The sequence below is a fragment of the Schistocerca serialis genome, chromosome 10, assembly GCF_023864345.2.
Source record: "Schistocerca serialis cubense isolate TAMUIC-IGC-003099 chromosome 10, iqSchSeri2.2, whole genome shotgun sequence".
Classification (NCBI taxonomy): domain Eukaryota; kingdom Metazoa; phylum Arthropoda; class Insecta; order Orthoptera; family Acrididae; genus Schistocerca; species Schistocerca serialis.
The window spans coordinates 71,607,134-71,751,312 of NC_064647.1; the positions used below are offsets into that span (position 1 = coordinate 71,607,134).

Consider the following 144,179-nt stretch of genomic DNA (forward strand, 5'->3'; position numbering starts at 1 on the left):
TGCTGCATTTTTATATTTTCTCCTTTCATCATTTAAACTTAGTTATTCAGGGACTTCTACTCGGTCTCGCTTTTTTATCTATGTGATCGTGTGCTGCCTTTACTATTTCATCTCTGAAAGCTATGCATCCAACTTCAACCGTATTCCTTTCACCTGTTACAGTCCAGTGTTGCCCGATGTTCTCTCTGAAACTTTCCTTCAGCCACACTGTCTGGAAAACTACCAAAGAATTTTCGAACGCATGTGAAGCACTTTCACAGCAGTATTGTGAAAGGTGGCTACACTGAGTCACAGCGCCAGAGATTGCGCCAAAGAGTTTTATTCCGCCGCCTCCACTGGCGGTGCTAGTTGAGAAGTTGCCATGGTTAGTGGTTGTTGAGAGGATGTCAATAGCAGTACTAGTTGTGAGCATGTCGTGTGCAGTTGTTTTGATGGGCTAGACACCCGATGCTGTTCGATTGGGGATTTTGTAATAACCAGAGTATTTTTCGTCAATATATATGAGGTAATAAAAAAAATTTTGTATTTCAAATTTCCTAACTAACAATGTCTCTTGGTCACAGGTTCAGTCAACAAAGCATCTGGCTTGTGTTCATGTATTAGAGTGTAATTCTGGTTTCTATGTGCAATCATAGTATTTCTGGTTTTTTAATTACTTCATTGTGAATGGCGTTTAAAGCATCTTGTTGAAGTGAGGAAGAACCGTGCCAGATGTCTATGTTGAATCACACTTCCACACACAGAACAGTTACACTTGTGCTTTGTTGTTTCGGAGTTTTTTGTTTTGTAGCTTTTATAGTTGCTGGGGACTTAATTAATTAATTGTGTTAACGGAAATTTCCTTTCATTCTTTGTTGTTATTCTATGCAGTCAGATTGCGGAGTAATACTAGTCAGGGCCAACCGGTTACGAGACTGCATAGCCGGATAGACAGCTACTAAAACTAAAAATATTTGCATTTTATTTTTTTAAGCTCCCATGCACGTGGCGACCGCTGCTTCGGATCGTCCCGTGGAATTCTTTCGATAGTAAAAATAGCAGACAGTAGCATTGTTGTAGTAATTTGTAGTTTAGTAATTGTAGTCTATATTGCATGTGCAGATTTGGTAATTGAACATTTGTAGTTGTCTTGTCATTCTTCTGACGGTATTTTTGCAGAATTTAATTTTTGATGTCTTTTATACGGGTTTGACAATTTTGGGAATTGTTCGTTAGGCGTGTTTGTCGGGAAGCATTTCGTGTGAATGGTATTGTTGGTCATAAAGTGTCATATTGTGTGTAATTTTCGTATAGTGACGTGTTTTGTATGTTTTGTAAATGATTACGCGATCGATGAAAAAGACAAAAATGATGGATAGTCAGAATGACGAAATTGTTAACATGGCGAACTCGCCAACACAGGAGAACAGTATGATTAATAATGAAGTAGAAAATAATTTAATAAGCAGGGAAAATAGTCCAGAACCAGTCCAAAACTTTTCACAATCAAAAAATTTTCAGAATACGAGATTAACGACAGAATATTCTGGAATAGTATTGAACACAGATAGCTTTACAGCTTTGACGGAAGAAGTTGGTTTTGCGGGAAATGGTAGGAGCGAAAAGAATTTCGAACCAGTTAATATGGAGCAGTTGATGAGTGCAGTATTAAATTTGGGATCTGAATTAAAAACAGATATGGGAACATTGGCAACACGGTTAAAAACAGAGATGGAAACAATGGAAACACGGTTAGACTCACAAATAGGAACAATTAAAACAGAGATGGAAACAATGGAAACACGGTTAGACTCACGAATAGGGACATGTTTCAAAAATATGAAAAATGAATTAAAGAAAGAAATTAGAGAAGAAGTACAACTGATTTTGAATTCTCACAATAATAGATTAATTGCAGTAGAGATTAGACAAAAGGAACAGGATAGAGAACAGGAAGAAAGAGATCGCGTGATAGTACAAAAATTTTCAGAGATAAATTTACAATGTCACACGATAAGGAAGAAATATTTGAGAGAATCGAGGAATCCGTACCAAATGACAGAATAAATAACCTAACACAACAAAATGAACAGTTAACTACTAAATGTGTCAATACTGAAACCCGAGTCGCGACACTTACGGAAGACGTAAATAAACAGAAAGAAAAAATAGGCGACTTATCGGAAAGAGTTGAGGAGATTTCAGATAAACTGACAAGTCTTAGTTTAAATTGGGACAGAGATTCAGATGATACAGCTCCATTGCCATTTGCAGAAACTGAAGAGTACCAGAACATAAATAAACATGTTGGAAATCAGGGAAAATTTAATGAACGCGTTAAAAGGGAATTTGAGGCGTTACGAAAGCAAGTCAAACAAATTGAAAGCGAAATCGTAGGAAAAGACGGTAGAAGAAATTTGGAATCACCGATAGCGGCGGGTTTTGAAGATAATAATTTATCTCATTTACGAGATGCAACAAGAGAGCGCCAGGCGCGCGAACTTGACAATAATCGACATTCGGACTGGGACAGACACGGTAGGTCTTTGTCGCCACGAGGCGAAAACTTTGACTATAAACACTTTTTAACTGTTTGGAAATTTAAGATCTTTTGCAATTCTAAGAATGACGTGCATCCATGTTCATGGTCAGATCAATTTATGTATGCACTTCCTTCAAATTGGCCACTAAGTCACAAACTGGAATTTATGTGCGGCTATTTAGGTCCTCAGGGGATTCGCTACACTAAGTGAATATGTGCCGTAGCGTGCACAGGGCCCCAAGTTGTAGTGGTGCTATTTCCCTTTTAGTTTTCTGCACCGCTGCCTACTCTTTTACTATGCTTTGTATCTATCAAAACAACTCTTCAACTATCAATCTATCTAGAGAGTCGGTAAAGAATAACCGGATATGACTATTTTACCCAAAAGTGATTTCGGAAATTACCGTTTGGACTTACTGTATCTTCAGCAGCATTCATTCGTAATTTAAACGAAACTTTACCTGTTTATCTTCGTGACAGTATTACTTCATATGTTGACGATATTCTTATTGCTAAACGTTTTGGAGTGAGCATAACAAAATTTTGGATTCATTACTACGTATTTTTGCAATAGTTGACATTACAGTGAACTTGGAAAAATCTGAATTTGGTCGTTCTCAGGTGAAATTTCTTGGTCGTATTATTTCTACAGAAGGTATTCTTCCTGATCCAGAGAAACTAGATGCTATTCGTAATTATGCTGTTCCTACTACAAAACGTGATGTTCGTAGTTTCCTTGGTGTCTGTAATTTTCTTAGACGCTTTGTCAGATTGGACGATTTGGCCACACCTCGTTTATGTGAACTATCTGGAAAGAATTCTAATTGGTGTTGGGATGAGGAAGCTCAATCAGAATTTGAACAACTTCGTGATGCTTTAGTTGCTGCTCCACTTCTTTCACATCCGGATTTATCTAAAGATTTTTGTTTGGCGACGGACTCATCATACAAAGGCCGGGTGCACACTTATTTCAAGAGACAGAAGAAAACGGCGTTGTAGTATGGAAAACTATTGCATTTGGAAGTCGTGTTCTCTCTAAATCAGAAAAGAATTATTCGATTACGGAACTTGAGGCTTTGGCTGTTGTATGGGCTTTCACAAAATTTCGCATATTTTTGTATGGGAGACATACTAAGGTTTACACCGATCATCGAGCTCTGGAATTTCTTATGTCAACAAAATTAACACATGGAAGATTGTCACGATGGGCGCTGTATCTACAGGAATTTGACTTTAGTATTGTTTACATACAGGGTTCTTCAATTATTATTGCTGATGCTTTATCACGTGCACCTATGGGTTTGAAACAAAGTGCTGCGGCGGACTGCAAAGAAAACAATTATTGTTTGATGTATATTCAAGGTGTTGCGTTTGAAAATTTTATTTCGTCTTCGCTCCAGGACATCGCTAAGGAGCAAAACAAGGATCCCATCTGGAAGGACATTAAGGAGAAGTGGAGGAGAAAGGAAAGCGTAGCGATTAGACAGTATTATTTAGTTCGCGATGATATTCTTTTTAAACGAAAATCCGTCGACAACTGTGTTTGGTTAGTTTGTATTCCTGATGAGTGGGTTAATAAATTGATTTGGTATACACATTTCAGTTATGCACACTTTGGGCCCATAAAATGCTTTCATAAATTACGAGAAAATTGCTACTTCAGTGATATGGAAAAACGTATTCGATCTGTTCTTGCCAAATGCAAATTATGTCAAAAGGCTAAGCCGCCAACTATTTCTCACAGAGAACCGTTGTTTCCTATCATTCCTGCGAAATTAAAGGAGATGGCTGCAGTCGATTTGTTCGGTCCAGTGGTTCGTTCTACCAATGGTTTTGCGTACATTTTGGTAGCAGTGGAATTGACATCAAAATATGTGTGTTTTACACCTTTACGCAAAGCAACAGATCGTTCAGTATCTAACGCTTTCATCAAACATTTTCTTAAAGAAGTGGGTCATGTTGATAAGGTTATATCAGATAATGGATCACAGTTTCGCTCTAAAATTTGGCTTCGTACTCTACGGCGTCGTAAGATTAAACCAATTTTCATTTCACGTTTTCACGCTCAATCTAACGCTTCAGAGAGATGGATGAAGGAAATCAATAAATTGTGTCGACTTTATTGTCATCATAATCACACAACATGGGATCAGTATCTTCATATTTTTCAAAACATTCTGAATGAACTCCCTAATGATTCAACTTCTTTACCGCCTATATTGATATTAAAAAATAAAGCACCGACAAATCACATTTCTGAAATAGTTCCTTTTCCACCTACACGGAAACTGCGGCATTCTGAAGTTGTGAACCTGGCTCTGCAAAATATTGCATCTGCGGCTGCTAGAAGAGAGAAATCAGCTAAACGACCTGGTCGTTTAAAAAACATTGTCAGTTAGTCAAAAGGTGTTAATTAAGTCTCATAGTTTGTCTCACAAAGGAAATGGCTTGTGTCGCAAATTTTTTCTGCTTTATAACGGTCCATATAGAGTTCGCAAAATTATTCATGATAACACTGTCGAAGTAGAAACTCTTAAATCTCGACGCTCTAAGGGAATACATCATATATCGAACGTTAAATTTTTTGTGGAATGACATACTTTTGAGAAACTAACAGTCAAACGTAAACACGCGGAGAATGCAAGGATACCGCGCCGTGTTCTGGCGGCGGCACATGCTCAAAGCAACAGTCAAGTCTGCGCGGCCCCCAAGGCAGTCGTTGACCGCAAACAATTACTTCCTACGTCACGCGTACCTACAGCTGATCGAGCGCTCAGTGCGAATGCACTGACAGCCGTAAACAAATACGCAGTCTAATTTCTCTGATTAAATTCAGTATAAAGCTATAGTGACTTGATAAATTATGTTATTAACGTTCAGTATTTTTCAGGATACAGTTGTATAAAATATTTAAGAACTTCAGGTAAATTCTGTGTGAGTCCAACATTAAGAGGACTTGCTAATGAGAAAATTTCAGGAAGAATGTAATTTCGAAGAAGAAAGTAATAAACTAAAAAGGTAACTATTAATTGAGTTTATTTTTCAGGAAACATACTTCCACTTGGGTATGTACTTTATACGTAATTTGCTGCTCACGATCACGTGATTTATACTTTGTGCTAAATTTTATGTTCTATGAATTTACTTGTGAAGTGACGTGCTTGCGTACATTTACTGATTTTGACAATGATTGATTAATGAACAGGGTTGTTACTTATGTATATTATGCATCGCTTGGCTGCACTGCTTTTTCACTGATGTCACATATTTTTTTATTATGTTGCCTGCTGTGCTTATTTATTTAAATTATAACTGTCACATATGAACATTTATTTGCTTATGCTGATATGATGCTAATGACCTGTTTATTATGTAAGATATATATTTGCTATTTTGCGTATGAATTGCATATTTACACATTTCTGTTTTGTTGTCAGAACTACTCTTTAATTTGGTATATAGAAATGCTGGTATATGGTGTACGAACATGGAGTTTAGGTCACACTATGGTATTAATTATAGATTGTTCGCTTGGCAGAGCCTCGTTATAGGGATTGTGCTACATCCACTTGTTAACATTCTGTTCTCTACTGGTATATTTACTCGCTATTGCATGTTTTGCTTACGCTCAGTGCCTTATATTTTAAGATAAGAAAATGAACTGCTATAATTCTACGAACGACGTTGGTACAAGAAACTTCATTGAAGTCAAATGAGCTGGAGGTTTTACAGATGCTGTATAAATTTATGCTAATAGGAAGGAAGCTAACGACATGACATACCAACACTAGGTTTAGACCATTGACAGTTATTACACTGCATTCTTCGTGAGCAATTGAAATAGCAAGTGACACTTGACACAAGAAATACTCCACATGTTTGCTTCTGTTTTTCCATGATTCTTAAAGTGGTGTACACACTGTGAATTATTACAATCATTCACACTCCGTACTCGTACTTACTTACTGAGAGTTATTCAAACTAAAGGCTGTTAGAGGTCATGTATGCATTTCTTTTATTTAATGATGGATAAGGTAACCAAAATGTATTTTATAGTTCATAATGAGTAGAAGATTTGGGTCAGATGGATTACATGGAGGTTGTGTGTGGACATTGTGTCTTCGGATTATATGGGATGATGAATTGGAAGTTTGCACTAGGTTGTCATCTGTACTTGTTTGAGGAGATTGACTAGAGGAAAGAGTTGTTATGGAAGTGAAATGATATTGGTGATAAGGTTTATATGTATTGATGTATTGAAGGAGTATTATTGAGGTATTGAGATTATGTGATGCTGATGATTATTGGAGTTTTGGTGGATAAGAGGTAAAGTAACGAGGAGCATATTTTTTTGTTGGTTTATATGGAACAAGGAGGTTGAAGATGGCAGACTAGAACACTCAAGTAGAAGGAAGATTGTCTACCACACTGGCAGTTGTTCAGCAACTGTACATTTTGATTTGACTTGGCAAACATTGGTCTTGACATGATGACTATGACGTTGACTAACTATTGTTGACTGTTATACACTGTGCCACTACTACTTGATACACATGTTGAACATCAAATTTTGACAGAATTGCATTTACACAGTTAACACTATTCAATTACACAGTAGTACTTAATGAGGATGAAAGATGAGTGAGTGTGTTTTGTGTGTTTTCCTTTCCTAATCCCAAATAATTGGTACCGACCTATCTCCTAAATATTATTTTACTTGTTTGTTGCGGCTTGCACTGACACCCATAAATATTATAGGTTTACTGATATTTGTGTATTTGTAATATTTAATATGACAATTATGTGATACCATTTGTGTGTTTATTATAATTTGTATGTTTAGTGTAAGAGAATTGATAATAATTTTCTAAAAGCAATTGTGTGTGCGTTCAAACTGTTGTTCATGCTTACACTTATTAACATTGGTGGGGTCACTTGGAAATGTTTAACTACTGCTGATTAACTGTCTAATTAGTGATATTGAATATTATGGACTGTTACCTGCACTTGTTCAACATTATGGGTGCCACTTGGAAATGTTTAATTTCTGCCAATAAACTCTGATGAACTGTCTGATTAGTGATAGTGAATATTATGGACTATTACTTGCACCTGTTCAACATTGCTGGGTGCTACTGATGGAACTGGTTCTACTGATGATGTCACTTGTTGGTGTCTGCACTTGTTCAACATTGCTGGGTGCCACTGATGGAACTGCTTCTACTGAAAAGATGTCACTTGTTGGTGTCTGCACCTGCTCAGCATTGCTGGGTGCCACTGTTGGAACTGCTTCTACTGAAATGATGTCAGTTGTTGGTGTCTGCACCTGCTCAACATTGCTGGGTGCCACTGAAGGAACTGCTTCTAATGAAATGATGTCACTTCTTGGTGTCTGCACCTGTTCAACATTGCTGAGTGCCACTGTTGGAGCTGTTTAATTACTGCTGATGAAATGTAATGAGGCTGCTATTTGCACCTGTTGACCATTGCTGGGTGCTACTGTTGGAAGTGTCAACTACTCTGAGGAGTGCTACTTGTTTATTGAACTATTAAAAAGATTTTATGTGAATAATTGTATAAACTGATTTGTTGTGTATTTACTGTTTATGAAATGTTATGAGACTCTTACCTACACCTATTCGTCATTGCTGGTGCCACTGATTGAATGATACTTGTGTAAACTATTATTTAAAGTCACATGTTTGAAAGAATTTGTATTCCTTACTGTATTTTAAATATTAGGTTATTGAAGGGTCAGTGCAAAGCCAAAATTTATTTAGTTGTGTGATATTTACTTATTCATATTATCTTTTATTTTTGTCTGTATTTTTTTTTACGAATTTGGTGGTATTTTCACCACCAATGCTGGCAAAAATACCATCAAATTCTAGCCCGTGGAGGAGGGGCATATAAAAGGTGGCTACACTGAGTCACAGCGCCAGAGATCGCGCCAAAGAGTTTTATTCCGCCGCTTCCACTGGTAGTGCTAGTTGAGAAGTTGCCGTGGTTAGTGGTTGTTGAGAGGATGTCAATAGCAGTACTAGTTGTGACCATGTCGTGTGCAGTTGTTCTGATGGGCTAGACACCCGATGCTGTTCGATTGGGGATTTTGTAATAACCAGAGTGTATTTCTCGTCAATATATATGAGGTAATAAAAAAATTTAGTATTTCAAATTTCCTAACTAACAATGTCTCTTGGTCACAGGTTCAGTCAACAAAGCATCTGGCTTGTGTTCATGTATTAGAGTGTAATTCTGGTTTCTATGTGCAATCATAGTATTTCTGGTGTTTTAATTACTTCATTGTGAATGGCGTTTAAAGCATCTTGTCGAAGTGAGGAAGAACCGTGCTAGATGTCTACATTGAATCACACTTCCACACACAGAACAGTTACACTTGTTCTTTGTTGTTTCGGAGTTTTTTGTTTCGTAGCTTTTATAGTTGCTGGGGACTTAATTAATTAATTGTGTTAACGGAAATTTCCTTTCATTCTTTGTTGTTATTCTATGCAGTCAGATTGCGGAGTAATACTAGTCAGGGCCAACCGGTTACGAGACTGCGTAGCCGGACAGACAGCTACTAAAATTAAAATTATTTGCATTATATTTAATTAAGCCCCCATGCAATTGCGTTCCAATAGTGTAGGAACACGCTATTAAGCACATGGTAATTATGTTTTGGCTCAGCAATAAATATATGCATTTGCCACAACAAAGCATTTCTGGGTTATCATCTGAGGCTGATTTCAATTGTTTTGATGGTGGCCAATGGAGGCTAATTGAATTTAATGGCCGGCCAGAGTGGCCGAGCGGTTCCAGGCGCTTCAGTCTGGAACCGCGTGACCGCTACGGTCGCAGGTTCGAATCCTGCCTCGGGCATGGATGTGGGTGATGTCCTTAGGTTAGTTAGGTTTAAGTAGTTCTACGTTCTAGGGGACTGATGACCCCAGAAGTTAAGTCCCAGAGTGCTGAGAGCCATTTGAACCTCTTTTTTCTTTTCTTTTTTTTAATTTAATGATGCAAAATATTTTCTGAGATCGTATAAAAGAAATTTGTACAATTCAAAAAATTAACTCTTTCATACCCAGCAGCGAGGAACCTGTCCATAGCTAGCAAGGTGCGTGTTTTGTGAGCCAGTCTTTGGTGAGTCTTAGTAGCACAGAGAACCACCGTTCCCCTTTCTGGAGACCCGAAACAACAGCCACACTGCAATACTCACGTCTGGTGGTCACCATTCTTCACTCAGTCTCTTTCCTAGTGTATTCAACTACAAGAGTCCAACAACTGCTCCAGCCACTCGTCAAACACACACTCTATTTGTTCATCCAAGCCATGAGGTCATTGCACATATCTTACCAGATGGATCCCCACAGATTACCTGCGCCCAATAAATGTTCCAGGTCTTTGTAAATGTCGCCCAATATGTTCACATAATCCCTCTGATTACACAATAGGTAGAAATTCTCCACAAAGCTTATGTCCTTATGGACTGCCTTCCACACCTGTTCGTTTTTAGGGTTGAGCCTGTACAGGTCACCACCAGCCTCTAGCAGCTCCAGACCTGGGACACTGCCCACATCCTGGCGCTGAAACATGCTGTGCCTACTGTCATCGAGGCAGGCGTTCGTCAGCAAGACGCATGTGACTCTGCCCTTCACCAGTGACTTGTTAATTTCTCTGAAGGAAGTGCAGTACTTGCTGAGACTGAAGTCAGGCCTGGGAGACAGGGTCAGCCACATGCGGCTGGGGATGGTCTTCCTCCCAGAGGATTTGTGTTTGACCTGGACGAGCAGGGCGTGCGACTCAGAATGTTCCTCGCGTCGCCACACCAGCACCACATCGTCGAACCTGCCTGCATCGCGATTGTTGGGAGACAACTGGAAGAGAAGCCCACGCCTCAGGCAGCGGAGGAGGACCAGGGCCAGCACACGCTTCTCGTACAATGCTCCAAATTCTGCAGTGAGTGCTCCCTTCTTGTACTCCATAGCAGCAGACCTACAACAAGCAGGATGATGATGATGATGATGATGATGATGATGATGACAGTGGTGGTGGTGATGTTGGTTTTAGGGTACTCAAGTGCGAGGGTAGCAGCACCGTTTCTGAATATGAATATACTTATTTAGTACGAAAGTAAGTCAAAAAGTATCTACACAACACCTTTCTAATACATTAGAACACCATTATAAAATCTACAATGGCACAATTTCGCAACATAGACACCCTACCCTGCCTGCCAACATCTTCTGTCTATCGCTGCATCAGTTTTCCAGTACCTTTAGAAACAAGTTTCTCAGTCGAGCAGCATGGGATGTACTCGTCACTCTCTTCCAAAATCTCTTTCTTCACTGGAGGAGAACTGACAGCCTTTTAAATTAGAGGTGCTGTCTAGGCTCCAACAGGGTGGGCAGCTCCGTCAAAAATTTAAAATTAATGCCAATAGTTTGGTGTGGGGTTCCTTACAATCTTGCAAGACGAAGACGTATTATTTTGAATGGACTGCTTGTGCTAAACACATTCACTTTTCAAACTTCTCTCTCCATCAGGACAAACTCCGAGTGGTTCCCAGACAAACGAATCGCACATGAATTAGCATAACCAGAAGCTTTAAAGGACTTTCATATGAGTTAGTATCCAGCGAAAGTCGATTTCTTCCGTTCCTCATTTCATCCCAAAATTGGCCCTATAAGGCATCAAACATTGTTCCCCTGATATCACTGCTGTGGAAGGACGTACTTGCCCCTTATAATCGGAAAGAACAGTGGAAAAATGTCAATTTCAAAACTGAAATACACTCCTGGAAATTGAAATAAGAACACCGTGAATTCATTGTCCCAGGAAGGGGAAACTTTATTGACACATTCCTGGGGTCAGATACATCACATGATCACACTGACAGAACCACAGGCACATAGACACTGGCAACAGAGCATGCACAATGTCGGCACTAGTACAGTGTATATCCACCTTTTGCAGCAATGCAGGCTGCTATTCTCCCATGGAGACGATCGTAGAGATGCTGGATGTAGTCCTGTGGAACGGCTTGCCATGCCATTTCCACCTGGCGCCTCAGTTGGACCAGCGTTCGTGCTGGACGTGCAGACCGCGTGAGACGATGCTTCATCCAGTCCCAAACATGCTCAACGGGGGACAGATCCGGAGATCTTGCTGGCCAGGGTAGTTGACTTACACCTTCTAGAGCACGTTGGGTGGCACGGGATACATGCGGACGTGCATTGTCCTGTTGGAAGAGCAAGTTCCCTTGCCGATCTAGGAATGGTAGAACGATGGGTTCGATGACGGTTTGGATGTACCGTGCACTATTCAGTGTCCCCTCGACGATCACCAGTGGTGTATGGCCAGTGTAGGAGATCGCTCCCCACACCATGATGCCGGGTGTTGGCCCTGTGTGCCTCGGTCGTATGCAGTCCTGATTTTGGAGCTCACCTGCACGGCGCCAAACACGCATACGACCATCATTGGCACCAAGGCAGAAGCGACTCTCATCGCTGAAGACGACACGTCTCCATTCGTCCCTCCATTCACGCCTGTCGCGACACCACTAGAGGCGGGCTGCACGATGTTGGGGCGTGAGCGGAAGACGGCCTAACGGTGTGTGGGACCGTAGCCCAGCTTCATGGAGACGGTTGCGAATGGTCCTCGCCGACACCCCAGGAGCAACAGTGTCCCTAATTTGCTGGGAAGTGGCGGTGCGGTCCCCTACGGCACTGCATAGGATCCTACGGTCTTGGCGTGCATCCGTGCGTCGCTGCGGTCCGGTCCCAGGTCGACGGGCACTTGCACCTTCCGCCGACCACTGGCGACAACATCGATGTACTGTGGAGACCTCACGCCCCACGTGTTGAGCAATTTGGCGGTACGTCCACCCGGCCTCCCGCATGCCCACTATACGCCCTCGCTCAAAGTCCGTCAACTGCACATACGGTTCACGTCCACGCTGTCGCGGCATGCTACCAGTGTTAAAGACTGCGATGGAGCTCCGTATGCCACGGCAAACTGGCTGACACTGACGGCGGCGGTGCACAAATGCTGCGCAGCTAGCGCCATTCGACGGCCAACACCGCGGTTCCTGGTGTGTCCGCTGTGCCGTGCGTGTGATCATTGATTGTACAGCCCTCTCGCAGTGTCCGGAGCAAGTATGGTGGGTCTGACACACCGGTGTCAATGTGTTCTTTTTTCCATTTCCAGGAGTGTATATCAGAAGACGGATTCGAACCTTTATATTATAACACAATGCTCAACGATTTGACACCATTAAGTAATGAAAGTGACGTCTTAAAACAACTAAGTCAACAAGGTATTATAAGAAGCTTGATGAGAACATCGAAGTAAAACAATCGATTCAGTGGTTTTATAGAAAACATTCGACTTACTCGTATTTGGTTGCAGTTTGATGTATCGATTGAATCCTTCATTCATCCTTTTGAGTGAAACCAGTCTACGGAGACAACTGAAAGGAAATAATTGATTTAGCTAACTGTTGTTTTATGGCCATTCATTTCTTTTGAGAGAAACCAGAAACTGAATGAAAACAGGGGGTACATTCTGTTGTAGCTATACATATTGACTAAGTTATTCGTTCTTTCTTTTCAAGTGAAACTATTCTGTAGTCTTTCTGTTGGCCACCCATTAGATTAACTGTTGTTTACCTGTTCATTCTTTTGAGAGCAGTCAGTCTGTGGTACTTTTATTTGTTGAACCAAAGAACTGGTATACATCGGGCATATCTGTGGTACGAAAACATCTCGGGGGGAGGGTCGGGGGGGGGGGGATGAGTGCGGGGGGGGGGGGGTACACCAAAGTTAAAATACGATATTGCAGTGCCTGTGGCGTTCAAAAGTACGATGCATAGTTCCTTCAGACTTGCATGCATGATCGGAGGAACAGGTGCTGTAGCGACTACAGCCGTTATGAAAACCATCAGCTGTATATGGGAATGATGACAATGAAAATTTATGCCAGACCAGGACTCGAGCCCGAATTTCTCGTTTTATGTGTGTGGTCGCCTTAACTGCTTTAACTATCTGTGTACGACTCATGGTCAGAACCAAACTTCCATATGTTGTCGTTTCTGTCGCAACATATATTCATACACACATTATGTAACTCCCATACAGGGGAGGACATTTTAATTGAAAGTTGCTGCCTGGTATCGGTAGATAAACACACTATTGCGGTGTCTGTGTTGTCAAGAATGGCACATTGCTCCTTTGGATATGCATGCATATTCAAGAAGCGATGGTAGAGAAGAGGAATACAAAGGAATGACGAAGAACGGCAAGATCAAGGCATTTAGCGACAGAGATGTGACGTGTGGCGAGAGCTGTAGAACCCCGCCGCAAGAAGAAGAAGAAGAAATATTATGAGTGATGGATGAAAACTAGCCAAAAACGATAGAAAGAATTTCAAAAATTCAAATCAAAGAGTAGTTGTTCATATATTCCAAGGGCAAATTTACAATGGAGAACCGCTTATCAAACTTTGACGTCAACCGAATATTGATATGTAACGGCAGAAGCACAAAAAAATAGCTTTTAAGTAAATGAACAAGTGAAACAGTTTAGAACTGTAGCTTTTTTACATCTCTTTGAAATGAGATACATTACTTGTGCCTTAAAATTGTCATAATAATGTAGTAACGAGTACCTGGTGCCCTCGTCGCTATCCTGCCAGTACTCATGCCACTTCGCTGCTTGCCCACAGCCACTGGAGCCTGCTGGAGACCCCACCTGATCCTCTGGCAGGGGTGTGGTGCACCCATCTGCAACGCCAGTGGCACGACAGCGGCTGCTGCTGCTGTAGCTGCCATTTCCTCTCTTCTCGCGGAGGTACCTCAAAACTCCTACTGTTCTGAAGTTGTGAGGGTCAATGAAAATGGGCACCTGAAAAATAACATCTGTCTTTAGAATATAATCGCAACAAAGTGATAATGTAGTAAGGGCAGTAACTGTTTTGTGCTGTCTGCAGTACTAGGCACCTATGCCTGGGGGCAAGGGGGATCGTGACCAACCCCTAATTCTCGGGGAAAGGAGATGTATTATAGTGTAGTCAGCTGTTTTTCTTTCGAGGAAACGATTTACATGTCGGTATTACGGGGGTTTTTAACATAGTCGGAACTGGAACTTTTTTACGGCTATTTACAAGTTACCGTTCACCTTCCAAAATGCGCGTTAAGACAAAAAAAAAGTACCACATAGGAACTATCCGAATGGGATGGAAATGGGTAGTTGTGATGTGTACATACATCCAAACAAGTAATTGCAATTTCAGGAAAATTGGGTGATATATTCAAGAGAAAGATCTTCACAAATTGGGCAAGTCAGTAAATCGTTGGTCCACCTCTGACCCTTATGCAAGCAGCTGCTCGTCGTGGCTTTGGTTGACAGAGTTGTTATATGCCCTCCTGACGGGTACTGTCCCAAGTTCAGTCCAACTGGCGCTTTAGAGACTCAAAATCCCGAGTTGGTTCCTTCCAGTAACGCTAATGTTCTCAATTGGAGAGAGATGTGGCGACCTTGTTGGCCATGATAGGGGTTGAAAGGCACGAAGACAGGCAGCATAAAAACTCTCTGTGTGTGGTTAGTCATTATCTTGCTGAAATGTAAGCCCAGGATGGCTTGCTATGGAGGACAACAAACCTGGCCAAAGAACATCGTCGACATATCGACATACCGCTGTGCTTTAAAGGCAGCTCAGTTGACAACCAAAAAGGTCCCGCTATGAAATGAAATGGCATCCCAGATCATCACTCCCGGTTATTGGGTGACAGTCAGGTTGGTATCTCACCACTGTCTGGGGCGTTCAAATGGTTCAAATGGCTCTAAGCACTATGGGATTTAACATCTGAGGTCATCAGCCGAACTACTTAAACCTAAGTAACCTAAGGACATCACACACATCCATGCCCGAGGCAGGATTCGAACTTGCGACCATAGCGGCCACGCGGTTCCAGACTGAAGCGCCTAGAACCGCACGGCCACACCGGCCTGCTGTAGAGAGGTCAATGGTAGTTGGTGCAAGAGACGCCGTGAGCTTAGTCCCCTTTTTGTGAGCGTATTAATGATCTCTGTGGGTATTGAAGCATCTGTTGCACGTACGATGGATGAGAATGGTGAACACAGGGCTATTAGTACCTCTTGCCGATTGCTTGGTCGACACATTCTGTCACCTTTCTAGGTCGACCACTTTCTTCCTGGCATTATATTCGACCATAGTTCACTCATTCCTGCAAACGTCGTCGAATAGTGACATCAGGCCCATTCAAATGTCGAGCAAATTACCTATTACTCCAATTGGCTTCTTTGAACTCAACTACACAGGAGACATCTGTGTGTATTCCTCATGTATCTGTCTGTGGGGCATAATCACTGTGGATATGAATACACGGAACGAAATTTGGAAAAACTTTATGCCCTGGTATCGACACGACTGTTATTTACTATCCTTGCCAGCTGTGAGGTGAAACTGCTCTACAACATCACACATCCATCCATCGGCCGCCAAAGTTTATAAATTTGATTTTCTGTCGATACCTTCATGATTTACAATTTGCGACCAACTTGCATAACTCTGTATCGTTTTCTTTTTCTTAAGAGTGGATTAAAAGTACTCCGTATCACCTGGTTATCCCCCCCTCCCCTCCCCCTACAAAGTAACGTATGGACACACTTCGGTACTATAACCCAAAAAAAAGTAATAAGTTTGCATAATCTATATACTGACTGGTTATAGTTAAGCTTACCCTATTTAACACGTTATAGGACAGAAACTAATTACCGTACAAGTACCAAACTTGGTAGCATTAATCTCCGGAGAATTAAGTTCACAATTTCCATGCATCACAGCGCCACCGTCCAGTTCCAGCTGTGGCCACCAGGTGTCATGAGCAGTCATTGTGGTTCACAGTCTCACACACATGACCAGCCGCAGTGCACTTGACATGTCAACATGGCCTTGGACAAAAGGAGCAGGGCATTATTGGTGAAGCTCTATTATCAAAACAACAGCAATGCTGCAGCTGCGCTTCGGGAATATTGCTGGCTGAAAGAATTACTGAAGGGTGTTCTTCATCCACGTGCTGTGTGGAGCATTATGAAGAAGTTTGAATCAACTGGAGAACCGGGCGTCGCTGTGGGAAGAGGCCAACGACCGCTTGCACCACAGGTTGTTGATGAAACCGCTGTTGCTATGGCAGACAAGGTGGCTCAAAATTCCCGATCGGCAGGCAGTACACGTGCTGTGCCACGACAGTTGAACATCCCATGGTCCACTGTACGGAAGGCGCTTCGAATCATTCTCAAATGGTGTCCATACAAGATCCATATCGTACAGCAGGCCGCACGACAGCGTGCCGATGTCACTCTCCACTTTCGCGTAAGGATTGAAGTTGACAAGGGCTCGCCCTGAACCATCTTATGGACAGACGAAGCTAATTTTTCTCTGACGGATGAGGCGAACACACAGAATTGCCAAGGGTGGGAATCTTCACCACAATTCATTGTGCAGGAAGTTCCTCAGTATGGTGAACGTGTCAGCATATGGTGTGGCTTCACAGCTACGTTCATCATTGGCCCATTCTTTTTTGAAGAGATTGGCGCTATAGGATGAAAAACGTGCTGTGTGAGTGGCCAGCGTTACTGCAATATGCTTCTCCCGCTCTGCATTAGAGAGACGCCTTGAACTCAACCAGTTTTCATGCAGCATGTGACTCCACCGCACATCGCTCGTGAAGTTCGCCTGCTTTTCCAAATCACAGTTGGAAACGATCCAATTATCAGCCCGTCGTTTCCAAAAGCTTGATCGGTACCATCACTTGATCTCACTCTCTGTGACTTCTGGTTGTGGGGCTTATCAGTAGGACAGGGTTTACCAGGGGAACATTCACACATGTGCTGGTCTGAAGTGCAGCATATCAAGAGAGGTAGCCACCATACCCACGGACATGCTTCGTTCTGCTGTGCAAAATGCAATCCTGCGCTTTCAGACTCTTCTGGACACTGATCGGCGCCATATTGAACAGCTTTTGTTGCAGTCATGATACTGGTATGTAATGGCATGATGAGCCGTAGCAGCGTATTAAAAGTGTTTCAATTGAATTGATCCTGCATTATTCCTCTTCCTTAACATTAATGCTACCAAGTTTGGTGCTTGTAGGGCAATTAGTTTCCATGTTATAACGTGTCAAATAGGGAAAGTTCAATTGTAACTACCCGGTATATAAAAAAAAGAGTGTTCGTTTGATTATTTGTTTGTAATTCACAAAAAACTACAGTTTTATTCCGACCTTCGTGATATTTTTCGCACTTTATCTTCAAGACAAGAGGAAGATAATTTTCAACATAAGATTTCTGACTTTAAATATATACATATGTAATCTATAAAGAGGAAATGTGGTTTCCACAAATCTCTTAAAGTTCTTGGCCGATTTACTTCAATTCCGTAACGCTACTCTAGCGGACATGTTATGGTTCGTTTAATTGTGTACGTTTCCTCACAGAAGATGTTCAAACAGTCCATCGTCAAATTCAGCGCATGATGCTGCTCTTGTAGACAGGTGTTGCGTCGCCGATCGGAGCTCAGTTTCGCATTCCTTTAGCTAGGCAGAAGCATGTAAAATACGAGCTAGAAGTTCCTCTCTTCTGTCCACTCTGCGCTTGTAAACGTCGCTCTTCAGCCACTCCCACAAACAGTAATCCAATGGGGTAAGATCGGGTGACCTCGGTGGCCAAGCAATGACTCCACGGTGACAGATCCAACGACCAGGATACGTTGTGTTGAGATACTGTGTCACTGGCCGTACGGAATGTTTAGGAGCTCCGTCATGCTGAAAGCATACATGGGCTCGTGTTGCCAAAGGAATATCTTCCACGTATTCAGATAACACATTTTGAAGAAGCTCAAGATACCGTGTCCCAGTAAGACAGTTATCTAAAACAACTGGACCCATCAGTTGGTCATCAATAATACGGCATCACACGTTGACTGAGAAACGTCGTTGAAATTTCGTTTCCACAGTAGCGTGCAAATTTTAATTTGCCCATACATGATAGTTGCGCGTGTTGCTGATTCCGTTGCGGGTAAATACTGGCGCATCAGTGAACTGAATACGTGGAATTAATCGATCGTTGGCAATGATCCATTAACAGAATTCTTGCCGGGCGGCAGCATCATCTTCATGCAGATGTTGTACACTCTGCCGATGAAAGGGATACAGACTGTGCTCGTGTACTGTGCGTATCACTCGTGTCTGTGGAATACCAAGCTGGGCAGCAATTCTTCTAGAGCTAGTAGTAGGGTTGCGTTCCACTAATGAAGAATGTTCTCAGCTACATTAAGAGTTTGTTGTACGGGACGTTCAGAGACAACATTTACGCTGGGAAGCGTACCACGCTCACGCAATCCGTGAAACACCCAGCTAAACCCCCTGCTACCTGGCTCTCTGCGATTCGGAAATCGTTGTTGGTATTCTCACACAGCACCTCTTTAGTTCCCATTGGACAAACCATAGACAAACACCATGTCAGCATACTCTGCATGTGTGAAGATCCGTGGCATTTTCACCACACAAAACTGTATTCGTTGTTCACGTAACAACACTGTAGTTCCTTGCACTACGACAAGCACTGTCGGATTGAGACTTGAGGTAAACAACTGCACCATGAAGTCGTACTGACATAGTAAGGACGCCGCTAACGTTTAGCTTTCCTAGTAGTTTTCATTGGTTTACTCGGAAACGATTACGAAAAGGGCATATGTTTATTAGGAGTTTTTTGTTCAGAATCATCACTTGTACACCCCTCAAAGCATGTACCTTTTCTCCTGACTCACTCTGCATATACACACATCAAAAAAAGTTTTGCATCGCCTCAGTTCCGAGAGTTCCGGAACCTGTGAAGGAAATTGGAATAGTGATCCATATAAACATCATTTCTGCCCTTTTTATTGTTCGTGAAAACCACAAATTGAATGTTGTACCAACATACAGCGAGACCATCAGAGGTGATGGTCCAGATTGCTGTACACACCGGTACCTGTAATACCCAACAGCACGCCCTCTTGCATTGGTGCACGCCTGTATTCGTTGTGGCTTACTATCCACAAGTTCATCAAAGCACTTTTGGTCCAGATTGTCCCACTCCTCAACGGCGATTCGGCGTAGATCCCTCAGAGTGGTTGGTGGGTCACGTCATCCATAAATCAGCCCTTTTCAATCTTTCCCACGCATGTTCGATAGGGTTCATGTCTGGGGAACATGCCGGCCACTTTACTCGAACAATGTCGTTATCCTGAAGGAAGTTATTCAAAAGATATGCATGATGGGGGCGTGAATTGTTGCTCTTGAAGACGAATGCCTCACCAATATGCTGCCGATATGGTTGCACTATCGGTCGGAGGATGGCATTCACGTATTGTACAGCCGTTACGGCACCTTCCATGACCACCAGCGGCGTTCGTCGGCCGTACATAATGACACCCCAGAAAATCAGGAAACCTCCACCTCGCTGGACAGTGTGTTTAAGGCGTTCAGCCTGACCAGATTCCCTCCAAACACATCTCTGACGATTGTCTGGTTAAAGGCATATGCGACAGTCATCAGTGAAGAGAACGTGATGCCACTCCTGAGTGGTCCATTCGGCATGTTGTTGGGCCCATCTGTACCGCACTGCATGGTGTCGTGGTTGCAAAGATGGACCTCGCCATGGATGTCGGGAGTGCAGTTGCGCATCATGCAGCCTATTGCACAAAGTTTGAGTTGTAACACGAGTCACGTGGGTGTGCGAATAGCATTATTCAACTTGGTAGCATTGCTGTCAGGGTTCCTCCGAGCTATAATCCGTAGATCCACTGCAGTAGTAACCCCTGGGCGGCATGAGCGAGGCATGTCACCGACAGTTCCTGTCTCTCTGTACCTCCTCCATGTCTGAACAACATCGCTATGGTTCATCTGAGATGCCTCGACGCTTCCCTTGTTGAGAGCCCTTCCTGGTCTAAAGTAACAATACGGACGCGATCGAACTTCGGTATTGACCATATACGCATGGTTGAACTACAGACAACATGAGCCGTGTACCTGCTTCCTGGTGGAATGACTGGAACTGATCGGCTGTCAGACCCCCTCCATCTAATAGGCGCTGCTCATGCAAGGTTGTTTACATCCCTGGGCAGGTTTAGTAACATCTCTGAATAGCCAACAGGACTGTGTTGTGATACAATATCCATAGTCAACGTCTATCTTCAAGAGAACGGGGGTGACGCATAACTTTTTTTGATCTGCCAATTTACTTCAAATTTCTACATGCAGGTGAGATACATAATCTGATGATCACTCAACATGGCACAAGGCCAATCACTTTGTGTGGTAGTGATAACCGCACACGTATGAAGCCATCTCAAAGGACATTCTGAGGATGATTCCACATCGAAAATGATCATACTCCTTCAGCACAGCACGACTGCAATATTCGCTCCTGCCAAGTTGTTCGAGGTGCCTGCAGGCAGACAACCCCTCGACACACCTTCTGTTTCACGTGCCTGCCTATAGGCGCCTAGGAATACTTGACAGGTTGAAACTTCCTGGCAGATTAAAACTGTGTGCCGGACCGAGACTCTGACTCGGGGCTTTGCCTTTAGCGGGCAAGTGCTCTACCATCTGAGCTACCCAAGCACGACTCACACCCCGTCCTCACAGCTTTACTTCTGCCAGTACCTCGTCTCCTACCTTCCTGCGAGTTCGAATCTCAGTCTGGCACACAGTTTTATTCTTCCAGGAAGTTTCATATCAGCGCACAGTCCGCTGCAAAGTGAAAATCTCATTCTGGATACTTGTTTCAGTACAGTTTCACGTTTAAGGTAGGTGGATGTCACGAATGATTTTCCTGAACCGAAGAGTCTTAGAGGAACCCTTTGCCACTTTGTTCACATGTGTGTCAGTATTGCACCCCCTCATCACCAAGCTACAGGAGGATGCGAAACAGGAGGTTTAAAAATCATAAGCACCTTCTGCTGCTTCGAGTCACGTTCAGATTTCATCGAATGGTACTGAGGGGTCCCTAGTGGTACCAACCTCTACACGAGAGTAAAATTGCCGATCGCGCTGTATGTCGAATGAATGCAATCACGTTCATTAGAGGTGCCACCCCCAGTGTCCTCAGGGAAGACTTGAAACGTCGAAGGTTGTCAGTAGTGTCGAAGGCTGTGAAGAACTTCGTCCTGTTGCTCATCGCATTGTGAACTGTAGTTGTCCACAACGAAATGTGTGGATATCAACGCCCCAGGGAAAATGGTGGTTGCTTTTATGCAACCCCCCCCCCCCCCCCCCCCCTCCGTAGCCCTTCCGTGTGGATCCTGAGCGGCTGTGCGTGTGAAACGTTTTCCTCGGGCACCCGTAACCAAACCACGCGACTTCAACGCTGGCGTCGCGGTTCTGACCTCCACAGCAGAGGCGACAAGAGAAGGGGTGAAATGTGGGTAAGAGGGGTTACGACGACCTTCCCATCGTGTGACACGTCGACGGCGGCGTTGGGAAGAGTTGTAGGGAAATTTGGTGCCAATGTGACACCATTAACCCACCTTACACCTCACATGAAGTTCTGAGCTTTGGCCTTTTTTTCGCACGTGTCGACACGTTGCTGTTTGAAACGCCGCAAGGCAAAGGCTGACATCGCAGGGCGCCACGCTTTTGCACCGTTGCCACGGAATTTTGTTGGCACCTTTTAGCCAAATTTCAATCCCGCCTCCGTAGCGCAGCGGTAGTGTTACCGCCTACAGCGCAAGGGGGCCCGGGTTCGATTTCCAGCAAGGGGCTGGGTGTTTTATGTCCTTCACCATCATTTTCGTCGTCACTGACATGCAAGTCGCCGAAATGGTGTTAACTTCAAAGACTTGCAATACGGCGGCCGAACCCCGAAGGGGATATCCCGGCCAATAAATGCCATACGCTCATCTCATTTTCAACCCTTTGCATCGCGATTGGGAATAACTGCGGAATAAGGGGATTTCGAAAAAAATAATCCTATAATTCTGTTGCGCAGCGCGCAATATTAGCTAGAGACCTTACCACTTGTAAATAGTTAGGTCAATAAAAGCTAATTACAGTCCATTCGTCAGTATATTGTACACTATATTAGGCAACCTTCAATATCATCTTAAAACGGTCATTATTACTGTGCAATATGAAATATTGCGCAATATGATCGCCACTTGAGGTACGTTTCACATGTCGCGTAGATGAGCTAAAGAGAGATTCCATTGGCTAATTTTGTGATTGTCTTACAGTAATCGTATTAATTCAGTTGAGGACTTGGTGCGTCAAGATTGATTCTTAGATCCACAGTAAAGCAGTAGGTATTTCTAGGCAATCAGCGAGTACTCATGATCATATGTGCTTCTTCTTCAACACTCTGGAGTCATTCATTGTGAGCTAAGAAGGGTTTCACTTACTGGCTAAGATAGTACATTTTTTCAGTGGATGGCTTTAGTCGTGTCGAAGAAGTGACTTTTGTCGTATCGGGGTACGTGACTGAATGCGAGTTTGCACATTTCATCAGATGCTTACACATTTTTTTCGAATGCGCCCTCCTCAGCTGACATGGCCCTTCACTGCCCCAAAAATTTTGCCTACTATATTCATGACGAATATTCTTCAGTCCCAATTTTCACATGCATATGTTGACTATAAGTGATTTATAGATCCCCGTTTTTGTTTTTCTATATATACATTTGCTCTTTAGGATACCACACAGGGCATAAAATATTTCATGTACGTTTTCAATCCTGATTTTACGTTGTGGGCTTCATTTACGAATCCTCCATCCCACATATTATACTTCATTTATTTCCGCAACTGTTTCGGTTTGAACGTTTACAATTCTTATTATCTTTGGCAGTATAACTGAGCACAGAATAATTTGTTTTGTTGCTGATATTGTTGAAGGTAAAGCTAAGAAACTGAAATTTGGATCTTCGGTAACACTTGAACATTTTAAGTGTCAAATTCCTAAAAATAAATAAATAAATAAATAAATAAATACAAGGGGAAGTCAGAAAGTAAAGAGATTTTTGAGAAAAAGAAGTCGGCCGCTGTGGCCGAGTGGCTCTAGGCGCACGAAGTCCCGAACTGCGCGACTGCTACGGTCACAGGTTCGAATCCTGCCTTGAGCATGGATGTGTGTGATGTCCTTGGGTTAGTTAGGTTTAAGTAGTTCTCAAGTTCTAGGGGACTGATGACGTCAGACGTTAAGTCCCATAATGCTCAGAGCCATTTGAGAAAAAAAAAAATATTTATTCTGATGACAGAAAATTGAAACACACATTATTTTTCTACATAACCTGCCTCGACTTCAACACACTTTGTCCAACGTTTCGCAAGTTTTTTGACTCCGTCGGGAAAAAGCTTTCTGGTTGCGCCTGTAAACAATTTTGCACCGCATCAATGACTTCTACATCGGTTTGCGAATCTTCTTCCCCTGAGCGCTTCCTTCACTGGTCCAGACATGGAAACCGATTGGAGCCAGGCGTCGACTGCATGGCGGGTGTTCCAGCAATTCGAGTCCCAACTTCTTTACTGTTCCAGCCGTCCGTTTGGAAGAATGTGGCCGAGCGTTTTCTTGCTGCAGGGTAACAACTTTTCGCAGTTTTCCACGACTTTTGGATCTGATTGCAAGTATCAGTTTAGTTCGCAACACATCAAAGTAGCTCTCATTGTTCACAGTTTCGCGTCTTGGGGTGAACTGAACGGCTACAAGACCTTCCATGTCCCACAACATTCTTAGCATAATCTTTACCAGGTGATGGCTGACGTTTAAATTTCTTAACCTCTGGTGATGATGGGGGTTTCCAAACCATGCTCGCGCCCTTACTTCCCAGTTCGTTATGCGGCATCCACGTTTCGTCTACCGTAACGATTTGCTGTAAAAATCAATCTCCCTCGCGATGATAACGAGTCAAATTTTTACGAGAGATGGCCATCCTTCGCGTCTTACGCTACGCTGGAAGTTCGTCGGTACAAATCTTGCACATACTTTCCCAAAGTTTAGCCTGTCGTATAAGATGGAATGTGCTGTACCATGGCTGATATGTAAAGTACTGGCGATTCCGTCCACTGCGTGTTCCATCACCACTCCCTCAACGACTTCCAAATTGTCCACAGCTGTTGACGTCGATGACCTGCCCGATCTTTCCCCGCCATTCCTTGTTTCAAGCGCTCTGTTCATTCGTAGATCTTGCTACGCTATAAATAGCTGTCACCACACTACACTTGCATTCGACGAATAATTTTCACAAGTTTAACGTCTTCTGCAAACAAAGAGCGAAAGACTGCCCCTATATCCTCCTTGGTGCAGATTGACAATGGAGCTGCCATGTTCCACGGTCTGCTACAATACACAACCAGCGCGAGAATAAGACTGACATGTTGTGTAGAACTGATCCAGACGACATACTTCAGCCCCGGATACTAGCAGTGTTACCAAGCACTTCGGTGGCAAACTGCAAAAGTCCCTTTAGTTTTTGATTCCTCCTCGTTGTTGCCGAAAGAGTTACAGTGAAGCGCCAAAGAAATTGGTATAGTCATGCGTAATCAAATATGGAGATTTGTAAACAGGCAGCATATGGCGCTCGAGTGGGCAGTCCCTATATAAGACAACAAGCGTCTGGCGCAGTTGTTAGATCGGTTACTGCCGCTAAAATGGCAAGATATCAAGATTTAAGTGAGTTTGAACGTGGTGTTATAGTCAGCGCACGAGGGATGAGACACAGCATCTCCGAGGTGGCGATGAAGTGGGGATTTTCCCGTACGACCATTTCACGAATGGACCTTGAAATCAGGAATCCGGTAAAACACCAAATCTCCGACGTCGCTCGGTCGGAAAAAGATCCTGCAAGAACGGGACCAACGACGACAGAGGAGAATCGTTCAGTGTGACAGAAGTGCAGCCCTTCCGCAAACTGCTGCAGATTTCAATCCTGGGCCATCAACAAGTGTCAGTGTGCGAACCACTCAACGAAACATCATCGATATGGACTTTCGGAGCCGAAGGCCCACTCGTGTACTCTTGATGACTGCACGACACAAAGCTGTACGCCTTGCCTGGGCCCCTCGACACCAACATTGGACTGTTGATGACTGGAAACATGTTGCCTGGTCGGACAAGTCTCGTTTCAAATTGTATCAAGCGGATGGACGTGTACGGATATGGAGACAACCTCATGAATCCATGGACCCTGGATGTCAGCAGGAGACTGTACAAGCTGGTGGAGGCTCTGTATTGGTGTGAGGTGTGTGCAGTTGTATTGATATGGGACCTCTGATACGTCTAGATACACCTCTAACATATGACATGTACGTAAGCATCCTGTTTGATCACCAGCATCCACTCAAGTCCATTGTGCATTCCGACGGACTTGGGCAATTTCAGCTGGACAATGCGACACCCCACACCTCCAGAATTGCTACAGAATGGCTTTAGAAACACTCTTCTGAGTTTGAACACTTCCGCTGGCCACCAGACTGCCCAGACATGAACATTATTGACCATTTCTGGGGTGCCTTGCAACGTGTTGTTCAGAAGAAATCTCCACCCCTTGTACTCTTACGGCTTTACGAACAGCCCTGCAGGATTCATGGTGTCAATTCCCTCCAGGACTATTTCAGACATTAGTCAAGTCCATGGCACGTCGTGCTGTAGGACTTCTGTGCGCTCGCTGGGGCCGTACATGATATTACGCAGGTGCACCAGTTTCTTCAGCGTATTTTCGAAAGGAAATCTTATAGTTCTACTCAAACCAAATACTTAAATTTGCAATAGGCGTGAACCACTGAACAATCGAATTACAATATCATAGTGCAATAACGCAATCAGAACACCTCCAAATATTTTCAGTCAGAAAAATTTCACAGACCTTAATGTGACACCTCCTTCATAGATAAAGCATCAGTTGTTATAAAAAAGTCATCATACTTACCCATACGTGTCCTTGCTCCCAGGCCTTTTCGGCGATGAGATTGAGACACTGTCTTGGGATATCTTCATACATCAGGTTTACAGCAAACTGAAACGTGAGACTATGTCAGTAGGGATTCTATTTTTAATGATCTTACTTGTGGTAAAACAAAACAATAATCACTAAGAAGTTATTGAGTTTTTCGATATGGCTACATTTTGTGCCACAATGAAAATACTCTTTCGTCCCAACCTTGTCACAAAGCACTCTTGAACTATTAGTGTCGGCCGCGTCTGTACGATAAACATCGTAGAGTTCTGGATAGTACAGTGACCAGTGCGATATTTTACATTAACTACAGCAACGCAGATACATCGAAAATGATGCAACATATTCACATGTTAACCCTGTCAATGTGTGTGTACTGTTCCATAGCTCTGTATTTTAATCACTTCACTCAAATTCCACATTTGCACTTCGATAATGAATAAATGAAGCACCTACAGAAACACATCACCTTCTGTTTTGGGAAACATGAGTCTATAAGCAAGTGGTAACATACAATGTTTCGAACAAATGCTGGGCTTTTTGCCAAGTAATAACTCATTTATGACTCTTGTGAATCTGATGGATATAATAGTTATCCATTACACTGTAGTGTGTATTTTGTATTGAAACAGGGACCTACAAACGACGGAGAGGCTTCGTCTCGCCGTAGCTCTCAGTGGGTTACAACCCCACAACAGGCCACAGCAGTCCACATACCCCACCGCCGCCCCACACCGAACCCAGGATTATTGTGCGGTTCGACCCCCAGTGGATCCCTCATGGAAACGTCTCATACCAGATGAGTGTACCCCAGATATTTGCGTGGTAGAGTAATCATGGTGTACGCGTACGTGGAGACAGTGTTTGTGCAGCAATCACTGACGTAGTGTAACTGAGGCGGAGTAAGGGGAACCAGCCCGCATTCGCCGAGGCAGATGGAAAACTGCCAAAAAACCATGCACAGACTGGCCGGCACACCGGACCTCGACACTAATCCGCCGGTCGGATTTGTGCCAGGGACCGGCACGCCTTCCCGCTCGGGAAGCAGCGTGTTAGACTGTGTGGCTAGCCAGGCAGGCCAGCTACATGTGCTTCTGTAGTCTTTACGACCATTAAGAGAAATTTGTAGCACAACTTGACTAGAAGAAGGGATCGGTTGGTAGGGCATATTCTGAGGCATCAAGGGATCACCAATTTAGTACTGGAGGGCAGCGTGGATGGTAAATATCGTAGAGGGAGACCAAAAGATGAATACACTATACTGATTGAGAAGGATGTAGGTTGCAGTAGGTACTGGGAGATGAAGAACCTTGCACAGGATAGAGTAGCATGGAGAGGTGCATCAAACCAGTCTCTGCAGTGAAGACCACAAAAGCAACAACCTCCAAGCATTGACTGCACTTATAAACTGAGTTTGAAAGTTAAATGATCTTGATATGTCGCAGAACTGATTCGTCTTAGAATTTTAGAGGTACTTTTATTCGACTGCAGCCGTTCGTGACAGGGTAATTCTCTTGTTGTAAATAAAAGGCGGTAACGTGGAAAAGCGAAATACGTTTGTAGAAAATGAAAAACGTCACTAAATATTTTTTCTGATGAATGTACAATTTTCTCTCATCGAACGGCGACTATATTCCGAATATCCCTCGAATGTCACCAACAATACTGAAATGAAACTGCATACAAAAACCTAAAACTGCAAGGTCCATACTATATTTCACTAGTCAAGGTAAGAACTGAAGTAAATTGCCACATTATTATGTAAATTAAAAAGGGAGTTAGACTATGAGCTACACAGGAATGGCATATCGTATCTGATAGTTAATGACATGTACACATGTTGCCGTTCTTAGGAGTCGTCAGTCGCGTTTTCTGTGGCATTTCGCTAGTTATTTGCAAATTTCTTTTTTTCCAATGTGTAGCTGGAGTCAGCACAGACAAATGCTGCTCATCACTTTTGTAAGCGACGCCAAACGTCAACGGAAAGCGTAAGTTTATTTCCCATTACAAATAAAATTTTATGTGCCCAATCGGCAGAGCGGTGGCAAATTAGTCTAGTGCGATATTCCTTTTATCGATGTGTATTAACGGGGGCAGTAAAACACGAAGAATAGCCAGTACCCCAGCACCGCTATGGCCCACTGCGTTTGCTACTGCGTGCAGCAGCACTTCTTAGTCGCTGCTGTAGTACTGGTTAATCTTCGTGTTTAACTGTTGCTGTTACGAGAGTCACTCCAAAAGAAATGCACGCTATTTTCCTAAAAAATAAAGTTTTCATTCTGCATGTGTGAAAGTTTCACAGGGTGTAGATACATCATTCCCGCTTGTTTTCAAACTTAGTTCAACCTGCTCCCGTGAGTGGTGCCGTCACATCATGTCTTCAAGATGGCTGCAACACTTGACGTTCGTCAGAAGCAACGTGCTGTCACAGAATTCCTGTGCTGTCAAAACGAGACAGTGGGAAACATCCACAAGAGGTCGAGAAAGGTGTATGGAGATGATTCTGTCGATCGCAGTACAGTTAGTCGGTGGGCAAGCCGGTTACGTGATGAAAGCGGGCACGGCAATATTTAGGATTGTCCTCGCAGTGGCAGGCCTCGTACTGCACACACTCCAAACAATGTGCTGAAAGTTAACGAATTGGTGACTGCTGACAGACGCATCACAGTGAACGAATCGTCACGCTACATCGGAATAGGGGAAGGAAATGTTTGCAGAATACTGAAAGTGTTGGCGTTATAAAAGATTTGTGCCAGGTGGGTTCCCAGGATGTTGATAGTGGCTCACAAAGAAACAAGAAAAACGGCATGCAGCGAACTTTTAAAACAGTACGAGAATGGTGCAGATGAATTTCTTGGAAGAATTGTGACAGGTGATGAAACATGGGTCTATCATTTTTCACCAGAGACGAAGAGGCAATCAATGGAGTGGCAATTGAAAATTCGCCAAAAAAATTCAAAACTACACCTTCTGCTGGAAAAGTTACGGCTACGGTGTTTTTCGATTCTGAAGGACTCTTGCTTGTGGATATCGTGCCAAGTGGAACCACCATAAATTCTGATGCATATGTGACGACACTGAAGAAACGTCAAGCTCGACATCGGCAAAAGCATGATGTTCTGCTGTTGCACGACAATGCACGGCCACATGTCAGCTAAAAAACCATGGATCACAAAACTCGAATGGACAACACTGAAACACCCGCCTTACAGTCCTGACCTGGCTCCATGTGACTATCATCTCTTTAGGAAACTGAAAGACTCTCTTCGTGGAACAAGATTTGAAGATGATGACTCCCTTGTGCACACTGCCAAACAGTGGCTCCAACAGGTTGGTCCAGAATTTTACCGTGCGGGTATACAAACGCTGGTTCCAAGATGGCGTAAGGCCGTTCAGAGGGATGGAAATTATGTGGAGAAATGAAAATATTGTTCCTAAAAGATGTATCTACACACTGTAAAACTTTCAAACATGTAGAGTAATAGATGGATTATAAAAAAAATAGTGTGCATTTCTTTTGGAGTGACCATCGTAATATGCACGAATAAAGCACTAGACTACTCTAGGGCACCTAAAATTCCATTTTAAAATCATTCCGTTTGTAACAGGAAACAAACCTACCCCCCCCCCCCCCCCCCCGTCGACGCTGGCCATGGCGTGAGACACTTGATAAGCAGCATTTGTCTGGGCTCACTCCGGCTATACCTTGCAAAAGCTAAACTTCAAATACCTGTCGCAACAAGAGAGAAATAGCGCCTGATGAACCGTGGGAGACACATCCAATATGCGGGGTGAAAACGGTATAAACTGCCAAAAAATCATCGCAGTAGATCACAAGTAATTAATTTAAAAGTCTAGTAACATGATTGTCCCTTTCCTGCGGTTGTCCCAGGTCACTGTTTTTGGACATGTTGACATTGGACAGCGCACCCGGATTAAACGTGACTTGTGGAAATAATTACGCACAGAGGTCCGCCTGTTTAGCTGGGTGGTAACGTGCCTGCCTCCCATGCAGCGGGCCCGAGCTTGGTTGTAGATTTTTCTCCACTCGTGGACTGGGTGTTGTGTTGTCCTCACCATCGTTTCATCCTCATCACCGGCACACAAGTTGCCCAATGTGGCGTCGACTAAAATAAGACTTGCACTTTGCTGCTGAACTTCCCCGGTTGGGGCCTCCCGGCCAACAATGCCTTACGATCATTTCATTTTTTCTTTACGCACAACAGACTGGGAGAATTCATTAAACAGGATCAAACATTTACGAGATTGCCTGCTGCACCCCCTCCTCCAACACAGCCGCATCGGTTCGTGCAAAAGAACTTGCTCACCTTCTACCAGTAATTTATCGTAGATCACTTGAACCATGAAAGGTTCGTAACGACTGGAAAAAAACGCAGGTCATTCCCGTTTTTAAGAAAGGCCGTAAGACAGATCCACATGATTATAGACCTATATCGCTGACGTCAATCTGTTGTAGAATTAGGGAAGATGTTTTACGCTCAAGAATTATGATGTTTTGGCAAAATGAACATCCTCTCTATAAAAACGAAAATGGATTCCGCAAACAGAGACCCTGCGAAACTAAGCTCACTCTGTTCCTCCATTAGATACACAGCGCAGTGGACAACGGCGCTTAGGTTGAGGTCGTGTTCCTTGATTTCAGTAAGACATTTGACACCGTACCGCATTGCTGTTTAATGAAAAATATACGAGCTTACGGAGTATCGGAGCAGACCTGCGATTGGATTCAAGACTTTTTTGCAGATAGAACTTAACACGTCGCTCTTAACGGAACTAAATCTACAGATTTAAAGGTAATATCCGGAGTACCACAGGGAAGTGTGATAGGACCGTTGCTGTTTACAATATATATAAAGGATCTAGTAGAAAGCGTCGGCTGCTCTTTAAGGCTATTCGTAGATGATGCAGTTGTCTATACCAAAGTAGCAACGCCAGAAGTTAGTTAGAATTTGCAGAACGACCTGCAAAGAATTGATGAATGGCGCAGGCTGAACGTAAATAAATGTAACATATTCCGCATACATAGGAAAAGAAATCCACGATTGTACAGCTACATTATTGATGATGAACAGCGGGGGACAGCGTTTGCCGTAAAATATGTAGGAGTAACTCTCCAGAGCGACATTAAGTGGAACGACCAGATAAAACATATAGTGGGAAAAGCAGACACCACACTCAAATTCATAGGAAGAATCTTGAGGAAATGTAACTCATCCGCGAAAGAAGTGACTTATAAGGCGCTTTTTCGTCCGAGTCTTGAGTATCGTTCATCTGTCTGGGACCCCTATCATGGAGGACTGATAGATGAGATACAGAAGATCCAACGAAGAACGCCGCGTTTCGTCGCGGGATCGTTTAGCTGACGAGAGAGCGTTATGGAGATGCTAAGCAAGCTCCACTGGCAGACGTTACAAGAGAGGCGTTGTGCATCGCGGAGAGATTTACTATTGAAATTTCGGGACAGCACTTTGCAGGAGGAGTAGGACAACATATTACTTCCCCTTACATACATCTCGCATATTGACCACGAGGAGGTAGTTCGAGAAATTAGAGCCAATACAGAGGCTTACCGACAATCATTCTTCATTCCCCCGTACTATTAGCGAGTGGTCAGTGTTGGAGGGATCAGATAGTGGTACCGAAAGCACCCTCTGCCACACACCATTAAGTGGCTCGCGGAGTATGATGTAGGTGGAGATTTTCCGCTGCGCGTGTTGAAATCGCGAGCTTGAGTCGCAAACACGTAGGCAACGACGGCCTGCGTGGTTGAGTCACTGCAATGCTCCAATCCTGGGCAGTCGCCATGTTGCCTGTGTTGACGTTATTTCAGCTCTGTTAAGGGGGAAACCACATTAGTAGGTTCAAAATATACGATTTTTTTTAATTGCGTAAATCTTTAGGTTAACTATCCAAGAACACCTGTCAAAATTTCAAAGCGAAATTCGCACGCGTTTAGATTTTATGAGCATAGAACCGAGTGCACATCGGGTAACGAAATTCTTCCAATATATTAAGATTTAGCAAGGGATGAATTACTGGAGAGATGTTTAGGTGGCCACACACAAACTGCGAATGAAAGTTTTAATTCCACCTCCTAAACACTTGCACTCCGCACTGAAAAGTCGTTGAATTGGCATCGTATTTAGCAGCGGGCTTATTCAATGAAGGAAATTCATCCCTTCTGATGGTCATGAACGAGGCAGGAATTGTAGTAGGCACACGAAGCTTCAGTTATGCCGAACAAATGGATAACCAGCGCGTGAGCCGGCAGAATCTACGTATGGAATCGAAGGAAGGTCGGAAAGCTCGAAAGCACTGCTGCAACTGCAAAACGAAGCCTATGACGAAGAGAAAGGATTGGTATATGATGCTGGACTCGCAGATTAATCGATAAGCATTTTACCCTATTGTTAACTTCTTTGAATTTCTAGTTTCCGCGAATTTATTTTTCAAACGCGCTTATCTCGAAATGACTTTTTTCACATTTTTCTAGAAGTATAGAACGGATCATCATGAAAATAGATAGTATGATTCTTTGGAAAATTACGAATTATATGAACCAACTTCTGAGATGATATGATTTTAAGGGTATTTTTATTTATATAATTAGAAAAAATATAGTGAAAATCGAAGTAAATTCTTCCGACGCCTGCAAAATGTTTCATTTTCATTATTTTCACCTGTATTGAGGTTCATATTCTTAGAAAATAAGAAATCAATATAAACTCAAAACCTTTTTGATTTCAGATGAAAATCGGGATGACTATGCTGAACGCAGTTGAAGAACTATACTCACAGCCTTCAGCGGACATCACAACGTAGCTTTGTTATTTTTGGCTGAAATTATTGAAAAAATTCGCAAAAACTGTTCGAAATATGGATGAAATGATGTCAAAATTTGATTAAATTCTAATTAATTGTTACCACCCAAAAAAATCCCAAAAAATCAGTGTCAAACAGCCGTCTAATGTGGTTAGGGTGGAAGGGAGATTTACTGTCACTGAGCTATGCAACATTCATTTAATTTATGGCGAATTAAAAGGTGTTGCGAGGGCAGCTATACGTGATTGTCGAGAACGCTTCCCACGACGAAGAGTTCCCGAACGATCGATATTTATTGGTATTCACCAAAGGTTTATATCATCATGAATCTCTACTTTTAGTCGATTATTTTGATTGGTTCGTTGATTTGGGAGAGAGGAGTAAACGGTGCTATAGGATTAGGAAAGGATGGGGAAGGATATCGGCTGTGGCCTTTCAAGGAAACCATCCCGGCATTTGCCTGAAACAATTTAAATAAACCACTGAAACCCTAAATGAGGATAACCGGATGCGAGTCTGAACCGTCGTCCTCCAGAATGCGAGTCCAGTACGCTAACAACTGCGCCACTTCGCTCGGTTGATTATTTTGCAATTCACTCGTAACACAGTACACCTGTTATCAAACTGCCCGTTAGCTACTGTCTCTGGTTCTGCGGCCGATGTTTGTTTGATGATTTTTCTGACGTTTCGCCAGCTCAAATGGCTGGCATTGTCAGAGCTTCATCCTCCATTGCTGGTGGTGGACGGAAGCCAACAGACAGTTTGTCAACAAGAGGTCACGAAAACCTTATCAGTTTCGTGCAGTAGTTATCTTTACTTTTTCATATTTAAGTCTGTACGCGAAACCTATTGTCTGCTCTGATATGCTTTCGTTTTATTATCAAATAAATAATCACAGAATACAACTTACAGTACCTACTTAATTTGTATAGATTGAGAGATGCTGCTCTTTACTACCCCACGTAGAGGGCAGAGGCCCACAACGCGAAGAACGTACGTTGGAGGCTGAGGAACAAATTCTCGACTGCATCCACGAAGATCCTACTCAGGGTATTAGAAGCATCGCCCGCCAAGTGAGTGTATCGCACACTGTCGTTTGTCGCAGTTTGAAAGAGGAGCGTCTGTGGCCTTACCACATTTAACGCGTACAAACGTTGGAAGAGGAAGATTTCCCTCCGCAACGACAATTCGCAGTGTGGTTTTTGTTACAAAGCGCGCAGTATGAGTTTGTAAACAAAATACCCGTCACAGATGAATCGTGTTTCACACGCGACGGAATAACTAATTTCCTTAACATGCAGACATGGAGTGTACACAATCCACACCAAGTAGTAGCAACACTTTTCCGTAAATGTACGAGCGGATAAAGTCGATGCTTAGATTATTGCGCCTTATGTTTTACCTACACGATAGACTGGTAACCATTACCGAACCTTTCAAGAGGAAACATAGCTACCAACTTTATTAGAAAATATTCCGTTAACTGTACGTCAATGGCACGCGGGGTAGCCGCGCGGTCTCAGCCGCCTTGCACGGTTCGCCCGGCTCCCCCCGTCGGAGGTTCGAGTCCTCCCCCGGGCACAGGTATGTGTGTTGTAGAGTAAGTTAGTTTAATTAGTGTGTAAGCCTATGGACCGATGACCTCAGCAGTTTGGTCCTACAGAACCTTACCACAAATTTCCAAAAAATTTCCGTACGTTATAACATGTAGGTCCTCAACGATGGTGCTGCATCCCACATTGGTCACAGAGTACGAAGATTTTTCAATAGACGATTTCCAGGACGATGGATAGGACGTTTTCGTCCACATTGATAAACAGCACGCAGCCCTGATGTAAACCCACTGGATTTTTACTTTTGGGGCCATATGAAGGAACTTATTCGTGCTCAGAAGGTAAATAATGTGGATGAACTTACGCAGAGGACTTTTTCACGGCTGCCAGTACCATAAAGGCAAATGTGCATGTGTGTGAACGAGTGTGACGAAGTGGGTGCGCAGTAATGAAGCATTTGTCGAACCGAATGTTGGGGGTGGGGGGGGGGGGGGGCGGCGGGCGCTGATGACCTTGCAGTTTAACGCCCTCCGCTACAAATTATTATCATCCCGAATGGTGGGCATTTTAAACACTTATTTTAATATTTGTGTACAGGAGCAAAGTAATCTCGGTTTCATTATCATTGTGGCACTGTTGCAGCAAAGGAAAATAATCTGATTTTAATTTTCGTTATGGTATTGTTGTAAAAATCGGAAACAGTTCATTGTAATTAATGCATAACAAATTACGTGGTAAGTGGTTCATTTTGTACTGAAGGAGACACATTTTATTTTATGTTAGCTTCTCTTTACTACCACAACCTTCGTTATGGTAACGCTGTAAAAGAGCAAACGTCTGTTTTTACTAAATTCATTGTTTATGTAAAACGAATTACACGTTCTGGACAACCCTGTGACTGTTTACATTGCTTGTTTCCGTAGTACCTAGCCGCCGCGCCGTCTCGTACACATCCAATGTTTACATTTCTCTGGTTCGTCCGTTACCTTTCTCTGACCGCATCAGTTGAGAATGTAAAGAGAAATGCGCCTACCATCAAACCTATAAATATCTGTTTTTAGGAATACAAAAATAAAGGACGTGATTCAACGATATTTCATTAGACTTTTTTTTGTCAAGCACACCGAGATGTGCCGCCTGAATAATTTTAGTAGCTTATACTGTTTACACGTTGTACCGAGTTAACCAAAGTTGTCGCTGATAGGGCGACGTAATACCAGTATAATGATACACACTTTCCCTCCACTGTTACTAAGGTCGCAACTACGTATCTTTGTAGCATATTATGACGCATCTATTTTTAAAAAATATCCACGTGTCTTGAATTTCTGGTTAGTCTTGCCGAGTCTACGAGACACAGGCAGAGCTGCAGAGGGTCTATGTTCTGCTGATCATTTTCCTTTCGTTTCCCTGTCTACTATGAAGCCCACTTTTCGGGTTTGGAAAATTTTATTTTATTACTTAACTTCGAGTCCAGGCATATGCTCTTCCTAAAGCCACAGTCGTGAAGGTAGGCTAAGTGGAGGAAATCGTGTACACCATCTGTGTGTGAAGCCTGTTAAGTCTCTTGTGTGTGTTCTCGTACCTTAACTGTGTGCATATCGTATACTTGGAGGTGCAGTTCGGGGAGCAGCGCAGCATTTGCGCAAACGACCGTGACAGCTGACTAAAAGCCACGCGCAGGGTGGCCGCTGTACCTTGTCTCGACCGCTATCGCGACGCGCATTCGATTCAGGTCGGACTCACCTCCCTGTTTAGCAGACTAACGCGCTACATGTTACGCTATTTGAGGTGGTCACTGTTAAGAGCAGACTCATTACGTTAATTCTTGTCAGACCACGGTGCTTCATGCTTGTTTTTTCGTGATAACACTGCAAACGGGTGTGAAGCTGGCTTCTACGTACTTTCAAGTCAGGTTTAGTGTAACCTAACAAGGCCTTCGCCTACTGCTAAAGATAATGTCTGTTTTCGATGGGATGACTTTTTTCACATTGCGACAGTTCTTACTGCGGGATCGCACTTTGTAATAAACATCGTAGATATAAACTGCACTATTATTAAAATTACGTGCATGATTGCTAATTGTAAAGGTCTAGTAACATTCACACATACACGTGTTAAGAGAATATTAGCTATGTTTATTATGAGGAATAGTCAATGAAAACCGGACACCTGCCACCATGGGACATGGAATGGTTCCATTAAAAAGTAATCACCACATGCGTCAAGACATTTATCCCAATGGGAAACAAAACGATCAATTCCTGTTTCATAGAATGCGTTCGGCTACTGGCGTTTCCACAACCACACCCACTCTTACACTTCCAGAACCCTTACACAACTGAAACCGACGTACATGCTCGTCTTTCTTCAGGTCACCAATGTTGAGAAAATCGCATGGTGAAATATCCAGGCTGTGCAGAGGGATCCCAACCAAATCGCTGGAGCGTAGCCATCTTCTGATTGACAGCGTCGGGGGTAGGCATTACAGTGCAACGGGACGATTTTATGCAAGAGCATTCCAACAGCCGGACGTTGTGGCCCAGCGGTTCTAGGCGCTTCAGTCTGGAACCACACAGGTTCGAATCCTGCCTCGGGCATGGCTGTGTGTGATGTCCTTAGGCTACTTAGGTTTAAGTAGTTCTAAGTTCTAGGGGACTGATGACCTCAGATGTTAAGTCCCATAGTGCTCAGAGCCATTCGAACCATTTTGAGCATTCCAACAAGCCGAAGGCAAACAGCAATGACGATAGTGGAAAATTCCACATCTACCGCACCAAACAAATCCAAAGCTGTTTGCAGACGTGCCGCTAAGGTCATGATGACCTGCTTTTTCAACCTCAGGGCCCCTCTACGCATCAGGTTCCTCGCGTGTGGTATCACAATTGATCTCCAATGCTCTGAAGACACTTGCAGAGAACCAGTGCGCAATAAAGTCAAAACGTCCAGGAATGCTGTCAGAGGGATTCATCCTGTTGCACGATAGCGTCCATCCCCACACTGCCAATCGGACGAAGACTTCACTTCAATGATTTGATTAGGAAACACTCCAACATCCTCCATACAGCCTGGATTTTTCACTGTGCGATTTTCAAGTCTTTGGTGACTTGAAGAAAGACGTGTGGATGTCGGTTTCCGCTAGACGAGGAAGTACAAGAGCGGGAAATATTGTGAATCTGTCATTAACTGATCACATTCTATGAAACTGAAATTTATCATCTTGTCTCCCAGTGGGTTAATTGTCTTAATTCATGTAATGATTACTTTTGAATGGAACCATTGCACGGTCCCATTGTGGAGGGAGCCTGGTTTTCATTTAAGTGTCCCTCATAATTTCACTCCATTGTGGAGTGTGCACCTTTCTTGGCAAATGAAAACCGCGAGCCAGACCAGGCCTCAAACCTGCAAGCTTTGCCTTTTGCAGACAAATACTCTTATGTACTGAGCTACTGAGGCACGACTTCCAAACCACTCCCACAACTACACTTCGTCTCTACTACTTTCTCAGCTTCACAGAAGACATTCTGCACAACTTTTGGAACAAGTGCTCCTGGAAGAAACGAAGGCAGAACACACTTCGCTGCATAGTGAAAATTCACGTCGGAAACAATCTCCTCAGCTGGGGTGTTGTGTACATAGTTCCACGTAGTCAGCACATACACAACTTTCCCAATAGAGCGCGCCCCGCTAAGCACAACAGCGCAGGCGCAGCGCTCATCTGTCTCCGCACTACGAGATGGCGCTGTCTTAGAGACGGACCAAATTCTCCTTCTGCCAATCCACTTATTAATATGTAACGCAGCCAATGAGATTGCTGCTAACGTAGAACCTTTTCTCCTTGCGGATCACACTCGCGCAGTGATACCTGAATGCTCGAGGTATTATAATGAGTGTACAGACCTCCGATTAGTCAGTCTGCATTAGTCTGTAGTCAAGTTTCAGTCTGCGCCTAATAAGATTATCATATTACTGTACATAGCCATGAAGATAAATGTATAGACACTTTGCCAATTATCAGAGATATGTGAGAGTGAGATTAACGTACCAAGACCAAATGAACTTCAGATTGTCAATTGTAAACAGCATCCAGAATCAAGTTAAGTAATTTCTATGCTTTTTATTATTTTAATAAATATGTGTGAAAATTAATCGAGTTCTGTTTAAAGTTGGTCACCGTCAACCTGCTACTCTAAGCGTGCAAGTGGCATTTCTATCGTCTGACCTAACGGCAGAAAATAAACAGGCCGCAATAAGACTACGAGATATATTGCTGACACTCGCCTACTTCGTTAAAGCAACAAGTCAAATAATCTGATGGTGTGCGTACCGAATGTCTTACAGTACGCACACCACATGGGGTAAGCCATTTTTTGGCAATATACTTTCTTCCGAGAGTACTGATCCCTGGTATGCTTCCAAACTTGAGTGGAGTTTGGAAAGTAGGGGAGAGTACTGTCGGAAGTAAAGCTGCAAGGGTGGGGCACGAGTCATTCGTACCTGAGTCGGTAATAGCATTCGTCTGCAAAGGCCAAGATTCCAAATAAGGTTACCAGCCAGCAGTACTGGATTAGTTACATGTAATGCACGGTACATCTTAATTTACCTCTAATTCTTCTCGCACCATACAGATGTAGGTGTCATTCTGTACGCGACGTTTCACCTCCAGGATGTGCTGGTACAGGGCCCGGCATCCGCCCTGCTGGAACGCGGCCTGCAGCTGTACGGGGTCGTGCTGCCCCGCCTTCACGACTCCCAGGTGGCTGAATTCACTTCCCGCCATCAGCAGCACTTCCACAGCAGACCAGCATTTGCGCTCCCAAGCGTACCTCACCGGCGTCCACCCGAGCAGGCCGTCCTCTGCAGACAGTGTGCCCTCCCCCGCGCGTCTGCACAGTCGCTGCAGCAGATGGAGCGGCCCGCGGCCCACCGCCAGGTGCAGCGCGTTGCGCCCACACGCGTCTGTCTGCCTCCAGTCGGCACCCCCGGCCAGCAGTGCCCTCATCTCGCCCTCGTCGCCACCGGACAGGGCCTCCAGCACCGCCTCCAGCAGTGGCCGACCCCTCACTGCCCTGCGGTCGAAGGACTCTCGAAAGAAATCCAGTCTCCCGGTGAGGTAGGCCTTACGGTAAGCCACCGCACGGCTCCGATCTCCGTATCCGAGGAAGCACCACTTGGCGAGGAAGTGTTCGGCGAACGTCCTGTGCAGGAACTCTGGTTTCCTGTAGGAGAACTCGTACACGATTCCAGCTTTCACGAAGTCTCCCCTATCGGACGGTGACATTGCTGGTACGTCTGCGCTGTGCAACAGAACTGACGCCGCGAGGAGCATCAGCTGTTCTTCGTGCTTCTCCTGCGCCTTCTCGACCTCTCTCCTCTTCCCGGGAGCGGAAAAGTTGTCCCCCAATTTTTCCTCGTACAGCCTTCTGAATTTATTTCGGAAGAAAGCTTCGTACAGAGTCACAATGTCATACGTCTCATCAATTTCCTGCGACAGATTTACGAACATTTCAGCAAACAGAGGGATCCTCAGAAGATTCCTCAAGTTCTTGTTGAGACCACTGACGGCTGGGATGTTTCCATTCGAGGAATGGCTCGTGAAGAAATATTCTAGCTCCGATTCACTGAAAGGCTCCAGCGTGTGTGCCGACACTCCCATCTGAGCCTCTAAGAGCTTCACCGGTTCTGGCCTCGTCGTCACCAGGAGCTTTCCCTTGCGTGGAGACAGCAGAGGCAGCACCTCGAGACACTTGTAGACATAGTCGGGGCACACCTCGTCGAAGCCGTCCACGAGACAAACGACTTGCGTGGACTGCAGTAGGCAGTGTCTAAGCAGTGTGTACTCCAGTTCACCTAGAACGCCCTCGTTAAACACTGTCCACCTCAAGATGTCTTCTGCAGCACTCACACCATTCTTACTGTGATCTAAAACTGCGTAAAACTTAAATAGATTAACTCTCAATAGCCAGCAGGAAGGGACCTTCTCTTTTATTTTTTCCGCCACATGTGACAGCATCTTTGACTTGCCCACTCCGGGTTTCCCCTCCACAATTATTGTGTTGCTGCCAGTACCTTTGACGTGCTCTTTCTCTCGCTCTCGAATCTTAACCAGAGTGGAGAAAAACTCGCCCGTCAACACTCGCTGGTCCACGAGCTTCCTGGGCACGTAGTGCGCGGGCAGAGTTTCCAGCTCCCGGCCCATCCTCAGAGGCTGTGACAGCTGTGCTAGAGCCAGCAAGAGTGCCGGCTCGCCGTCCAGCAGTGACTGGAGGGCGTCGACGTCCACCACCAGGTCCTGCAGGCGGCATCCGTAGCAGTCCCCGTTTAACGTGACACTAATGTTCAGGAAGTCGTTCCAGCTGTCGCTGCTGATGTCAACTGTGCGGCAAGTGTCGCTGAAGCAGTGCCTGCCCCTCCACGACACAACGACGAGGCGGCGATGACTTCGGCGTTCATTTTGCATCTCGTTTGTAAGCTCATCCAGAATCGCAGAGCTATCTTCAGTCTCATCATCTACAATCACCTGAAGATAGTTGAAATAGATCAGTTAAACACAAATATATTCAAAAATCGTTTTTTTAAATACAGCTTGCATAATTATTTCAGAATTTTCGCATATTTAAATTTACACTACTTATTCACAACATAAAACAGCTTTAAATGCCTTGGTTCTCTTCAGAAGAATCAATTAACACATTTTTGTTCTATCTCTGTATGATTCAATTTTCACTTCGTAGTAATTAAACTTGATAAGATCTATTGGCACTAAGAACCACCATTACTCCCAGTGAACTAATACACTATGTGGTTAAAAGTATACGGACAACAACATAGGTTTTTCATGTTAGGTGCATTGGGCTGCCACCTGCTGCCAGGTACTCCATATCTGAGACCTCAGTAGGTATTAGACATCGTCAGAGAGCCGAATGGGGCGCTCTGCGGAACTCACGAACTTTGAACGTGGTCAGGTGATTTTCACTTGTGTCATACGTCTGTAAGCGAGATATCAACACTCCTTAACATCCCTAGGTGCACTGTCTGCGATGTCATACTGAAGTGGAGATGTTGTGTACATAGTTCCACATAGTCAGTGTGTACACAACTTTCCCACTAGAGCGCGCCCCGCTAAGCACAACAGCGCAGGCGCAGCGCTCGTCCGTCTCCGCATTATGAGATGGCGCTGCCATAGAGACAGACCAAATTCTGCTTCCACCAATCCGCGTATTAATATGTAACGCAGCCAATGAGATTGCTGCTAACGTAGAACCTTTTCTCCTCGCAGATCACACTCGCGCAGTGATACATGAATGCGCGAGGTATTATAAGGAGTGTACAGACCTCTGATTAGTCAGTCTGCATTTGTCTGCCCCAGTCTGTACCAGTCTGCATTAGTCTGTACCAGTCTATAGTCAAGTTTCAGTCTGCGCCTAATAAGATTACCATATTCCTGTACATAGCCATGAAGATAAATGTATAGACACTTTTGTCAAGTATCAGAGATATATGTGAGAATAAGATTAACATACCAGTACCAAAGGAACTTCAGATTGTCAATTGTAAATAGCATCCAGAACCAAGTAATTTTTATGCTTGTTATTATTTTAATAAATGTGTGTGAAAATTAATCAATTTCTGTTTAAAGTTGGTCACCGTCAATCTGCTACTCTAAGTGTGCAAGTGGCATTTCTATCGTCTGACCTAACGGCAGAAGATAAACACGCCACGATAAGACCACGAGACATACTGCTGACACTCGCCTACTTCGTTAGAGCGACAAGTCAAATAATCTGATGGTGTGTGTACTGAAGGCCTTACAGTACGCACACCACAGGAGACGTGAAGGGACACGTACAGCACAAACACGCATAGCCCACCTCGTCTGTTGACTGACAGAGGCTGCCAAGAATTCAAGGGGGTTGTAATGTGTAATAGGCAGATATCTATACAGACCATCACACAGGAGTTCCAAACTGCATCATGATCCACTGCAAATACTATGACAGTTAGGCGGGAGGTGAGAAAACTTGTATTTCATGGTCGAGCGGCTGCTCTTATACCACACATCACACCGGTAAATGCCAAACGACGCTTCGCTTGGTGTATGGAGCGTAAAACATTGGACTAATGAAAAGTGGAAAAACGTTGTGTGGAGAGACGAATCACGGTGCACAATGTGGCGATCCGATGGCAGGGTGTGGGTATGGCGAATGCCCGGTGAACGTCATCTGCCAGCGTGTGTAGTGCCAACAGTAAAATTCGGAGGCGGTGATGTTATGGTGTGGTCGTGTTTTCCATGGAGGGGGCTTGTACCCCTTGTTGTTTTGCATGGCACTATCACAGCACAGGCCTACATTGATGTTTTAAGCACCTTCTTGCTTCCCACTGTTGAAGAGCAATTCGGCGATGGCGATTGCATCTTTCAACACGATCGAGCACCTGTTTATAACGCACGGCCTGTGGCGGAGTGGTTACACGACAATAACATCCCTGTAATGGACTAGCCTGAACAGAGTCCTGACCTGAATACTATAGAACACCTTTGGGATGTTTCGGAACGGCGACTTCGTGTCAGGCCTCACTGATCGACATCAATACCTCTCTTCAGTGCAGTACTCCGTGAAGAATGGGCTGCCATTCCCCAAAAAACCTTCGAGCACCTGGTTGAACGTATGCCTACGAGAGTGGAAGCTGTCATCAAGGTTAAGCGTGGGCCAACACCAAACTGAATTCCAGCATTACCGATGGAGGCCGCCACGAACTTGTAAGTAATTTTTAGTCAGGTGTCCGGATACTTTTGATCACATAGTGTAGATTTTGTGGGGGACAAGAGCACTGAAATAGTCTGTGTTAGGCGAAACAGTTTATTGTGGAAATATTCCATTCAACACCTATTTTAGTAATACTGTACAGAGATTTTATATGTTTCTAACACTAGTGCTGTTATAACACTCCATAAAATAAGTATCTTGTAAAAGTGATTTAAATGTTCAAGGAAGTCATATTTTGTGACTCAATAAACGACACAAAAATATCTTACAATGTTTCAGTGCTAACTACAATGATCGCTTCACTGTATAGTATTTAATAATAGTAAACTAGAAAACAGCTCTGCTTAGTGGGCCATAGACAACAGTAATGGTAAAATAATTTCGGTAAATATGAAGCAGTTGGAGGTCAAAGGCATACTCGCCAGAATATGATCATTTTGAATCTATTACTCAGAAATAAAAAATGTATGCTAGGGGATAAGTTTTCACCTTCGTAGACTTTAAATAAGCTTATGACTCAGTGGACCGTAACAGCCGCTTCAAAAATCTAAAGAGTTAGGCCTAGACCTCAAAGTCAGTGCACTTATTAGACAAACACTAGATTGTGCAAAATCTAACGTAAGGTTCAGGGAAAATTTTCAGCATACACGCATGTGACAAGATGGTGGAGTGTCTCCATTAATTTCCGTCTGTCCCTCTCAAAACTTTTCGAAAACTTGAACAAATCAAAGGTTAAAATGGAACAAAGACTCAAGTTAAGAAGAGCCATTACCATGGAAGTCAGATTAGCTCTTGCATAATAACCTATTATTCTGATTTGGAACATTCCAACAGATCACAGCGAGTACATATTCTTAAAGAAACAAAAGAAAGGGAAAGAATCCGTACCTCGTCATAAAAGGAAACGTAAGTGTTTGGCATCCAAAAAAAAGAGAGAGCTTCCCTATTTTTTGGCGAAATCATTTAAGACACTAGCATATAAAATATTGTTTATGAAATTCAGTACCACAAAAACTTAAACAGCAAGATATTTACGATAAAAGATGCATCAGAAAATGGACAAAGCTAAGAGGCTGTAATATGATAATCAAATACTAGTGGTTTATGGAGCTGAAACGTTCATTTTAAACAGATGCACTGAATAAATCCAAAAATATCTGGGGAAGCTGTGGAGTTCTGCAAAACTCTCAACAAAGCTAAAACTGGAACAATGTAATTGATCACTGCAGTAAAAGAGGCCTGTAAGAAGAAGAGGTAACAAACACAACGGGAAAGAAAATTTTGTAGCAGAAAATTCATGGCCACGTAGTCAGGTAGTCGTTAGGTGTTTATTGCCTAATTTTCAGCTTTCCCGTGTTTATTTCCAGATGAGCTGGCCTTTGGAGACCTTCAGTAATTTAAGACTGTAGTAATTTTCATTAAGGAATTCAGTGCTACAGATGGAGAGTTTGCTTAAGGAGCTGTAATGTGACAACATTATGAGGACCGATGAATTACAGACTATACAAGATGGTCAGAAAGAATCTGAGAAACTTTTCAGGGTGTTGCATGGTAAGGTGTGCTGAAAAATTATTGTTAAGAAAAAAATTCGATACATTGCGACGTTTCAGAATTAATTAGCATTTAAGTTAGCAACCCGTTGCTTGTGCAAAGCCAAACGACCCGCCATAGACGGTGTTGCCAAATGTGTTCTTCGTTTCGTTTCCTAAAACCAAACAAGAGAGCGATACAAAATTTGGACATGACGATATTAAGGGCCGAACCAGAGCCAAATGCTGAGCTATCGCGTGCGCTATCACCAACAATATGAGAATAACTGACACTAAGCGTATCTGACGGGGTGCCTGAACTTCCGCTCAGCGTTCTGGTTGGCTAACTTCAATGCTAATTGACTCGGATACGACGCGACGTATCCAAGTTTTTTCTTGGCAGTTATTTCGGATCGCACCTACCCTGCAGAACCCTTACAAGCTTTACAGACTTTTCCTGACCGCCCTCCGTATGAGTCAAAACATTATGACCATTGCCCACAGCGAGACTGAACGCCGAATGATCACGCTGCAGTCATATGACAGGGTGAGCAAAGTATACTAGTGCAACAGAGACTAATGGGGAACTGTAATATCGACGATACAAACAGCAGTTGAGGTAATCCACCGATGTAAGCGACTCTGACAAATAGCATGTTACTATGGCCCAGCATCTGGGAACGCGTATCTCGGAAATAGCGAAACTTGGTAGGCTGTTCGTAACTACATCTATGGAAAATGGTTAAACCATTGTGGAACCACAAGCAGGCGCCAAGCTGACTGACCTCCACGCCTCGTCACAGAACGTAGAGGGCAAAGGCTTGACCACCCAGGACAGAAATGATGACAGAGTACAAGGCTGGTGCAGGCACAAGTGTTTCGAAGCTCACCATTCAGCCACGTTTTTGCACACGGAGCTTCGCAGCACAGGACCCCTATGTGTTATCTGCATCTACACTACTGGCAATTAAAATTGCTACACCAAGAAGAAATGCAGACGATAAACGGTTATTCATTGGACAAATACATTACGCTAGAGCTGGCATGTGACTACATTTTCACGCAATTTGGGTGCATAGGCCTTGAGAAATCAGCACCCAGAACAACTACCTCTGGCCGTAATAACGGCCTTGATACGCATAAGCATTGAGTCAAACAGAGCTTGGATGGCGTGTACAGGTACAGATGCCCATGCAGCGTCAACACGATACCACAGTTCATCGAGAGTAGTGACTGACTTATTGTGACGAGCCAGTTGCTCGCCCACCATTAACCAGACGTTTTCAACTGATGAGAGATGTGGAGAATGTGCTGGCCAGGGCAGCAGTCGAACATTTTCTGTATCCAGAAAGGTCCGTATAGGATCTGCAGCATGCAGTCGTGCGTTATCCTGCTGAAATGTGGGGTTTCGAAGGGATCGAATGAAGAGTAGAGCCACGGGTAGTAACACATCTTAAATGTAACGTCCAGTGTTCAAAGTGCCGTCAATACGAACAAGAGGTGACCGAGACGTGTAACCCATGGCACCCCATACCCTCACGCCGGGTGATACGCCAGTATGGCGATGACGAATACACGCTTCCAATGTGCGTTCACCGCGATGTCACCAAACACGGATGCGACCATCATGATGCTGTAAACAGAACCTGGATTCATCCGAAAAAATGGCGTTTTGCCATTCGTGCACCTAGGTTCGTCGTTCAGTACACTATCTCAGGCGCTCCTGTCTGTTATGCAGCGTCAAGGGTAACTGCAGCCTTGGTCTCCGACCTGATAGTCCATGAAGCTGCAAACGTCGTCAAACTGTTCGTGTAGATGGTTGTTGTCTTGACTCAGGGATCGAGACGTGGCTGCACGATCCGTTACAACCATGCGGATAAGATTCCTGTCACATCGACTGCTAGTGATAGGAGGTCGTTGGGATCCAGCACGGCGTTCCGTATTGCCCTCCTGAAACCACCGATTCCATATTCTGCTAACAGTCATTGGATCTCGACCAACGCGAGCAGCAATGTCGCGATACGATAAACCGCAATCGAGATCCGCTACAATCCGACCTTTATCAAAGTCGGAAACGTGACGGTACGCATTTCTCCTCCGTACACGAGGCATCACAACATCGTTTCACCAGGCAACGCCGGTCAACAGCTGTTTGTGTAAGAGAAATCGGTTGGAAACTTTCCTCATGTTAGCACGTTATAGGTGTCGCCACCGGCGCCAATCTTTTGTGAATGCTCTGAAAAGCTAATCATTTGCATATCACAGCATCTTTTTCCTGTCGGTTAAATTTCGCTTCTGTGGTGTAGCAATTTTAATGGCCAGTAGTGTATATCTACATGATACTCCACAATCCGCCATAATGCGTGGCAGAGGGTACCCCATACCACTACTAGTCACTTTCCTTCCTGCTTCACTCGCAAACAAAGGGAGGGAAAAACGACTGTATATGTTTCCGTATCAGCCCTAATTACTCGCATCTCATCTTCGTGGTTCTTACACGCAACGTGTGCTGGAGGTGGGAGAATCGTTCTCCAGTTAGCTTCAAATGCCGGTTCTCTGTTCTCAATAGTGTTCCTCATAAAGAATGTCCTTCCTTCCAGAGATTCCCATTGGAGTTCCCGAAGAACCTCCGTACATTTGCATGTTGTTCGAATCTATCAGTCACAAATCTAGCAACTTATCTCTGAAAATATCTGATGTCTTCCTTTAGTCCGACCTGGTACAGATGCCGAACGCTCGAGGTCATCATGATGATTCAACGACATCATCAGTTATGATTCAGTGGTCACAGGATCATTGAGACTTGACCGTGGATCAGTCGAAACGTATCTCCTGGTCAAATGAATCTCGTTCCTCACTACACACAATCGGTGGTCATGTCCAGAGTTGCCGTCATTCGAGCGAATGCCTGTGCGAAACATTCGCTGTGTCATGCTAGGACTCTGGTAGTGGCAGTATTGTGCTATGATGGAGGTTCCTCTGGACTTCCAGGGGACCTCTGGTGGTAATCCAAACCACTATGAGACCTGTGGACTAGTTACTATTGTGGACCACCTGGATTCCTTCGTGCTACATGTCCTCCCCGAGGGCTGTGTCATCTCCAGCAGAATATCAGTTCCTGTCACAAGGACAGAATTGTGCTGCAGTGGTATTAGGAGCGTGTTAGTTAACTCATGTAGATGTTTTGGCCACAAAATGCACCTGTTCTAAAGTAAATCGATGGGTCACATACGGGACGCTATAGGATGCCAATGTATATACATCAAAAAAGTTTTGCATCTCCTCGGTTCCGAGAGTTCCGGAACCTATATAGAAAATTGGAATAGAGATCAACATAAACATCATTGCCGCGCTTTTTATTGTTCATGAAAACCACACACTGAATGTTGTACCACGATACAGCGATACCTTCAGAGGTGGTGGTCCAGATTGCTGTACACACCGGTACCTCTAATACCCAATAGCACGCCCTCTTGCATTGATGCACGCCTGTATTCGTTGTGGCGTACTATCCACAAGTTCATCAAAGCACTTTTGGTCCAGATTGTCCCACTCCTCATCGGCGATTCGGTGTAGATCCCTCAGAGTGGTTGGTGGGTCACGTCATCCATAAACAGCCCTTTTCAATCTTTCCCAGGCATGTTCGATAGGGTTCATGTCTGGAGAACATGCTGGCCACTCTAGTTAAGCGATGTCGCTATCCGGAAGGAAGTCATTCACAAGATGTGCACGATGGGGGCGCGAATTGTTGCCCATGAAGACGAGTGCCTCGCCAATATGCTGCCGATATGGTTGCAATATCGGTCAGAGGATGTCATTCACGTATCGTACAGCCGATATGGCACCTTCCATGACCACCAGCGGCGTACGTCGGCACCACATAATGCGACCCCAAAACAGCAGGGAACGCCCACCTTGCTGCACTCGCTGGGCAGTGTGTCTAAGGCGTTCAGCCTGACCGGGTTGCCGCCAAACACGTCTCCAACGATTGTCTGGTTGAAGGCATATGCAACACTCATCAGTAAAGAGTACTTGATGCCAATACTGAGCGGTCCATTCGGCATGTTGTTGGGCCCATCTGTACTGCAAAGATGGACCACGCCATGGACATCGGGAGTGAAGTTGCGCATCATGCAGCGTATTGCGCACAGTTTAAGTCGTAACACGGCGTCCTGTTGCTGCACGACAAGCATTATTCAACATGATGGCGTTGATGTCAGGGTTCCTCCGAGCCATAAGCCGCAAGTAGCGGTCATCCACTGCAGTAGTAGCCCTTGGGCGGCTTGAACTACGCATGTAATCAACAGTTCCTGTCTCTCTGTATCTACTCCATGTCCGAGCAAAATCGCTTTGGTGCACTGCGAGATGCATGGACACTTCCCTTGTTGAGAGCCCTTCCTGGCACAAAGTAACAATACGGACGCGATCGAATCGCGGTAATGACAGTCTAGGCATGGTTGAACTACAGTCAACACGAGCCATGTACCTCCTTCCTGGTGGAATGGTTGGAACTGATCGGCTGTCGGACCCCCTCCATCTAATAGGTGCTGCTGATGCATGGTTGTTTACATCTTTGGGCCGGTTTAGTGATATCTCTGAACAGTCATAGGAACTGTGCCTGTGATACAATATCCATAGTCAACGTCTAACTTCTGGAGTTCTGGGAACTGGGGTGATGCAAAACGTTTTTTGGTATATAGAATGTGAGAGACACACATACACACTCATAAGTCATGCTCAGCCTACAGGCGTCACTGGATGCGGATATGGAGGGGCTTGTGGTCAAAGCAACTTATCTTGATGGATTTCTCCATTTACAGCCCGTATCTTTGCTAGGATGATCCCCTGTTACCAAGTCACGCGCTCGCAACACCACTAGGTGGCATACTATGTCATGTGGTCAGCACACCGCTCTCCTGGCTGTATGTCAGTTTCCAAGACTGAAGCCACTACTTTTCTATCAAGTAGCACCTCAGTTTGCCTTACCAGGGCTGAGTGCACCCCGTTTGCCAACAGTGCATGGCAAGCCGGATGGTCAGCCATCTAAGCTTCTTCCAAACTGTTGGATTGGATGCAGAGGACCTGCACCTTGGCTGGCCCATTCCCTGGATTTGGCGCCTGTAGACTTTATTCTGTGGGGAAAGCTGAAAGATGTAGTCTACAAGGACATAGCAACTACACCCGATGATATGCAATGATGTATTACTACAAGTCTGCTGAAATGCTAGCATGTGTGCAGACGTTTTTTCATACCAGACTGGAAGCAGTATTGCCACAGATATTGTCGTTTCGAACACAACCTTTGATGGTCAATTGTCTCAATACTGGTCATAATCCACATAACTAGTGTACACACTTGTGTCGTTTAGTGTGTGCTACCATAGGTATCGTACAACTGTTGGTATAGGGACTTCGCAAAATACGATATCTCATAAAAGATTCTCACTAAAATCCTGCAACAAACACCACTGACATTCTGATTTAGACTACTTTTAGTTTGTTAATGTCAATAGGCGCTGTTCCATTCAAAACGTATACGTTCGCACAAAAAATGTACTTTCTAAGTAACATTAAAACAGGTTTACTGGCTAACAATACAAGCCCCTGACTAGCAACACATTCTGTGAAAGCCACACATCAAAAGCACTTTCCAGTTCCGCAATATTTGTGGTGCAAAAAGGTACGGCCAAACTTTCAGGAAATATTCCACACACACAAAGGAAGAAAATATGTTATGTGGACATGTGTCCGGAAACGCTTACTTTCCATGTTAGAGCTCATTTTATTACTTTTCTTCAAATCACATTAATCATGGAATAGAAACACTCAGCAACAGAACGTACCAGAGTGATTTCAAACACTTTGTTACAGGAAATGTTCAAAATGTCCTCCGTTAACGAGGATACATGCATCCACCCTCCGTCGCATGGAATCCCTGATGCGCTGATGCAGTCCTGGAGAATGGCGTATTGTATCACAGCCGTCCACAATACGAGCACTAAGAGTCTCTACATTTGGTACCGGGGTTGCGTAGACAAGAGCTTTCAAATGCCCCCATAAATGAAAGTCACGAGGGTTGAGGTCAGGAGAGCGTGTAGGCCATGGAATTGGTACGCCTCTACCTATCCATCGGTCACCGAATCTGTTGTTGAGAAGCGTACAAACACTTCGACTGAAACATGCAGGAGTTCCATCGTGCATGAACCACATGTTGTGTCGTACTTGTAAAGGCACATGTTCTAGCAGCACAGGTAGAGTATCCCGTATGAAATCATGATAACGTGCTCCATTGAGCGTAGGTGGAAGAACATGGGGCCCAATCAAGACATCACCAACAATGCCTGCCCAAACGTTCACAGAAAATCTGTGTTGATGACGTGATTGCACATTTGAGTGCGGATTCTCGTCAGCCCACACATGTTGAGTGTGAAAATTTACAATTTGATCACGTTGGAATGAAGCCTCATCCGTAAATAGAACATTTGCACTGAAATGAGGAATGACACAATGTTGGATGAACCATTGACAGAAGTGTACCCGTGGAGGCCAATCAGATGCTGATAGTGCCTGCACACGCTGTACATGGTACGGAAACAACTGGTTCTCCCGTAGCACTCTCCATACAGTGACGTGGTCAACGTTACCTTGTACAGCAGCAACTTCTCTGACGCTGACATTAGGGTTATCGTCAACTGCACGAAGAATTGCCTCGTCCATTGCAGGTGTTCTCGTCGTTCTAGGTCTTCCCCAATCGCAAGTCATAGGCTGAAATGTTCCGTGCTCCCTAAGACGCCGATCAATTGCTTCGAACGTCTTCCTGTCGGGATACCTTCGTTCTGGAAATCCGTCTCGATACAAACGTACCGCGCCACGGCTATTGCCCCGTGCTAATCCATATATCAAATGGGCATCTGCCAACTCCGCATTTGTAAACATTGCACTGACTGCAAAACCACGTTCTTGATGCACACTAACCTGTTGATGCTACGTACTGATGTGCTTGATGCTAGTACTGTAGAGCAATGAGTCGCATGTCAACACAAGCACCGAAGTCAACATTACCTTCCTTCAATTGGGCCAACTGGCGGTGAATCGAGGAAGTACAGTACATACTGACGAAACTAAAATGAGCTCTAACATGGAAATTAAGCGGTTCCGGACACATGTCCATATAACATCTTTCCTTTATTTATGTGTGAGGACTGTTTCCTGAAAGTTTGGCCGTACCTTTTTGTAACACCCTGTATATGTATTTCATCTGATAAAGTATTCGTTGATTACCACCTCACACTATTTTCAATCTTTTTGATGATGACCAATAGTGGCTGACTGGTTAGCAAAATAAAATATTTTCTTTGACTGCCTCAAATCTCAAGTTAAAATAACAATTTCTTACTAGCTTCCATCACTCTGAAACTTACCAGCCATCGGCAGTACGGTCCCCAACAGCGGAGAATCCGGTGTCGCAGCACTCTGAATCGGTCCACAGCCACCATGATGTGCGTTTCATTAGCCAGTGCCTGGTGAATCTTCGTAGCAGAGAGAGCCGCCATTTGCCTTTCTGGAGGCCTCAACCACGCTGGGTTACACGACTCCACATAGCTCCGTACGTTTTCCACATTGCAGTACTCGAGTCTGGTGGTCACTGCTCTGCACTCGGTCAACTCCTTCCTGACGTATTCGTCCACGAGTGCCTGCCATGTGCTCCAAGCACTCGTCAAACACGCATTTTGGTTGTTCATCCAGTCCCTGATGCTCTTGCACAAGCTGTCACACAAGGTTTCACATAGGTCACCGGCGCCCAGCAATTCTTCCAGCTCCTTGCAAATGTCGCCTACAATGTTATTAGAACTGCTCTGCTGGCACAGCAGGTAAAAATTCTCCACAAAGCTGATGTCCTCATGGACTGCCTTCCAAACCTGTTCGTTGTTCGGTTTGAGCTTGTACAGGTGGCCACCAGCCTCTAGCAGCTCCAGACCTGGGAAGGTGCCCACATACTGGCGCTCAAGTATGTCGAGGCTACTGTCGCCCAGACAGGCGTTCGTCAACAGGGCGAATGTGGCTCTGTTCGTATCCAGTGTCTGGCTAATTTCTCTGTAGGAGGTGCAGTACATGCTGAGCCCGAAGTCGCATTTCGTGGCCTCTGACAGCCACGCGCCACTGTGTACGGTCATGGCCGTCGGGGAGGTCTTGTGCTTGAGCTGGACGAGCAGGGTGTTCACCTCATTTTGTCCCTCCGGTCGCCATACCAACACCACGTCATCGAACTTCCCAGCATCGCTATTGTTGGCAGACAACTGGAAGTGCAGCCCATACCGCAGGCAGCGGAGGAAGACCAGGGCCAGCATGCGCTCCTCGTACCGGTCCCCCTCTCCTGTAGAGTGTGATCCTTTATTGTATTCCAGAGCAGCAGACCTACAACAAGCAAGGTCATAACGATGATGATGATGATAGTGATTATGACGATGGTTTTCGTGTGCTCAAGGGCGAGGGTAAAACACCCTTGCTGTATATGAATGTATGTATATACGAGGGTAATCCCAAAAGTAAGGCTTCCTATTTTTTCATAAGTACACAGACCTGTTTATTTCTACAATGGTTTACGTCAGTTTACAGCTTGGACATTTAGCTATTTTTCGACCTAATCAGCATTTCTGTAGATGCATTTTTGTAGACACTGTAACTAACCTGTTTCTACGGGTTATTACATTATTATTGGGAATGTAAATACTTATTGCTTGTGAAGTTAACGTGAGAAGATTAGGGTCGCCACCGACTCTAACCATACAACTAATCGAAGGTTTGCTTGAGTCGGAAAATAAATTAATTTGATCACAGACCAAAAACTCACAAAAATGCATACGTTGTGATGTCGCTCATGGGGGATACGATGTAGTTAATAGTATTGCCTGTGCACTGTTCACGACAATCAAACATTTAAAATAAAATAGTACATGAATGAACACTGTGCAGAAGATCAGCTCGCAGCAACACACCTGAAAATAAGACTTAATCTAAAGCATTTGTTAAAAAATACAAGGGGAGACTAATCACTGGACCTGTGCGTAAGGAAACGCGTTGGATGTGCTAACGGGAAAGCTACGAGGTGAGTGGCTTACGTGCAAAAAAGTAATCTCGGAACACAAGAGAAAATTGTAGATAAAATCATTTATTCCAAAGATAAGGATGTGAGGCATGTACACAATTCCTGATAACATTAATTCCTAAAACATTAAAGAAAAGCGTCGATACGTTCACCGCTATAATCTACAACTACAATCAATGGTGTGAATCATTCATACAACTGCTGTTGCCTAATGACTGATCGCAATAACTCGTGAAACGGAACACGTTTCGCAGTACACCCGCGTGCCCACGTGGTTTGTGGAGACGCAATTTCTAGGTATCGTGGCCAAGTTGCAACAATATCACACCACATAACCATGAACAGTTAACGTTCTTTAAAACAAACATGAGACCGGACAGTTAGTGATGACGGTAGCCCAACAAAACTTTAATGTTGAACCACGTGGTCGGCTCCCCACGGACGAAAGATACATAAAGCAAGGAAAATTTACGATAAGGCAAAGCTTATAATGTTTAGAAAAATGAAAGCTTATACAGGCACAGCTGAAGGCAAACAGACATTCATACAGAAGCGAGTACTCACTTCTTCTCGACACCTTTGTGTGGCGCTCTTCCGGTGGATCCAAGTCTGCTATAGAAATTTACTAAAAGAAAAATCTGCCAAAGTTTTACATTCCTTGCTGCGACAAGGCAAAGCAATCTTTCAGAGTTGAAAAGTGAGACCAAAAGCTAACATCTCTCCTCTCTCCAAGTAACAACGCGCCACGCGGTCAGTCTAACTCACCCTCCTTCGACTGGAGCACAGCTGTGGACGCTTCCCGTACCGGCGGCAGACTGCCTCCCACTTCTTCTCCAGCCTCTGCCACGCTTCGCGTGGCCCGGAAAACCCAAAGATGCCACTTCTGCCACCAACCTAACGCATGTGGATTTCTCACAAGTAGCGAAAACCTCTTTGCCTACTTGACCACTACGAAAGTTGGCTATTCTGTACAACTGCTGCTGAATCTGTACGACTATCGCAGACTTTCTGCAGCAGACTACGGCACCGTCTAGCAACGTGACACACAACCACATTCATTCTGTAACACCACTATGATAATTATGAGAAAAGAGAAACAAGGAAAGAAAGAGAAATACCAGTGAAAATGGGCTACCGGACTAACGAAAGGTGGCTACAGGATCCTTTCAACACTGTAGCAGTTTTTGTTTGCCCATGTCATACCTGCTCGCCGCCGTGCTGTTCAGAAAGTTATGAACCTTTTCTTTCACCTCGTCGTCGGAGCTGAAGAGGAATGTTGAGCAAGGGCGTACACATTCTCCATGACAACACTCGCCCACACATCGCTCGCCAAACCGTTGCTCTCCTGCAACAGTTTCAGTGGAACATAATCACCCACCCTGTAGTCCTGACTTGGCGCCAGTGAATATCACCTGTTCCCTAGGTTAAATGAACATTTGGCCGGAAAGCGATTCAGCTCCGACGACGAGGTGAAAGAAGAGGTTCATAACTTTCTGAACAGCATGGCGGCGAGCTGGTATGACATGGGCATACAAAAACTGCCACAGCATCTACAAAAATTCATCGACAGAAATGGTGATTATGTCGAATAACTAAATGTTCAAGCTGTAAACTAATGTAAAACATTGTAGTAACAAACAGGTCTATGTACGTATAAAAAAATAGGAGACTTTACTTTTGGGATTACCCTCGTAGCACAAAGGAACATGAAACAGTATAGTTTCCAGATTTATCATAACAGTATAAAATTTACAAAGGTACCATTTTCCTAGATAGGAACCCTGCTTGTCAGTGCAATCGGTCGATCATTGCACAAGTTTTCCGATACCATTAGAAAATTAGAAACAAGTTTTTCATTTCAGCAGCAAATGATGTACGAACCACTCACTTGCCCCACCTCTCCCTTCACTGGAGGTAAATGGATGGCCTCTTAAATCACGGCTGCTATCTAGTCTGCAACCTAATGGCCAGCGCCATCAAAATCTAAAATTAAATATTCTGTTGTGTCATCTCCCTTACAGTCGTGCAAGACGGAGACTTAAATGGCTTGTTTGGCTGAATCACTTGATGGACAGCTGCGATGAGTTAAGGCAACATTCATCTCTCAGACTTCGATCTCTACCACATCAAACTCGCAGTAGGATCCATAGCAACGCGTGGCGCTTGAGTTGGCAAGACCGCAACAGTTTTAAAAGAATGGTTAACGGAATTTTGGCTGTTTCATATCAGTTCGATTCCACGAAAAGACAATTTTTACCGCACCTCACTTCATCCCAATCAGCACCAATAAGACATCAAACATTGTTTTCCTAATCCTGGACACACTCTAAGAACATCACTTATGATCACAAAGAACAATTGCAAAATGGCAGTCTCAAATTTGAAACTGAACAAAAAATGGCTTTGAATCCTCTTCTTAGAAGACAAGTTTCAACGCTTTGGGATTGTTAATTATTGAAAGTGATGTTTGAGGGCAACTGAGTCAAGAAGATACTATGAATAACTTCCGGAGCTGCGTCACAGTCGCGAATTAAAACAATGATCCAGGAAATGTAGAATAAATTTCTTTTTCATTTATTTTCGTCAATGATCACAAGACTTTTGCCCAGAAATGATCACTTTCATACCGTCAACAAAACATTGGAAATGAAGTACAACTAACAGATTACATCTTAAAACAATAAAATTTTCCATAATGAAAAATTATTACTTTCATACATGTGAAAACATGCGCTTAAAATATGACGAGACATACCTATTTTCTCACATATAGGCCGACTACTATAAAAAAGCCGTAAAATGTTCACAAAATCAGCTTAGCTTGTCACACATTTAAAATACGGTGTAAACCAAGCCACAGTTCCGGCGGAGTCATGCTACCAATAGCGCTGCTGTTCGTAACACACTGCAGTACAGAAGCACAACGTATGTTTGTCCCATAAGCTCGTTAGCTGTCGCTTCTGTAAGTCTACAAAGTCTATAAAATTGTACAGAATGCAATAAGTAAATAGTGCAACAGGTAAAGTCTACAGCAGACTTGCCAAGTGCGTAACTTATTAAAGTGATAAAATGTAATAATTAAAACATGAATAAAGGTAAATTTAAAATTGTTGAAAAGTAAATGGTTAATTAATAATATGCGATTCACAAACGATCTCATTGTCATTTTATAGACTTGTCTGGTGATTAGAAACTGTATACTGCCACCTCACCTCATTGGCCAAATGTTTACTATGGAGATTTCTTCCGCTACCAGTGTTTGAATTGGCTCTCTCTGAGCCAAGTGCCACAGCACGACACCGCCGTGCCAGCATTATCCACAGGGGTAAGTATACAATTGGTGAAACTAGCATCCTCTTACCTTGTAGGCAATGCCCTCGTGTTGGTGTATCAAGACTGCCTGGCAATGTCAATCAGCTGCTGTAGGTACAACAAACCTTTTGCAAATTCCATAAAGAATAAACAGAATACTCACCCTTCATGACCAGATGCCATTGCAGTTACTATGTCCTGTAGCGTAGGCATTCTGGAAAATAAAAAGAGGAATATGGAAACAGAAATGGCAAGCTGTATTAATTGCATCATGATTTTTTTCTTTTATTAAGAACTATAACCCCATAGCAATCATATTTTCTCACACTCTCTCCCAAGCATGCATGTGCACACACGCAATATACGAGGGTGAGTCAAAAGAAAACCTTAAATATTTTTTTAAATATTATTTATTGTGCAGAAGTGGTACAGAGCTGTATCACTTTTCAACACAATCTCCCCCACGCCCAATGCAAGTCCCCCAGCGCTTACAAAGTGCATAAACTCCTTTAGAAAAAAATTCTTTTGGTAGTCCCCGCAACCATTCATGCACCACGTGGCGTACATCTTCATCCGAACGGAACTTCTTTCCTCCCATTGCGTCTTTGAGTGGTCCAAACATATGGAAATCACTTGGGGCATGGTCTGGTGAGTATGGTGGATGAGAAAGACACTCAAAATGCAGGTCTGAAATTATTGCAACTGTTGTACGGGCAGTGTGGGGCCTTGCATTGTCATGTTGTAAAAGGACACCTGATGACAGCAATCCACGTCGCTTTGATCTAATTGCAGGCCGCAGATGATTTTTTAGGAGATCTTTGTATGATGCACTGATGACAGTGGTCCCTCTAGGCATGTAACGCTCAAAAATGACGCCTTTTTCGTCCCAAAAGAGAGTCAGCATAACCTTCCCTGCTGATGGTTCTGTTAGAAACTTCTTTGGTTTTGGTGATGAGGAATGGCGCCATTCCTTGCTCGCTCCCTTCGTTTCCGGTTGGTGTAAGTGAACCCAGGTTTCGTCCCCAGTAACGATTCTTGCAAGGAAGCCATCACCTTCTCGTTCAAGACGCCGAAAATGTTCTTCACAAGCATCAACACGTCGTTCTCTCATTTCTGGAGTCAGTTGCCGTGACATCCATCCTGCAGACACTTTGTGAAACTGGAGCACATCTTGCACAATCCTACTCCATTCGTAGACTTGCTGCTGTGACAAACCTGCATCATCGTACTGAACCTTCATTCGTCGATGAATTTCAATAGGTTTCACACCTTCACTACGCAAAAACCGAATAACAGAACGCTGTTCTTCCCTGGTGCAAGTCGCAAGCGGGGCGGCCATCTTTATACTGATACTGCGGCGGTAGGTGTGCATCTGCACTATGATGCCACCTACAGGCCATTCTGCACGCTGTTTGTAGCAAGTTTACCAACTTACAGGATAACGGTGCGAAATTTCGATTTGTTATTACAAATTTAAGGTTTTCATTTTACTCACCCTCGTATATATATTCTTTCTCATTTCGTATATTTTCAAACAGAAACTGTCTAAACAGCAATGTGCTGTTCTGGTTTCGTCCTCCCAGTCAGTTTTCAGAGGAAGTGGGAAAGTTCACTATGTAATCTGAATTTGCAAATAGCAAAAAACCAGGCTCAAGATTAGAGAGGAGGGAGGGGATATACATAGAGGAAGTGATGCACAGGGAGAGAGGAAGAGAAGATTAGAGAGAGAGAGGAGGGAGAAGGAGATGATCCACGTGAGGAGAACGAAGAGATGTACAGAGAGAAAATGGAGAAGGAGACTGGTACATACATCCAATTCCCATACATATTTAGCAATTGCAAAGCATTGGCAAGACCATTAAAACAACATGATAACAGTGCAAATGTCGACGGGGTGTGCTGTGCGCCTTGTTTGGAAAGAATATTGTTCCATTTACGCATGGAACTTCTTCTTGACAACAGTAACGCCCACTTTTCTCCATGTCCTCAACCATGCATTCAGCACTTCTTGTTTTTGCTTAGGTTTATTTTCCAGCAGTGTAAAACGTGCATTAACGGTAATGGAAAGGTTTATTGATGGAGACTTAACTGACACGTAGGGTCTACCACGTGTACGAATTCATTGAGTGCACTGAAAGAGCGACACAACGAACTGTGGTGAAATTTTCCCACAGCGACGGCACCCACAGCACAGTACCGTAGGGTCTGTCTGAGGGATATTGTATTACTCTGTTTCGCATTGTCCTGCTATGTGACGAGCCACAGGTCCCTTAATCCAAGATACTCAGAAAATATCCCCTCAGAAACTTCGAAATTTTTGCCGGAGGAGTCGTATTTACGCTAAACGACCCCAAAACTGGAACAACGTTGTGATTATTCTCTTTCACAAGAAACTGAACAAGTAACACACATGTCGACCTCATGTTCATAATGTACACGATATCCATTGAAATTATCACCAGTCACACAGAACAGAACAAATTAAAAAGCTGTTTTGAGAAGCTGATAAAACACAGAACGTCATTTGCACACCTAACATGGATACTCTGCAAATCACATTTAAGTGCCTGCCAGAGGATTCATCGAACCAACTTCACAATTCTCTATTATTCCAATCTCGTATTGCGCGCAAAGAATGAACACCTATATCTTTCCGTACGAGCTCTGATTTCCCTTATTTTATCGTGGTGATCGTTCCGCCCTATGTAGGTCGGTGTCAACAAAATATTTTCGCATTCGGAGGAGAAAGTTGGTGATTGGAATTTCGTGAGAAGATTCCGTCGCAACGAAAAATGCCTTTCTTTTAACGATTTCCAGCCCAAATCCCGTGTCATTCCGGTGACACTCTCTCCCATATTTCGATATAATACAAAACGTGCTGCCTTTCTTTGAACCTTTTCGATGTCAAACATAGGTATTTAGTTGAATTTACGGCTTTTAGATTAGACTGATTTATTGTGTAACCGAAGTTTAACGAGTTCCTTTTAGTACTCATGTGGATGACCTCACACTTTTCGTTATTTAGGGTCAACTGCCACTTTTCGACCATTCAGATATTCTTTTATAAATCGTATTGCAGTTTGTTTTGATCTTCTGATGATTTTATTAGTCATTAAACGACAGCGTCATCTACAAACAACCGAAGACGGCTGCTCAGATTGTCTCCCAAATCGTTTACATAGATAATGAACAGCAAAGGGCCTATAACACTACCTTGGGGAACACCTGAAATCACTTCTGTTTTATTCGATGACTTTCCGTCAATTACTACGAACTGTGACCTCTCTCACAGGAAATCGCAAATCCAGTCACGTAACTGAGACGATATTCCATAAGCACGCAATTTTACTACGAACCGCTTGTGTGGTACAGTGTCAAAAGCCCTCCGGAAATCCAGGAATACCGAATCTATCTGATATCCGTTGTCAATAATACTCAGCATTTCATGTGGATAAAGAGCTAGTTGTGTTTCACAGGAACGATGTTTTCTAAACCGATGTTGACTGTGTGTCAATAGACCGTTTCCTTCGAGGTAATTCATAATGTTCGAACACAATGGATGTTCTGAACTCCTGCTACATATCGACGTTAACGATATGGGCCTGTAATTTAGTGGATTACTCCTACTACCTTTCTTGAATATTGGTGTGACCTTTGCAACTCTCCAGTCTTTGGGTACGGATCTTTCGTCAAGCGAACGGTTGTTTATGATTGTTAAGTATGGAGCTAATGGATCAGCATACTCTGAAAGGAACCTAATTGGTATACAGTCTGGACTACAAAACGTGCTTTATTAAGTGATTTGAGTTGCTTCACAACTCCGAGGGTATTTTCTTCTACGTTACTCATGTTGGCAGCTGTTCTCGATTCGAATCCTTGAATATTTACTTCGTCTTCTTTTGTGAAGGCATTTCGGAAGGCTGTGTTTAGTAAATCTGCTTTGGCAGCACTGTCTTCGATAGTATCTCCATTGTTATCGCGCAGAGAAGGCATTGATTGTTTCTTCACATACGACCAGAATCTCTTTGGATTTTTTGCCAGTTTTCGAGACAAAGTTTCGCTGTGGAAACTGTTATAGGCGTCTCGCACTGAACTCCGCGCCAAGTTTCGAGCTTCTGTAAAGAATCGCCAATCTTGGGGATTTTGCGTCTGTTTAAATTTGGCATGTTTGTTTCGTTGTTTCTGTAACAGTGTTCTAACCCGTTTTGTGTACCAAGGAGGATCAGCTGCGTCGTTTGTTAGTTTATTTGGTATAAACTTCTCAATTGCTGCCGATACTATTTCTTTGAATTTAAGCCACATCTAGCCTACACTTATATCATTAATTTGGAATGAGTGGAGATTGTCTCTCAGGATGGCGTCAAGTGAATTTTTATACGCTTTTTTGAATAGGTATATTTTTCGCTTATTTTTCGAGGATTTGGGGATAACAGTGTTCAATCTCGCCACGACAACCCTGTGTTCACTAACCCCTATATCGGTTTTGATGCTGGTTATTAACTCAGGATTATTTGTTGCTAAGGGATCAAGTGTGTTTTCACAACCGTTTACTATTCGCGTGGGCTCATGAAGTAACTGCTCGAAATAATTTTCAGAGAATGCGCTTAACACAATTTCGGATGATATTTTGTGCGTACCTCCGGAATTAAACATGTATTTTCGCCAACATATCGAGGGTAAATTAAAGGCATCACCAACTATTATCGTATGAGTCAGGTACGTGTTTGAAATCAGACACAAATTTTCTTTGTACCTTTCAGCAACTGAATCATCTGAACTGGGAGATCGGTAAAAGGATTCAATTATTTTATTCCGGTTGCCAACAATGACCTCTGCCCATACTGACTCACAGGAGTATCTACTTCAATTTCGCGATAAGTTAAACTACTTCTAACAGCAACAAACACGCTATCGCCAACCATGTTTGGCTTATCTTTTCGGAACACCGTTAGGTTCTTCGAAAAAATTTCGGCTGACCTTATATCTGGCTTTAGCCAGCTTTCAGTGCCTATAACGATTTGAGCATCCATGCTTTCTATTAGCGCTTGGAGCTCTGGTACTTTCCCAACACAGCTACGACAATTTACAACTGTTATACCAATGGTTCCTGTATCTACGTTTTTCCTGTGTTCAGCCTGCGCCCTTTGTGACTGAAGCCCTTCTTGTGTTTTCCCGAGACCTTCTAACCTAGAAAACCGCCCAATCCACGCCACACAGCCCCTGCTACCCGTGTAGCCGCCTCCTGCGTGTAGTGGACACCTGACCTATTCAGCAGAACCCGAAACCCAACCACCCTTTGGCGCAAGTCGAGGAATCTGCAGCCTACACGGTCGCAGAACCGTCTGAGCCTCTGATTCAGACCCTCCACTCGGCTCTGTACCAGAGGTCCGCAATCGGTCCTGTCGACTATGCTGCAAATGGTCGGCTCTGCTTTCATCTTGCAAGCAAGACCGGCAGCCTTTACCACTTCTGTTAGCCGCTCGAAATCAGAGAGAATCTCTTAATCCAAAGCGACACACATCATTGGTACCGACGTGAGCGACCACCTGCAGTTGTCTGCACCCTGTGCTCTTCATGGCATCCGGGAGGACCCTTTGCACATCTGGAATAACTCCACCTGGTATGCACACGGAGTGCACATTGGTTTTCTTTCCCTCCTTGTCAGCCAAGTCCATAAGGGGCCCCATAACGCTTCTAACGTTGGAGCTCCCAACTACCAATAGTCCCACCCTCTGCGATTGCCCGGATCTTGCAGGCTAAGTGGTTTCCTCTGAAACAGGACAGGCAAAGGCATCCGGCTCAGCGACAGTGTCAGCCACAGACAGTAGGTGGAACCTGTTTGCCAGACAAACCGGAGAGGCCTTACGTGCGGCCGCCTGGGAAGTCTTTGGCCGCCTGCTTCGCCCTGGAGCGACCTCCCACTCGACCGCTGGTGAGGGGTCAGCCTCAGTGCGAGCAGTAACTGGGTTGGCCACCGGTGAGGGCCGATCGGAGGACTCTGACGCGCTGGACGTCCGTTGGATCCCCACGGCCGTTCCACAACAGTGGTGCCCATCCACTGCAGCCGAAGCTATCACAGCCTGAAGCTGAGAGCAAAGTGTCACCAACTAGGCTCGCATCCCCATACGACAATCGCAGTACCTGGCCATATCAAAGACCGTGGAAAACTAAACTATGCAGATAAACGGACTATCGACTCGAGCTACGGAAATCTACTGCAGACCCTGACGAAAACGCACGAACTGTGTCTAGTAAAGCGCAGATATTCAAGAACCTAACTACCGAAGCACTCAGGTGAAACTAAATAATTTCCCCCTGACAAGGAACTTGTAATATATCACAAAATCGATTTACTTTCTAACGCAAACGAAAACGCGAAAACTGTGGCTATTATATTTTAAATTGACACGCAGAAACTCAAGAAACTAAACTATTAAAGCACACAGATGATATAATAAAATTCGCTCCTGGTTAGGAACTCGTAAATGTCACAAAAGCGGTTTACTTAACTGTTGCTGCGTCTGTCGCGGTCGGCTACTACTGCCTGACTGTACATCATGAACGTAATTATTGAACAGAGCAATGAGTATGAAAGCCCTTCACTTAGTTCAACAAAATCTTTAATGACAACACTTGAGAGCACTGCGCCCGTGCAAGTATACTGACTAAATATTTAGGTTCATACGACGACTTCCATTATAATTGAACAGGGTAAGGAGGAAATCAAAACTGGAGACTGTGTCAAAAAAAACTGCATGTTCCCTAAACTGATCTTAGCGGCCCTAGAGGACGTAAGCAGATGTTTGAACTGTGAAAGCGGACACGTGATACCTGTTAATAGCACAGTTGAAGCACCCTCGGTTTGCTGATGAAGTATGAAAGTTATTAGGAACACTAGAAAGACGCTGTACGTTAAAAAGGAGGTTGTAGTTTTTGTGATACTTACGTCTTTGCCGCAAGGAGACTTGTAACTAAGCACATGAGTGAAGCAGATCTCTTTTTATTCAAAGTTTATGTTGGTGCTAGCTAGAGTCACAACTAAGGATTATGTCGGTTGTACCTGACGTCAGTCTTCTTTCTCGCCAATTCTCGTGTAAATTCCTTTTTTGGCGAACTTAATGCGAGGAGGCTGTTTTTCAGCACACTGTCGCTGTCTGTTTATGTATGCTGCGATCGCTAATATCCCCTTAATAAGCATAGGGCAGATTATACATGTTGTGACTTCTATACAAATAGGATCATTGGACGTAGCTGAAACTTAGTTGTTGTTGTGATCTTCAGTCCACAGACTGATTTGATGCAGCTCTCCATGCTACTGTATCCTGTGCAAGCTTCTTCATCTCCCAGTACCTACTGCAACCTACATCCTTCTGAATCTGCTTAGGGTATTCATCTCTTGGTCTCCCTCTACAATTTTTACCCTCCACGCTGCCCTCCAATACTAAATTGGTGATCCCTTTATGCCTCAAAACATGTCCTACCAACCGATCCCTTCTTCTAGTCCAGGTGTGCCACAAATTTCTCTAATCCCTAATTCTATTTAATACCTCCTCATTAGTTATGTGATCTACCCATCTAATCTTCAGCATTCTTCTGTAGCACCATTTCGAAAGCTTCTATTCTCTTCTTGTCCAAACTATTTATCGTCCACGTTTTACTTCCATACATGGCCACACTCCATACAAATACTTTCATAAACGACTTACTGGCACTTAAATCTATACTCGATGTTAACAAATTTCTCTTCTTCAGAAACGCTTTCCTTGCCATTGTGCTATTGCCAGTCTACATTTTATATCCTCTCTACTTCGACCATCATCGGTTATTTTGCTCCCCAAATAGCAAAACTCATTTACTAATCTTATACCCTCAGTAACACCCGATTTAATTCGACTACATCCCATCATCCTTGTTTTGTTGCTTTTGTTGATGTTCATCTTATATCCTCCTTTCAAGACACTGTCCATTCCGTTCAGCTGCTCTTCCAGGTCCTTTGCTGTCTCTGACAAAATTACAATGGCATGGATTTTAATTCCTACTCCGAATTTTTCTTTTGTTTCCTTTACTGCTTGCTCAATATACAGATTGATTAACATCGGGGAAACTTAGTACTTACCTATTTAATTACTATTCTGGCTCCAAATATGTAGACTTTTTCCATGCATGTTTCCATATTTTGACCATTTGGGGACAAATACCTGCATAATGTACATATAAAGCACTTTTCGCTTAACTGTGTGTGTAATACACATATTTTCAGTTCAGATGCATATTTTAATGGTTTTGTGCAGACACTTCAGTTTTTTAGTTTTTATGATCCTGATATATGCTTCAGGAATCGGGCTTGAAGAAGGGTAAGGAGGAGGGGGGAGGCTAATACAAATAGAAAGTTAAGATTATCACAAGAGGAAGAACCCTCTGCAGAACGAGTGTGATAAACAGCTCTATTTATCCACAACCACAACCAGCAAGCCTTTCATTTCATGACAGTGTAAATATAACCTTCTAAGTCAGGTACCATGGCTGACGTGACAGTGACACAGTCGCAGAGTTGTCTTGTGGAATTTGAACAAACCCTGCCAGAGTGGCTGTCAAGAAATTGGTTGCCTCTAGGTCACACCCACTCCCTGTCAGGAAATTGGACACCTCAAGATCACACCCACTCCCTGTCACGAATTTGGACACCTCAAGGTCACACCCACTCCCTGTCACGAAATTGGACATCTCAAGGCCACACACGCTCCCTGCAGTTTGCCAGGACTAAGAGCCGTGGTTCACGCACCCCATAGCTTAATTAAAGAAGTATGTGTAAAATTTACGAATATTTCAATTTTAATGGTTCTAAATCTCTCAAAATAAATCAGTCACTTTAAAATAATATTCTGTTTTATACAGAGATTTTTAAAGCCACTGCTCGTGTAGCTCCATAGGAAGAGAGTCTGCCTGAGTAGCCGGCCTGTGTGACCGAGCGGTTTTAGGCACTACAGTCTGGAACCACGCGACCGCTACGGTCGCAGGTTCGAATCCTGCCTCGGGCATGGATGTGTGTGATGTCCTTAGGTTAGTTAGGTTTAAGTAGTTCTAAGTTCTAGGGGACTGATGACCTCAGAAGTTAAGTCTGATAGTGCTCAGAGCCATTTGAACCATTTTCTGCCTGAGTTACTGTTACCCCATCAGCCTATCCTTACTAGATGGGGTACTTGATTGGGGGCGGCAATGTTTTATTCTTATAATTTTGGTGCCATTAAATCACTATGAAACAAAATGAATACTTGTATATTTAATTCTAAAGCAAATACTTCTTACATTGTAGGTTTACTCATCATATGACGCCGCACGTATCAGAGTCGAAAAGCAGCATTTGACTGCAAAAATGTGCAGCAGAATGTAATTAACATTTCGACAAACTACTCTAAATTGCCCTCTACAATGAGCCGCGTGTCTCCCATAGGCAGACTCAGTACCTGTTGCTGAGGAATTTCAGAGATTCTTCAGTCGTGGCCTAGGGAAATGGGATGGTTTCATAATCAGTAACCTGCATTACTATCTCTTTTGTTTCATAAATATGGTATTTTATGGTGAAAGCGTAAAACAGAACTTGATCTGAAACGGTCACAAATATTTTCGCACAAATTTGCGCCTATACCTTCTTGTGATATAGGTAGTCATTTCCTGTCTACATAAATATGTTGACTGATAACTGCAGGAACATCACAGGAAAAAATAGCAATGTTGCCAGTTATTAACCCCACAAAAAGGAGAAGTGAATTAATAAATTGGGAACAAAAATGACATTGCATATTTTAATGTATTTCAACTTGATATGAAGAGCTATAGACGAGAAATTTAACTGACAGGAAGAAGATGCTGTGATATGCAAATGATTAGCTTTTCAGAGCATTCACACAAGGTTGGCGCCGGTGGCGACACCCACAACGTTTCCAACCGATTTCTCATACACAAAGAGCAGTTGACCGGCGTTGCCTGGTGAAACGTTGTTGTGATGCCCCGTGTAACGAGGAGAAATTCGTACCGTCACGTTTCTGACTTTGATAAAGGTCGGATTGTAGCCTATCGCGATTGCGGTTTATCGTATCGCGACATTGCTGCTCGCGTTGGTCGAGATCCAATGACTTTTAGCAGAATATGGAATCGGTGGGTTCACGAGGGTAATACGGAACGCCGTGCTGGATCCCAACGGCCTCGTATCACTACCAGTCGAGATGACAGGCATCTTATCCGCATGGCTGTAACGGATCGTGCAGCCACGTCTCGATCTCTGAGTCAACAGATGGGGACGTTTGCAAGACAACAACCATCTGCACGAACATTTTGACGACGTTTGCAGAAGCATAGACTATCAGCTCGGAGACCATGGCTGCGGTTACCCTTCACGCTGCATCACAGACAGGAGCGCCTGCGATAGTGGACTCAACGACGAACCTGGGTGCACGAATGGCAACGCACATTGGAAACGTGTATTTGTCATCGCCATACTGGCATATCACCCGGCTTGGTGTTATGGGGTGCCATTGATTACACGTCTTGGTCACCTCTTGTTCGCATTGACGGCACTCTGAACAGTGGACGTTACATTTCAGCTGTGGTACGACCCGTGGCTCTGCCCTTCATTCGATCGCTGCGAAACCCTACACTTCAGCAGGATAATGCACGACTGCGTGTTACAGGTCCTGTACGGGCCTCTCTGGATACAGAATATGTTCTACTGCTGCCCTGGCCAGCACATTCTCCGGATCTCTCATCAATTGAAAACGTCTGGTCAATGGTGGCCGAGCAATTGGCTCGTCACAATAAGTCAGTCACTATTCTCGATGAACTGTGATATCGTGTTGACGCTGCATGGGCAGTTGTACCTGTACACGCCATCCAAGCTCTGTTTGGCTCAATGCCCATGCGTATCAAGCCCGTATTTCGACCAGAGAGGGTTGTTCTGGGTACTGATTTCTCAGGACCTATGCACCCAAACTGCGTTAAAATGTAGTCACATGTCAGTTCCAGTATAATATATTTCTCCAATGAATACCCGTTTATCGTCCGCATTTCTTCTTGATGTAGCAATTTTAATGGCCAGTAGTGTAGCTCCATTTAATTAATAACGGAAATCTTTAATCGTCCAAGTTTTCTTAGTGAAAATACACTGATGAGCCAAAACATTAAGACTACCTGCTTAATAGCTTGTTTTTTCGTCTTTGGAACGAAATACATCACTGATTCTGCATATCAGGGATCTGACAGTGTGTTGGTAAGTTTGTGGAGGAATGTGGCGATAGATGTCTACGAACAGGTCATGGAGAAATCAGCAATTGCGGAGCCCAGCCTCACGAACAAACATAAAATATTGTTAAATGAAACAAAAATTCTGTCCTATGCCTGAAATTCTCTTATTAAGGAGGCTGTTGAAATAAGAATGAGCCAAAATAACTTTAACCGCGATAGCGCATACCATCTGAGCTGTGCATGGAAACGAGCGCTTGATGCAGAGAAGCAGCAGAGGCGTTCCTTCCAAGATTTTCGTTCCAACGGAAGCTGTGGCCCCACCGGCGCACACAGTGACCCCGTCTGCGACAGCAGTACGTAATCGCCGACCAATCAGAAGCCGTCCACGGGCTATAAAGAAGCTACCACAGCAGCAGTGAAGACAGTCAGCTCCTGACGATGACGATGGAGGTAATCGTCGAAAGCTCGAGATTTTATCCAGAACTGACGCGGCAAGAATACCGAGAAAGTTCGGCAAGAATACCGACAATGTTTCATATACAATTCCTTCATGGCGCGTCGTTTTTTTTAATTTTTTTTTCTTACAGGGAGAGCTCCCCAGCCGTGCGATCGACTTTTTTAAACTATCTGGCCGAGCGGTTCTAGGCGCTTCAGTCTGGAACCGCGCGACCGTAGCCTGCCTCGGGCATGGATGTGTGTGATGTCCTTAGGTTAGTTAGGTTTAAGTGGTTCTAAGTTCTAGGGGACTGATGACCTCAGGTGTTAAGTACCATAGTGCTCAGAGCCATTTGAACCATTTTTTAAAACTATCTGGTGGGCCCTCCTTTGCGAGTAATAAACAAAAAAAAATGGGAATTTTGTGTCAGTCAACAGTGTTAAAAAAGGTGCATTAGAGAGTCTGGTTGCATGGTGGAGTGGCTAGGATAAGAACCTCCCATGCAGGAGGCTATGGGTAATCAGGGGCAGTAATCCTTTTTTTTCATTGTTAAATCTTTATCAAAATGACTTTGACCATTTTTATTCACTTAATTGATTTAAATGTAATTTTTTAAATTCCATTCGTTTGTCACACAATTTTAATCATAATATCTACTTCTTCATTTGCTCCCATTTTTCTTCTTTCCTCACTTGAAATCTTTGTTCATGTGTTTTTAATTAATTTTATGTAATAATTTTGATTTAATTTCTTTTGTTTTACAATCCTCTTTTTTTCGTCCACATTATTGCGTACATTATATCTATTTGTCATTTTGCACGACTTTCGTTTCACTTACTAATCCGTCTCTCATTTAAATTTTCAACTGCGTTATTTTTTCCATGGCGCATTAGGTATTCAGGAAATGTTTTAAATATTTCTATGACTATTATTGTGCAAAAAAAATCGCACATCTGGTAACAAAAATACATTTTTCAGACCATTGCACAACATAAATAGATCATGTCCCCTTTTGTTTTTTAACTGACAGATTGGAACTTTCAAGCAATTGAATATTATAAGAGATAAATATAATTAAATTCATATTCACTACAATTGCGATTGGAAAAAGAACGGTTTAAAGAAAAAATGAAACAAATGAAAAAGTTCATATGGTGACGAAAATCATATGACAAAAGAATAGAGATTACATTTAAACCATTTTATTGAATAAAAATAATGATCATAGTAATTTCGATAAAGATTTTAAAATAAAAAAGTTACTTCATATGAGGAGAATTGTGGAGACAACCTCTTGCATGCAAAGCTATTATCCTATCAAGTATACCACACAGCCATACTACAGAATGGGACTACTTTAATGCTATTGTGCATTACACAAAATTCCGAATTTCTTTTTTCGTCCAGCTGTGCACCACTGAAGACCTCTCCTTGTTAGGGTGTATGAGAATAAGAGAACTTAGCGTCTCCCAAAAATAGCTTTGTCTCGGTTACATGCTTGAAGTCAAATGTTTAACACATTAACTCATATATAAAGTAAACAGACAACTGAAGCTGTTTTAGACATGGGAGCTAGATCTTTTAAACACTCGCGGTTTTAGTGGTATCTATGCACATATTTCAACATACACAAGACCATCTTTGGATATAAATGAAGATTCTTAAGAAGGACACCCTATACATCAATAAGAGTATTACACAGGGTCTATCAAAGGGTTCGAGGCAAATAGTAAATCTGTCCGTGGTTATAGCAACCTTCCTTTTGAAGACGGTAATCAAATACCTTGGTCTCTTCATCGACCATAAGCTAACCTGAGAGGCGCACACAAAATATGTAGCTAAGAAACGCGATATGGTTGTCAATGCAATCAGAGCTATGGCAGGACTCGGTAGGACTTTAACGTCTGCACCAAATTTACAGCACTATGGTATGTCCATTCACTGATTGTAGAAGTTGTTATGGATCTGCACTTGGCACTCAGCTCAACACAATTAATAAATGCCAATAGAAAGTGCTGAAAGCTTGTTAGGGTGCAATACGCTTCACCTCTGCCGATGCTATCTTGGTCGAAGTGCATGAACCTCCAATCTATCTACGCTGGCCGTACATCTCCGCCACATTTCGCTTTAAAAGGAACCAATATGAATCTAATAACCTGAGACCGATCGCCACAAATCTAACCATGCAGTGCGCAACTGGATGTTTCTGGATCACTAGAGCTCTCCCCCCCCCCCCCCCCCCCTCCTTCCCCAGCAGCGCAAATGTATGTAGATAATTAGGATATTTCCGGAAATATCATTAGAGAACCTAGACTAAGTAGTTTTAGCATCCCATTTACGGCAAGAAAAAGAGGAATAAAAGTGAGATAGTGTTAATACTTTCATCCTTCTTTACCTCCTCTGCATTACTGCAGATGACGTGTCACTGAGCACATTTGTAGTGTGCATGCAGTACACGTGAGATGCCTAATTGTTTCCACTGCCCTATGTGGAATACGTAAGTTCCTGTACACTTCACTAACCCGCTGTCTTCATGATGATGATGTCCCCAGCGCAGAAAACAGCACTCAGGTCGTGGATTCTTTTTCTTGAGGCTGAAATTAACTTCGCAAGGAACTGCTACTACGAATAAACTATAACTCATTTGGGATGCCACTCGCGTTTTTATTGATGTAGACACGAGAAACTATTCTTGATCACAACGTATTGAACATATCTTTCCACAGTCATTATATCTGGCTAAAATAACATGAAATACATCCTGCCACAGACAACATGTCTGTCTACTGGAACCGTCAGAACTGGAGAATAAAATTACATGAATCAAATACTACTATTACAGACAACATGTCTGTACCTAGCGACGGTCGGAACTGTAGTAAATAAAATTGCATGAAACAATTTCTGCTATAACAGACAACATGCCAGTCTACTGGAACGGTCAGAACTGGAGAGCAGGACTGCCCGAGACACTTCGCGCGCCAAGCCAGCAAGGCGTGACCCGAACGCCACCGAAGTGCATCGGCAGTAATATCATCAGTCTTTTGTTTTAGTAATACTTTGATTTTAATAATTTTGAAATGACTGATTGATAGCTGGCTGTTGAGAGATGTTTATTTTAAAAAAATGAGGTAATTTGGATGGCAGGTTTAATTAATGATAGCAACTAAAGTTTAACGTTTTGGCGCCCTACCGTCGAACACAGCAGCCAATCACAGAGCAGCAGCATCATGCTGGCGGTCTTTCTCACGGGAATGGTACCGAATCTAACATCTGTCACCGCTACCTCATCCCACATTGCGTCATCTCTGTGCTTCTTGCATCTCCATTGCCCTGGGAATAGCTTCCTGGAGCCTAATATGATGGCTGAAAAAGCCAGATGTATTACACATTTCCAGTGAAACTGCCTAAAGTGAACATAATAACTGGCATTGCCTTTGAGAATGAGACTCACATTAACAATACAATTCTGGCGGTGTTCTTATCACAGTATCCGAAAGCCATATATATCTACACTGGCGCCACCACAACCAGTGATTCTGTCTGAAGCGCTACTGCGTACCATGTTTGCAAAAGTCTGGGCTATTCAAATTACCAACAGAGGCAGTATCGTGATTGCGGCACTTGTTGCGTTGCTAGAAGCACTTCGCTTCCGTTCGCGGCTGCCCACTTCTCTGAATTTCCTACTGCCGTGGAGGAACGTAATGCGTTAGGATAACACCATCCAGTCGTACACGAGAATCACCATAGTTTCACCATACTGGGGCTCTGACGCACTTTCGACTTTTGCGGCGACCCATAACGACGCCATTCGTTGGATTGGCGTTTCAGTTTTGGCTCGCACGATGTGGCCCATGTCTCATTCAGTGTTACGATAAAGCCTCTCCTTCGCGCTCATAGCGTTCCAAGTGCGTCTGAGCAGCGTCGTAACGCATCCATTCCTGTATTTCCGTCAGTTCATGCGGAACACATCAAGATGCAATTTTTCGCATGCCCAGGCGTTCCTTCAGGATGCGAAGCACAGTCGTATGCGCTAATCCGGTTTCGTGGGTGAGCTCACGAATCGTATGGTGTCGATCACTGTCCACTAACGCGGCAACAGCAGGCACTTCTTGTTCAGAGACGCTAGGTCGACCTGCCCGAGCACGTCTCCCACAGTCTGCCGACCTTCAAAAAAAAATGGCTCTGAGCACTATGGGACTCAACTGCTGAGGTCATTAGTCCCCTAGAACTTAGAACTAGTTAAACCTAACTAACCTAAGGACATCACACACATCTATGCCCGAGGCAGGATTCGAACCTGCGACCGTAGCGGTCTCGCGGTTCCAGACTGCAGCGCCAGAACCGCGCGGCCACTTCGGCCGGCTGCCGACCTTCGTTGAAGGCTTTTACCCAGCGTGCCACTGTTCAGTACGCAATGCCGATTCCCCGCACGCCTCTTGAAGACCTTGATGACACTGTCGCGCTGTACGAACTCTGGCACATTCAATCTTGATCCAACTCCTGTTTCGAGAACATGGTGACACCGTTACGCTAGACCGCTCGCTCACAAGTGACTGTGTTTCCCTCGATTGTGCGCACGCCGGTGACGTGGGACGGGCGAGTCCATTTGCTGGACGTAAGGTAGACATGTCAACAACGTGTGCTATCAGCGACAATACTAGAATCCACTGCATGGTGTCTCCACAGAAGTGTTGCCACCATTTAAGTTCCATCCCTCGTAAAAGGATAAACTACCCTTCCATGTTGCACAGTGGTGATAAAGGGTCAATATAAATCCAGTAAATCGCTTCACTGACAAAGAAGGAAAAGTAAAGGTTTCTTTATTTACGCTTTCTTTTCTTACTACTGTGACATACAACAGATTTTGGCCTGAAGCCCAGGCATGAATGTAAAATTGCAGAATCTGTTCTCACAATGTTATCATATGTTATTCGCAACACAGATTTAGTTGCACTGGTAAATGGAATAAGGGGCCAGTTAAGTAGAGTCGTACCCATCCAGTGAAGACCAGAACTATATTTTTACTAATACTTTTCTTTGTCTGACAGCTACTCACAGATACTGACACCTTTGTCACAGGACCTGCAGATTTTCAGATCAATTCTTAGTTTCTCGCAGTGCTTCAGGTAAAGCTTTCTACACAGCTTGCTTGCTATTAACAGTCACCTCAGGGACTGAAAGTGTATGTAGTAGAGGTAAGAGGTATAAATACGAGATGATACTGCCCTAAATTGATGTTTTACAGTAAAGTACGACCTATACAGGACGACTGAATGGAGAAGAAGAAATTTTAACTTGCAGTTGTAGATGGACTGATCTTCTGCTGATGATTTTTTGGATGACGGTTAGACAACAACACGAGGGATCACACAAGTACAGGGACTAAGGTAAATAATCTGCAAACCTGGACTGCATGTGCATGAGTAGTTAAACGCGGACGTGAGAAACTGAGCAAATGACAGATACGGGAACAACATGTGCAGTGGATGGACAGTGACTCAGTTGCTAGTATGCAGGGCAGTGACTAGCAGCCAAGTATTTGGAATAACTGAGCTCGAGAGCTGTAACTTGTGTAAAGTTACCCCATGACTGGTTTCATGTAAAAATAGTAGAGTCGGATCTGTCTCGTAACCTGTAAGTGTATTTACTACGCTAAGGATGTTACTGGTTTACTTCTGTGTGGATACCTGGTGCAGTAATATAACAAACTTGTCAGAATAAGGGAAGGGGAGGATGTGCCGATACTTTTTGCTAAGTTTATGGTCAATCCGGAAAAACAGAAACAAGAAGACAGAGAAATTAGAAAAAACAAAAGGGAAGGAGAATTAACCTGATTCTTCAACTGTATGAGACAGAAACATCAAAGCTGAACAATTATTAGAGCATCTTCCTTCTAGTCTAATAGTCGGTTTGGTTCAGTATTAAATACGGTGGAGGTACAAGTGACAACTCTGAATGCTTCTGTCGCCTAGCTTATAGCAAAAGAGTAACAGAACTGTGAAGAATTTCGCAAATTGCGAACTCTGTCCAAAGTGTTCGAGCAGGAACCAGCATTATTGAAAAATGAGAGTCACTATCTCCAGCATGGTTTAGCATCATTAAAAAAGAAGGTAGTCACAGACAGACGTTCAGATGAGGGATGTAGAAAGGCTGAGAGAGAGAATGACATGTAGGTCGATAGGTTAAACTGTTGTTGAATTAACAGATTCAAAGTGATTCAAATGGCTCTGAACACTATGGGACTTAACTTCTCAAGTCATCAGTCCCCTAGAACTTAGAACTACTTAAACCTAACTAACCTAAGGACATCACACACATCCATGCCCGAGGCAGGATTCGAACCTGCGACCGTAGCTGTCGCGCTGTTCCAGACTGTAGCGCCTAGAACCGCTCGGCCGAAGTAACAGAAATAGCAAAAAGGCAACAAAAGATATCAACTAGTTTTCACTATGCCCCACCGCAATATAAGGCACCAGACGGCAGTAGTGAATTTGTGGGCCTTGGAAAGAGTATACAAGGGAATACACAAGTAACAAACGGTTCAAATGGCTCTAAGCACTATGGGACTTAACATCTGAGGTAATCAGTCCCCTAGACTTAGAACTACTTAAACCTAACTAACCTAAGGACATCACACACGTCCATGCCAGACCGCTCGGCCACAACGGACGGCACAGAAGTAACATCTAGCAGTCTGGTGGTGGTGGTTAGTGTTTAACTTCCCGTCGACGAGGTCATTAGAGACGGAGCGCAAGCTCGGGTTAGGGAAGGATTGGGAAGGAAATCGGCCGTGCCCTTTCAAAGGAACCATCCCGGCATTTGCCTGAAACGATTTAGGGAAATCACGGAAAACCTAAATCAGGATGGCCGGAGACGGGATTGAACCGTCGTCCTTCCGAATGCGAGTCCAGTGTGCTCTAGCAGTCTCTTTAAGAGTACAGACCAGGGTGAGGTAAATCAAGGAGAATGTGGCAAATCGAAAGAAGTGTTAATGTTCGGTACGGGTAAAGGAATGTACAAAAATTTCCCACATTTAATCCATAGGGGGAAACACATTCAGTATTTCCAAGATGGTTAGAGAAATATACGTTTCGTAGCCATCCACATGCACTTTAGTGGAGTTTACTGAATTTAGAAGTTTGAATAATACAGTCTGTTTGAAATGGATTTCAAAGTAGAAATTTGCTCGCCAGGTATGTAGAAGAAACTGCAGTTACAGTTGTTGGGCCCATAGTTTAAACCGATTCTTGGGGAGGATACTGCAATGTTGTGGAGCAGTGTGCTGCCCAATCAAGAATTCGTGACAATGATGTACCTGAAGCACATTTAATGGAAGTATTAATTAACAGTTTACCTGACACATCTAGAGAGAAGCTTGTTGGGAGAACGTGGAAAAATAAACAAGCTTTATTAGAACTCTTGGATCAGCGAGATTTCCTAACATGTCCGACGAGAGTTGAGATAATCAGTGTTGATTGGACATTGGAGGAAGAAGATTATTTAGACCTCCTGAAAAAAGATGTCAAGCGAATAGTGTGCACTACAGAAAAACTGTACGCTATTCTTAAGCATTCATCTCTACATCTACATCTACATCTACATCTACATCTACATCTACATCTACATTTATACTCCGCAAGCCACCCAACGGTGTGTGGCGGAGGGCACTTTACGTGCCACGGTCATTACCTCCCCTTTTCTGTTCCAGTCGCGTATGGTTCGCGGGAAGAACGACTGTCTGAAAGCCTCTGTACGCACTCGAATCTCTCTAATTTTACATTCGTGATCTCCTCGGGAGGTATAAGTAGGGGGAAGCAATATATTCGATACCTCATCCAGAAACGCACCCTCCCGAAACCTGGCGAGCAAGCTACACCGCGATGCAGAGCGCTTGTCTTGCAGAGTCTGCCACTTGAAATTGCTAAACATCTCCGTAACGCTATCACGGTTACCAAATAACCCTGTGACGAAACGCGCCGCTCTTCTTTGGATCTTCTCTATCTCCTCCGTCAACCCGATCTGGTACGGATCCCACACTGATGAGCAATACTCAAGTATAGGTCGAACGAGTGTTCTGTAAGCCATCTCCTTTGTTGATGGACTACATTTTCTAAGGACTCTCCCAATGAATCTCAACCTGGTACCCGCCTTACCAACAATTAATTTTATATGATCATTCCACTTCAAATCGTTCCGCACGCATACTCCCAGATATTTTACAGAAGTAACTGCTACCAGTGTTTGTTCCGCTATCATATAATCATACAATAAAGGATCCTTCTTTCTATGTATTCACAATACATTACATTTGTCTATGTTAAGGGTCAGTTGCCACTCCCTACACCAAGTGCCTATCCGCTGCAGATCTTCCTGCATTTCGCTACAATTTTCTAATGCTGCAACTTCTCTGTATACTACTGCAACATCCGCGAAAAGCCGCATGGAACTTCCGCCACTATCTACTAGGTCATTTATATATATTGTGAAAAGCAATGGTCCCATAACACTCCCCTGCGGCACGCCAGAGGTTACTTTAACGTCTGTAGACGTCACCCCATTGTTAACAACATACTGTGTTCTGTTTGCTAAAAATTCTTCAATCCAGCCACACAGCTGGTCTGGTATTCCGTAGGCTCATACTTTGTTTATCAGACGACAGTGCGGAACTGTATCGAACGCCTTCCGGAAGTCAAGGAAAATAGCATCTACCTGGGAGCCTGTATCTAATATTTTCTGGGTCTCATGAACAAATAAAGCGAGTTGGGCCTCACACGATCGCTGTTTCCGGAATCCATGTTGATTCCTACAGAGCAGATTCTGGGTTTCCAAAAACGACATGATACGCGAGCAAAAAACATGTTCTAAAATTCTACAACAGATCGACGTCAGAGATATAGGTCTATAGTTTTGCGCATCTGCTCGACGACCCTTCTTGAAGACTGGGACTACCTGTGCTCTTTTCCAATCATTTGGAACCTTCCGTTCCTCTAGAGACTTGCGGTACACGGCTGTTAGAAGGGGGGCAAGTTCTTTCGCGTACTCTGTGTAGAATTGAATTGGTATCCCGTCAGGTCCAGTGGACTTTCCGCTGTTGAGTGATTCCAGTTGCTTTTCTATTCCTTGGACACTTATTTCGATGTCAGCCATTTTTTCGTTTGTGCGAGGATTTAGAGAAGGAACTGCAGTGCGGTCTTCCTCTGTGAAACAGCTTTGGAAAAAGGTGTTTAGTATTTCCGCTTTACGCGTGTCATCCTCTGTTTCAATGCCATCATCATCCCGGAGGGTCTGGATATGCTGTTTCGAGCCACTCACTGATTTAACGTAAGACCAGAACTTCCTAGGATTTTCTGTCAAGTCGGTACATAGAATTTTACTTTCGAATTCACTGAACACTTTACGCATAGCCCTCCTTACGCTAACTTTGACATCGTTTAGCTTCTGTTTGTCTGAGAGGTTTTGGCTGCGTTTACACTTGGAGTGAAGCTCTCTTTGCTTTCGCAGTAGTTTCCTAACTTTGTTGTTGAACCACGGTGGGTTTTTCCCGTCCCTCACAGTTTTACTCGGCACGTACCTGTCTAAAACGCATTTTACGATTCTACATCTATACTCCGCGAGCGACCTTACGGTGTGTGGCGGAGGGTACTTATTGTACCACTATCTGATCCCCCCTTCCCTGTTCCATTCACGAATTGTGCGTGGAAAGAACGACTGCTTGTAAGTCTCCGTATTTGCTCTAATTTCTCGGATCTTTTCGTTGTGATCATTACGCGAGATATATGTGGGCGGTAGTAATATGTTGCCCATCTCTTCCCGGAATGTGCTCTCTCGTAATTTCGATAATAAACCTCTCCGTATTGCGTAACGCCTTTCTTGAAGTGTCCGCCACTGGAGCTTGTTCAGCATCTCCGTAACGCTCTCGCGCTGACTAAATGTCCCCATGACGAATCGCGCTGCTTTTCGCTGGATCATGTCTATCTCTTCTATTAATCCAACCTGGTAAGGGTCCCATACTGATGAGCAATACTCAAGAATCGGACGAACAAGCGTTTTGTAAGCTACTTCTTTCGTCGATGAGTCACATTTTCTTAGAATTCTTCCTATGAATCTCAACCTGGCGCCTGCTTTTCCCACTATTTGTTTTATGTGATCATTCCACTTCAGATCGCTCCGGATAGTAACTCCTAAGTATTTTACGGTCGTTACCGCTTCCAATGATTTACCACCTATGGCATAATCGTACTGGAATGGATTTCTGCCCCTATGTATGCGCATTATATTACATTTATCTACGTTTAGGGAAAGCTGCCTTGAACTTTTTCCATAAACACTCAACATTGTCAGTGTCGGAACAGAAATTTTCGTTTTGATCTGTTAGGTAGTCTGAAATCTGCCTTCTATTACTCTTGCTAAACAGATAAACCTTCCTCCCTTTTTTTATATTTCTATTAACTTCCAAATTCAGGGATGCTGCAACGGCCTTGTGATCACTGGTTCCCTGTTCTGCGCTTACAGAGTCAAAAAGTTCGGGTCTGTTTGTTATCAGTAGGTCCAAGATGTTATCTCCACGAGTCGGTTCTCTGTTTAATTGCTCGAGGTAATTTTCGGATAGTGCACTCAGTATAATGTCACTCGATGCTCTGTCCCTACCACCCGCCCTAAAGATCTGAGTGTCCCAGTCTATATCTGGTAAATTGAAATCTCCACCTAAGACTATAACATACTGAGAAAATTTATGTGAAATGTATTCCAAATTTTCTCTCAGTTGTTCTGCCACTACTGCTGCTGAGTCGGGAGGTCAGTAAAAGGCGCCAACTATTAACCTAGCTCGGTTGTTGAGTGTAACCTCCACCCATAATAATTCACAGGAACTATCCACTTCTAATTCACTACAGGATAAACTACTACTAACAGCGACAAACACGCCACCACCAGTTGCATCCAATCTATCCTTTCTAAGCACCGTCTGTGCCTTTGTAAAAATTTCGGCAGAATTTATCTTTGGCTTCAGCCAGCTTTCTGTACCGATAACGATTTCAGCTTCGGTGCTTTCTATCAGCGCTTGAAGTTCCGGTACTTTACCAATGCAGCTTCGACAGTTTACAATTACAATACCGATTGCTGCTTGTCCCCCGCATGTCCTGACTTTTCCCGGCACCCTTTGAGGCTGTTGCCCTTTCTGTACTTGCCCGAGGCCATCTAACCTAAAAAACCGCCCAGCCCACGCCACACAACCCCTGCTACCCGTGTAGCCGCTTGCTGCATGTAGTGGACTCCTGACCTATCCAGCGGAACGCGAAACCCCACCATCCTATGGCGCAAGTCGAGGAATCTGCAGCCCACACGGTCGCAGAACCGTCTCAGCCTCTGATTCAGACCCTCCACTCGGCTCTGTACCAAAGGTCCGCAGTCAGTCCTGTCGACGATGCTGCAGATGGTGAGCTCTGCTTTCATCCCACTAGCGAGACTGGCAGTCTTCACCAAATCAGATAGCCGCCGGAAGTCAGAGAGGATTTCCTCTGATCCATAGCGACACACATCATTGGTGCCGACATGAGCGACCACCTGCAGATGTTTCCTAAACAAAGCCTATCAGCTGAGTATTGTGTTATCAGTAAGTTACTGTAGGGACTTGATTGGAGCGTAACAGAGTGAGGATTTCATGGATATTATTTGGTTAACTTCCAGACCAGTTTTCGATTTAGTGTCACACTGAACAAAGAACATGCCTCACAACATCCATTAAAAAAGCCACACGATTAACACCAAATGGATGGAAACAACACATCCTACTACCTACAACGGTCGAACACACCTTTCAGATATGGACAAGAAGACCGAGATGTGATAGTGAGTTGCATTTCACACAACTGGAGGCCACGAAGTTCGGATAACGGATTTACTTGAGACGTTGTACATTCTAAACAGTCCATTACGACAACCTAGGCCGGCCGCGGTGGTCTAGCGGTTCTAGGCGCTCTGTCCGGAGCCGCGCGACTGCTACGGTCGCAGGTTCGAATCCTGCCTCGGGCATGGATGTGTGTGATGTCCTTAGGTTAGAAAGGTTATGGGCTAAACTGCGATTTTCCGATATCAGTGATTTCTGTGAATGCTACTTTTCGGAGGGTTCGTGCCGATAGGTGCGAACCGCGAATTGCATTGATAATAGTGATGGGCTAAACTGCGATTTTCCGATATCAGTGATTTCTGTGAATGCTACTTTTCGGAGGGTTCGTGCCGATAGGAAACAAGTAATTCTAAGTTCTAGGGGACTGATGACCACAGATGTTAAGTCCCATAGTGCTCAGAGCCAACCACGACAACGTAATGCGCAAGTAGTAAGGCGCAGTACTAAGACGATTTCGAGAAAATCGCACGCGAAGCTTTACGCGTCGATGATGTACTGTTGCGTTGTGACCCTGACCACGAACTGCCGGCGGTCATCTTGTTAGCGTTCAAGCTCCGTACTCGGTAGATCGCCGGAACGAGACCCACTGCTCTTCCATTTCTTTAAATTTATATGTTTTTAAAAGCCAGTCATTATTTTGCACATATTACATTTGAAAGGTAATACGATGAGAATACACGTGTGTTTGCATGACCCTTTTTGAATTTCCAATGTTATTTCACTGTTTACTAATTTTTTCATTACAAGTTAAAAAACTTTATCCAGCGCCTTCAGACTTGTTCATATTTTATTGACAACGAACGAGAAATTGCTTCTCGTGAAGATGCTCTCAAACTATATTCTGTCGTACATCACCAATATTCGACACAAATATTTACAAAACTGTTGCGTTACTCGTGGTCTGTATCCAAATTGTCGGAAGAAAGAGAAATCTTTCAAAATGTCAGCTAGTATTGTTTTTTTCCCAGAAACTCTGAAGAGTACTTATGAACGCGGGAAAACTGCATTTGTTCCACTTGTATTGTATGGAACTGGGGACCTAGAAACGAGGGAGAGGCTTCGTCCCCGCCGTAGCCATCAGTGGTTGACAACAGGCTACGGCAGTCCACCCACCCCACCGCACTGAATAAAGTTATTTACACTTTATTTATCGATGTTTGCTATCCAAGGCTGTCTCTCGTTCTTAAAACCTGTGTGTGCAGATCGAAACGTCCAGGTACAAAGCAATCATCAGTATCTTACCCGACTGCAGGTATAAAGGATTTCGGAAATCACAACAAGCACGCATTTTTAGGAAAACTTTATGCGTTTCGTCGTTTACTTGTCGATAATTATAAACGTAACATTTTTTGTGATAACAAAAATTGGCGAACAACCATATAACACCGGAAGTTCAATACAAGTTCATATGAATGGTTCAAATGGCTCTAACCACTACGGGACTTAACATCTGAGGTCATCAGTCCCCTAGACTTAGACCTACTTAAACCTAACTAACCTAAGGACATCACACACATCCATGCCCGAGGCAGGATTCGAACCTGCGACCGTAACAGCAGCGCGGTTCTGAACTGAAGCGCCTAGAACCGCTTGTCCACAGCGGCCGGCACGTATGGATTTTCACTATATTACCTTTCAGACGTGAAATGCTTAAAATAATATATTAGTGTTGGAGAAAATATTCGTAAATTAAAAAGAAAAAAGAAACATGAGCGGGACTCGACCCAGCGATCCACCGATTACGGAATCCGAATGCTAATCACATACCCGCCACCATCACAGACGCTTGAAACTTTTCTTGCGGTTGTCTCTAATTCGCCTAAGTAGTACCACTTACTACTTCCACATTATGTAGTCCTAATGAACAAAAGAAGTACAAAGTTTGCAAAAAATCCGTGATCCAAACCCCTTGTCTTCCCCTTGTTAGCATGCTGCATTCTTTAGGTATATAACTGTTGGCATCAGGGGCGGTGGCAAGGGGGGGGGGGGGGATCTATGGGGGCTACAGCGCACTCCCCAGTGGAGTATCATATTACACTGGATAAAATGACTTCAGAAATCAGCGAATTTATTACTTCAATAGAGTCAATCTTTTTTTTATAATTATGTAGCATTATAAGTTGCAATGTATTTCAAACACATATTAAAGAAAGAATAAGAGCGACAGCCGTCCGCTGTGACCGAGCGGTTGTAGGCGCTTCAGTCCGGAACCGTGCGACTGCTACGGTCGCAGGTTCGAATCCTGCCTTGGGCATGGAAGTGTGTGACGTCCTTAGGTTAGTTAGGTTTAACTACTTCTAAGTCTATAGGACTGATGAACTCAGATGTTAAGTCCCATAGTGATTAGAGCAAGTCGAACCATTTTTAGACATTCTACAGTATATATCCACTGGTTTCTCGTCTTCAGCAAGTAAAAACAGAATAACAGAACGTTGTTCAACTAATGCGGACGTTTGAAGCAGACTCGCCACCTTGAAATGTATTTTTGAGGTTATAAACAAAACACTGTTGATACATCAGCTGATCAGGGCTCATCCCAGTGATGCCAACTTAATGCCATATAAGTACCAAACTTGAGTACTAACGGTTTTTTCCATAGACCAATTAGGTTTAAGTAGTTTTAAGTTCTAGGGGACTGATGACCTCAGATGTTAAGCCCCATAGTGTTCAGAGCCATTTCAACCATTAAGAGCGGCAAATAGCTTACTATCTAAACCAATAAATATCATTTAACTTAAAATGGGCATCTTATTATTCATTATATACATTGTATGTATATTAATGTACGAGTACCACTTACAATAATCATGAAAGCTAAATATTACTGACCCCAGACAAGAACTTCGAAATCGCCGGACATCTGGGTCAAATCGTATTACGAGGGTAATCCCAAAAGTGAGGTCTCCTATTTTTTTGTAAGTACAGAACTCTGTGTGGCAGTTGGTCACACTGTTATGAAGAGTGCTTCACGCGCTGTGTGTAAACACGCGCACGCCGCGCTGAGGCGCTCAGTCTTGGCTTGGCAGCCGTTGAGAATGGAGCTTCTATTGGATGTCACCGCCAAGTGCGAATTGCGCGCAGTTATTCGGTTTTTGAACGCAAAGGGCACTGCGCCGATTGAAATCCATCACCAACTGACGGAATTGTGTTTGGCACACTACTAGGATACAGAAGCAAGGGAAACATAGTGCACTCCACAAACAAGATTTACGAAAAGCTTTTATCGGCTCACAACACAGCCAACTGGCGTAAAGACCCACAGTCCCTTGCAGATAAGTAGTGGAATGAATTCAAAGTTTGGTTGGCTTTAGAGTAGTTGCGCAATGAATATAAGACAATGTTAGGGATTCTTATGGACAGTATGACCGGTCGAAAGGAAATTGTATTACTTTAAGTGTCGTCACAGTACTCTGTTTCGTCTCAATATATTGTCGCAGTGGCTGTATTGTAAAGAATATGTATAAAATGTGTGTTTGATGTTATTATTATATGTTACTTTTACGTATTCTTTCGAACCATATGTTATACTGTACCAGTGCTGATGCGAGGCTGGAATTCAAATGTGAGCTTCAAAGAAACCTTTTAAAGTGTGCAGGCAGCATGAACGGTTCGAGTGTCAAATATTACTTTGATGGCATTCGGACATGCGAAGAAGAGTCGAAGGCCATCTAAAAATTGAATTAATTGTTAAAAGTAATGGTATCGCTCTACACTCGTTTAGTAAATGGCTTTAAAAAGGGTTACATTAGCAGTGGTTAAAATAATTTTGGGGAAGACTCAACCCAGAAGAACTGAACTGGGTACTCTCAGTAACAGGTGACATGTGTGTAGTTACTGCTAGCTCTGTTGACACTAATCTCAGCAGAACAGTAGCACTTGCTGAGTGGAGTTTGTTGTATTGGCTGCTGTGGGAATCTGCAAGGAAGGAGAGAAGTTGCAATAGCCGGACAGGAATCCAGTCATCTGTACAAAACACTCTGCAAGAATAACAGACATTTTCTTTCTATAAATAAATGAAAAACAGCTTGCTATATTACACACTAATAGTACTCACAGAACGCAGGTTACGTATCGTGTTCCTATTACTAAGTACTGATGCTATCGAAGTCTGCGACAGAACTGGGCCGACCACCGATGGGAAGGTAATTAAATCAGGACTGACAGGGGGCGCTGAACTCTGTCTTCCTAGAGATATGGTGCTGCTCGCTCTTGGTGGTACTGATTAACTGTATGTAGTCGGAGGATTGATACTGTTTCCCCTAGTGAATTCTTAGTAAACGTTAAAATGTTGAACGTTTAACGTAAGGAGAGAGATCTAACTATTTGATAGTGAGGAGTGGGTTAAATATTTATTCGAAGCGAGTGTTATGTTGTGTAGACAGTACGGAGACCAGATTGTAGTCAATAAGTCGTGATTGTACGCGGATCTGATCTCACTGGTTCTCTAAAATCGTATTAGTGTCCCAGTCCGCAAATTCATTTATGACTGAGTGTTGCTATAATCACTTGGGATAGGAGTTTGGTTCACATTGATAGAATCGAGTGATCGACGTGGAGAGTTATAGAATTATGCACTCGTCGAGAGAATAGTGTGTTGCGTCATTGTTGTAAAAAAGCTGACTGGTTTTCGCTTTGCGGAATAGAAACCTATCTAGCGACGATTGGTATTTTGTTGGCACTAACGAATTTTAGGACATGATGATTGGTCGTACAATATTAAAATCATTCACTCATCGACAAGATCTTACTTTAAAAGTAGATTAATAATCAGCTGGAATCTTTTACTTATCACCTTCAAGGCTTTTTCTGTGTGACGGGTGGCCTTTAAAGCAGGAAAAGATAGGTAGTTATTAGCCAACACTGGAAGCGATTTAATTTTGTTCTTATTATTTAAGTGTATGGCACAAAATGGTTGTGGCAAGCATTTATTTTTTTTATTTTCAGTGTCGAATAGCATTCTTGCGGGTTAGCATTACTTTCAATCGTTCATTACCGTACACAGAATTCAAATAAAGCAAAGGTGTGTTAAAATGAAATAAAATACCGACACTTAATTTCAAAGAAAACTGATGATGATGTTTTGTTTGTGGAGCGCATAACTGCGCGGTCATCAGCACGCGTACGAAGTCCCAAGTTTTTCACAGTCCTATGTAGCCATTGTCACGAATGATGAGGAAGACAACACAAACACCTAGTCCCCGGGTAGAGAAAATCCCCAAGCTGACCGGGAATCGAACCCGGGATCCAGAGGCAGCAACGCTAGCCCCTAGACCACGAGCTGCGGATAAAGAGAAATGAAAATATCCCCACTACAAGAAGTAAACTAAAAGACCTTTTTTCTTCCTGATGAAATAAAGGGAATTATAAGAAATAAAATAATAAGATTCATTAGAAGGGATAGTACTGGACATTACCAGACAGATATTTTCTTCGATGCTAATATTTGAGTTTGCGAAGTTGAAAGATTTAACACTTTAACATCATGTCAAGAGATACTGTCTGAAAATAATTACTACTGAAGTCCAGAAACTTTCAAAACAGTTCGCTTAGTTTAAAGGCAGGAGATGTGGATTATTTATTTGAAGTCTAAATAGATATGTAGCAAGGATATTAATGTTTTTACGTGAAAAAACAAAAACAATCTATGGCGAGGGAATATTATATCGCAGACTGAACAACCAGTTACATCTCTGGATACTAATTTGACGCCAGATATATGAAACTTAGGCTTCCTTAACAAACCAGTATCGTAAGTAACAAGTTATTTACCTTATAATTAATAATAACAAAGAATTGCAAGTATAAAATGTTTGCTAGCCTTGTGATCAGTTAAGTCGTTTTACGTCATTTTAAGGCAGAAAACGATGATACAAATTGATCAACGGCGCACGTAGACACATTTTGTCATCTTAATTATTTTTGAAGGTTCATTTATCAAAAAGATTGAGTATGATAAGGAAATTCGTTGAAATTCATTACATTTGCTAGATAACTGCAGATACCTACTGTGAGGTTTTCGTTGTGATAATAACGACAGTGTGGTGCACGCAAACTTGTTCATTATGTGCCGAGAATTCATTTTAATTAGTGATCATCATAAAGATACATTACGTGAGTAAAATCACAAAAAGTACGTAGCGTATACATCGACGTGCAGGCTTTAACCGTAATATTAGGATCGATTCCAAACTTACGATTTTATGCCTACAAAGAAAGTTTGCAAGAACTGTTCTATCTTAGTACTGTCGATCCAGATGCGTGCGCATATATGACTGCAAGAGTTTAATAACTTAATAAGTAAAATCATCTTACGTTGGAACGCAGTAACTTTAGACGAGTTTAATAACTTAATAAGTAAAATCATCTTATTCTGTGACGCAGTAACCTTAGACGACTAGTCAGGGCATTTCCACACAGTAACAATTTCGTTGTGTGTAGGAATTAGTAGCACATTGGGTCACGGGGTAGGTGGTGACTTATAGACTGCTTCTTAAATTATAAGTGGTATTTATTGTACGAAGCGTACACTGGTATAAATTTTGTATAATTTACTACTGCTTAAAGTTAACTGCTTCCCGAATTCCACTCTAGGTAAAATAATACAAGAAGTGGTTACCGACTAAGATCTGCTCCTAGCTACTGCACAAGAGGTGTTAGACCGCTGCAGTAGACCACAAGGAGTTACGTTGCCTGTCAAAATTGTCGCTTCTGCGTATTAACACATGGAGTAGCGACAATTTACCACACAAATATTACTACGTAACTGTTGTTCCGTCACAGTGGATCTACGACTGTATTTGAACATTACTCGAATTTTTCGACCCGTTTAGGCCACAGTCCAGGAAATCTCGGATTATGTTCGATCTTTTCATAATGCACTGTGGATTTTAGTAACAAAAATAACTGTGAAACACTGACTGGAATATCTTGCAAGGTGCAGCTCACGCGTAACAACGGCAACTAACAAATAAATAAAAAACTTCCATCATGATCTGTCCAATTCTCGAGCTTTCGCTCGTCCTGCCATCTAGTGAGATGTACTATCTCCAAGACAAGTCTTGCGGCTGTGATTCATTCTCACGATACAAATTACTGTTACTTTATTACGATACATTTCGGTTGTTCGGCATTTAATTCTTGATTAACAGTCTCCATTGTTTCATCTGAATGTTGCAGTCTTGTGTTCAAACTGATTAAAAGCTGGTAATGTTTTTGTCTGTTATTCTATTATGTGACCAGGGATTTAACTGCTCACTTACAACCCATCATTACTGCCTCTCATAGACAAATAAAATATTTTACTGAGCTCAGTCAAGAAATACTTTCTAGAGCACAATAGTTTCTTCTTTGTTACCTTTACTTAAAAATCAACATAAATGTTTATCTATCCCTACAGATCGGTAGTGTATGAGAACTCGTATTGTAAATTTCTTCAAACACAACAGGAGTTTGTGCAGTGGTAGGATTTAATGCTATTTACTCCAGTGTTTCAAGAAATTGCCAAATTTTAAGCAGAGCCATAGCTTTTTGTTGTGGCTAGTACGTAGTTTCTTGCCTCTCTCTTGCACTCACTCTGCGCTAGTCAAATGTCACTTGATTGTTCGAACTAGCTCGATACTGCATCAAACGCTGAGGTGTCTCAAGAAATCTCGAGCCTGTTCGAGTGCAAGTATCGACTGCCCAGCCCTAAGTGGAACAGTATGTTACATAAAGGAAATGCAGTAAGTAGTGACCACTAAATTATGACCACGAAGTAGTTATGAGGAGAGCACGTGGCTAAGAGGAAGCCAGTGGTTAAAATTAAACAATTATGAAGTAGCCACAGCATTAGATTCAGGGAACGGTTATTGCTTAATTCAAGAAGAGTTATGGGTAAATGCATGTAAAGTGTAGAGGCTAGAGAACTTTGTAACTTCTATGTGTATTTACAACAATATCTGGAACAAATGGCTGTTAAGTACAGGAAGAGGTTCCAGTAAATTTGTGGACTGAGGAAAGACAATATACACAGTCATTACTGTCGGCAGTAAACTTGAATGCAGGTTCTTTTGCTTGGTCTAGAGTGATTCGCAGAGAAAAAAGTTGTAATGATGGTGAACTTAATTTTTTTCTCTTTGTTTTTCAATCTTGCCAGTAAGGAGAGAAGTGAAGGCAAAAACAAAACAACGATATATCGCTGATGAGGAACTACTATGTTTGGGTGATATAGTAATAATAATGATGAGCGTATGGCATTGGTTGCCGGGAGACCGCTCGCGGGGTGAACCGGGCTGCCGCTCCACAAGTTCTTTCGAGTGAAAGAAGATGAAATGATTATGAAAGACACACAACACCCAGTCATCTCGAGGCAGAAAAATTGCCTGACCCTGCCGGGAATTGAACCCGGGACCCCGCGCGCGGTAAGCGAGAGCGCTACCGCAAGACCACGAGCCGCTAATTTTCTGTAAGATGGTTCAATATAATAAGAAACTGCTCTGTGTGGATCGAGAGACTGTTGTCTGTGCAAGACGTTGTGGGGCGGTGGGTGGAAAATTTCTATATATTGTTGTTGCCATTCTCAACACAGGCTCTCTAACTACAATGTTGGCAATCAGAAAGTGATTAACAAAAACGTGATGCCTGTAAATAAAGTTCACTGTGCCCACACAATGGAAAGCATATGAATTCTGTATATCGTGAGTAGGCTGCTTCCATATAACGTGACTGACGTTTACTAAAGAACAGTACGAGGGGGTAACCAATAAAAAAGCAGAATTATTTTTTGAAAGCTATATATTTTCAAATCGTTTACAAAACAACCTTATTGCCTTCAAAATACTCTCCATTACAACTGATACATTTCCCCCACGGGTGCTTCCACTGTTCGAAACATTTTTTGTTGTCATCTATAGAAATGGCTGAAAGCTCCTCCCTCGTTTTTTCTTGACTTCGTCAGTGTAGTGTAATCGGTGTCTTTCCGTGCCCATTTTTATGCGCGGAAATAGAAAAAAGTCGCACGGAGCCAGGTGAGGCGAGTAAGATGCGTGGGTCAGCGGAACCATATCACTTTCAGCCAAAACCTGAGACGGATGGCTGTGTGTATAGGTGCGTTGTCGTGATGGAAGAACCAGTCTCCTGTCTCTCACAAATCGGGTATTTTTTTAAGAACGCGGAGCTCCAAGATAACCCACTAATCTCTGACAGTTTATCAATTATCTGTCGACGATCTATGAGCACAAGCTCTCTAATTTTTTCAATGTTTTCATCGATTCTGGAGTTGATGGACGTCCAGAATGAGGTTTGCATCAATCGACAAGGCGCCATTTTTAGATCGAGCAAACCACTCGTAAACTTGAGTTTCTCCAATAGAGTTATCTTGTTAAGTTGTTCTCGACATTAAAACAGGTTCAGCAGCATTTTTACCGAGTAGAAAACAAAATTTCACAGCTGCGCGCTGTTCACTTAAACTTGTCGTCATAAAAAAGCTAGACAAGAACAAAACAGTGTTAACAAAAACAGTCACTGCAGATGAAAGGCACAAGCCCGGTGAACACAGGCGGAACTGAACTGGCATTGAGCTGCGCCACACGCGCCTCGCGGCACGAATGTGTACTACACAAGCTCCGCCCACGGCAATGTTATTCCCGTTTTTTGGGTACCCCCTCGTTTAAGCATATATCGGCCGTGAGAGTATAAGGTGCTGAAAAGCTTGATTGTTGTAGTACATGAGAGAATCACGGGACCAGAGAAAGAAGAGGGTCATGCTAAAGTATGGGTGCCAGATTAGGTCAGTGTTCTAGGCTTCTAGGACAACTAAAGGTGAAAGAAGAGGGTCAAGCTAAAGTATGGGTGGCAGATTAGGTCAGTGTTCTAGGCTTCTAGGACAACTAAAGGTAAATGTCGTGTGACTAGGGCCTCCCGTCGGGTAGACCGTTCGCCAGGTGCAAGTCTTTCGAATTGACGCCACTTCGACGACTTGGGCGTTGATGGGGACGAAATGATGATTAGGACAACACAACACCCAGTCTCTGAGGGGAGAAAATCTCAGACCCACCCGGCGATCGAACCCGGGCCCTTAGGACTGACATTCCGTCGCGCTGACCACTCATTTATCTAGGACAACTGAGATAGGAACAGCTCCTGCGGTGAGCCAAGAGTATGTGATGTAGATGATAATGTTTTCTGATGATGCAGTGGGAATTATTTGAGTACAAATTGATGAGATGGGTAATTGAAGGGGAGGCAGAAGGCCATAAGAGTAAGTGAGTAACACGGAGGTTTATAGAAAGTACTTGGTATTAGTTGGCTGGTACCTGCATTTTATTATTGCAGGACCAGAGAAGCAACACATTCTTGTTTACCGTTCCATGCTTAATGCTCTTCTGGGGTTAGTTTCTGTCACACTCTTGCAGACATTATATCAAAAAAGGATAAAATATGCATTAGGTACAGGCCAGAGAGCTAAAATTAATCAGAGAAGGATAGCATTCTACCGCGGCAGTCCACAGGTTTTTTTTTTTTTTTTTTTTTTTTTTTGGTGGATGTCGCCTATTTTGACAGTATTAGCAGCGAAATAAAAGAATAAATCACCATTCTGCATGCACTGGAGGTGAAGAATCGATTTCTGTAACATAAATCACTGCACTGGCAAAGAAGGAAGGCGCACTATCAGTTTTTATAACTTTTTTGTGTTGCTGACCGAAGATACATGTAACATTACATCTAGCAGTTTCGTTAAATAATGAGGTATGGGTCCGCCCCCGCCCTGCCCCCTCCCCCCCCCCCCCCACTTTGGAGGGGGGATGGGGGACAGAGAGTAATAGAACGGGTCGCTGGCTTTCATTGAAATCTTTGCATTTCGTATTACAACAGACATCCGAAGAACAAATATTACTAGCGTCAGATCCTCCTTCCATTAACCAAGTTAGGAAGCTGCCGCATCGGTAAATAAATGTGTGTCCAGGGCCTCCCGTCGGGTAGATCGTTCGCCAGGTGCAAGTCTTTCGATTTCACGTCACTTCGGCGACGTGCGCTTCGATGGGGATGAAATGATGATGATTAGGACAACACAACGCTCAGTCCCAGGGCAGAGAAAAATCTCCGAGCTAGCCGGGAATCGAATCAGGGACCTTAGTATTGACAGTCTGTGACGCTGACCACTTTTTTTTTTTTAATTTTTAGTCTCATTTTGTTCGCTTCCGTTCATTGCATTTGCTCGGGGCGGATGTCGCAAGACACCCGTTTTAGTTCGTTGTTGATCCATTAACTCAGTTGCTTTAGTACAGAGGGCAGCTAACCCTCTGACCGAACACGCTGAGCTACTGTGCCGGCTTACCTTCACTTAGTTTTTTATTACAGAGACCCTGAGGAAATCTGAGAATCAAACCAAACACGCAGAGGTTTAGTTGCTTACCAAGCATTTACCAATCACCAATGACAATAAACCACTGGACAATGTGACTACCACTTCTTTACAGCGCTGACTTCAATAGCAGATTGTTAATCATAGTCACTGTGACGGTCCACACGATTTCAGCCAAGCTTCCGAAACCAGTCGAAAGGTAGTACGTAGGCTGGAAGCTGAGTACTAGTGCATGTTCAGTGGAAGCAGTCAATTGGATTTAAAATAAAGTAATCCAAATTCTTCCATTGCCATAGATAAATGGAAGATTCGCAGTGGGGACAAGAGATCCCACGGTAGGGATTTACCGAGTGCCTTCTCCTTCGAAAGTATGCGATTCTAATAAGGAAAAAGATTCAAATTTAATCAATCTTGTGTGTCTTCCTCTATTCTTATCAGCAATGTTAGTTCTAAACCAAAGAGCGTAAACATCAAGTTGATAATCTGGCACTACAGTTTAGCAGCACCAGTTTGAATAACGAGGAAGATTGTAATGTGTTTTTTTATTTAGCCAACAATAGCTTGAAGAGTGTAAAACTAAGGAGACACCTGAAAAAAAAAACATCCAAATCGTATGAATGAAACCCTCGAATTTTTACAGCGTAATTAGCAACAACTAAAACGAAATTTCAGATTCCTCAAAAACCAGGTATTAGCTTCTACGAAAGCGCTACGAGCATTCAAGATTTATCGTACTTAATTGCAATATGCAAATCAGCGCCCATTGTTTGTGAGAAATTACTTCTTCCCACAACCGTCGAAATACACGAAGAAAGGTTTGGCACGAGTCTGAAATCGATACCACTCTCAGATGATACCGTGATCGTCATAGTAATGCTATAACGTGACATGAAAAAGTAATTACTACCACATCTTCATGATAGCCGAAAATTCCCCCTGCGACTTCATGACAGTACTGATACCGGAAATCTTCCCCAGCTTCTTGTTTTTGTTCGCTAGTGTTACGAACGCGAAATACACGAGGACGGTCTATTTTGTAAATCTCTGAAAGGGGGACCGTAGGCGAAGATAGTTTCTTTTCTGTAAATTATTTTTTTGCTGACAACAATCTGTGATGGACAAATTGTGTTGTTACATGCAGCGATGCGGTAGCAGAGTATACTGGAACTGAAAAGGGGTTCAAGGAAGAGTGCGCCATTTCTACTTCTGTAAAATGCACACATTTCACGGTACACAAGGATGCATTGTCTTATAAAATAGTACGAACGGAATTAATGAAGTGCTGAACGATGCAGTCAGTGTAGCAAATTTTGTGAAAGCTCGAGCTTTAAACAGTAGGCCATTTTCCGTCTTTGTGAGGAGATGGGTTCTAATCATGATCGCTTACATCGCACGCGAAAGTACGTTGGTTGTCTCGTGATACAATTCTTCGTCGCGTTGTGGATCTGAAGGATGATGTTCGTCTTTTCTTGTTGAACAGCTGAACCGAGAAACTGAATGATCTTAACGTATCACTTCAAGATAGAAATACTAATACATTTCTAAACGATAAAGTGATTACGTTTAAGAGAAGACTTGGATTTTTGAAAACACAGATGGAGAATAGTAACTGCGAGATATTTTCTCTGAATTCGTGAAGAGGAAAGGATTTGCATCTAGGCAAAATTTGCATCTAGGCAAAACTTTCGTCAACAATTCAAGGACAGATTTCCAGAACCTTCATTTGACTAAGATTGGATCCACAACCCGTCAGATCCTACACCATTAACCACACTTAACACAATAGAATATGAGGAGTTAACAAAACTCTCAAGTAATAAAACATTCAAAATACTAACGCAAATTCTTTACAGACGAATGGAAAAACTGGTAGAAGCCGACGTCGGCGAAGATCAGTTTGGATTCCGCAGAAATGTTGGAACACGTGAGGCAATACTGACCCTACGACTTAACTTAGAAAATAGATTAAGGAAAGGCAAACCTACATTTCTAGCATTTGTAGACTTAGAGAAAGCTTTTGACAATGTTGACTGGAATACTCTCTTTCAAAATCTAAAGGTGGCAGGGGTAAAATACAGGGAGCGAAAGACTATTTACAATTTGTACAGAAACCAGATGGCAGTTATAAGAGTCGAGGGGCATGAAATGGAAGCAGCGGTTGGGAAGGGAGTGAGACACGGTTGTAGCTTCTCCCCGATGTTATTCAATCTGTATATTGAGCAAGGAGTAAAGGAAACAAAAGAAAAATTCGGAGTAGGTATTAAAGTCCCTGAAGAAGAAATAAAAACGTTGAGGTTCGCCGATGACATTGTAATTCTATCAGAGACAGCAAAGGACTTGGAAGAGCAGTTGAACGGAATGGACAGTGTCTTGAAAGGAGGATATAAGATGAACATCAACAAAAGCGAAACGAGGATAATGGAATGTAGTCGAATTAAGTCGGGTGATGCTGAGGGAATTAGGTTAGGAAATGACACACTTAAAGTAGTAAAGGAGTTTTGCTATTTGGGGAGCAAAATAACTGATTATGGTCGAAGTAGAGAGGATATAAAATGTAGACTGGCAATGGCAAGGAAAGCGTTTCTGAAGAAGAGAAATTTGTTAACATCGAGTATCGATTTAAGTGTCAGGAAGTCGTTTCTGAAAGTATTTGTATGCAGTGTAGCCATGTATGGAAGTGAAACATGGACGATAAATAGTTTGGACAAGAAGAGAATAGAAGCTTTCGAAATGTGGTGCTACAGAAGAATGTTGAAGATTAGATGGGTATATCACGTAACTAATGAGGAGGTACTGAATAGAATTGAGGAGGAGTTTGTGGCACAACTTGACAAGAAGAAGGGACCGGTTGGTAGGACATGTTCTGAGGCATGAAGGGATCACAAATTTAGCATTGGAGGGCAGCGTGGAGGGTAAAAATCGTAGAGGGAGACCAAGAGATGAATACACTAAGCAGATTCAGTAGGATGTAGGCTGCAGTAGGTACTGGGAGATGAAGAAGCTTGCACAGGATAGAGTAGCATGGAGAGCTGCATCAAACCAATCTCAGGACTGAAGACAACAACAAAAACAATACAACATTTGGAAATAAACTTATAGGAAAGTTTCTTAAAAACTTCTAAATGCAGATTCGGAATGATGAAGGACAGTGGACACGTTATTACTCTTCCCATTAGCTTACATGTGTGAGTCAACATTTTTCGCAATGGTATTTAGACGAAATACGGGCCTCGAATGCGCCTGAACAGGATCTGCGAGTTCCTGTTTCAGAGATACACCAAAACTGGTTTTGCTTTCTTCACAAATTCACGTATGCACATCACAGTAAACGTGCAAATTTCAGAAACATCCCGAATTTTCATCGAGTGCATTTCTGCTCTTATTTCCTTTTTGGATGATCAGTTTGAATATAAGAGTGTTTTAATTGGCATTTAAAAGTTGACTGTTCTATCGTCATTTGTACGTCGTAATATTTCACATAATAAAACATTTTAAATAAATTAGAAGCAATGTAGACGGAAAAAGCTAAGCTTTAACTAACAAATTTGTAAAAAAAAAAATGCAGTGAAATGAAGACTTTGTTCAGATCTAATAACACACACAGTCGTGGTTATTAATAAACTAGAGGTAACCGTTACGTTTCATCACCTTTGAATAACCCTAATGTGTGATACTTAAAAAAAAATGTTTGATATGTTTGAAGGGCAGTCTATAATTTTTATTATTATTGTTATTGTTGTAACTGTTAGTTGCAAAAATTAGAGGATGTAAGTGGACTATTTTTGTGCCAAGGACGAGAAGTGCTGAGGTGGATAGAAAAGTAGGAAGGGGAGGGCAAAATAATTTACGTTTCAGAAGGAAAGCACGACGGAAAAAGTTTGAGAACTTCCGGTTGAGCAGACTAGTCTCAGGATATTGAAATCTGTACTGCCCTTAGCGAGTAGTCTACAGTTATATGCAGGTATAGTTATATGCAGGCATAGAAGCACGTAGAATGACGTGAAAAATCATAATACACCCAGCGAACTTACGTTTGGAGATATCGGATCTTGCCGCGTGACACAAACTGCGAACTCACACAACGGCCGCCCCGCCCGAGTCTTCGTCAGCGGCACTCTGCGCATGCGCGGTGCGGTTCTCCTCTTCGATGCTGATTCCTGCTACTGCGCGGCGCGAGGCGACAGCAGCGGCAAGCGTTTTTCCGCGGCGACGCGGCGGATCGCGGAACAGGCGTTCCCATCTGGAAGCGGCGGAAGATAGCAGTAGCCAATGACGGACCGCCGCTGAGGTACGCGCCGTGCATTTGATTAACTGTACCGTGAATCTACAAGAAGAAAGAAAAAGTTGGGTCAAGACACAGCAATTCTTTACTTTCTTTACGACGTACTCCTTCACACATTTCATTATTCGTGTTTCCTTATTTTACCATAAACAGATTTGATGATTAACGTTCATGATTGTTCACTATCTCATTTAGAAAACCGATCGCCCCAGTGTTGAGTGGTACTTAAGATAGGTAAATAAAGTAGTAAAATCAATGTGAAGTGAAGTAGAAATTAGAAAATAAATGAAAAACTTAGTTTAGTTTAGAAGAATTACACACTGGCAATCTGCGGACAGAGCAGCAGTGGCAACGTCCGGTGCTTGCAAGTCAGCACGTTCAAGAGAAGCCATCGCCCTCCCCACATAAGCGGACACTGTCGAGTCAGCCGTCAGGGCATCGCCAGACCGGCTCACGTGTTTCTCAATTATCACATGTGATCATAGGCCCTCGCATACATTCCAAAAGCCAATGACCGACGTCAAGAAGATTCTTCGAGGAGCTTTTCAATGTGACAGAAGAGGCAATGACCCTGAAGTCGTTCACCTTCAGTGAACTGAATAAATACGCGAGATGCAGTGCGCCCGACATGATAGTTTTCAGTTCAGTTTTGGCGCTGAAGACCGTAATGTAGGAAGAGACTACATCGTACACAGAAGCACCAAGTCCGTCGCTGTGATGGAATAGCAAGCCACAGCCTCGCCGCCAGAAGACAGAAGTTAAAAGGTATTTGAAGACTGATTTTTACGTACCCGGGTGACTCGTGAGGACGGGAAGGAGACGGCCTCACATCAGCAGTCACCCGTGAGTTGGGGATGAAGATCTGACAAGACTGGCGAGCTGGAGTCCGTTGTCCGAGTCCGGGACGCAGGCCTCCCCCGCCGCGCCGCTCCGCTGGCCGACGCACAACACTGTCACACGCGGCCTCACAGAGAAGAGGAACACATCCAAGGTATCACCATCCGATTCACGACTTCGTTCTCAATAATGAAACGGGCCACAGCACGTGCGCATCTCCAGTCAACTGGGCGAGACGGCGACATGAGATACACACAGCCAGGCGTAATCAGACGCCGCCGCTCACGCAGCATGAAGGCTTCGCAAACGACACAGCTGCCGCTCTCCGAGCCAGAACAATCCAGTAAGAAAACCGTTGTACAAATCTTCAATAAAAGTTATCTTATGTAAAAATGCTGTTTCATTCTACCTCATACTCGAGCGAAGGAAGAACCCACCCTGCCCACATGTTGTTAAGAGAGAAAAAGTAATTTATTTAGTGTTTTTCACCCTGACATAATGCTTTAGAATCAAATGCCCTTTGCAGTAATGCTCATCCTGACAATTGACTAGCATCAAAAGAGAAAACCCAGTTACATTAGAACAGAAACTTAATTGTTTTTTTTTTTTCATACCAGCTTTTAGTATTGGAAATTGCAGTGCCTAGACGTAGTTTACTATAACGATAGCACGTTACCTCTTATGTGGTAGTCATGTATTTATAGCTGAAAATATCTGACAGTTGATCCTCGGTACTTTCTATCTTAAGATCATGTATTTCAACCACTCTCTGAGTGTCAGCTATTGAAACTGCCAGTGAAGTAGTATCACAAAACTCAGCTCCATCTCTAAACTGGCAATAACATTATCATTACCAAGACAGACATAACGTTAACATTCACACCACGGTGATACAAATGGTTCAAATGGCTCTGAGCACTATGCGACTTAACTTCTGAGGTCATCAGTCGCCGAGAACTTAGAACTAATTAAACCTGACTAACCTAAGGACATCACACACATCCATGCTCGAGGCAGAATTCGAACCTGCGACCGTAGCGGTCGCTCGGCTCCAGACTGTAGCGCCTAGAACCGCACGACCACGACGGCTGGCACGATGATACAGGTTTACATGCCTACCTACACCACAGATGATGAACTGATTGGAGCAATGTACGATACAAGAGATTATTCAGATAGTTAAGAGAGACAAAAGTTAAAAATGTGATGAGACAATGGAATTCGTTTGCAGATATCGGAAGAGAAAATAGTAGGAAAAGGTAGAGTTGGGGGAACGGATGAAAGGGGCAGCCTCCTGATTGAATTCTGCGCAGAGCACAATTTTATCATCGCCAATACTTCGCTTAAGAATCATGAAAGAAGGATGCATATTTGGAGCAGAATTTTCGAAACTCGATTTTAAATTGTTATCCATTTCCCATTGCAGACGCTGACCGAGGATATTTTACTGGCTATGAAATGCAGTTACAATTCAAGAGACCGTAAACGATAGCAAATTGAGGATATGGAACCTGAATAATTTAAGACCCAGCGTTTTTCGATAATCTTAAAGGGACGATTAGGCATCGACTAACTGAAACAGAGGAAGGAATCCACTACAGTACGATTGAATATCTTTGAGAGAGGAAGTGGTGAAGGCAGCAGAGAATGTAAATGGGAACAAGTTACAGTAGAAATCCTTGGAGAAAACGCGATATATTGAATTTAATTGTCAACAGGGGAAAACATAAAAATTCAGCAAATAAAGTAGGCCGTATGGAACAGAAATGTCTAAAACATGACATTGACCGAAAGTCCAAAATCGCAACTGTGATTTTGCGCTTGGAAAATATATACGCTGAAATTAAAAAAGATCAAGAGGGAACAAAACTTTGTTAAAGAGAGAACTGTCAAGAGCTCATTTGCCAAGCCAGACCGAAGCAAAGAAGAGAAGGGTGGAAGGTGGAAGGAGTACTCGTATTTAGAGAGGGGAGGGAGAGGGCTTACACAAGCTAACATTAGCACAATGTTAGATTCCTGTGAAATTTCTGAACACGCGAGGCAATACTAATACTACAACTTAGCTAATTAAACAGACTGAAGAAAGGGAAGTCTTTGTTTATGGCATTTTTATATTCAGCGAAAGGTTATGACAGTTTTAACTGAAAGACACTCTTCGAAACTCTGGTGGTATCAGCGGTAAAACACAGAGACACAAGATATCTGAAACTTGTACAGAAATCACACTCCAGTTGTAAAACTTCAATGACTTTAAAGGGATACAGTAATTGAGAAGACAGAAGTAGGGGGGATATAAAATGCAGACTGCCAACAGCAAAAAGAGCGTTTCTGAAAAAGAAAATTTTTTGACATCGTATAGATATTTAAATGGTTGGGTAGTAGTTAATGAAGGTATTTGTGTGGAGTGTAGCCTTGTGTGTAAGTGAAATTTGGGCAATGAGCAATTCTGTCAAGAAGACAATGAACGCATTCAAAACGTGGTGATAAAGAATAATGCTGAATATTAGGTATGTAGATTGTATAACTAAATAGGTACTGAATTAAACTGCGGAGGAAAAGAAAATTGTGGCACAACTTGTCTAAAAGAGGAAATTATTGACAGGCCATATTCTGGGGCATAAAGGAATCATCAGTTTGGTCGTTAAATTGTAGAGAGAGAGACCAAGGCTGGCCAACGGCAAGCAGATTCGATTGGCTGCAGGATGCAGTAGTTAACGTAGAGACGAAGAGGCCTACACAAGGGAGAGTATCGTGGGGGCACTGTATCAACACAGTCTTCAGGCTTAACCTCACGAAACAGTGAGACGAATTGTATTTCTTGTTAATGCAACCCTGTAGCAGTATTTATTGCCAGAATATTTCTTTAATATAGCCCCTAGCACATATCACTTGTGATGTATATATGTATGCACCTCTATTCCCCATTACAAACAGCTTTATGTTAGGGAAAAGTTACAACTTGAACGCAATTTTCTTATGGCGACTGTCAGCAAATGATAAAGTTGAATTACTGTTTTGGCCTCTCTGACCAACAACCAATGATCGGTTACGTATTATCCATGATTTTCGAATCCACGGGCAGTTCTCGAACAGTGTAGAAGTCATCGATGACAAATGTATCGTAATGCAGTACTGCATATTCCGCCTAACGTTTTTTGTGAAGTGGAAACTTTTCCACTGACTTCAAATATCATGTGACCATTCTCAGGCATATTAAAGGGTGCATTAATGTCGTATAAAATTATTTTTAATTGCCGTTTGCGTTGGTAAAGCAAGTTAATCAAAAAATAAGTACAGCATTTTGGTAACCAAATATCGAATCGGAAATTTGATCATAACATCTAAAGTAGTAACTATGAAACCATTTATTATTACTGCTCCTTCATAACTACTTGCAGGACCCGAATCAATGAGACTTTAAGGATACTGAAGACGACGCACAGAATATTATATTTGGTACTTTAAACCAAGGTGTTTGACACAAAGATTCGATTAGGGATTTAAAATCGTTCGGGAAAAGAAATCAACAAATCAGAGGCAATATATTCTGTCTGTGAAGACTATTTCAGCCATCCATGCTGGAAAGATTAATTGGCAATCTGGAGTTACTACTTCTAATTATGAAGTATTGTAAACGCTGCAAATAAACAAAATGTCTTAAGGTAAAACGAAATAATTAATAACAAGTTTGTTTGCGTGGCCATAGTCCGCAGCAACACACAAGAATATTCGCTTTGTAAATAACAGACGCTTCTTTCTTGCTGTAATATATTTTATTTGCTCCAGACGCTTTAGCCTTTTACTTTAAGGCATTTCCAGTGGAATCTTTGCGATATTTGCAGATTGTAAAACAGTTCACTTCTTATTTTTGTACGTGAATAAGTGACTACGTACAGTTAATCGAGAGTTTGGCTGGCATCTGCGTTTCCTCTCATCTGGTCGCAGGCTGGAGGTCGCACTATAACTGCAATTACGGGACGTAAGCACAGTTTCACGTTACAAACATTTTTCTCCCCATTTTTCATGTTCTCTCCTCTAATTGGTGTGGAACACTGTTATTCTTCTGTCACTAGCTGAGGGTATTTTACCAAAAACTGATTTAACGTCGTAGCTACTGTGCCTTCGATTTATGCCTCTTCTTATTTGGTTTGTTTATGTACACACTGCCAACCTATGCCAACCTAAGGAAGAATATGCTGAAAACTAAAGTCTGTTCATTTCCGTTCTCGTCTCTACATCTGTGTGTGTGTGTGTGTGTGTGTGTGTGTGTGTGTGTGTGTGTGTGTGTGTGTGTGTGTGTGTGTGTGTGTGTGACTGTGTGTGTTGTTAGGGAGAGTTGAAGAAAGTTGAATGTAATGTGAACGTAATAGCTCTCAGATAGTGGTTGAAAGTTTTGAGTTTTGGTTTAAATGTTTTGTGGTTGGGTTCATGTAATATTGAGGAGAAAAGGATTGGATGCTAATGTTCTGATAATAATCATCTGTTGAAGTGATGTTCTATCATTTTATTTATTAATGTAAGCAATGAGTTTACTCTTACGTGAACCCCTACACAATATATATATATATATATATATAAACCATAACTCAAGGCAGATGAACACCAAAACTTGCTGTCACATCCAACTTTCTATATCTCTCACTGACTAGCCACACACTTACAGATATGAGGAGAACAGAAATGAACAAATGTTACTTTTCAGCATGTAATTCGTTAGGTTGTAGGTTGGCAAATGTACATAAACAAACCAAATAGGAAGAGATATAAAGTCTACACACTGTGGTTGCAACTTAAAGCACAGTTTTCTGTAAAATGTATACAGCTAGTAAAGCAAGCACTCCATCTTCAGGCCACAAGTGGCCCATCGGGACCATCCGACCGCCGTGTCATCTTCAGCTGAGGATGCGGATAGGAGGGGCGTGTGGTCAGCACACCGCTCTCCCGGTCGTTATGATGGTTTTCTTTGACCGGAGTCGCTACTATTCCGTCGAGTAGCTCCTCAGTTGTCATCACGAAGCTGAGTACACCGCTATATAGCTAATGACAGACGAATAATAGCGCTCCACACCAATTAGCGCAAAGAACATGAAAAAGGAGACGAAAAAATTTCGAACGTAAAAACGTGCTTTCGTTTTGTACACTGTGTGATCAAAAGTGTCCAGACACCCCCAAAAACATACGCTTTTCATATTAGGTACATTGTGCTGTCACCTACAGTCAGGTACTCCAAGTCGGCGACCTCAGTAATCATGAGGCATCGTGAGAGAGCAGAATGGGAACTCACGGACTTCGAACGTGCTCAGGTGATTGGGTGTCACTCGCGTCATACGTCTGTACGCGAGATTTCCACACACCTAAACATCCACTGTTTCCGATGTGATAAGTAGCAACGTGAAGGGACACGTGCAGCACAAAAGCTTACAGGGCGACCTCGTCTGTTGACTGACAGAGACCGTCGTCAGTGGAGAGGGTCGTAATGTGTAACAGGCAGACGTATAAACTGCATCAGGATCCACTGCAAGTACTACGATAGTTAGGCGGGAGGTGAGAAAACTTGGATTTCATTGTCGAGCGGCTGCTCATACGCCACACATCACGCCGGTAAATACCAAACGACGCCTCGCTTGCTGTAAGGAGTGTAAACATTGGACAATTGAACAGTGGAAAAACGTTGTGTGGAGTGGCGAATCACGGTGCACAATGTGGCGATCCGATGGCAGGGTGTGGTTATGGTGAATGCCCAGTGAACGTCATCTGCCAGCGTGTGTAGTGCCAATAGTAAAATTCAGAGGCGGTGGTGTTATGGTGTGGTCGTGTTTTCCATGGAGGGGGCTGGCACCCCTTGTTTTGCGTCGCACTATCTCAGCACAGGCCTACAATGATATTTTAAGCACCTTCTTGCTTTCCACTGTTGAAAAGCAATTCGAGAATGGCGATTGCATCTTTCAACACGATCGAGCACCTGTTCATAATGCACGGCATGTGGTGGAGTGGTTACACGACAGTAACATCCCTGTAATGGACTGGCCTGCACAGAGTTCTGACCTGAATCCTATAGAACATCTTTGCGATGTTTTGGAACGCCGACTTCGTCCTAGGCCTCACAGACCGACATCCATACCTCTCCTCAGTGCAGCACTCAGTGAAGAACGGGCTGTTATTCCCCCAGAAACCTTCCAGCACCTGATTGAACGTATGACTACGAAAGTGGAAGCTGTCATGAAGCTAAAAGGTGGGCCAACACCAAACTGAATTCCAGCATTACCGATGGAGGCCGCCACGAACTTGTAAGTCATTTTCAGCCATGTGTCCGGATACTTTTGCAGGGTGTCTACGACCTGGGACAACCTGGAGATCCGGGAAAAACCCAGGAATTTTTTTATCCCGGAGAAAACCGGGAAAAACCCGGGAATTTTTTGAATTCCGGGAATTTCTCATTATTTTTGTTCTTAGTTAAATTTTTGTAATTTTGACTGGTAAGAACTAATACTCTGACAAAGGATATTACTGTATCCTGCTGCCGGCCGGAGTGGCCGTGCGGTTCTAGGCGCTACAGTCTGGAACCGAGCGACCGCTACAGTCGCAGGTTCGAATCCTGCCTCGGGCATGGATGTGTGTGATGTCCTTAGGTTAGTTATGTTTAATTAGTTCTAAGTTCTAGGCGACTGATGACCTCAGAAGTTAAGTCGCATAGTGCTCAGAGCCATTTTGTATCCTGCTACTGCAGAATAATACTACAGCAATGAAACATGAACGAGAGAAAAAACTGAAATAAAACTTAAATTGCAAAGGAAATGCGCCATATACAGCAACTAAACACAGTGCTCATACAAGCGTCTGCCAACAGCAAAATGTGTCAAAGGCTTTAGGAACACAATGCAATACTTCGTAACAACAAATTGCCTCCGACGAGCATGACGTCAAAACTGTTAACATTAGATTTGTTTTAGCAGTTACGAGTGGGATCATGCGATCATGCGCATGCGCAGTTGCGTAGTACCATCTTCCGCTTGTGGCTACAGAAACGTGGCTGTTTGCTGTGTAAGCAGCCACAAAAAAAAAATAAAATAAAATAAAAGAAAGAAATAAATAAATTACTGGCGTGCCCAAGCTGACAGATTGCGCACCAGACCTGTATCTAGGTGTGTGTGTGTGTGTGTGTGTGTGTGTGTGTGTGTGTGTGGAGGGCGGGGGGGGCAATTCATATTCTTGAGGAAAAAACCTTGTTTCACAAAGCGCCTAGCATCCAGCGCACTTTGGTCCATCGATTATTCGTATGACTTTGAAACGTGTCCCTGTCGGCTTTTGAACATTGTTGAACACATTCTAAATTGATTTCTGAATGAATCATTGGTTGATTCGTGAATGCGTGCATAGCGTACGTGATGTCTCTGCCAGTGGAACCCTCGTCACATCTAGAAATAAACTTTCCTGCAGACAAAAGGGGCTATACGAGCTGAGCAGAGTATAACCGAACGAAGGAAAGCCAACCACTGTCTGATTATGGGGTCGACTGGGTTTGCGAATGATGAGCGTTGTTATGATTATCGAAATCCATTATTTCAGACTACCAGAGTGCAAATAAACGACTAACAGGAATAACAGGTAAGAGGGATTACGTATTATCTTCTCGGTGTGTCCAAGAAAATCAAATTTTGACAGAAAAATTTTGGCCAGATCGATATGCTTGCAAGGACCAGTTGTACAGTCTCCGGCTTTAAGGTCTATTCTGGCAGTAGCGCGGAAAACCGTTGTACGAAAACGTAATAACGCCTAACCCGAGAATAATTGCGGGATAACTAAACTGGTGATTCTGGCAGAGTTAGTCAAGTTAACCGGCGAATAAGCTTTGACACTGGCAGGAATAGATACAGAATTAGTGATGACAACAATGTTTGTTAGAACGAGGAAGGAGAAGAAACGGTGACATCACATATATTATGGAAGAATACCACGATTCCAAGTTTATACAAAAATTTCGCGCTACTACTTTTTGATCTCATGCTTGAGAAACTGGAGCGTATGAATGAAGTGTAAAACTACACTCCTGGAAATTGAAATAAGAACACCATGAATTCATTGTCCCAGGAAGGGGAAACTTTATTGACACATTCCTGGGGTCAGATACATCACATGATCACACTCACAGAACCACAGGCACATAGACACAGGCAACAGAGCATGCACAATGTCGGCACTAGTACAGTGTATATCCACCTTTCGCAGCAATGCAGGCTGCTATTCTCCCATGGAGACGATCGTAGAGATGCTGGATGTAGTCCTGTGGAACGGCTTGCCATGCCATTTCCACCTGGCGCCTCAGTTGGACCAGCGTTCGTGCTGGACGTGCAGACCGCGTGAGACGCCGCTTCATCCAGTCACAAACATGCTCAATGGGGGACAGATCCGGAGATCTTGCTGGCCAGGGTAGTTGACTTACACCTTCTAGAGCACGTTGGGTGGCACGGGATACATGCGGACGTGCATTGTCCTGTTGGAACAGCAAGTTCCCTTGCCGGTCTAGGAATGGTATAACGATGGGTTCGATGACGGTTTGGATGTACCGTGCACTATTCAGTGTCCCCTCGACGATCACCAGTGGTGTACGGCCAGTGTAGGAGATCGCTCCCCACACCATGATGCCGGGTGTTGGCCCTGTGTGCCTCGGTCGTATGCAGTCCTGATTGTGGCGTTCACCTGCACGGCGCCAAACACGCATACGACCATCATTGGCACCAAGGCAGAAGCGACTCTCATCGCTGAAGACGACACGTCTCCATTCGTCCCTCCATTCACGCCTGTCGCGACACCACTGGAGGCGGGCTGCACGATGTTGGGGCGTGAGCGGAAGACGGCCTAACGGTGTGCGGGACCGTAGCCCAGCTTCATGGAGACGGTTGCGAATGGTCCTCGCCGATACCCCAGGAGCAACAGTGTCCCTAATTTGCTGGGAAGTGGCGGTGCGGTCCCCTACGGCACTGCGTAGGATCCTACGGTCTTGGCGTGCATCCGTGCGCCGCTGTGGTCCGGTCCCAGGTCGACGGGCACGTGCACCTTCCGCCGACCACTGGCGACAACATCGATGTACTGTGGAGACCCCACGCCCCACGTGTTGAGCAATTCGGCGGTACGTCCACCCGGCCTCCCGCATGCCCACTATACGCCCTCGCTCAAAGTCCGTCAACTGCACATACGGTTCACGTCCACGCTGTCGCGGCATGCTACCAGTGTTAAAGACTGCGATGGAGCTCCGTATGCCACGGCAAACTAGCTGACACTGACGGCGGCGGTGCACAAATGCTGCGCAGCTAGCGCCATTCGACGGCCAACACCGCGGTTCCTGGTGTGTCCGCTGTGCCGTGCGTGTGATCATTGCTTGTAGAGCCCTCTCGCAGTGTCCGGAGCAAGTATGATGGGTCTGACACACCGGTGTCAATGTGTTCTTTTTTCAATTTCCAGGAGTGTATTTCCTAACGTAAAGCTTTTTGCTTATAGTAGGCCTAATAGGCATTTGATATTGGTACTTTGTGAATTATATTCTGCCGAGTTATAAAAATGACCATTTCTGCCAAAACAGACTCGTTTAGTTGGCGTGTGTTACAGTTGCTGCAGTATTATAAAGTCCTATTTCGTTTTATCTCGCAGACAGTGACAAAATATAGGTAATCAGGTCGAAAAACCACACCAATCTTGGGCCTATTTGTAATTACAGTTTTTTCAGTATTAGTCAGCGACATTTCGATTTTTCATGTAGCAAAACGTTTGACGAACTTTGATGAGGTAACAGATCCTTTCGCAGAAAGGAAAGCACGCCATGTAAAGCTGTAGCAAGATTAGAGAGAGAAAAATTCTAGGAACGAAGACTTGAAGAAATGTGTACTGTCTTGCTTGTGTCTTCTCTTTACTGGTTTTATGTATCCTATACTTAATTTTATGTCACACAAAGCAGCAAGTTGTTAGCTAATAGGGAATAAAGATTGTAAATTGTCTGAAGAGTTTTTTTTAAAAAAAGATGGTCAGGATGAGAAACCGGCCGACTGGAAGCAGGAGAGGCACCATAGGACATTTCAATTTCCACTGTCCTGAATATAGTTTGATGGCTCCCAGTACAAAATATACACGTTTCAATTCCACAGACCGAAATACAGTGTCGTGCGCTAGAAGAATGCTGTGTGAAGAGGAGTGGCGCTGCACTTTGGCAGACTTAAGATCAAATCTATATATACATCTACATTTATACTCCGCAAGCCACCCAACGGTGTGTGGCGGAGGGCACTTTACGTGCCACTGTCATTACCTCCCTTTTCTGTTCCAGTCGCGTATGGTTCGCGGGAAGAACAACTGTCTGAAAGACTCCGTGAGCGCTCGAATCTCTCTAATTTTACATTCGTGATCTCCTCGGGAGGTATAAGTAGGGGGAAGGAATATATTCGATACCTCATCCAGAAACGCACCCTCTCTAAACCTGGCGAGCAAGCTACACCGCGATGCTGAGCGCCTCTCTTGCAGAGTCTGCCACTTGAGTTTGCTAAACATCTCCGTAACGCTATCACGGTTACCAAATAACCCTGTGAAGAAACGCGCCGCTCTTCTTTGGATCTTCTCTATCTCCTCCGTCAACCCGATCTGGTACGGATCCCACACTGATGAGCAATACTCAAGTATAGGTCGAACGAGTGTTTTGTAAGCCACCTCCTTTGTTGATGGACTACATTTTCTAAGGCCTCTCCCAATGAATCTCAACCTGGTACCCGCCTTACCAACAATTAATTTTATATGATCATTCCACTTCAAATCGTTCCGCACGCATACTCCCAGGTATTTTACAGAAGTAACTGCTACCAGTGTTTGTTCCGCTATCATATAATCATACAATAAAGGATCCTTCTTTCTATGAATTCGCAATACATTACATTGGTCTATGTTAAGGGTCAGTTGCCACTCCCTACACCAAGTGCCTATCCGCTGCAGATCTTCCTACATTTCGCTACAATTTTCTAATGCTGCAACTTCTCTGTATACTACAGCATCATCCGCGAAAAGCCGCATGGAACTTCCGGCACTATCTACTAGGTTATTTATATATATTGTGATAAGCAATGGTCCCATAATACTCCCCTGTGGCACGCCAGAGGTTACTTTACCGTCTGTAGACGTCTCTTCATTGATAACAACATGCTGTGTTCTGCTTGCTAAAAACTCTTCAATCCAGCCACACAGCTGTTCTGATATTCCGTAGGCTCTTTGTTTATCAGGCGACAGTGCGGAACTGTATCGAACGCCTTCCAGAAGTCAAGGAAAATAGCATCCACCTGGGAGCCTGTATCTAATATTTTCTGGGTCTCATGAACAAATAAAGCGAGTTGGGTCTCGCACGATCGCTGTTTCCGGAATCCATGTTGATTCCTACAGAGTAGATTCTGGGTTTCCAAAAACGACATGATACGCGAGCAAAAAACATGTTCTAAAATTCTACAACAAATCGACGTCAGAGATATAGGTCTATAGTTTTGCGCATCTGCTCGACGACCCTTCTTGAAGACTGGGACTACCTGTGCTCTCTTCCAATCGTTTGGAACCTTCCGTTCCTCTAGAGACTTGCGGTACACGGCTGTTAGAAGGGGGGCAAGTTCTTTCGCGTACTCTGTGTAGGATCGAATTGGTATCCCGTCAGGTCCAGTGGACTTTCCTCTGTTGAGTGATTCCTGTTGCTTTTCTATTCCTTGGACACTTATTTCGAAGTCAGCCATTTTTTCGTTTGTGCGAGGATTTAGAGAAGGAACTGCAGTGCGGTCTTCCTCTGTGAAACAGCTTTGGAAAAAGGTGTTTAGTATTTCCGCTTTACGCGTGTCATCCTCTGTTTCAATGCCATCATCATCCCGGAGTACCTTACCGAGCCACTTACCGATTTACCGTGAGACCAGAACTTCCTAGGATTTTCTGTCAAGTCGGTACGTAGAATTTGACTTTCGAATTCACTGAACGCTTCACGCATAGCCCTCCTTACGCTAACTTTGAGATCGTTTAGCTTCTGTTTGTCTGAGAGGTTTTGGCTGCGTTTACACTTGGAGTGAAGCTCTCTTTGCTTTCGCAGTAGTTTCGTAACTTTGTTGTTGAACCACGGTGGGTTTTTCCCGTCCCTCACAGTTTTACTCGGCACGTACCTGTCTAAAACGCATTTTACGATTGCCTTGAACTTTTTCCACAAACACTCAACATTGTCAGTTTCGGAACAGAAATTTTCGTTTTGATCTGTTAGGTAGTCTGAAATCTGCCTTCTATTACTCTTGCTAAACAGATAAACCTTCCTCCCTTTTCTATATTTCTATTAACTTCCAAATTCAGGGATGCTGCAACGGCCTTGTGATCACTGGTTCCCTGTTCTGCAGTTCGGGTCTGTTTGTTATCAGTAGGTCCAAGATGTTATCTCCACGAGTCAGTTCTCTGTTTAATTGCTTGAGGTAATTTTCGGATAGTGCACTCAGTATAATGTCACTCGATGCTGTGTCCCTACCACCCGTCCTAAACATCTGAGTGTTCCAGTCTATATCTGGTAAATTGAAATCTCCACCTAAGACTATAACATGCTGAGAAAATTTATGTGAAATATATTCCAAATTTTCTCTCAGTTGTTCTGCCACTACTGCTGCTGAGTCGGGAGGTCGGAAAAAGGCGCCAACTATTAACCTAGCTCGGTTGTTGAGTGTAACCTCCACCCATAATAATTCACAGGAACTGTCCACTTCTACTTCACTACAGGATAAACTACTACTAACAGCGACAGACACGGCACCAACAGTTGCATGCAATCTATCCTTTCTAAACACCGTCTGTGCCTTTGTAAAAATTTCGGCAGAATTTATCTCTGGCTTCAGCCAGTTTTCTGTACCGATAACGATTTCAGCTTCGGTGCTTTCTATCAGCGCTTGAAGTTCCTGTACTTTACCAATGCAGCTTCGACAGTTTACAATTACAATACCGATTGCTGCTTGGCCCCTGCATGTCCTGACTTTGCCCAGCACCCTTTGAGGCTGCTGCCCTTTCTGTACTTGCCCGAGGCCATCTAACCTAAAAAACCGCCCAGCCCACGCCACACAAACCCTGCTACCCGTGTAGCCGCTTGCTGCATGTAGTGGACTCCTGACCTATTCAGCGGAACGCGAAACCCCACCATCCTATGGCGCAAGTCGAGGAATCTGCAGCCCACACGGTCGCAGACCAGTCTCAGCCTCTGATTCAGACCCTCCAGTCGGCTCTGTACCAAAGTTCCGCAGTCAGTCCTGTCGACGATGCTGCAGATGGTGAGCTCTGCTTTCATCCCACTAGCGAGACTGGCAGTCTTCACCAAATCAGATAGCCGCTGGAAGCCAGAGAGGATTTCCTCCGATCCATAGCGACACACATCATTGGTGCCGACATGAGCAACCACTTGCAGATGGGTGCACTCTGTACCCTCATAGCATCCGGAAGGACCCTTTCCACATCTGGAATCACTCCCCCCGGTATGCAGACGGTGTGCACATTGGTTTTCTTCCGCTCTCTTGCTGCCATATCCCTAAGGGGCCCATTACATGCCTGACGTTGGAGCTCCCAACTACCAGTAAGCCCACCCTCTGCGACCGCCCGGATCTTGCAGACTGAGGGGCAACCTCTGGAACAGGACAAGCAGCCATGTCCAGCCGAAGATCAGTATCAGCGTGAGACAGAGCCTGAAACCGGTTCATCAGACAAACTGGCGAGGCCTTCTGTTCAGCCCTCCGGAATGTCTTTCGCCCCCTGCCACACCTCGAGACGACCTCCCACTGTACCACAGGTGAGGGATCAGCCTCAATGTGGGCAGTATCCCGGGCAGCCACAGTCGTAGTCCAATCGGGGGATGCGTGGGACGAGCTGGCCATCCCCAGCAAACCCCCATCTGGACCCCCACAGTGATGCCCATTGGCAACAGCTTCAAGCTGTGTGACCGAAGCCAACACTGCCTGAAGCTGGGAGCTTGGGAGTCTTACAATTCCTCGGACACATATGTTTTATGTATCAGAGTCTTCAGAAAGATGTGCGCTACAAAATGAACATATTTTTGAAAATTCGACTTTTTTTTTAATTTTTGACGTCCTTTTTCAAACGCTCGAGGGACGCCACAATCTACTATTGCCCTGGTTCGGAAATATCGTAAATACGGGTCTGATGCACAGAGCAGTCTCTGTTATAATAGGGAAGTGGGTGATCTGTGTTTACATTTAGTGATTTTGCTGTTTCTTCTTTGTTTACTGCACTCACGTCAAATGAAACAATATTGATTTCTTTGGCCGGGAGCTATCATGTGAATTAAAATACATTCACATAATTACGGAAGGCTAAAATACGTTATTAGTTTCAGATTTTATTTTATTTCCACCTTTCTGACAGTCACGCATTAATTGCCATGCAAAACAAATAAGTTATTTTTATCAGTTTGCTGAAGAAATTTTCTTTTATTAATTTTTTCCGCTGAGGTAGTCAATATATTTGAGACAAAGGGTTTAATTTCAAACTAGTGGATAGTTTCAACTTTTCACTGCATTTCAAGTGTACGTTTTCATCTTCTAGCACATATGGCATAATGCCATAACAAAGAACCAGACATGGGATAACAAAGAACTGGTACCCAAGGAAATTTACATCCCAAAACCACATCGAAAAGTTAAATATCAGTTCACTGGGAATCTGGGACTCATTGAAAAATCAGCTCTTTCATGACGAGCCATGTAGAAGAATTTATAGCCCAGAAGATCACACTTTTATGTCGTTATTAAAAAATTTACTGGCATATTTGTGTGATATATCTTAAAATGTAATACGTGCATAAAGGACCAACATTATATGTGATAGCTCAGCTTGTCTTGCAGCGTATTGGCCTTAGACACCAATATTATATGTGAAAGCTTTGTTTTTCTTGTAGCAACATTATGTAAACCACTAGACGAAATTTTATTCAGTGTGCAGAGGTAAAAACACATTTCATCCACTTCCGTTTAGTTCATTTTAGGTGGTATATTACTGTGTATGAAATTTAGTCAACATAGCGAAATCGTGTTTAAAGTTGATAACAGAACGATAGCTATCACCCTTATGGAGATATTGGGTGACATATTGGCGGGCGCACCGCGCGGGGCGCTCGCGATACGACCGATACTTCGCCTTGCACGTCGTGAATCATGTGGCTGTATCGACCCCGAATTTCTTAAACGGTACCAGATATAGAGATATATATATATTAATTTAAACCATTAACTTTTCCTTACGAAAATATGCAGCGTACATGTTACTGGACATCAAACATCTTTCCAAAAGGTGTTTCGTTTCCTAAAGCACTGGGAAATTCTACGTCCATGTATAAAACCATAACCATTCAAAGGATTGATAAGCTATACAGTTCCGAGAGAAAATATACTGTCAATTAACAGGGAAAAACTATGTTTCCACCCGGGAGAAAGTGTATTTTTAACCGGGAAATCCGAGAGAAATCCGAGAATTTTTTTTCCTTGTCCACATATGCACCCTGTTTTGATCGCTTAGTGTAAGTAAAGTTTTAGTGCGACCTCCAGCATGTGACCAGGTGAGAGACAGGCATAGGTCAGCCAAAAACTCGATTAACTGTAAGTAATCACTTATTTACATAAAAAAAGAAGATGCGAACTGCTTTATAATCTACAACTATCGCATATCAAAGCAAAATTGAAACAGTGTAAATTGCACTGAATATGTCGCAAAGCAAAAGGCGAAACGCGTCTGGAACGAAGAAAATAGATTGCATAAAGTAAGATGCGTTTGTTACTTACAAAACGAAATAATCAATAGTTGTAGATACTTAGCAAATTACGTTTTATGACACACCAGCAAGTTAGTTTCGAGTTAACTTCTGTAGATCTACATAGTATATTGTAAATATTGATGTGGTCCATGTCACTGCAATCCTCATTTCATACCCTATTAAATGCCGTTTTACAAAAGTTCATCGATCCATTTGTGAAGGCATTGCTAATTACGCATATAAAATTTTTTCGTGGTTTTCTTTAGATTTCTATTCTTTTTCTTTTGTTCATATGGGCATTTCTAATTGTGATTATGTAACATTCTACTGTGGTTTTTAAATGTAAGGATGTAATTGTGATTATTTCGTTTGCCAATGGATAAGTATGTTTCTTGCTTTGTAACAATGGTAAAGTTTGTAAATTTCTCTTTTGGAATATTATTTATGCAGTCAATAACATTTATAAAGATTTATGTAATTTACGATAACGATTTAACATCTATAGACATGGGGACAGCGATAGTGATATCGATAGTTGGAAGGTTGTTGTGTAGTAGAGGGGATGGTGGGTGGAGTGTCTGTGAAGCGTGCGCGGAAAAATAGTACTGTGTTTTATGAAAAGCATACGTAATTGTATGGACAGTGATACCGAACTATCAGATTGTTAATTTTCTTTACCACTGCGGTATGTAATTCCATCGCCAGCGGACTTTAAGAGCAAATAAACCGGACTGTGAAAGTGCCGCTAACAATACTTTGTTGTGGCCGACGCGAACTGTGCTTTTATGCGAATGAACTTTGCTAGTATTGGTTTTGGGTGGTGGAACTGTTGTATGTCACATTCTATCAAACCGTGAAAGTGAAAACTTTAATTAACAGTGCAATATAAATGACTTTCAGTGACGTTGTCGAAGTTTGAAATGCGAGAACAGAGTGGACATTGTTTACGGTGTGCTTCACACACAAGAACGATTCTATGAACTGTGTATTTGTGGCTAAGACTATATGAATGTGACGAACTGTGTAATTATGGACGATAGCGTCACGTACAGTGCATAAAGTGTAAAATCGAGCGATCTCTACGTAATGTACTTTGTAAGAGAGGACATGTCGACAACGGTCGTATACTGGCGTCTTGTGGTTTGTTAATCACCACGAGGTTAATGATACAGCTGTGCCGGAACTTTATTTGCGTTTCGCCGGAGGAGATTAACCAGCGGAACTGCCTGTATCCTGCTCTCATCATCATAACCCGCCGACATCGTGCTGCCCAACGCAACACTTCGTATGCAACAAAAAGTTAAGAGATTTCGCCGAACGCTATCCCCTGATCTAGAAACTTTCTTTCTCTATTAAAAGTATAAGAATCATAGACTCTATTCAAATAAATTCTTTGTTTAATTTATGTTTGCTTTCTGCTAACGAAAATAAAATTACGATCAATGAATTAAAAGTTGCCTGGTAGTCATTGTTGAAACACCAGTAAATATAAACTTCTTCCTCTCATTAGAACTGATTCTCCTTGCATGTCAAAATTATTGTAGTTATTTTATGTAGTTTTATGTATTGTTATGAGACTAGATATGTGACAGTGACTAATAAGAGTATTTTGTCGCGAAATATATGCCTTCGCGCGAAAATTACGGCGACCGCCATAATTGCTTGCGTTCTGACCAATAACGTAAAAGCTGCTATTCCCGTATTGGTGCATTTCGTGACGTGAGCGTCAGTTATAAATGTCAGCTGTCAAATCACATACAGACTGTTTACCCAGTAACAAAAGCATTTGATATTGTATTACTACGAGTACTAGTATTAAGAGACACTGGTTATGCTCAAAAGTGGGTAGATGTATGGTGAAACCCCCCGTTGTTCATGCGATTATTAACAGTATTGCGTGCAATTCACGAAATTTTGTCACATTTTCTAATTCCTTTCAGATATTGTCTTAGATGTCTTTCAAGTTTCAGAGAATATATACACAATTTTGTCGGTTCAGGTTAATTTCAGAGCAGTTTCTCGTGAATATTAGTTTTTTCAGTTTATAAACAAAGTGGGGTCGTGACCAATTGAGAAGTATAACAAAGAGTGTGGTTTTCCAACTAGAATTTTGGATGACTTCACAGTTCATATTTTGATAATTATTTTTCCTGTGGGTTGAGGTCATCACATAAGGCGCCATGTTGTGACAGTAACTATAGTTACTTTCAAGTCTCGATAGATGAATAGATTTTGCATACTTACAATGCAAAAAAATACGTGACTCCTTACGAGCTATAATTTGAAAAAAAAAAGTTTTCTATATCTGGTACCGTTTAAGAAATTCGGGGCCGATAAAGCCACATGATTCACGACGTGCAGGGCGAAGTATCGGTCGTATCGCGAGCGCCCCGCGCGGTGCGCCCGCCAATATGTCACCCAATATCTCCATAAGGGTGATAGCTATCGTTCTGTTATCAACTTTAAACACGATTTCGCTATGTTGACTAAATTTCATACACAGTAATATACCACCTAAAATGAACTAAACGGAAGTGGATGAAATGTGTTTTTACCTCTGCACACTGAATAAAATTTCGTCTAGTGGTTTACATAAAAGTGATGCAGCAAGTAACCACGACGAATAACCAAAACAAATTCAGTCCTTCGTCGAGCGAAAATATCAGGCTGTAAGATGCAGAAAAATCAGCTTTTTTCACGAAATAGTTTGCTTGAAATGGGATGACACACCATGTGATCAAAAGTGTCCGGACACCTGCCTGAAAATTATTTACAAGTTCGTGGCGCCCTCCATCGGTAATGCCGGAATTCAGTATGTTGTTGGCCCACCTTTAAGCTTCATGACAGCTTCCACTTTCGTAGTCATACGTTCAATGAGGTGCTGGAAGGATTCTGGGGGAATAACAGCCCGTTCTTCACTGAGTGCTGCACTGAAGGAGAGGTATCGATGTCGGTCTGTGAGGCCTGGTACTAAGTCGGCGTTCCAAAACATCGCAAAGATGTTGTATCAGGTCAGAACTCTGTGCAGGCCAGTCCATTATAGGGACGTTACTGTCGTGTAACCACTCCACCACCAGCCGTGCATTATGAACAGGTGCTCGATCGTGTTGAAAGATGCAATCGCCATCCCTGAATTGCTTTTCACCAGTGGGAAGCAAGAGGGTTCTTAAAACACCAATGTAGGCCTGTGCTGTGATAGTGCGACTCAAAAGAACAAGGGGTGCAAGCCATCTCCATGAAAAACACTACCACAACATAACTCCATGAAAAACACTACCACAACATAACACCACCGCCTCCGAATTTTACTGTTGGCACCACACACGCTGGCAGATGACTTTCACCGAGCACTCGGCATACCCACACCCCGCCATGGGATCGCCACGTTGTGTACTATGACTCGTCGCTCCACACGTTATTCCACTGTTCAATCGTCCATTGTTCACGCTCCTTACATCAAGCGATGCATCATTAGGCATTTACCGGCGTGATGTGTGGGTTATGAGCAGCCGCTCGACCATGAAATGCAAGTTTTCTCACCTCCCGCCTAACGGTCATAGTACTTGCAGTGGATCCTGATGCAGTTTGGAATTACCATGTGATGGTCTGGTTAGATATCTGTCTATTACACATTATGACCCTCTTCAAGTGTCAGCGGCCTCTGCCAGTCAACAGACGAGGTTGGCATGCACGGTTTTGTGCTGCCCTTCACGATTCCACTTCACTATCATATAGGGAGCCGGCCGGTGTGGCCGAGCGGTTCTAGGCGCGTCAATCTGGAACCGCGCGACCGCTACGGTCGCAGGTTCGAATCCTGCCTCGGGCATGGATGTGTGTGATGTCCTTAGGTTAGTTAGGTTTAAGTATTTCTAAGTTCTAGGGGACTGATGAACGCATACTGATGTATGACACAAGTGACACACGATCACCTGACCACGTTCTAAGCCCGTGAGTTCCGCGGAGCGCCCCATTCTGCTCTCTCACGATGTCTCATGATTGCTGACGTCGCTCTTATGGAGTACCTGGCAGTAGGCGGCAGCGCAATGCACCTAATAACGAAAAACTGGGTCTACTTTAGCAGGGGATACAACCCGTCAGCGCTGGCCAATGACGTCAGAATTGGCCAGAGAGCATGTATTACAAAGATGAAAGAGCTGAGAAGAATGTTCAGAAACAAAGGAATGCAAGAGAAAAAAACTGTACTTCACTTGTATAAGGGCCAGAAGCAATTTCACGTTAACGATATCGCGTGTTTATATCTTAGTATTTCTCCGCAAAATACAAATGAATGAAATATATTACTAGCAAAGAATACATCACGTTACATGTATGTCAGTTGTATCTCGAAACTCTTTAGAACTGTATTGCTTAAGTGCAGAACGGGATACAAGTTCAGCGTACGTCGATTTCTTAGTTTCAACTAGCATTGCTGTCCTGTTGTTCACTTGAACTATGTATCCCCTGCTTCACTAAACCGTAAATGAAACACAGGATACAAATTAAAAGCTCACTCGAAGTGTGTTGCTTAAGTACAGTACAGAATACGAGTTTGTCGTAAGGCGATTTCTTCGTTTTCACTAGCATTACTGTCCTGTTCTTCACTTGAACGATGTATCAAACCCTAAGTGGAAAACTGGATACAAATTGTAGATTTGTTGTTTATTTCGGCTCCGCTATTATTAACAGTCTTTTGTTACGTACATATCAGTACGACTGATGACAGAAGGACCTACGTTTGTAATATATGTACACCAGACTTCCGTTGACCTCTATATATGTACACTGGTAACGAAAAGGTGGAAATTGACGTAAGTTACATTTGCAACCTGTACCACAACTGAACAACACGGAGACAAGAAGACGACACATGTAGAATTTGTACCCCGTACTTCACTATGGGGTACAGTTTTCTTGTTGTTTTGGACGCTAGTAGTATCCCATTCGTTACTTGAGCTATGTAGCTATACGCAACATTTGTATCTTGCTCGCCAATTGACATGTATAGTGTCGGTGTAAAGGCGAAGTGAAGGACGGGATACAAATTTTAGTTGTGTCATGGGTTTCGCCTGTGATATAGCAAGTACACATTCGAAAATGTCGTACTGATACTAGTGCTGGGAAACGAAAGAAGATCGACAGCTGAGAAATTTCTGTTACGTACTTCACAACACGAAAATACACATATTGGTGGATAAAACAGTGAAATATGTCAAAATAGTGAAATACAGTGAAAGAAGCAAATGGAGAAGTGAACTTACCACACGGAAATATCGAGGAATAACTGAAGCTCGCCTAGACAGACAGTAACGAAAATTACATACCCACAAACAGACAAATCCATTCCTGTAAACGAAAATAAGACAGTATAAATTGTTCTACAATAACAAACTAATACTCCAAATTACCTCAACACCTTTGCGAATAATTTTAATGTACAATGATAGCACTTATCCGGAACACAAAACTGTTTTATTATCTACGCCTCGAAGTGAAGACATTACTATCTATGACTAATGCATGACGTCATTGGTCAAAGCCGACGGGTTGTATCCCCTGCTTCACTAGACCCGGATAACTTTGATCACGTAGTGTACGTATTTCATAGCTGCTGCTGCGTCCGCACCGGCGCTTTGGCAAAAGTTCGTATAGCAGGGGGTTGGTACCTGACGTCACGCTCAGCGCGTTCTGTGATTGGTGGCGCGGACCTGCAGCGCGGCTCGCGGCAGCTACAGCGGTTCGAGGTGGGAAAACCGCGACGCAGCGCCGCTGATGCCGTTTCCGTGGCAACCGAGGCTGTGGTGCGCCTTAAGGCTTTGCCACACAGAACGCGGCCTGCACGCGAGGTCTGTGACCTGCGTCGTTGCATCGTGTCTATCACACACAGAGGACTGTCTTGCTGCCACGGGGACCGGACAGCCGCCGGCGCGACCGCGTCTGTCTCGAAATACAGATTCGCCGCCGCGGATGGCGGCTGTGAGCGCCCGCAGCCGCATTTTTTGCCGTGTTCTCACACCGACGGGTGCGGCCGAGACCGCAGCGGCTGAAGGCAGATCCGTGCTATCAGTGAGCGTGTGGAAATGATGCAAACAAACTTATCGAACAGTCGAGGAAGTACACCTTCTTCTACAGTACAGGGATGCAGATTATAAGAGAATTCTGAAGGCCGATGCTAGGAGGAATATGACTGATAAACTGGTTCAAAATGGCAAATATTTTTGCAAAAAGGTTAATTCACACATGCAGTCAGTTACACAAAATGAAGTACAGTATAGTGTTATGTACTGGAAGTTATATAGTTATATTACATCTTAAAGCATCTGAAACATATTACGGCTAGCATACAAGCATCCATGTGATCAAAACTGAAAGCACTACTTAGAAAATCGAACTCCATGTAAGAAAAAGCCGGCCGCTGTGGCCGAGCGGTTCTAGCCGCTTCAGTCTGGAACCGCTCTGCCGCTACGGTCGCAGGTTCGAATCCTGCCTCGGGCATGGATGTGTGTGATGCCCTTAGGTTAGTTAGGTTTAACTAGTTCTAAGTCTACGGGACTGATGACCTCAGATGTTAAGTCCCATAGTGCTTAGAGCCAGTTGAACCATTTTAGACATTCTACAGTATATATTCACTGGTTTCTCGTCTTCAACAAGTAAAAACAGAATAACAGAACGTTGTTCAAGTAATGTGGACGTTTGAAGCAGACTCGCCATCTTGAAATGTATTTTTGAGGCTATAAACAAAACACTGTTGATACATCAGCTGATCAGGGCTCATCCCAGTGATGCCAACTTAAAGCCATATAAGTACCAAACTTGCCCTACTAACGGTTTTTTCCACAGACCAATTTGTCTCTTTAATTACTGAATGACCCTCGTACAATTTAAAGCAATGGCTCCTGTCTTACGAGAAATTGTATACTTAACGTTTGCAATCAGTAAAGAGTTTATCTACTCTTTAAAATTGAACAAAGCCCCAGGTCCCGATGGAAACCCTATCAGATTTTATATTGCAGTTTATGGTTCAAATGGCTCTGAGCACTATGGAACTTAACATCTGTGGTCATCAGTCCCCTAGAACTTAGAACTACTTAAACCTAACTAACCTAAGGACATCACACACATCCATGCCCGAGGCAGGAGTCGAACCTGCGACCGTAGCGGTCACGCAGTTCCAGACTGAAGCGCCTAGAACCGCACGGCCACGTGGTTGGCTTTTCCAATATAATTACCCCCCTTTCAAATGTAATCTGTCGTAGATCCCTCTAACAAAAAACCGTGCCCAGTAATTGAAAGGAAGCATAAGGTCACATCCATCCACAAGAAGGTTAGGAGAAGTCAGCCACAAAACTAGTAACTAACTAATATTCTTCACGTGAATTTGTTGTGTCATGGAACACATTCTGAGCTCAAACATAAAGAGGTATCTGGAAGAGCATGACCTTCTCCATGCCAACAAGCACGGATTTCGAAAACATCGATCATGTGAAACCTAGCTCACACTTTTCTGATATGACGTACTGAAAGCCAAAAATAAAGCAGTCAGGTAGGTGTAGTATTTCTCGATTTCCGACTAGCATTTGACTCAGTACCACATCTACGCTTATTATCGAAAGTATGATCGTATGGGATATCAAGTGAAATTTGTGACTGGATTGAGGAGTTTTTGCTAGCAGAGATGCAGCAAGCTGTCTTGGATGGAGAGTCATCAAGAGATGTTGACGTAAATTCGGATGTATCCCAGGTAGTGTTTCGAGACCCTGTTCATGTTTGTTTTTGTTACCTTACCAACAATATTAATAGTAATATCATTTTTGCAGATGGTGCAGGTATCTGTAATGAAGCTGCCTAATTATTCATAGAGGTATTGCTAAAATTGAGATGTGATGCACATTTTCAGAAATGTAAAACTGTGCCCTTGAGAAACGTCCGAAGAACGTGCCCTTAACAAACGTCCGAAGAACGATGTCCCGTGACAAACCTGGTGCCCCGCCACGCGACGACAAGTAAGTACAGTCGCTGCCAGATGCAATGACGAACGAGAGACACCGGCGTAGACACACCCTCAAGAGTTCCATACGTCGCTTCTATAGAATGCTGGGCCCAACGAGGTATAGGGGACATGTGACGTACGGAACAGTGGCAGTAGTGGTCTTACGATTTGCAGGGACCGCCTACAGCGGGAAGGGAGTTACTATTTCAGACCACTTTGACACTTCGTGGCTGCGCGTTTAAATAGACTCATGATTTCGATGCCATACGACGTACTGATTTCCAGCTTGGCCCCAGACGTAACCGAGCGTTCACGATGTTCACTCTAAGACAAAAAGAATGGCATACCACGAAGGAATTATCCGAGTAGGACGAAGATCATGCACAGAGAAGCAAATGATAATTTCAGAAAAATTGGACGATTTATTCAAGAGAAAAAGCTTCACAAATTGAACAAGTCAGTAACACGCTGGTCCACCTCTGACCATTGTGCAAGAGGTTATTCGGCTTAGCATTGATTGACAGACTTGTTGGATGTCCCCCTGAGGGACATTGTGCCTAATTCTGTCCAACTGAAGCGTCGGATCGTTAAAGTCCTGACACAGTTGGATGGCCCTATCCTTAATGCTCCAAACATTCTCAGTTGGTGAGAGATCCGGCGACCTCTCTGGCCATGGTATGGTTTGGAAAACACAAAGACAAGCAGTAGAAACTCTGACCGTGAGCGAGCGACGATTATCTTACTGAAATGTAAGACAAGCATGGCTTACCACGAAGGGCAACAAAGAGCCGTGTAGGATATCGTCGACATAAGGGTGTTGTGGATGAGAACAAAATGGGCCCCAGCCTGAATGTCGCCCACTGTACGGAAGGGAGACTGATATTAAAGTCTCGTTGACATTAAGGCCATTAGAGATGGAGAACATAGAAATCGGTTGTGCCCTTGCACGGGAACTATCCCGGAATTTGCCAGAAGCAATTTACGAAAATCACGGGAAACCTAAATCTGGATCGCCGGATAGAGATTTGAACTGTCACCCTCCCAAATATGAGTCCATTTTGTAACCACTGTGCCATCTCAATCGGTCCCGCCATGCAGCCTGATAAACAGGAGTGATGATATGGACTGCCGTTTCATTTCAAGGCAGCATGCCTTTGGTGGCCGACAGCCCACTGGTACATCGACGATATTCTGTCCCCATTTTGTTGTTCTTCATGGCAGGCCATCCTGGGTTTACATTCCAGCAAGATAGTGCCTGCCGGCACACGGTGAGAGTTTATACTGCTTATCTACGCGCTTTTCAAAATCCTACCTCGGCCAATGAGGTCGCCACATCTCTCCCCAACTGAGAATGTTTGAGGCATCAAGGGCAGGGACTTCCCACTATCTTGGAATTTTAACTATCTAACGAACCAGTTGGACTTAGATTGACACGATATTTCTCAGGAGGACATCCAACAACTCTGAATGAAATTTTCACTCTGCAGTGGAGTGCGCGCAGGTATGAAACTTCCTGGCAGATTAAAACTGTGTGCCGGACCGAGACTCGAACTTGGGACCTTTGCCTTTCGCAGGTAAGTTCTCTACCACCTGAGCCACCCAAGCACGACTCACGACCCGTCCTCACAGCTTTAATTCCGCCAGTACCTCGTCTCCTGCCTTCCAAACTTCACAGAAGCTCTTCTGCGAACCTTGCAGAACTAGCACTCCTGAAAGAAAGGATATTGCGGAGACATCGCTTAGCCACAGCCTGGGGGATGTTTGCAGAATGAGATTTTCACTCTCCAGCGGAGTGTGCGCTGATATGAAACTTCCTGGCAGATTAAAACTGTGTGCCGGACCGAGACTCGAACTCGGGACCTTTGCCTTTCGCAGGCAAGTTCTCTACCACGTGAGCCACCCAAGCACGACTCACAACCCGTCCTCACAGCTTTAATACCGCCAGTACCTCGTCTCCTGCCTTCCAAACTTCACAAAGCTCTTCCGCGAACCTTGCAGAACTAGCACTCCTGGAAGAAAGGAGGTACTGGCGGGATTAAAGCTGTGAGGACGCGTCGTGAACCGTGCTTGGGTAGCTCAGTTGGTAGAGCACTTGCCCGCAAAAAGGCAAAGGTCCCGAGTTCGAGCCTCGGTCTGGCACACAGTTTTAATCTGCCAGTAAGTTTCATCCAACACCTCTGTCAACGAAATTGAAGCCGAATAGATTCTAGCATGAGGGCAAGTTGTGGACCAACGCATTATTGACTTGCTCAATTTCTGACGCTGATTCTCTCGAATAAATCATCCACTTTTTCTAAAACTGTAATTATTTATTTGTCTTTACACATATATCACATCTACTGCTTTCCATCCAATTCTGGTAATTTCTGAGTGACGTACCTTCTTTTTATATACGAAGACAGTAACTTGTTCTCGAAAGAACAGTTACTGTTGATGACCGTGCAGCTTTTCCCTGGAATAAATGATGACTAACTGACAACCTCAGCTGCCGACAGGTGTTGTTGATATACCTCGATGTGGACAGCTGAAAATGTGTGCCACGACCGGGACTCGAACCCGGGATCTCCCGCGTACATGGCAGCCGCTCTATCCATCTGAGCAGCCGAGGACAGGTGAATAGCGCGACTGCAGGGACTTATCCCTTGCACGCTTCCCGTGAGACTCACATTCCCAACCGTCCACAATTCTACATATGTATTGTTCCTTATAGACATTTGCCCACCCACTCATTACTCACGCACGCTTTGGCGATTCCCATAAGAGTTTAGGCAACCTGTGCGCATTCGCACAGACGAAGGTCAGTGGCTGGGTATATCAACAACACCTGTCGGCAGCTGAGGTTGTCAGTTAGTCATCATTTAAACCTTTTTTTTGTCTTTGAGTGGTAATCGGGCAAGTCAGCTAGTATGACGCCAAACGTTCGTTGCGGGGGCCCATATTTCCCGGGGGCACCATGCAAATGCTTACTTACGACACAGCAGAGGCCACTCACACCCCACTCTGCACACATCGTCTCACTACAGAGCCAGCAATGGCAGAGTTGCATTAGTCAGAAGTATGTGGCAGAGTTTATAGTCAACTGTACTTCAAGAGAAGAGACAATTATCTTGTTCTGCATCAGGTGATACTATCGTATTCAGTGACATTCGCAAATAAGTTTGACATTCCAGTGGCCATAGATTGTTTCAAGGATAAGTATTGCATCTTTTCGAAGTTATTATAAAGTGATCTAATATTTTGTATGTGCTGCAGTAACAACTGGGACTCCTCCAGAAGTAAATCTAAGAACCCATCACAGCGCCAACGATTGTTTTGTCGTCCAGAAGAACAGATATGACGAAAACTTGCAGCAAAATTTCCCTGATTTCTCCATTTTCAGTAACATTCTGTAGAAAATGTAACAAAATATGTTTCAGTTATTAAAACAGACACACTATGAGCTACGGTACATACCAAGAGTATGGCAGAAAGTGTTGTACTAAAATGTGCTCACGATTGGTTTCTACGTTCTCAGTCTATGCAGTGTGAGTTATGACTTGCTACATCAGCCGGCTAAAATTCAGGCCAGGCGCGGTGCTTAACGTCAGATCTCGGGCGTGTCAGACGGTTTGAAGCGGATATGATGAAAGACTTGGTGGTGCAATAAGAGAGCTGCAAATGCTGATAGCATTTATCTTATCCGCACAGGCCTCCGGCCGCAGCCCTGCTAATTGTAGCTCAACTAACTTTCCGGAAAATAATTTTCAACAAAGAATTTCATGTAACTAACCAATACCCCTTGCCAGGGACCACAACACCAGAGTAGAACTGATATTTACATTGTTTGTAGATGAAGCACTCCACGCATATGATGCGTTCTTGCAGAGCTTTTTTTTTTATAGTTACTGGAGAGGACATCGGTTCGATCATGAAATTTGAAATTTCACTCTCCTTTTTCTCTTCTAGCACGAAAAATTGTATTTTCTTTTTACAATCGTTTTTTATAGTAGCTCTTGCAACCTACGTCCGCAATTATCAGCTGGATGTATTCCAATCTCTGTCTTTCTCTACCAGTTTTTGCTCTCTACAGCTCCCTCTAGTACCATGGAAGTCTATCCCTGATGTCTTAACAGATGTCCAACAATCACACTGTCGCTTCTCCTTGTCTGTGTTTTCCACATTTTCCTTTCCTCTCCGATTCTGCGTAGAACCTCCTCATTCCTTACCTTATCAGTCCACCTAATTTTCAAAATTTCTCTGTAGCACCATGTTTCAGATCCTTCCATTCTCTTCTGTTCCGGTTTTCCCACAGTCCATGTTTCGCTACCTTACAATGCTGTGCTCCAAAAGTACGATCTCGGAAATTTCTTCCTCAAATTAAGGCCTATGTATGATACTGGTAGAATTCTCCTGTCCAGGAATGCCCTTTTTGCTAGTGCTAGTCTGCTTTTGATGTCCTCCTTACTCCGTCCATCATTGGTTATTTTGCTCCCTACGTAGTATAACTCCTTACTTCATCTACTTCGTGACCATCAATCTTGATGTTAAGTTTCTCGCTGTTCTCATTTCTGCTACTTCTCATTACACTCGTCTTTAACCGATTTACTGTCAGTCCACATTCTGAACTCATTATACTGTTCACCAGTCCAGTCAACACGTCCCATAATTCATCTTCACTTTCACTGAGGATACCAGTGTATCATTGATATCCTCTCATCTTGAATTTTAATTCCACTCCTGAACCTTTCTTTTATTTCCGTTATTGCTCCTTCGATGTACAAATTGAACAGTAGGGGCGGAAGACTACATCTCTGTCTTACACCCTGTTTAATCCGTGCACTTCGTTCTTGGTCGTCCACTCTTATTATTCCCTCTTGGCTCTTGTAAATATTGTATATTACCCGTCTGCCCCTGCAAATTACCCCTATTTTTCTCAGAATTTCGAACATCCTGCACGATTTTACATCGTCGAACGCTTTTTCCAGGTCGACAGATCCTATGAACGTGTCTTGATTTCTCTTTAGTCTTGCTTCTATTATCAACCGCAACGTCAGAATTGCCTCTCTCGTCCCTTTACTTTTCCTAAAGCCAAACTGATCGTCACCTAGCGCATTCTCAATTTTCTTTTCCATTCTTCTGGGTATTATTCTTGTCAGCAACTTGAATGCGTGAGCTTTTTAGCTGATTGTGCGATACTTCTTGCACTTGTCAGCTCTTCTGAATTGTGTGAATGATATTTTTCTAGAAATCATATGGTATGTCGCCAGACTCATACATTCTGCACACCAACGTGAATAGTCATTTTGTTGCCAATCCCCCCAATGATTTTAGAAATTCTGACCGGATGTTATCTATCCTTTCTGCCTTATTTGATCTTAGGTCCTCCAAAACTCTCTTAAGTTCTGATTCTAGTATTGGATTCCCGTTCTCTTCTAAATCGATTACTGTTTCTTCTTCTGTCACCTCAGACAAATCTTCTGCCTCACAGAGGCCTTCAATGTACTCTTTCCACCTATGCGCTCTCTCCTCAGCATTTAACAGTGGAATTCCCGTTGCGCTCTTAATATTACTACCCTTGCTTTTAATTTCATCGTAGGTTATTTTGACTTTCCTGTATGCTGAGTCAGTCCTTCCGACAGTCACATCTTTTTCAATTTCTTCACATTTTTCATGCAGCCATTTCGCCTTAGCTTCCCTGCAATTCTTATTTATTTCATTCCTCAGCGACTGGTATTTCTCTACTACTGAATCTCTGTAAACATTTTTATACTTCCTTCTGTAAACGATCAACTGAAGTATTTCTTCTGTTACCAATGGTTGCTTTGCAATTATCTTCTTTGTACTTACGTTTTTCTTTCCAACTTCTGTAGTTGCCTTTATAGATATGTCCATTCCTCTTCAGCTGTACTGCTTACTGAGCGGTTCCTTATTACTACGTCTACAGCCTTAGAGAACTTAAAGCATATCTCATCATTCGTTAATACTTCTGTATCCCACTTCTTTGCGTATTGATTCTTTCCTGACAAATCTCTTGAATTTCAGCCTACTCTTCATCACTACCACATTGTAATCTAAGTCTGTATTTGCTCCTGGGTACGACTTAGAATCCAGTGTCTGATTTCGGAATCTCTGTCTGACCATGATGTAATCCAACTGAAATCTTGCTGTATCACTCGGCCTTTTCCAAGTAGTTAGTCTTCCTCCTCTCTCATTCCTTGTCCCAAGCCCATATTCTCCTGTAACCTTTTCTTTTGCTCTTTCCCCTACAACTGCATTCCATCCCCCATGACTATTAGACTTTCATCTCCCTTTATGTACTGTATTACCCTTTCAATATCCTCATTTGCTTTCTCTATCTGTTCATCCTGAACTATCATTGTCGGTGTTGATTTGCCGTCGATTCTGATAAGAACAGTCGTATAACTGAATTCTTGACAGCTGCACACTCTCTGCCCTACCTTTCTATTTATAGTGAATCCTACTCACGTTATACCATTTTCTGCTGCTGTTGATATTACCCAATACTCGTTTGACCAGAAATCCTTGTCTTCCTTCCATTTCACTTCACTTACCCCTACTACGAGCGTGGTTTGAAAATTTCTCGAAATCACCACGAGAGGTCAGCGCTAGTGCAATGAATTGTTCACGTGACATTCATTGGACTGTTGTCTGTAATCAAGTGTCACGTCAGTGCTCTTGGAAGAGAGGTGTGGCAGTGACGTGGCTCTGTTGTTCCCGCCTAGTGATTTGCGAGGATGGAAAAAATCGAGATTCGAGCAGCTTACATTAGATTAGATTTGTTTTTCGTTCCATAGATCCGTGCTGAGGAGATCCTCGTGGGTGTGGAACATGTCAATTTTTTTAAAGTTGAAATAACAATACTAATAGTATGAATATATACAATTCATCATTTGCTCCTATTAAAAAATTCGTCAATGGAGTAGAAGGAGTTGGCCACTAGTAAGTTTTTCAGGCTCCTTTTAAACTGATCTTTATTTGTAACTAAATTTTTTATGTTTACTGGCAGATTATTGAAGATGAGTGTTCCTGAGTAGTGGACCCCTTTTTGAACTAAAGTAAGTGCTTTTAAGTCCTTGTGCAGATCATTTTTGTTACTGGTGTTGTATGTATGAACTAAGCTGTTTGTTGGAAAAAGGGATATAGTATTTAGGACAAATTTCATTAAGGAGTAAATATACTGAGAAGCAGTAGTTAGTCTATCCAGTTCTTTGAAGAGGTTTCTACAGTACGTCCGTGAATTTACTCCACTAATAATACATATTACACACTTTTGGACTCTGAAAACTTTTGTTTGACTTGAAGAGTAACCCCAAAATATTATACCATATCACATTATGGAATGAAAGTGGGCAAAGTGTGCAAGCTTTTTCATTTTTATGTCGCCTATGTCTGCTAACACTCGAATTGCAAATACAGATTTGTAAAGGCGTTTCTGCAGTTCTGTGGTGTGCTCCTCCCAAGCGAATTTATTATCAAGTTGTAATCCCAGGAATTTAAGACTGTCAACCTCTTCTATCTGCTCTTCTTTGTACTTTATGCATATGCTGGGTGGAAACCTCTTACAGGTTCTGAATTGCATATAGTGAGTCTTTTCGAAGTTTAATACCAGTGGGTTGGCTTTAAACCATTATTAATAACCATGAAAATATCATTAGCAGATCTTTCTAGAACTACACTCGACATATTATTTATTGCAATACTTGTGTCATCTGCAAACAAAACGAACTCTGATTCTGACAGTGTAACTGATGAGAGATCATTAATGTACACAAGAAAAAGCAATGGCCCTAAGATGAATCCTTGTGGGACACCACATGTAATTTCTTCCCATTCTGATGATGACTGATGACTTAATTCACTAGTTCCTTGTACTGACACCCTTTGTTCCCTGTTAGTGAGATATGACTTGAACCATTTTGCAGCATTGCCCGTGACACCATAGAATTCTAATTTACTTAAAAGGATGTTGTGGTTCACACAATCAAATGCCTTTGACAAATCACAGAAAATAACTGCTGCTTGTGATTAAGTACTTCACAAAGAAAGGTATGAAAGCAAAGCACATTCATGCCTTTTTCCAGAATACACTGCGGGACTCTGCTCCTTCACATTCAACTGTTGCCAAGTGGGCAAACAAATTTAAATTTGGTCGGGAGAGCTTAGATGATGAAGCTGTGTCACTACACCAGAAATCACTGCAAAAGTGCACAAAATGGTCATGGAGGATGGCCAATTGAAAGTGTGTGAAATTGCTCACGCTTGCCATATGTCATCGGAAAGTGTATATCACATTTTAACTGAAGAATTAGAAATGAAAAAATTATCTGCAAAATGGATGCCGCGACTCCTGATGCTGTATCAAAAACGCAGGAGAATGGTCACATCTGAACAATGTTTGGTCCGTTTTAGAAGAAATGAACAAGATTTTTTGCGCCGGCTTGTGATCACAGATGACACTTGGGTGCACTACTGTACCCCAGAGACTGAACAACAGTTAGAGCAGTGGAAACATGCTGATTCTCTGCCACCAAAGAAAGCGAAGATAGACAATTCCTTTGGTGGGAAAAGTCATGGCATCAGTATTCTGGGGTGCAAAGGGGATTCTGTTTGATTATCTCCCCAGTGGGCAAACAGTTACTGGATAATACTATGCTAACCTCCTGGACAAATTTCAACAAGAGATACGCGAAAAAAGGCCAAGTTTAACAAGGAAGAAAGTCATCTAACATTGAGACAATGCGCGCCCGCACACATGTACCGTCGCCATGACAAAATTACACGAACTAAGGTATGAATTGTTGCCACACCCGCCTTATTCACCTGATATGGCTCCGTCAGATTTCCATCTGTTACCAAAACTGAAAATTTTTCTTGGTGAACGAAGATTCACTTCAAATGAAGAATTGGTAGCCGGAGTTGACAACTATTCTGCAGGCCTGGAGGAAACTCATTTTAGAGATGGGATCAAGGCACTGGAACATCGTTGGACCAAGTGCATTAATCTACAAGGAGACTACATTGAAAAATAAAAAAAGTTTCAGTGATGTAAGTATTTTTTTCTATTCCGTTCCGAGAACTTTTCAAACCACCCTCGTATATCTAGACTGAGCCTTTGCATTTGCCTTTTCAGATTTCTTAGCTTCCCTACCATGTTCAAACTTCTGACGTTCCATGCCTCTACACGTTGAACATTATTCTTTCGTTGATTATTCAGTTTTTTCCTCATAGTCACCTCCTCCTTGGCAGTCCCCTTTCGGAGATCCGAATGGAGGGCTTTTCCGAAATTTTTTGCCACTGGCGATATCATCATGACACTTTCTCAGTTACAAGTCCTGTGGATACACGGTATGTGTCTTTAATGCAGTGGTTTCCATTGCCTTCTGTATTGCTGATTCTTACGCATTTAGGGGCAGTTTCCGACCCCTAGGACGAGAGTGCCCTGAACCTCCGTCCGCTCCTCCGCCCTCTTTGACAAGGCCGTTGGCAGAATGAAGGTGGCTTCTTATGCCGGAAGTCCTCGGCCGCCAGTATTGATTATTAATCAAAATTTAATAGGTAGCGGGTTTCGAACCCGGGATCTAGGACGTTTTAATTTGTAACCAAAGACGTTTCCCCTTTTTTAACTTTATTTATTCACACCAACGATGTTACAGAGCTTGACTACCTTATCAACGTTACAACTCATACCATTAAAGTGAAAGTCGTTCAAGAGTGGCCAACAGCAGACTGCCTACACTTTAGAAGACGTACATGACATTCATTATTCATTCTATTATTTCATAGTAAGATCGTAACCGTTGCAGGAGATGTACAGTTTCAGGCAGCTTCTTACAGACAGCCGTCGATCAGGTAGGTATTGTATCCGTGTGAACTGTAGCCGCGGCCCTCTACGCGCGCCTTCGCTGCACGAGAAATCCCAGCTCAGTGACTGCTTCAAGTTGGTCGTCTCGAAGGGTAGTTTCTTGGTTTTCCTTTGGTGTCAGGTATGTATCCACACCCTGGTTTCCAGAATTTGGGTTTCTTTGTTCATCTTCTCTGAACACTCAGCGTCGCGCTCTGAAAGATCCTTTGTCCCAGCTTGGGTGTATCAGAATATGAGGAGGGTGTCACATTAATTTAGTGGATTTGTTGTTTTAACATCCTAATGAATGTTGCGCATGAATGCTATTCACAACAAACAAAAGTACAGTAAAGGAAGGAAAGTTGCTTCTTCTGTGATGGTAGGTTCTGACCATTTGGAAATGAAATTTACTTCGCAGCAATATGTAACCGTTTGTTTAAAATAAAGAAAATAAAAGCAAAGAAAAGATTTGACCATGGGTGCATCCCTATACAGCCCTATCGTTGCAAAAAAACGTATGTAATTACCGTCTGTCAAGAGCAATACGTCTTATTGGATGTATATATGAAATAGCTGCAGTTACACCCATTACTCACCCTGTATAACATGCACACAGCAAGTTCACGATTACGCGACTGAACAAGAAAATCTTTTATTTTTTTCAGTTACGAGAACAACACGTACTCTCTCTGTGAGACAATCTCCACCTGCACCGGTTTCAGAGTTCCTGTACTGGGCGTGACGAGGCGGCTATTACTTCGAATAATGTTGGTATAGCAATTCGCTCTCTGTCACGTGGACGTTAAAAAAGAGAAATGTAACAAAACTATCACTGGCAGTATGAACATAGAAAATGTTATCTAGAATTAATGATAATTAATTGAAACCCTCAGCTGCCGACAGGTGTTGTTGATATACCTCTTCCAGAGAAGCTGCACGGTCATCAGTGGTACCTGTTCTTTCGAGAACATTTACTATCTTCATATACCAGGTGATTAAAAAGTCAGTATAAATTTGAAAACTGAATAAATCACGGAATAATGTAGATAGAGAGGTACAAATTGACACACATGCTTGGAATGACATGGGGTTTTATTAGACCAAAAAAATACAAAAGTTCAAAAAATGTCCGACAGATGGCACTTCATCTGATCAGAATAGCAATAATTAGCCTAACAAAGTAAGAAAAGCAAAGATGATGTTCTTTACAGGAAATGCTCAATATGACCACCATCATTCCTCAGCAATAGCTGCAGTCGAGGAATAATGTTGTGAACAGCACTGTAAAGCATGTCCGGAGTTATTGTGACGCATTGGCGTCGGTTGTTATCTTTCAGCATCCCTAGATATGTCGGTCGATCACGATACACTTGCGACTTCAGGTAACCCCAAAGCCAATAATCGCACGGACTGAGGTCTGGGGACCTGGGAAGCCAAGCATGACGAAAGTGGCGGCTGAGCACACGATCATCACCAAACGACGCGCGCAAGAGATCTTTCACGAGTATAGCAACATGGGGTCGAGCACCATCCTGCACAAACATCGTACGTTCCAGCAGGTGTTTATCAGCCAGGCTGGGGATGATGCGATTCTGTAACATATCGGCGTACCTCTCACCCGTCACGGTAGCAGTTACAAAACCAGAAACACGCATTTCCTCGAAGAAAAAAGGCCCGATAACGGTAGATGTGGTAGATCCAACCCATGCCGTGACTTTCTCGTCGTGCAATGGAGTTTCCACGACAGTTCTACGATTTTCGGTAGCCCAAATTCTGCAGTTGTGGGCATTGACAGACGCTCGGAGCTTGAAATGAGCTTCGTCGGTCCACAACACGTTACTCAACCAATCGTAATCTTCCACCATCTTTAGAAACGCCCACACCGCAAATGCCCTCCGCTTCACTAAATCGCCAGGTAACAGTTCATGATGTCGATGGATTTTGTACGGATGCATCGGAGGGTACGCCTAAGTACCAACCAAACAGTAGTGTATGGAATGCCAGTGCGACGAGCGGCAGCACGAGCGCTGACTTCCCCGTGCATAGACGAATCTGCTACAGTCTCCATTTCTTCATGAACTGTCTCAGTAGCATTACGCCTTGTGCTCGGTCGGCCACTACGGGGTCTATCGTCTAAACAACCCGTGGCTTCGAACTTCGAAATCATTCTCGCCACAGCTGCATTTGCAACGGACCTTTACCCGTTCGAATCCCCTTCCTATGGCGATCGGATCGTAACGCTGAACTAGCACATTTCCCATTCTGATAATATAGCTTCACTAAAAGCGCCTTTTCAGCTAACGTCAACATGCTGCGACTGCTGGCGCATCTGATTCTCTCTCTCATTACAGCTTCTTTTATACACGATTGGCATGCGCAGTCACTGACGTTTTGCTGTCAAGGGCCATCTGTCGGACGTTTTGTGAACTTTGTTTTTTTTTTTGGTTCTAATAAAACCCCACGTCAGTCCAAGCATGTGTGTCAATTTTTACCTCTCTATCTACATTGCTCCGTGGTTTATTAAGTTTTCAAATTTATACTGACTTTTTGATCACCCGATATACAGGGTGTTACAAAAAGGTACGGCCAAACTTTCAGGAAACATTCCTCACACAAATAAAGAAAAGATGTTATGTGGACATTTGTCTGGAAACGCGTAATTTCCATGTTAGAGCTCATTCTAGTTTCGTCAGTATGTACAGTACTTCCTCGACTCACCGCCATGATTTCATACGGGATACTCTACCTGTGCTGCTAGAACTTGTGCCTTTACAAGTACGACACAACATGTGGTTCATGCACGATGGAGCTCCTGCACATTTCAGTCGAAGTGTTCGTACGCTTCTCAACAACAGATTCGGTGACCGCTGGATTGGTAGAGGCGGACCAATCCTATGGCCTCCACGCTCTCCTGACCTCAACCCTCTTGACTTTTATTTATGGGGGCATTTGAAAGCTCTTGTCTATTCAACACCGGTACCAAATGTAGAGACTCTTCGTGCTCGTATTGTGGACGGCTGTGATACAATACGCCATTCTCCAGGGCTGCATCAGCGCATCAGGGATTCCATGCGACGGAGGATCTTCGCTAACGGAGGACATTTTGAACATTTCCTGTAACAAAGTGTTTGAAGTCATGCTGGTACGGTCTGTTGCTATGTGTTTCCATTCCATGATTAATGTGATTTGAAGAGAAGTAATAAAATGAGCTCTAACATGGAAAGTAAGCGTTTCCGGCCATATGTCCACATAACATATTTTCTTTCTTTGTGTGTGAGGAATGTTTCCTGAAAGTTTGGCCGTACCTTTTTGTAACACCCTGTATAGTTAAAGGCTACCCAACCATTGACCTTCGTCTGTGCGAATGCACACCGGTTGCCCGAACTCTTACGGGAATCGTGTGCGCGAGTAATGAGTGGGTGGGCAAATATCTATTAGGTACACTACGTATGTAGATTGTGGACAGTTGAGAATGTGGGTTTCATTGGAAGCGTGCAAGGGATGTCCCTGTAGTCGCGCTATTCTTCTGTGTCCTCGGTGGCTCCGATGGATAGAGCGTCTGCCATGTAAGCTCGAGATCCCAGGTTCGAATCCCGCTCGAGGCACACATTTTCAACTGTCCCCATCGCGGTATATCAACAACACATGTCGGCAGCTGAGGGTTTCAATTAATTATCATTTATTACTGGCAATGCTTGTAATTGAAATCGGTTGGTGAAACGTCTTCAGTTCAGCTGGTGCAGATACTTTTCCACATCTGACTGTTGTAATACGTCGTACCGCGGCCACTTTCGCCAACTCGGAGCGAGTGGCCGAGGAGGAGGAGCGAGCGCCCAACACTGCAGTCATTCTGGAAGCGCTCAGCGGGAAGCCGTGGAGTGACAGTTGCGAAGGGCCTGTCTGGCAGCGAGAAGCGCGCCGAGAACTGATGGACGCCTGCAGCCGTCAGGACGGAACGCCAAGAATGTAAGCACGGAAGCATCTGAGTTCTTCTGGCCCGGCGGCAGTCACTCTACTTGCCTTAGAAAGCAGGGATATGCCGACCATTCCAGCACCCCACGGGCACAGGGAGGAGCGTATAAAAAAAGCGCGGGAAATTGCCTCAGGGAAGCGTGTGAAAGATGTTTTACTCGTCGGTGGGGACATTCTGAAACGGTACAGTAGTTTCCGCTCCATAAGCAGCAGGTTTCGCTGCTCGCTCGCACCGGGAAATACAAACAGAGGAAATACAAACACGACGCGGCCGGTTGCGGGTGCAACAGAACCCAAGTGGACGGGTGGAAAGAAATGTGTCAAGCTTCATAATACGTATTTATATGCATCGTATATTATGCATTTCTTGTATGTGAATGTGAATCTGCACATGAACTTTCCTGATCCTCCTCAGACCTTTCCGTAAAGTGTGGCCAAATCTTAGTTGGGAAGTAGTTCTGTAGTATAGTAGTGCCAACCTTACTCCTGGGTAGGGGTTCAGAGAGACAGCACAGGCAGGTAAAAGTCAAAGACGTTCCAGTGTCACAAGATTTGGGGTGGAGAGGTTGGTCATGGCCAAGTGGTTCGACCACCCCCTCCACCGTGGCCAAGGAAAACTTCCAGATGCCCGCCATATTCTAGGAGTGTTACAGAAGACGGGTAAGTGAGCAGACGTGCCCTCAGTGCGTCTGTCTCAATGTTCACTCATGGAAGAGAGGTATTTGAATATTTGTACTAATTCTTTTATTTCCAGCTTTGTATTGAGTAAGGAAATGACTGTTCTCGTTTAATTCCGGAAATTTGACCCCCTGTGTTAATGTATCTGGTCCCCAGTTTGCCCATTATCCTCCTCACTTAGTGAATGTCCTATGTAAAATATTGGGATACTTTGGTGGTATACATTTGGCCAACGCAATTCCGTCTTGCCCGTAGAAATGTACGTGCAGATTACTATATAATGTACCCGAATTATAAGTTGTAAAATTGTAATAACTGTAAACTGGAACAATTGCTGCAATCGCTGTAAAATCGAGTGATAATATTTAAAATAAATAGGTAATCAATTGTCATTAATCTTTAACATACCTTTAAAAAAAATCACATAGGAGTCCAGTTAAAGGAATTCATTTAAAAATAGAAGATATAGAATGCAGGGAACCACACATCAGCGTTTGAGCCCTCCAGCCCCTTGCCTAGTATCATACAGAAAGGGCATGCTTCTAGGTAGCGCTCTCAAGCTCCCCTCCCCAGTTATCCGTTGCGCAATTTTCATTCAGGGCTTGTCGACATAAACTTTCATCTGGCGTCCCTTGGCAAGGAGGCTGGACGGTAATCATTCAGTTCCTTATAAAACGGGGGCGCCGGCAGATTTTGAGACGGAACCGAAATATGAGTCTGTCCAGAGCTCACGCAGAGTGAGCATTTATAAAGACTTGTGTAGCTGGGCTCCCAACAACCTCGTAATGCAGTAAAACAGATTAAGAATGTGAATTTGTGAGAAATATGCCAATTCACGAGGCACACGCCAGCCCACGCCAGATAGGAAATTTCCACCCCACACGGAGAGGCGTCGCGATGAAACGGCGATCTGCCATAGGGCGGCATTGAAAATTTCGTCCGCAAATGACAACGCCGAAAGGAAGAATGTTTCGGAGAGGAATTGAGCTGAGAGATGGATGAGAAGCGAGAAGAGAGTCGTGCAGACACCGCCGAAACGTGAGCACATGGACGCTCTTCTACCCATCACCAATATCCGCCTTCCGACACTGTGACATCACAGCCTTGGCCACGCAACCGACAACGGGCAGACAACGCGGAGGTCGTACGTAGCTGGGCCTCGCAGCAAAACCGCGATTGCTGAGGGGGGCAGCCGACTGGCGCCGCACAGCTCCGAGGCAACGCGCCAAAACCGAACGATAACGAACAATGGAGAGATCGATTCGTCTCCTCCTCCTTCCCTTTGATAACTGAGTCGTGTCTACGCCCAGTCAAATCGGCCCCGAGATTTGTATTTTTGTTTCGGTTTGTGTAAACAGCACGAAAATAAATATGTTCCTTTCATGTTTTGATCACATAAGCAATCTTTTGCATTCATACGTGGACACCTTAATTTTGCACCCTTTGTGTTTGATTTCATTTAATAATTGATATCAATTAATTGTAAGCTCCTAACGTGGCACAATCTCATCAATCATCTGCTCGTCATTTCACGTCCGACAGCAGAGAGAAGAAGTCACAGTTCACCACATTTTTGCAGCCCAGACCCGAGTCGAAACAAGGCCCCCGGAGTAGACAACATTCCATTAGAACTACTGACAGCCTTGGGAGAGCCAGTCCTGACAAAACTCTACCATCTGGTGAGCAAGATGTATGAGACAGGCGAAATACCCTCAGACTTCAAGAAGAATATAATAATTCCAATCCCAAAGAAAGCAGGTGTTGACAGATGTGAAAATTACCGAACTATCAGTTTAATAAGTCACAGCTGCAAAATACTAACGCGAATTCTTTACAGACGAATGGAAAAACTGATAGAAGCCGACCTCGGGGAAGATCAGTTTGGATTCTGTAGAGATATTGGAACCCGCGAGGCTATACTGACCTTTCGACTTATGTTAGAAGAAAGATTAAGGAAAGGCAAGCCTACATTTCTAGCGTTTGTATAGAGAAAGCTTTTGACAATGTTGACTGGAATACTCTCTTTCAAATTCTGAAGGTGGCAGGGATAAAACACAGGGAGCGAAAGGCTATTTACAATTTGTACAGAAAGCAGATCGCAGTTATAAGAGTCGAGGGGCATGAAAGGAAAGCAGTAGTTGGGAAGGGAGTGAGACAGGGATGTAGCCTATCGCCGATGTTATTCAATCTGTATATTGCGCAAGGAATAAAGGAAACAAAAGAAAAATTCGGAGTAGCAATTAAAATCCATGGAGAAGAAATAAAAACTTTGAGGTTCGCTGATGACATTGTAATTCTGTCAGAGACAGCAAAGGACTTGGAAGAGCAGCTGAACGGAATGGACACTGTCTTGAAAGGAGGGTATAAGATGAACATCAACAAAAGCAAAACGAGATAATGGAATGTAGTCCAATTAAGTCGGGTGATGCTGAGGGAATTAGATTAGAAAATGAGACACTTAAGAAGTAGTAAAGGAGTTTTGCTATTTGGGGAGCAAAATAACAGATGATGGTCGAAGTAGAGAGGATACAAAATGTAGACTGGCAATAACAAGGAAAGCGTTTCTGAAGAAGAGAAATTTGTTAACATCAAGTATAGATTTAAGTGTCAGGAAGTATTTTCTGAAAGTATTCATATGGAGTGTAGCCATGTATGGAAGTGAAACGTGGACGATAAATAGTTTGGACAAGAAGAGAATAGAAGGTTTCGAAATGTGGTGCTACAGAAGAATGCTGAAGATTAGATGGGTAGATCACATAACTAATGAGAAGGTATTGAATAGAATTGGGGAGAAGAGGAGCTTGTGGCACAACTTGACTAGAAGAAGGGATCAGTTGGTAGGACATGTTCTGAGACATCGAGGGATCACCAATTTAGTATTGGAGGGCAGCGTGGAGGGTAAAAATCGTAGAGGGAGACCAAGAGATGAATACACTAAGCAGATTCAGAAGGATGTAGGCTGCAGTAGGTACTGGGAGGTGAAGAAGCTTGCACAGGATAGAGTAGCATGGAGAGCTGCATCAAACCAGTATCAGGACTGAAGACCACAACAACAACAACAACATCGTTGGGCGACCCGATTGGTAATTTTCATGGTATCTGATGTCACAAAACAATTTCTCGAGATCACTACATTTTGGCGCCCAGCATGGGGCGACCTGATTGGTAATTTTCGTGGTATCTGATATCACAAAATAAATTCTCGAGTTCATTACGTTGTACTTTACTAAAAGGAAACGGTTCTATACTCCAGATAAATCTCGCAGTCACACGAATCTAAAGTACTTAGGAATCAAAGTTACGAATAATTGAAATTGGAATGATCGCAGAAAATTTTGTGAGGAAAGCGAAACCGTTTTATTGGCAGAACACTTACAATATGCAACAGATCTACTAAAGAACCTGTCTACACTGTTATCCATCCTCTTCTGGAGTATTGGTGAACCGATCGGATCCATATCAGATAACATTGACGGATGCCATAGAGGAAGTTCAAAGAAGGGCAACTCGTTTTGTGTTATCAGGAAATAGGGCAAACATTATCTGAGGTGAATTTTAATCGAAGACGACAGAGTGCGCCGACGGCCGCGGCAAACAGCAACGGAGAGGGCGACTGAGTTCCGGTATTCCACCAGCGAGGGCGCAACTGGCGGGCAGTGTGGTTCATCTATTAAGTTTTCGACCCATGCGCAGAACAGTTACAGTACGCTATATATTGCGAAACGGAGGACGTTTTTCGCCAGTATGCGACGGCTCACCTGAAGATGACTGGCAGGTGCCCAGTTGAAATATCGTGCGAAGTATTGAATGACGATCGGATGCAATCCCGCAATTTGTTTGAACAGTTATCTGAGGTATCATACACGAGTCGGAGATGTAGGCATTAAAACAAAAGCTGTTTCGTTCTGGCGGGATTTTTCTGCCCTCATCCGAAGATTTACTGTCACTACCAGGGCAGTAGCTCCAAAGGCAGATGGATACTCCATGTACAAAATGTTGTATAAATACATATACCCGTGCAACCGAGTGTCGTAATATAAAACTAACTGTTGAGTCTGTAATTCAGAACAGTAGTAACCTACATAAGAGGATAGCAATTACTTAATAAAAATTGGTAAACATTTTCTTATGAAATAGGAATCTTGAGTCACATAAATAATTCGAACGGATGACGTTCCAGTATGTCACATGGTCCCCCTTGTTTCGTGTGGCAGAACGAACAACTTTACAAGAGATCAGATAGTTCTGTCTACTGTGCATGCATGCCAAGTATATCCCATGTGGATGGTGTAACAGGTCCATGTGAACCTGCCTGTAGTTACAGATATGCACAGTTGGGGCGTTGACGCGCAGGTCTACAGTTTAGGCGCATCGTGAAATACGGACTACAGAGTTTCTTTCCTGAATAAGGTTTTGGCCGAAAGCTGATTTGTCAGTCTTTCCATCATGTGTGTCTGGATCTCAATGTTTAGTTTTCACAGTGAGTACCAATTTATCCTTTCCATAAAAATGTTTATATTCTGACATGGGATTTCCATTGTTTAAATAAATTCTGAATTTTTATTTCCACACGTCTACATTTTCCATGGATAATTTTATAATGGCTCCTTTCCCCATTTCACAGACAAGTAGAATATCGAATAGTATATGTTGTGGCACACACAAAGGCCTTTGAATAGTCGAGAAATATACCACAAACGTCTTTCTGTTAACCTAGTGATACAAAAACCAGACAGACAGCTGTTGTTCTGTAGATCTACCCTTCCTAAACCCATGCTGAGCATCTTTCTCCTATTTAATTAACTTTTCGCATCAGTTACATTTTGTTATTCTAGATAATGTAGGTGTGTGTAATAGTTGTTGGTCTGTAATTTCCTGCATTTTCCTGACTGCCATATTTTTGTACAAATATCACTCAACATTGTTCGCTTAAACGTAATTTAAATATTCCTTCTTCCATAGCTAAGATTGTAAGAAGAGCTGTAGGCTTTGCTAGCCACTGCAGACAGCATTTAAATAGTTGATTAGACATATTGTTTAGTCCCTCAGTAGATTGTCTTTAAACTGTGTTATTTTTACTGAGTCAGACAATGAGTAAACATTGTCTTGTGAGGAGTACTTTGTGTGCATTTTGTGACAGTAGACTTTCACATAATTAATTGGTTATAATGTTAGTTTAAGATGTCACTGGTTTACTGAGAGTCCACGATTTTCTTCCCATTATTCTTTATGGCTGTGTTCCCATTGTTCCTTGTGTCTACTCTTTCCTTGTGGGACTATACAGTCTGTGATATTAGTGGAACCCATTTTCTTCTGATTCAATTTGGTTTCATTGAACACTTTATTGGACGATCTCTTCTTGTCCCTATAGGTATCACAGTTTGCTTGTGTGTTTCATCCAAAAAGTGTTAACTGTAGCTGTTAGTTCTTCCTTCTTCCTCATTATGTGTTTTGTGTTATAGTGTGTGCTTTACTTACCATTTTTATTTCTGCTTACTACTGGACATGCAAGATTTATGTTGCAGGCCAATATTCTGCAAACTGATTATCATCCTCTGTTTCCTATTAAATAATCTTTGTAGTTTGCCTAGGCTTGCTGGGTTTGTCACAATTCATTAAAGCTGTTGTGTGGCCTTTCTGTCTTGTCTGGTACTTAAGTAAATACCCCATAATGATCAGCAGTGGCTCTGTTTAAGAACTATAACTCGACTGTAAAGTGGTAAATTGATATTTACATGATCTGTCTCTCTGTAATTTTACTGCACCTTGTGGGGCCGTTATTTTAAGATCAATTTAACAGTCATCTTTCAGTGTGTTCATATTTTCATCACCTGTTGCCATTATGCAAGAGAATTCCCTGACAGTCCCTTGTGACACCGCTTCTAGCTCCTTTATCTGACTGACTGGTGATGTGTATAGCCCCGATGTGAAACACTTTCTTTTTTTCAGCATTATCAGTATTGCTGCTAATTCAAATTAAGTTTCTTTTCACTTGTCTACTGACCATGGAGTGCAATTCCTCCTTTCATGTGCTGTAGGTCTTCCACATTTCTATTCATATCTACATAAATTGGACACCTTTTCATAGTTATGTTTGTTATAAAATAATATTCATTTGCTATAATAGTAAAATTTGTTAGTTCTGCTGCTACTAGTACTGAAGTTTCATCTATTTTACTTCATGCATACTTTATACTGTAGTGCAAAATATTGACAGTAAAACATTTGTATTCCCCTCCCCCCTCCTGAGTCTGGCGCAGAAAACGTGGTCATTTATTTATTTATTTATTGTTCCGTGGGACCACATTAAGGAGAAGTCTCCATGGTCATGGAACGAGTCAATACATGAAATTATAACACGATTGTAGAAACAGATAAAATGAAATATAAGAAACATATTCAGGTGTAGATTGTAGAAACAGATAAAATGAAATATAAGAAACATATTCAGGCGACACGTCGTTAGTTTAAATAAAGAAAATCAAGAATGTAACACTGGAATTTGCTTAATTTTTTAGCTCTTCCAAAAGCTCCTCGGCAGAATAGGAGGAGTGAGCCATGAGGAAACTCTTCAGTTTAGACTTAAAAGCATTTGGGCTACTGCTAAGATTTTTGAGTTCTTGTGGTAGCTTATTGAAAATGGATGCAGCAGAATACTGCACTCCTTCCTGCACAAGAGTCAAGGAAGTGCATTCCACATGCAGATTTGATTTCTGCCTAGTATTAACTGAGTGAAAGCTGCTAACTCTTGGGAATAAGCTAATATTGCTAACAACAAACGACATTAAAGAAAATATATACTGTGAGGGCAATGTCAAAATTCCCAGGTTATTGAATAGGGGTCGACAAGAGGTTTTCGAACTTATACCACACATAGCTCGAACAGCCCGTTTTTGAGCCAAAAACACCCTTTTTGAATCACAAGAATTACCCCAAAAAATAATACCATATGACATAAGCATATGAAAATATGCGAAGTAGACTACTTTTCATGTTGAAATGTCACTTATTTCAGATACTGTTCTAATGGTAAATAAAGCGGCATTTAGTTTCTGAAAAAGATCCTGAACATGGGCTTTCCACAACAGCTTACTATCTATCCGTATGCCTAGGAACTTGAACTGTTCCGTCTCGCTTACAACAAGCCCATTCTGTCTGATTAAAATATCAGTTCTTGTTGAATTGTGAGTTAGAAACTGTAAAAACTGAGTCTTACTGTGATTTAGCATCAAATTATTTTCCACAAGCCACGAACTTATTTCATGAACAACATTATTTGATAATGTTTCAATATTACACACAAGATCATTCAGATGTTTGTGTTTCTTGGTTCTTTCTCCTCCTTCCCAGATTTCTTGTCATGTGCTCTGTGGATGACAGTGCTTTTTCTGGTGGGATCAGTGATGTCTTCTTCTGCAGGGCTGATGATGTTTCTCCTTCATTTTCATGAGTCTGTGGCGGTTCTCATGGGGATATTGATTGCTGTTTCTTTCATTGTTGACAGTGGGATTGGTCTGTGTGTTTATTTTCTTGGACAGCTTATACTTTCTGGCATTTCCTTGTACGAAACGTTTTTCTTTACTTTTTTATCATTATTGTGCAGCACATGTACCATGAAATGCTCCTTTTCTGAGCTTGTAGCTCCAGGAAAGAACATAGCTACATATCTTCTTGAACTTTCTGTTTGTACTGTTAGTCTTTATTTACACATCAGGCTTCATTTAGACCACGCCTCTGTGGAATGCTTACCAGAAAAAACACTTGCTGCACATGGGATTCTTTCTGAAGTTTCTTTTAGAACCCTGGTTGAATTGCTGTTTGGATTTTTATAGACACCTTTTTCTCCGCCATTAATGATGGTTGAATCCTTTTGATCCCTGTCTCACGGTTTTAGTGCTTCCTGTAGGACACCAAGCTTGTTAATGCCACTTCCTTTGTATTTGATTTTCAATGTAGCCATAACACTTGCAGAGCTTCTTACATAGATATCTGAAACTATTTAATTTTGTCCCTTCTTATTCATATTTGATGACGCATTTTGTTGATACATGGTATTTTCTTGATTGTTTGCTTATCATGGTTTATAGGCGTATTGGGGAACTCGCCATGTAAATTATAGAGTAACGTATCATTCTTGGTACCTCTATGGTGATGTGGAAATCCGAGTGGTGTTAATAAGGTAAATAATTTGTGTAACTCTTTCTCCTCACCTTCATTGTTCACATCTTTAT

General features: G+C 43.2%; 1 protein-coding gene across 1 annotated transcript; it reads right to left on the reverse strand.

The window, feature by feature from the left end:
- Window positions 1-9,509: 9,509 nt before the first annotated feature.
- On the reverse strand, window positions 9,510-96,790 carry LOC126425084 (uncharacterized). The gene is made up of 7 exons (XM_050087998.1): window positions 96,593-96,790; window positions 57,802-57,852; window positions 52,642-53,635; window positions 39,530-41,446; window positions 26,504-26,590; window positions 14,189-14,424; window positions 9,510-10,516 (listed from the first exon to the last, which is right to left on the reverse strand). The coding sequence occupies exons 2-7, from the start codon at window positions 57,849-57,851 to the stop codon at window positions 9,874-9,876; spliced, it is 3,927 nt and encodes a 1,308-aa protein (XP_049943955.1). The 5' UTR covers window position 57,852; window positions 96,593-96,790; the 3' UTR covers window positions 9,510-9,873.
- Window positions 96,791-144,179: the final 47,389 nt, after the last annotated feature.

Coding starts and splice junctions, on each gene's coding strand:
- LOC126425084 (XM_050087998.1), bottom strand. CDS start 57,851: ATGCCTACGCTACAGGACATAGTAACTGCAATGGCATCTGGTCATGAA. Junction 53,636..57,801: donor ATGGCATCTGGTCATGAAGG/GTGAGTATTCTG, acceptor TGCTTGTTGTAG/GTCTGCTGCTCTGGAATACA. Junction 14,425..26,503: donor GGGAGCAAGGACACGTATGG/GTAAGTATGATG, acceptor GTTATTTTTCAG/GTGCCCATTTTCATTGACCC.